The 144,179-nt window shown below is 34.4% G+C and overlaps 12 protein-coding genes, 1 long non-coding RNA gene and 1 other non-coding gene across 17 annotated transcripts; 11 read left to right on the top strand and 3 right to left on the bottom strand.

Annotated features, from left to right (window-relative positions):
- Positions 1-40,694: 40,694 nt before the first annotated feature.
- LOC112801846 (miraculin-like) lies at positions 40,695-41,831 on the top strand. The gene has a single exon (XM_025844791.2). The coding sequence runs from the start codon at positions 41,048-41,050 to the stop codon at positions 41,660-41,662; it is 615 nt and encodes a 204-aa protein (XP_025700576.1). The 5' UTR covers positions 40,695-41,047; the 3' UTR covers positions 41,663-41,831.
- Positions 41,832-43,551: 1,720 nt separating this feature from the next.
- LOC112803718 (uncharacterized) lies at positions 43,552-45,630 on the bottom strand. Its single transcript, XM_025847196.1, has one exon. The coding sequence runs from the start codon at positions 45,628-45,630 to the stop codon at positions 43,552-43,554; it is 2,079 nt and encodes a 692-aa protein (XP_025702981.1).
- Positions 45,631-53,197: 7,567 nt separating this feature from the next.
- LOC112801845 (miraculin-like) lies at positions 53,198-54,024 on the top strand. The gene has a single exon (XM_025844790.2). It carries the CDS (start codon positions 53,256-53,258, stop codon positions 53,880-53,882), a length of 627 nt encoding a protein of 208 aa, XP_025700575.1. The 5' UTR covers positions 53,198-53,255; the 3' UTR covers positions 53,883-54,024.
- Positions 54,025-58,484: 4,460 nt separating this feature from the next.
- Positions 58,485-59,295, top strand: LOC112801844 (miraculin). The gene has a single exon (XM_025844788.3). It carries the CDS (start codon positions 58,543-58,545, stop codon positions 59,161-59,163), a length of 621 nt encoding a protein of 206 aa, XP_025700573.1. The 5' UTR covers positions 58,485-58,542; the 3' UTR covers positions 59,164-59,295.
- A 7,724-nt stretch (positions 59,296-67,019) lies between these two features.
- Positions 67,020-67,865, top strand: LOC112799750 (miraculin-like). The gene has a single exon (XM_025841779.3). The coding sequence runs from the start codon at positions 67,075-67,077 to the stop codon at positions 67,672-67,674; it is 600 nt and encodes a 199-aa protein (XP_025697564.1). The 5' UTR covers positions 67,020-67,074; the 3' UTR covers positions 67,675-67,865.
- A 5,270-nt stretch (positions 67,866-73,135) lies between these two features.
- LOC112799748 (uncharacterized) lies at positions 73,136-73,864 on the top strand. The gene is made up of 2 exons (XR_011881683.1): positions 73,136-73,542; positions 73,646-73,864. It is a non-coding gene; the product is annotated as an uncharacterized lncRNA (long non-coding RNA).
- Positions 73,865-78,543: 4,679 nt separating this feature from the next.
- Positions 78,544-79,355, top strand: LOC112799747 (miraculin-like). Its single transcript, XM_025841777.2, has one exon. The coding sequence runs from the start codon at positions 78,601-78,603 to the stop codon at positions 79,201-79,203; it is 603 nt and encodes a 200-aa protein (XP_025697562.1). The 5' UTR covers positions 78,544-78,600; the 3' UTR covers positions 79,204-79,355.
- Positions 79,356-79,725: 370 nt separating this feature from the next.
- LOC112801843 (miraculin) lies at positions 79,726-80,630 on the top strand. The gene has a single exon (XM_025844787.1). It carries the CDS (start codon positions 79,876-79,878, stop codon positions 80,488-80,490), a length of 615 nt encoding a protein of 204 aa, XP_025700572.1. The 5' UTR covers positions 79,726-79,875; the 3' UTR covers positions 80,491-80,630.
- A 3,454-nt stretch (positions 80,631-84,084) lies between these two features.
- On the top strand, positions 84,085-86,805 carry LOC114927776 (uncharacterized). The gene has a single exon (XM_072196017.1). The coding sequence runs from the start codon at positions 84,085-84,087 to the stop codon at positions 86,803-86,805; it is 2,721 nt and encodes a 906-aa protein (XP_072052118.1).
- A 6,031-nt stretch (positions 86,806-92,836) lies between these two features.
- Positions 92,837-93,766, top strand: LOC112799746 (miraculin). The gene has a single exon (XM_025841776.3). The coding sequence runs from the start codon at positions 92,879-92,881 to the stop codon at positions 93,497-93,499; it is 621 nt and encodes a 206-aa protein (XP_025697561.1). The 5' UTR covers positions 92,837-92,878; the 3' UTR covers positions 93,500-93,766.
- Positions 93,767-101,214: 7,448 nt separating this feature from the next.
- On the top strand, positions 101,215-115,964 carry LOC112801842 (beta-glucosidase 12). 3 transcript variants are annotated; one of them, XM_072237431.1, is made up of 13 exons: positions 101,215-101,429; positions 101,544-101,613; positions 102,172-102,230; positions 103,626-103,704; positions 104,496-104,573; positions 105,460-105,547; positions 105,674-105,929; positions 113,663-113,778; positions 114,247-114,464; positions 114,727-114,758; positions 114,871-114,973; positions 115,402-115,510; positions 115,654-115,964. In XM_072237431.1, the coding sequence occupies exons 1-13, from the start codon at positions 101,262-101,264 to the stop codon at positions 115,838-115,840; spliced, it is 1,563 nt and encodes a 520-aa protein (XP_072093532.1). In that variant the 5' UTR covers positions 101,215-101,261; the 3' UTR covers positions 115,841-115,964. The 3 variants fall into 3 exon arrangements, with proteins under 3 accessions (XP_072093532.1, XP_025700570.1, XP_025700571.1); XM_025844785.3 differs by having other exon boundaries at positions 101,216-101,429; positions 103,629-103,704; XM_025844786.2 differs by lacking the exon at positions 102,172-102,230 and having other exon boundaries at positions 101,231-101,429; positions 103,629-103,704.
- A 1,250-nt stretch (positions 115,965-117,214) lies between these two features.
- On the bottom strand, positions 117,215-119,258 carry LOC112801841 (2-methylpropanoate--CoA ligase CCL4). The gene has a single exon (XM_025844784.3). It carries the CDS (start codon positions 119,124-119,126, stop codon positions 117,288-117,290), a length of 1,839 nt encoding a protein of 612 aa, XP_025700569.1. The 5' UTR covers positions 119,127-119,258; the 3' UTR covers positions 117,215-117,287.
- A 3,413-nt stretch (positions 119,259-122,671) lies between these two features.
- Positions 122,672-126,662, top strand: LOC112801839 (beta-glucosidase 12). Of its 2 annotated transcripts, none has more exons than XM_025844783.3 (13): positions 122,672-122,924; positions 123,010-123,079; positions 123,360-123,418; positions 123,533-123,608; positions 123,866-123,943; positions 124,065-124,152; positions 124,246-124,501; positions 124,595-124,710; positions 125,265-125,491; positions 125,576-125,607; positions 125,696-125,780; positions 125,879-125,987; positions 126,292-126,662. In XM_025844783.3, the coding sequence occupies exons 1-13, from the start codon at positions 122,760-122,762 to the stop codon at positions 126,485-126,487; spliced, it is 1,557 nt and encodes a 518-aa protein (XP_025700568.1). In that variant the 5' UTR covers positions 122,672-122,759; the 3' UTR covers positions 126,488-126,662. The 2 variants fall into 2 exon arrangements, with proteins under 2 accessions (XP_025700568.1, XP_072093531.1); XM_072237430.1 differs by having other exon boundaries at positions 122,697-122,924; positions 123,360-123,452.
- Positions 126,663-128,154: 1,492 nt separating this feature from the next.
- Positions 128,155-128,228, bottom strand: TRNAI-AAU (transfer RNA isoleucine (anticodon AAU)). The gene has a single exon. It is a non-coding gene; the product is annotated as a tRNA-Ile (tRNA).
- Between the last annotated feature and the right edge of the window lie 15,951 nt (positions 128,229-144,179).

Below are 144,179 nucleotides of genomic sequence, written 5' to 3'. Positions count from 1 at the left end.
TATTTATTTATTTTAATTGCCATTTAAATTATTTTCCATATTCGTTCCTCATTCTCAAACCCCAATTTACTATCTCCATAATCAATAATAAGAACATACCTCCCTGAAATTCCTTGAGAAGACGACCCGAGGTTTAAATACTCGGTTATCAATTTTAAAGGAGTTTGTTACTTGTGACAACCAAAACGTTTGCACGAAGGGATTTCTGTTGGTTTAGAATCTATATCTACAATGCGACTATTTTTATAAAATTCTTTACTAGCAAAAATCCTAACGTCAAGGGCCCTTCTCGAGTATAATCTCTTTTCATTAAGAGTTGGACTCGAGTATTTTAACTCGAGCTTGTAGCCGACATGGTGAGAAACCGACGTGATTTTTCGAAACCGATGTGATTCAAAATTTCTCAACAGTCGTGTCTAATCAAACGTTGAGTCCGTTAGGGGTTTTCGTATTTACACATGGGGAGCAGTCACATTGGTAACGGTGCATTTCTTTAATGACCATTTTGATTTTACCATTATGCCCCTGAAGTGTTTATTAATACTTTTCACTCTCTTTCTTGTTTTCTTTCTGAAATACTTTTTGCATTCACTTTCTTGTTCGAAAGAAACTTCTTCTGCTCGAAAGAAACTTCTTCCTTCTCTGAGTCACTGTCGCCTCAGCCCTTCTTCGCAAGTAAAGGTGAGTTCTTTCTCTTCTCTTCTTTTATTTAAATACTTTCTCTTTGCGTATTTAGAGGAGTTTTTTGTGCATCCGTAGTGAGTCTGTTGGTAGGTCTAGTGACTTTACTTTGGACCTTTTAGAGACCCTTTTTTTATCTTTTTCTCTTTTTCTCTGTAGGTCTCGTCACACTTTTTCCTATTTCTTTTACTGGAAAAGATGACTTCTTCCATTTTCGAGTGGGTAGATGTTACTGTTCTTGGGGAGGAACCCCCTAGTAGACACAGATTATATTACCGACCTTCGCACCCACCATAGAATATGTAGCTCTGATGCTGATGAGCCTAAGTATGAGTTGGTTGTCCCGGGTCTGTTTTGAGAGGGCTTCTGATGCGGACCCTCATTTCTTTTTTATGTATGAAAGCCTTTTTACCCGCCTGGGAGTTTTTCTTCCCTTTTCTGATTTTGAGATCTCTGTTTTGCCTCACTGCCGAGTCACCCCTACTTAGCTTCACCCCAACTCTTAGGGTTTCTTGAAGATTTACCAACTTGTCAGCCAAGCATTGGATTTTCGAACCTCTTTAAAAATCTTCTTTTATCTTTTTTATATGACCAAACCCTTTTGTGGGCAAAACAATAAGCAATAGTAGGTGTCTTTCCGAGCTATTCAAGGTCGGAGAGTTTTCAACCTTTTTGATGAGTCCTTCCATGATTTTAAAAACTTCTTTTTTAAATTTCAAGCCGTAGAGGGTCACCACCCCTTTTTCTTGGATGAAAATTCTTCTCCGCGTTTCCCCTTTACTGGTCGGAGGCCTCTCCTATAGAGAAATATGGCCTGGATGACTTGGACGAGGTGGAAGAGGCTGTCGTGAGATTCTTTTGAGAAGTTTGGGGAAGAGCCCCTTATCTTGATACAAAAAAATTTCTTTAGGGGTCTCCGACTTTTGTAGACACTCAATTAGGTAGCTTTATTGCTGCTGTTCTATTATTTTCCGATTTGATTTTGCTACTTCCAACTTGTAGGCTGATTCTTTTATCATTTCTTTTTGCAAAAATGGTGAAGAAGAATTTCAGTTCCTCCTACCAGAAGGTCCAAGATGCTAGGAAGAGGTCTTGGGTGCGGGTGGATACTGCAAGGGCTGCTGGCACTCTTCCTCCTCCTCCTCCTCCTCCTCCTCCTCCTCCTCCTCCTCCTCCTCCTCCTCCTCCTCACAACTTGGGGACCTCCTCTCATCCTATCATGGTAGCTTTCTCTTCTGCCTCTTCTCTTCCTTCTCTTCCCCCTCTACCCCGATCTTCCCCTGAGCTCTAGAAGAAGAAGCATAAAATTTATGGCTCTTCTTCTGGGGCTACATTCGATGGTCTGCAATTTGTCTGGAACCATATCTTTTCTCATACATCAATCAGTATGGAGGATGCTATGGTTTGGAACCATCTAAATGTTATAGTCCAGGGGAGTGTCCGGGCGGCGGGGGTGTACCAAACTCCTTGATATTTTGGAGAAGACTCCCTTCAGCTCTTTGGGTTCTGCCCACAAGGTAGAGGAGATTGAGGAGAGCATTTTTCTTTATCAAGAAGAGGAAAAGAGGCTAAAGGAGGAGATTACCAAGTTGAAGGAGGAGAAGGATCGACTTCGGGAGAGGGAAAAGAAGTTGATGGGCCAGTGTGCCATGACGGAGGGTCTTAAGAAGAAGGCGGAGCAGAATTACGTTAGGCTCTTTGGGGAGAACTTTGATTTGAAAAAGGAGCTAGCTGGATGTCGGGAGGCTTTTATGGATCTAAAGGACTCTGTGGCAGAGGGTTCGGAGATAGCCTGGAGGATCTTTAAGGAACAGGTCGGAGTTATTGCTCCCGACCTGGACCTTTCTCCTCTTGATCCCAATAAGATTGTGGTGGATGGAGCCATTGTTTCTCCTCCCCGTCCCGAAACTGATTCCGACCTCAAAACCCATGGCCAGAGGATAATAGAATCTCCTCCTCGTCAAGACGGAGATCTCCCGAGTTCCTCTGGAGTTCTTTCCCAAGGTCAAGAACAGCCTGCTCCATCCTCTCCTGTTGGGGATCCTGCCTCTATTCCTGCCGCTGCTCCGACCTCTCTTGGTGGTGACCCAATTTCTGGTGACTCTTAAATTCTCTTTTTGTTTGAATCAAGCTATGTGTGGGCCTGGCTTGTGGATTCCTTTGTTGGATACTTTTATTTATTTCTGTGGTAGTTTACTCTCGACATTATCTGGCCTTTTATGGCCGTTAACAAAATATTGTAATTGAAAATACCCTTTTTGGATAAGGGTTTAGGATATCTTTGGTGTGTGTGTGCATGCTTTCTATTAAAAACTTTTTGATCCCCTTGCTTTGGAAAATCTTTTATCTTGGCTGGCAATCCTTTGTCCAAGTTGTTTTTTTTTTCAAGGACCTAGGATAGCCTCTGCCTTCGATTTTTTATGGATTTTCTTATTTCTTTTTGTATTTCCTATACTCAATTTTTCTTTTATTGAATTTTCATAACTTATGTTATTTTCGCGATGCATTTCTTTTCTTCTCCGTTTTTTCGACTTGTAAGTCGATAAAGTTCCGAGTTTATTATGATATGCTTTTATAACCTCTTTACACCGACTTGTACCTCGTCATTTTATCCTGACGACCTTTTAGGTCGGTTCATGGGATTTTCACGCTTTGTTGAGCTTAAGTCGGCGCGTTTCGTAGGAAGAGTAATAATAATGCAAAAGGAATTTATAAAGAGATATAGAAAAAAGGATCTTTATTTATTCACGAAGGTACTTTTCGCTACTAAGGGTTTTGACGATTCGTCGCCCCTTAGTCCCAACTTTGATACCTCGTTAAAAACCCCCTTCAGGAAAACCCTTTCTTTGGAAAAAAACCATGAAGTTGGGAAAAAAGTACATCAGGAAATGGAGTTCGCTTTTAACTATAGTATCTTTTCATATTACAAGCATGCGACGACTTAGGTAGCTCGGTGCCGTTTAAGTCGGTCACCTTATAGTAGCCCTTCCCTAAGACCTCATTAATTTTGTATGGTCCTTTCTAATTAGCAGCAAGCTTTCCGTCCCCAGATTTGTTAACTCCAATGTCATTCCTAATTAAAACCAAGTCTTCTGGGGTGAAACTTCTCCGAATGATCTTTTTATTGTATCTATTTTTCATCCTTTGTTTCAATGCTGCTTCTCTTATCTGGGCTTGTTCTTGGACTTCAGGGAGTAGCTCAAGTTCTTCTTTGGGCCTCTGTATGTTTCCGACCTCATCGTAGAAGCTCACCCTTGGACTTTGCTCGTTGATTTCAACTGGTATCATGGCTTCGCCATAAGCAAGTCGGAAGGGTGTTTCCCCTGTGGTAGACTGAGGTGTAGTCCAGTAAGCCCATAGTACTTGAGGGAGTCATTCAGCCTAGGCTCCCTTTGCCTTTTGCAACCTTTTCTTCAATCATGCTAATATGATTTTGTTGGCTGCCTCGACTTGTCCATTCGCTTGTGGATTGGTGCACGAAATTGCAATCACACTTTTTGCAACTCCGCACAACTAACCAGCAAGTGTACTGGGTCGTCCAAGTAATACCTTGCGTGAGCAAGGGTCGATCCCACAGAGATTGTCGGCTTGAAGCAAGCTATGGTTGTCTTGTAAATCTTAGTCAGGATATCAGAAATTATCAGGATTGATTGTGAAAAGCAAAAGAACATGAAATGACTACTTGTTTTGCAGTAATGGAGAATAGGTTGAGGTTTGGAGATGCTCCATCTTCTGAATCTCTGCTTTCCTACTGTCTTCTTCTTCAAACACGCAAGTCTCCTTCCATGGCAAGCTGTATGTAGGGTTTCACCGTTGTCAATGGCTACCTCCCATCCTCTCAGTGAAAGCGATTGCATATGCTCTGTCACAGCATAGCGGAATTCATCTGTCGGTTCTCAATCAGGCCGGAATAGAATCCAGTGATTCTTTTGCGTCTGTCACTAACGCCCCGCCTTCAGGAGTTTGAAGCACGTCACAGTCATTCAATCATTGAATCCTACTCAGAATACCACAGACAAGGTTTAGACCTTCCGGATTCTCTTGAATGCCGCCATCAATTCTAGCTTATACCACGAAGATTCCGGTTAAAGAATCCAAGAGATAACTACTTAATCTAAGGTAGAACGGAGGTGGTTGTCAGGCACACGTTCATAGTTGAGAATGATGATGATTGTCACGGATCATCACATTCATCCGGATTAAGAACAAGTATTATCTTAGAATGGAAGCAAGCATGATTGAATGAGAAACAGTAGTAATTGCATTAATCCATCAAGACACAGCAGAGCTCCTCACCCCCAACCATGGGGTTTAGAGACTCATGCTGTAGAAAGTACACAAAGAAGGGTGTAAAGTGTCATGAGGTCATAAGGTACAGATGCAATGTCAAAAAAATCCTATTAATAGTAAACTAGTAACCTAGGGTGTACAGAAATGAGTAAATGACGTAAAAATCCACTTCTGGGTCCACTTGGTGTGTGCTTGGGCTGAGCAATGAAGCATTTTCGTGTAGAGACCTTTTCTGGAGTTAAACGCCAGCTTTCATGCCAGTTTGGGCGTTTAACTCCAAGTTTTATGCCAGTTCCGGCGTTTAACGCTGGAATTTCTGAGGCTGTTTTGCCACGCCGGTTTGGGCCATCAAATCTTGGGCAAAGTATGGACTATCATATATTGCTGGAAAGCCCAGGATGTCTACTTTCCAACGCCGTTGAGAGCGCGCCAATTGGGCTTCTGTAGCTCCAGAAAATCCACTTCGAGTGCAGGGAGGTCAGAATCCAACAGCATCTGCAGTCCTTTTTGGTCTCGGAATCAGATTTTTGCTCAGGACCCTGAATTTCAGCCAGAAAATACCTGAAATCACAGAAAAACGCACAAACTCATAGTAAAGTCCAGAAAAGTGAATTTTAGCTAAAAACTAATAAAAATATACTAAAAACTAACTAGATCATACTAAAAACATACTAAAAACAATGCCAAAAAGCATACAAATTATCCGCTCATCACAACACCAAACTTAAATTGTTGCTTGTCCCCAAGCAACTGAAAATCAAAATAGGATAAAAAGAAGAGAATATACTATAGACTCCAAAATATCAAGGAAACATAGCTCCAATTAGATGAGCGGGACTAGTAGCTTTTTGCCTCCGAACAGTTTTGGCATCTCACTCTATCCCTTGAAGTTCAGAATGATTGGCATCTATAAGAACTCAATACTCAGATAGTGTTATTGATTCTCTTAGTTGAGCATAATGATTCTTGAACATAGCTAGTGTATGAGTCTTGGCTGTGGCCCAAAGCACTCTGTCTTCCAGTATTACCACCGGATACATACATGCCACAGACACATAATTGGGTGAACCTTTTCAGATTGTGACTCAGCTTTGCTAAAGTCCCCAATTAGAGGTGTCCAAGGTTCTTAAGCACACTCTTGTTGCCTTGGATCACAACTTTATTTCTTTCTTTTTCTTTTTCTTTTCTCTCTTTTTTTTTTCGAAAATATATATATATATTTTTTTTGTATCCACTGCTTTTTCTTGCTTCAAGAATCAATCCAATGATTTTTAGATCCTCAATAACAGTTCTCTTTTTCCTCATTCTTTCAAGAGCCAACAATTTTTAACATTCTCAAAACAACAAATTCAAGAGACCTATGCACTGTTCAAGCATTCATTCAGGAAGCAAAAAGTATTGTCACCACATCAAACTAATTCAACTAGTTTCAATGATAAATTTCGAAATCCTGTACTTCTTGTTCTTTTGTGATTAAAGCATTTTTCATTTAAGAGAGGTGATGGATTCATAGGACATTCATATCTTTAAGGCATAAAATTTCAATTTTATTAATTATGAATTAAAACAAGATTCAAAAATAGATATAAAATGAGACTAGAAAAACGAAAAATAAAAACAAAACAAAGAAAGAAAAAAAAACGCAAACATAGGCTCCTAATGATAGAGGTTTTCACAGAGTTAGGACTCAACAACCTTGATTTTGAGAAGTGGATGCTCCCTCAACTTGAGAGGAGAGCTTTTGGCGTTTCAACTCTTGGAGATCACGCCCCTGCTTCTCTTGTTCCTTCAACAATTTGCAGAGCATGCAGTTCTGATTCTGCTGTTCTTCCTTCAGTTGCTCCATAGTCTCTTGCAACTTGGTGATAGATGCTTCTAGGCTGGCCTAGTAGTCAATTCTTGGGAATTCAGGGAGGAATTCCTGCGCCCTCCTCTTGATAGAGTTGTCTTGCATTTGTCCTTCCATTGACTTCTTGGTGATTGGGTGTTCAATGGGTATGAACTCATCTACTCCCATCTTCACCCCAGCCTCTTTACAGAGCAAGGAGATCAAGCTTGGGTAAGCCAATTTGGCCTCAGTGGAATTCTTATTTGCAATTGTGTAGATTTCACAAGCAATCACATGATGGACCTCCACTTCTTTTCCAAGCATAATGCAATGAATCATCACTGCTCTCTTGATGGTGACCTCAGAACGGTTGCTAGTGGGTAATATGGAACGCCCTATAAAGTCTAGCCAACCTCTTGCAATTGGTTTGAGGTCTCCCCTCTTGAGTTGGTTTGGGACACCCTTTGAATTGGTTATCCACTTAGTCCCAGGGAGGCATATGTCCTCTAGAACTTGATCCAACCCTTTATCTACTCTCACCATCCTCCTATTGAAGGAATCAGGATCATCTTGCAGTTGAGGTAGTTTGAAGATTTCTCTTATTTTGTCCAGATGGAAGTACATAACTTTCCCTCTGACCATGGTTCTGTAGGTATGGTAAGCAGTTCCAGTCATTCTTTGCTTATCTGTTAGCCACAGATTTGAGTAGAATTCCTGAACCATGTTCCTTCCAACCTTTATTTCAGGATTGGTTAGAACTTCCCATCCCCTGTTTCGAATTTGCTCTTGGATCCCCGGATATTCATCTTCTTTCAGATCAAATTTAACTTCCGGGATCACTGACCTCAGACCCATTATTTTATGATAATGGTCTTCATGTTCTTTGGTTAAGAACTTCTCTTGATTCCAAAGATTCTTTGGATTAGTCTCTTTCTTTCCTCTTAAATTGGTTTGTTTTCCCTTAGGAGCCATGATCTTGATGAATCTTGGCTTAGTGATCACGGAAAAGCACACCAAACTTAGAGGTTTGCTTGTCCTCAAGCAAAAGAAAAGAAAAACGAGAGAGAGAGGAAGAGGAAATTCGAATGGTGTGGTGGAAAGAGAGAGCCAAACGTGTATTTATAAAGTGGGGAGGGGAGTTTTTCGAAAAATTGAAAAGAGATTTGAGAGGATATGGAAAGAAATTGAGAAAAGGGTGAATTTTTTGAACAAAATTTTGAGAATGATTTGAGAGATTTGAAGAGTGATTTTGGATATTTGAAAATTTGAAAGTGAATGATGAGAGATTGGAATGTATTTTTGTAGAAAAATATGGGAAAGAAAAGGAAAGTTTGAAAAAATCTGAGTTGAAAACAAAATTGTGGTCCCCCCCACCTTTCTGGCGTTAAACGCCCAGAATGGCACTCATTCTGGCGTTTAACGCCCAATTGCTACCCCTTTTGGGCGTTTAACGCCCAGCCAGGTGCCCTGGCTGGCGTTAAACGCCAGAAAGCCTTTATCACTGGGCATTTTTCAAAACGCCCAGGATGCTGCACACCTGGCGTTAAACGCCCAGAATGGTGCCCATTCTGGCGTTTAACGCCCAAAATGCCCCTTACTGGCGTTTTTTTCGCCAGTAAGCTCATTTTCTCTGCTTTTTGAGCTGAATCCTTCTGTAACTCTGTGAACTCCTTCATTTTTGATATTTGCCTCTGTAAGAACTAATCATATAACCTCCTAATGACTGGGTTGCCTCCCAGCAAGCGCTTCTTTACTGTCTTTAGCTGGACTTTCACTGAGAATCACTCAAGCCTCAGTTTTGAGCATTCCTGCTCAAAGTTTTCTTCAAGATAATGCTTGATTCTCTGTCCATTAACAATGAACTTCTTGTCAGAATCAATATCCTGAAGCTCAACATATCCATATGGTGACACTCCTGTAATCACATACGGACCCCTCCAACGGGATTTGAGTTTTCCTGGAAACAGTCTGAGCCTAGAGTTGAAGAGCAGAACTTTTTGTCCTGGCTCAAAGACTCTGGTTGACAACTTCTTGTCATGCCATTTCTTTGCCTTTTCCTTATAAATTTTTGCATTTTCAAAGGCATTGAGTCTGAACTCCTCTAGCTCATTTAGCTGGAGCAGTCTTTTTTCACCAGCTAACTGTGCATCCATGTTTAGGAATCTGGTTGCCCAGTAGGCTTTATGTTCCAGTTCCACAGGCAAATGACAGGCCTTCCCATATACCAGTTGGTATGGAGAGGTCCCTATAGGAGTCTTGAATGCTGTTCTGTATGCCCACAGAGCATCATCCAAGCTCTTTGCCCAATCCTTTCTTCGGGCCATCACAGTCCGTTCCAGGATTCTTTTTAGTTCTCTGTTAGAGACCTCAGCTTGCCCATTTGTCTGTGGATGATACGGGGTTGCCACTTTGTGGCTAATTCCATATCTAACCATAGCAAGGTGTAGCTGTTTATTGCAGAAATGAGTGCCCCCGTCACTGATTAGCACTCTGGGAACGCCAAACCTGCTGAAAATGTTTTTCTGGAGGAATTTCAGTACGGTCTTGGTATCATTAGTGGGTGTAGCAATTGCTTCTACCCACTTAGATACATAGTCCACTGCCACCAGAATGTAAGTGTTTGAGTATGATGGTGGGAATGGCCCCATGAAGTCAATTCCCCATACATCAAACAATTCTATCTCTAATATCCCTTGTTGAGGCATGGCATATCCATGAGGCAGGTTACCAGCTCTTTGGCAACTGTCACAGTTACGCACAAACTCTCGGGAATCTTTATAGAGAGTAGGCCAGTAGAAGCCACATTGGAGGACTTTAGTGGCTGTTCGCTCACTTCCAAAATGTCCTCCATACTGTGATCCATGGCAGTGCCATAGGATCCTTTGTGCTTCTTCTCTTGGTATACATCTGCGGATCACTCCGTCAGCACATCTCTTAAAGAGATATGGTTCATCCCAGAGGTAGTATTTGGCATCTGAAATTAATTTCTTTCTCTGCACGTAGCTGTACTCTTTTGGGATGAACCTCACAGCTTTAAAATTTGTAATATCTGCAAACCATGGAGCTTCCTGAATGGCAAAGAGTTGCTCATCTGGGAAAGTCTCAGAGATCTCAGTAGAAGGGAGGGACGCCCCAGCTACTGGCTCTATTCGGGACAGATGATCAGCTACTTGGTTCTCTGTCCCTTTTCTATCTCTTATTTCTATATCAAACTCTTGCAGAAGCAACACCCATCTGATGAGCCTGGGTTTTGAATCCTGCTTTGTGAGTAGATATTTAAGAGCAGCATGGTCAGTGTACACAACCACTTTGGATCCCACTAGATAGGATCTAAACTTGTCAATGGCATAGACCACTGCAAGTAACTCTTTTTCTGTGGTTGTGTAGTTCTTCTGTGCGTCATTTAGAACACGGCTGGCATAGTAAATGACGTGCAGAAGCTTGTTATGCCTCTGTCCCAACACTGCACCAATGGCATGGTCACTGGCATCACACATTAATTCAAATGGCAATGTCCAATCTGGTGCAGAGATAACTGGTGCTGTGACCAACTTAGCTTTCAGGGTCTCAAATGCCTGCAGACATTGTGTGTCAAACACAAATGGTGTGTCAGCAGCTAACAGGTTACTCAGAGGTTTTGCAATTTTTGAAAAATCTTTTATAAACCTTCTGTAAAATCCTGCATGCCCCAGAAAGCTTCTGATTGCCTTAACATTGGCAGGTGGTAGTAATTTTTCAATTACCTCTACCTTTGCCTTATCCACCTCTATTCCCTTGCTTGAAATTTTGTGCCCAAGGACAATTCCTTCAGTCACCATAAAGTGACATTTCTCCCAGTTTAAAACCAGGTTAGTCTCTTGGCACCTTTTCAGGACAAGTGCTAGGTGATTAAGACAGGAGCTAAATGAGTCTCCATATACTGAAAAGTCATCCATGAAGACTTCCAGAAATTTCTCTACCATATCTGAGAAGATAGAGAGCATGCACCTCTGAAAGGTTGCAGGTGCATTGCACAGACCAAAAGGCATTCTCCTGTAGGCAAACACGCCAGAAGGGCAAGTGAATGCTGTTTTCTCTTGGTCCTGAGGGTCTACTGCAATTTGGTTGTAGCCTGAATAGCCATCCAAAAAGCAGTAGTAATCATGGCCAGCTAGTCTTTCTAGCATTTGGTCTATGAATGGTAAAGGAAAATGATCCTTTCTGGTGGCTGTATTGAGCCTTCTGTAGTCAATACACATGCGCCACCCTGTGACTGTCCTTGTAGGAACCAGTTCATTTTTTTCATTATGAACCACTGTCATGCCTCCCTTTTTGGGAACTACTTGTACAGGGCTCACCCAGGGGCTATCAGAAATAGGATAAATAATCCCAGCCTCTAGTAATTTAGTGACCTCTTTCTGCACTACCTCCTTCATGGCAGGATTTAGCCTCCTCTGTGGTTGGACCACTGGTTTGGCATTATCCTCCAATAGGATCTTGTGCATGCATCTAGCTGGGCTAATACCCTTAAGATCACTTATGGACCACCCAAGAGCTGTCTTGTGTGTCCTTAGCACTTGAATCAGTGCTTCCTCTTCCTGTGAATTTAAAGCAGAGCTTATAATCACTGGAAAAGTGTCACCCCCTCCCAGAAATGCATATTTCAGGGATGGTGGTAGTGGTTTGAGTTCAGGCTTGGGAGGTTTATCCTCCTTCTGAGGAATTTTCGAAAATTCCTTTGCCTCCTCTAGTTCTTCTTGATCAGATTGAGCATCCTTGAAGATGTCCTCAAGCTCTGATTCTAGGCTCTCAGCCATATTGATCTCTTCTACCAGAGAGTCAATAATGTCAGCGCCCATGCAGTCATTTGGTGTGTCTGGATGCTGCATGGCTTTTACAGCATTCAACTTGAACTCATCCTCATTGACTCTCAAGGTTACTTCCCCTTTTTGTACATCAATGAGAGTTCGTCCAGTTGCTAGGAAAGGTCTTCCTAGAATGAGAGTTGCACTCTTGTGCTCCTCTATTTCCAGCACCACAAAGTCAGTTGGAAAGGCAAATGGCCCAACTTTGACAATCATGTCCTCAATTATGCCTGATGGGTATTTAATGGAGCCATCAGCAAGCTGGAGGCATATCCGGGTTGGTTTGACTTCTCCAGTCAACCCAAGCTTTCTGATAGTGGATGCAGGTATTAGATTGATGCTTGCTCCAAGATCACATAGGGCTGTCTTGGTGCAGGCACCTTCTAATGTGCATGGTATCATAAAGCTTCCTGGATCTTGAAGCTTTTCTGGTAAGCTTTTTAGTATGACTGCACTGCATTCTTCAGTGAGAAACACTTTTTCAGTTTCTCTCCAATCCTTCTTATGACTTAAGATCTCTTTCATGAACTTAGCATAAGAAGGTATTTGCTCAAGTGCCTCTGCAAACGGAATCTTTATTTCAAGAGTCCTTAGATAATCTGCAAAGCGGGCAAATTGCTTATCCTGCTCCGCTTGGCGGAGTTTTTGCGGATAAGGCATCTTGGCTTTATATTCTTCAACCTTAGATGCTGCAGGTTTATTCCTTACAGAAGTGGTTGAAGAAGCCTTGTTAGGGGGGTTACTGTCAGCACTCTCAGGTGTCTGATTCTCCCTAGGCGTTTGAACGCCAGGATTGGGAGGAAGTTGGGCGTTTAACGCCAACTTTTCCCCCTTTTCTGGCGTTTGAACGCCAGAACTGGGCAAGGAATGGGCGTTTAACACCAGCTTTCCTTCCCTTTCTGGCATCTGAACGCCAATGACATTCCTCTCTGGGCTCTTACTGTCCTCAGAGGGATTTTGAACAGTGGTTTGGTTGTCCTCTGTCAATTGTTCCTTGTTTGGCTTTTTACTCCTTTGAGCAGTGTTATTCAGGGTCTTCCCACTCCTCAATTGAACTGCTTGACATTCCTCTGTTATCTGTTTAGATATTTGCTGTTTTGCTTGATTCAACTGCAGTTCTATGCTCTTGTTAGCAACTTTAGTTTCATAGAGCATCTCTTTAAAGTCTGCTAACTGTTCTGTCATCAGGAGCAATTGTTGATTAAGCTCAATTATCTGTTCTTGAGGACTAGGGTCAGTGACTACTGCCATGACTTCCTCTTTTGGAGAGAACTCATTGCTAGAATACAAATATTGGTTTCTAGCAACAGTGTCTATAAGCTCTTGAGCTTCTTCAATTGTCTTCCTCATGTGTATAGATCCACCAGCTGAGTGGTCTAAAGACATCTGAGCTTTTTCTGTAAGCCCATAGTAGAAAATGTCTAACTGTACCCATTCTGAAAACATTTCGGAGGGACATTTCCTTAGCATACCTCTATACCTCTCCCAGGCATTATAAAGGGATTCATTATCCTCTTGTTTAAAGCCTTGGATGTCCAGCCTTAGCTGTGTCATCCTCTTAGGAGGGTAAAAATGATTCAGGAATTTGTCTGACAACTGTTTCCATGTCTTTATGCTTGCTGTAGGTTGGTTATTCAACCACCTTTTAGCTTGATCTTTTACAGCAAATGGAAACAGTAATAGTCTGTAGACATCCTGATCTACCTCTTTATCATGTACTGTGTCAGCAATTTGTAAAAACTGTGCCAGAAACTCAGTAGGTTCTTCCTGTGGAAGACCGGAATACTGGCAGTTTTGCTGCACTATGATAATGAGTTGAGGATTTAGCTCAAAGCTGCTTGCTTTGATGGGAGGTGTACAGATGCTACTCCCATATGCAGCTGTAATGGGGTTAGCATATGACCCCAGAGTCCTTTTGGACTGATTGATCCCACTTAAGTCCATAATGGACAAAAGGGAAATGATAATGATTGCAAAGAGATAAATTTTGTTTTTTTTTTGAATTAACGAAAAATATTAAAATAAAACAAAATAAAATTAAAATAAAAATTCGAAAATTAAAAAGAAAGTAGAATCAAAGCAAATTGAAAACTGAATCAATTAGTTAATTAAAAAGATTTTGAAAACAGCAATTAAAAAGATATGATTGAAGAATTTTTATGAAAAAGATTTGATTTTTAAAAAGAGGAAAGAGAAAAACAACAAAAAGACACCAAACTTAAAACTTTAGAAAATCAAACACAAAATTTTCAAAAATTTTTAAGGGAAAAACACAAAGAGGACACCAAACTTAGAATTTTTGTAAGTCAAAAAGGGACTAAAAACATGCAAAAATCGAAAATCAAAAGAAAAACAAAAGCATGCAATTGACACCAAACTTAGAATATGAAACTAGACTCAACTAAAAGACTCTAAACCAACAAAAATAAAAAAGTCCTAATCTAAGCAACAAGACAAGCCGTCAGTTGTCCAAACTCAACAATCCCCGGCAACGGCGCCAAAAACTTGGTGCACAAAATTGCAATCACACTTTTTGCAACTCCGCACAACTAACCAGCAAGTGTACTGGGTCGTCCAAGTAATACCTTGCGTGAGCAAGGGTCGATCCCACAGAGATTGTCGGCTTGAAGCAAGCTATGGTTGTCTTGTAAATCTTAGTCAGGATATCAGACATTATCAAGATTGATTGTGAAAAGCAAAAGAACATGAAATGACTACTTCGGCGATGTCGGGAGTTGGAAGAAAAACTACAGCAATTAGAAGCCGATCTCAAATCAAAAGCCCCGCGGGCTAATCTCAAGGAAAATTCATGCAAAGAGCAAGACTCGTTCACCAGGAAAATCATGAAAACCAAAATTCCAAAAGACTTCAAACTCCCGGATATGACCCTGTATGATGGCACCACGGATCCCAACCATCACCTCAGCAACTTCAGAAGTAGAATGTACCTCACCGACGCCCCAGATGCTATTCGCTGTAAGGCTTTTCCAACAACTCTCACAAAGACAGCGATCCAATGGTTCGACAACCTACCCCCGAAGTCCATCTCAAGCTTTGATGAGTTAGCTAAAAAATTTCTAGCCAGATTCTCCATTCAGAAAGATAAAGCCAAGCATGCCCCTAGTTTACTAGGGATCAAACAAGGAGATCGGGAAAGCCTCCACAACTACATGGAGAGATTCAAAAAAACATGCATGGACATACAAAGCTTACCAACGGAAGCCGCCATCATGGGACTCATCAATGGTTTACGAGAAGGACCTTTCAGCCAATCTATATCAAAAAAGTACCCGACCTCCTTAGACGAAGTACAAGAGCGGGCGAAAAATTATATCAACATGGAGGAGAACGCTCGGTTAGGAGAAACCTCAAAATCGGGGGCCTCCTACCGAGACAAAGACAAGGAACCCAAAAGAAAAGAAGATCGACAAGGGGAGAAAATCAAAAAATACCATAGCTACACCCCTCTCAGAGCATCCCTGGTCGAGATATACAAAGAAGTCTGCCATACGGAAAAAATCCCCCCAGCACGGCCGCTCAAAGGCAAAAAGGGAGGAGGAAACCAAAAGGAATATTGTGAATACCATCAAGTCCGAGGACACTCCACAAACGAATGCTTCGACTTAAAAAATATCATAGAAAAATTAGTAAGTGAAGGAAAATTAGATCGATTCCTAGCCACCCGAGATGATCAAAGAAAGAGACGATGGGATGAAGATACCGAGCGAACAGAACAATCACCTCGGACACCAGAAAGACATGTTCACATGATACACAGCGGATTCACAGCAGGAGGGATCTCCAAATCCTCTCGCAAAAGATATCTCAAAGAAGTATATCCTGTCGAAGAAGAGGAGAAAGCACTCAACATTCCGGCAATAACATTCACTCAAGAGGACGCATCCGGCATCATCACAGAACACGATGATCCCATGGTTATCACCGTTATATTGGCAAACGCCAACCTACACCGCACATTAATAGACCAAGGGAGTTCTGCCGACATCTTATTCAAAACAGCCTTTGATAAACTCGGCTTGGAAGAAAAAGAACTTAAAGCATATCCAAATAGCCTGTTTGGGCTAGGAGATACCCCGGTTCGACCACTCGGATACCTACCACTACATACAACCTTCGGAAAAGGGGACCAATCCAGGACCCTCAAAATAGACTACATCGTAGTCGATGTAAGTTCAGCTTACAACGCTCTCATAGGACGAACAACACTGAATCAACTTGGCGCAATAGTCTCGACCCCACACCTATGTATGAAGTTCCCAACCCCAAAAGGGAAAGCCACGATAAAAATAGACCAAAAGACGGCACGTCGCTGTTATAACGAAAGCCTAAACCTCAGAGGCAAAGGAGAAGAGTTCCATAAAATCGAGCTGGGTGGAGTTCACCGACGAGAAGAACTTCGTCCTCAGTCAGAAGGCGAGATAGAAAAGATTTAGATCGGGGATACCTCGGAAAAAATGACCAATATCGGCACAATCCTAACAGGAGATTTAAAAGAATTACTAATACAATTCTTGCGAGATAACGCCGATCTCTTTGCATGGAAAGCCGCAGACATGCCAGGCATAGACCCTAAGCTAATGTGTCATAAGCTGGCAGTTTATCCAGGATCTCGACCGGTGCAACAGAGACGAAGAAAACTTGGGCCAGAGTGATCCCAAGCTCTGGACGAGCAAGTACAGGCACTACTGGAAGCCGGATTCATAAGAGAAGTCAAATACCCGCTATGGCTAGCCAACGTTGTCTTGGTGAAAAAATCAAATGGGAAGTGGCGAATGTGCACCGATTACACCGATCTCAACAAGGCCTGTCCAAAAGATCCATTCTCACTCCCAAGTATTGACGCTTTAGTAGATGCTTCCTCTGGATACAAATATCTCTCGTTTATGGACGCATACTCGGGATACAATCAAATCCCCATGTATCCACCAGATCAAGAAAAGACCTCGTTCCTAACACCGAAAGCAAACTACTGCTATATCGTAATGCCTTTCGGTCTCAAGAACACAGGAGCTACTTATCAAAGGCTAATGAATAAAGTCTTCTAAGATCACATCGGAAAAATCATGGAAGTTTATGTGGATGACATGTTGTTAAAGACAAAAAGCTAAGATACATTATTATCCGACCTGACTCAAGTGTTCTACACTATAAGGAAGCACAACATGCGGCTCAATCCCGCAAAATGCACCTTCGCAGTAGAAGCAGGCAAATTCTTAGGCTTCATGCTCACACAAAGGGGAATTGAAGCAAACCCAGACAAATGCCAAGCCATACTCAACATGAAGAGCCCAACTTGTGTCAAAGAAGTACAACATCTCAATGGCAGGTTGGCCGCCCTATCCCGATTCTTAGCAGGAGCCGCAATAAGATCTCTCCCCTTCTATGCTACTTTAAGAAAGGGAAAACAGTTCGAATGGACGACAGAATGTGAGCAAGCCTTCCAAGACTTCAAAGAATTCTTAGGACGGCCACCTATCCTATCTCGACCACGAGAAGGAGAACCGCTCATATTATACCTCGCAGTAGGGAGCCAGGCAATAGCCTCAGCACTAGTCAGAGAAGACGAACATGAGCAACAACCCGTCTACTTCATTAGCAAAGCGCTACAGGGATCCAAACTGAACTACCAGAAAATAGAAAAATTTGCCTATACCCTCATTCTAACATCTCGACGACTCCGCCCGTACTTCCAGGCTCACACCATTAAGGTTCGAACTAACCAGCCCATAAAAGGAATATTACAGAAAACAGATCTGGCAGGCAGAATTCTACAATGGGTAGTCGAGTTGTCAGAATTTGACCTCCAATATGAAGCTCGGACGGCCATCAAATCACAGTATCTGGCTGACTTTATCGCAGAATTCACAGATGCCCTAGAAACCCCCACAAAATGGAATCTTTACATGGACGATTCTTCAAATAAAACTGGAAGCGGCGCAGGCGTGATAATAGAAAGCGACCAAGGAACCCAAGTTGAGCTCTCCCTCAAGTTTGGGTTCCTGGCCTCAAACAACCAGGCAGAATATGAAGCATTATTAGCTGGTTTGAAGCTGGCTAAAGAGGTCGGAGCTCAAAAACTCAACATTTACAGTGATTCACAAGTGGTCACATCACAAATAACAGGGAGCTACCAAGCCAAAGATCCTACCATGAAAAAATATTTGGATAAAACCAAGGAATAGCTCGGACAAATCAGGGAGTATAAAATCTGCCACATACCCCGTGAACAAAACGCCCGAGCTGATGCACTCTCAAAACTAGCCAGCACCAAACCAGGGGGCAACAATAGGAGCCTCATCCAGGAAATATTGCAAAACCCATCAATCTTGGAAGAAGAAAAAGCCCTGACTATAACAATCAGGACCAAGGATGGATGACCCCCATAATCAACTACCTCAAAACAGGAACGCTCCCTGCAGAAGAAAAGGAGGCAAGGAGGTTAAAAAGGGAGGCACAGTACTACACCATCATAAACAACATCCTGTACAAAAGAGGAATCTCAACACCTTTACTAAAATGCGTACCGACCTCCAACACAAGGGAAGTGCTAGAAGAAATACACAGCGGCATTTGTGGCAATTATCTCGGAGCACGAGCTCTCGCCAAAAAAGTACTCCGGGCGGGATTTTATTGGCCAACTCTACAGAAAGAAGCTACAGAATTTTTAAAGACATGTCCACCATGCGAGAAACATGCCAACTTTCACATCGCCCCGCCAGAAGAGCTCATTAGCATGACCTCGCCTTGGCCGTTTGCAAAATGGGGACTCGATCTTCTCGGCCCCTTCCCACAGGGATCAGGACAAGTTAAATTCCTCATAGTAGGGGTAGATTACTTTACAAAGTGGATCGAGGCAGAGCCCCTAGCCAATGCCACCGCTCAGAGAAGCCGGAAATTCTTATATAGAAATATTGTCACAAGGTTCGGGGTTCCATATTCAATAACCACAGACAATGGCACTCAATTCACAGATGCAGGCTTCAGAAAACTAGTTGCTGACTTGAATATAAAGCACCAGTACACCTCCGTTGAACATCCACAAGCCAATGGACAGGCTGAAGCAGCTAACAAAGTCATATTGGCCGGATTAAAACGGAGATTACAAGACGCAAGGGGAGCCTGGGCGGAGGAGCTTCCACAAGTCCTATGGGCATATCGAACAACGCCACATTCCACCACGAAGGAATCCCCCTTCCGATTAGCATATGGAATACAGGCAATGATTCTAGTAGAGATTGAGGAAGGGTCGCTTAGAGTAGTTCACTACAATGAGGAAGCAAACTCTCAACTTCAGAGAGAAGAGCTCGACTTGTTACCCGAAATCCAAGAAAGAGCTCGACTTGTTACCCGAATGGCTTCCAGATATAATCAAAGGGTAGTGCCGAGAAGTTGTACAGAAAATGATCTCATCCTAATCCGAAATGATATTGGAACAACTCAACCAGGAGAAGGAAAGCTGGCAGCAAACTGGAAAGGACCCTACCGAGTTGTAAAAGTACTTGGAAAGGGTTACTACAGACTGTCTGAACTCGAGGGACGAGAGCTTCCTAGGTCATGGCACGCCTGCAACCTAAGAAGTTACTACAGTTAGAAAAGACAAAGATCTCATCATTGGATGCACTCTTTTTCCTGAAAAGGTTTTTTAATGAGGCACCAAGTTGAGATTCAAGCAATCCCCTATGTATATATTTGCATTTTTTCTTTTTTATATTTTAGATGTTCTACAAAGATTTCAAGATGCATTAATCTGAAGCATTCATCGTCCGATTATAAAGCAACAGATCGGCAGAAAGTGAAAAACAAATTTCACTGCACGATCACGATAAAGACAACCGTCCGATAAAGGTGAAAACGCAATTCACCCAACGGACGATCTAGAGATGACAACCACTTTCTACAAATCGACAAAGATGAACACAGAATAATGTAAGAAGTTATCGAAAGTGATCTAAAAAAGAACCTGACGAGGTCTTACGGATCGCTAAAATAATAACTTAAGGACTGGTCGAACGTTAAGAAGTCGAACCAAGTCAACCCAAGTTATAAGTAAACCCTGGAAAGAGGTCTGGCCAATCTTATTAAAGAGGATTACTTTAACTTAGAAGGGCCTCACATAATCAAGTCAGCCCAAAACAAAAAGTTATGCAAAGTAGTCCCTGAAAGAGATCTGACAAAGATCCAAGAAAGAGGACTACAAAAAAATAACTTAAAGGAGACCGACATAACCAAGTCGGACTCCTATCACTAAAAAGTTATACAAGTAGTCCCTGAAAGAGATCTGACAAAGATCTAAGAAAGAGGACTACAAAAAATAACTTAAAGGAGACCGGCATAACTAAGTCGGACTCCTACCACTTAAAAGTTATGCAAAGTAGTCCCTAAAAGTGATCTGACAAAGATCCAAGAAAGAGGACTACAAAAAATAACTTAAAGGAGACCGGCATAACCAAGTCGGACTCCTACCGCCTCAAAGTTATCAAAGTAATCCCTGAAAAGAGACCTAAACAGAAGTCCAAAAAAAAGAGGATTACAAAAATAACTAAAAGAGGGACCAACGCAAAAGACCCATCAAGAAACAAGTTGGACTCCTGAGTCACAACCTCAAAGGATCAAAACTACAAACAAATAAAATAAAACAATCCGAGGAGGTCAAGCTGCAAGATTTCAAACATCAGCAAACAGAAGTAGATACCAAAGTCAAAAAACTACTTTTTTAAGAAAAGGCCGGAAAAGGCCACCAAAACTTACCACCGAAAGACAGCAAGCTATTGTTCAAAATATAAAAGTTGCTAGATAAAGCAACTAAGAAGAGTCAGCAATTAAATAAAAAAGTTTCAAAAGCCCACAAGCCGGGCCAGCTACAGATCAACAAGCTTCAGGAACTTTCTTGGCATCATCAGGACAAGGAGAAGGCGGACGAGTCTGAATAGGCACGGCATCTACAGTTCCATCTTCCCGGTTCAGAACCTGGCAATCCGAATCAGGCGCAACCGGAAGAACAGAAGAAGTCGACACTTTGGCAGAGGACACAGGAGGAGGATCAGCATCATCATCACCCTCGTCATCAGGGACAATTTTGCCATCTCTGACAACATTGTCTAAACTGAAAAGGGTGAGATCGGCCTCGGGAGCAATGACCCGAACTTGCTCCTTCAAGTTCTCGTAAGCAACAGTCACGCTGCCGACAAGATGACCTTGGAGTTCAGAATAATCCTCCCGAGCACTGTCCAACTCCCCCCTCAGACGTATCACCTCCCGATAAGTTGTAACATAACTATCCTTATGCATCAGGGCTGTGTCTTCGGCCAACCTCAAAGAAGCTGCCAGTGAAAGGGAACTCACCTTCTCATTCTCTAGATCCTTCTCTAACTTGGTCACCTTTGATTCAAGTTCCTCCTTCAGCCCCTTCATCCAGTCGAACTCCTGCTTCGCCTCCTCCATAAAGGCTTTGGTGGCATGAAAAGGAAGATTCTGAGCAGTCCGATGTATAGCAGCCGACATAAACGCCATTTGTACATGATTTCGGTCCATAAATTCCAAATGGTGGAGGATAGACACATCGTCCATCGAAAGGGAACCATAGGGAGCAATTTGCTGATCCACAAATTCAATGGCATTAAAATCAGGAGCATTGAGGTCAAAAGGCTCAGCGGTCTTTCATTTTTTATTGGGAGGAGCACCAGAAGGAACAACAAAGGAAGCGGCAGAAGTAGGATGAGGATCCACCAAGCGGACCCGAGGTGTTGGGATCACCTTCTTCACCCCGGGGGAACCCGGCACTGATGGCTTCTCGCGCACCTGGGAGGACCCCTCCCCAGTCGCCTTGGCAGCAATATTTCTGGCAGCAGTCGCCTTCTGTACCCTCTTAAAAGCTTTCATAGATTCGTTATTCTTCATTCTCTCTGCAAATAAAACAGAAAGTTAAGCTACAAGTCGGAAAGACAGCTACAAGCAACAACAGATAATAAAAGAAACACAAGATACCCAGTTCAGTTTGAAGAAGAGAAGGATTGGTTAGAAATTTCTTTGTATCAAGATGGGGAGGTTGACCCCAGCGTTCTTCCAAAACAGTAACAAAGGCTCGCTCAGCCTCATCCAACATTTTCCAAGAGTACCTGGAGATCCTCATGTCTTTTTGCCATTCCAAGGGAAAGGCAGGCTCATCATTTTCATCCAGAAAAAAGGGCCGAATTCCTTCAACAGCTCGGACCTTGAAAAAATAGTTTTTAAAATCACAGAATGACTCGTCAAACATGGAAAAGACCTTCTTCCCCTGGGTGGAACGAAAAGAGACCCAAGCTGCCTTCTTTTTCACCATTCCGGGCTTAGTCAAGACAAACAAGTAGAAAAAGAGAGATTGGGAAGCAGGAATACCAAAACCATTGCACAACAATTGGAAAATTTTTATGAAACCCCAGGAATTGGGGTGAAGTTGAGAAGGGGCAACATTACAAGACCATAACAGGTCAGTTTCAAATTGAGTAAAAGGAAGGGTAATACCCAGCTGACCAAAGAAAAAATCATAAGCATAAAAGAAAGGGCGACCATCAACAACCCGAGTTGAAAAGCAGACTCTCTCGTCAGAAGAGGAAGGGACAAGTTCATAATTCTTCTCATCACCAGACTTACTACAGACACTATGAAACTGCCTAAGCTGAGCACAAAACTCAGAATCAACCAGCGAGACACACATGAGAACCATGGAGTCCACCCAATCGGCCATACCCGCAGGAACCTGGGAAGGCATCTCTACAACGTTATTTCGGGGAGACATGAGGTCAACTAAATCCTACAAAAAGAAGAGAAGAATGGATTACTTAAAACCATCCTGGACGAGGAGCAAAACATCTTGACAAACAAAAAGGGAAAACCCCAAGACTCAAGAAAGTCTGGGGGCATCCCTTGGAGGCAGTAAACAGGCAATGTTTTCAAGTTATTTCTATAGCCTACATCCTGGTACCCATCAAAAAGAAAATAAAATCCTGAAAGAAACAAAAGAAGCAAGAAACGCAAAAACACCACCCTTCTACAGTTTATCAGGAAAAGCATTGCTCCTACAGTTTACTAGCATTACTGCTACAGTTTATCAGAACACCAAAAAGGCCAAACGGAAAAACAGCAAAGGCGCAAACTTTTCAAAATCAAGCAAAAATCATCAGCCAAGGCACAAACAGAAATGGCGGCAACATGCAAAAGAAAAAGATTCAAGCAACAAAGAAAAAGGTACACACCAAAAACGAAGAAAATTCCAGGGCATACAATAAAGTCAAGCACGATAAAAACAGAAAAATCCAAACTTTCTCCGAAAAGAAGATCAAAAAGGAAAACTTCATCACAAAAGCCAAAAACAAAATGCAAAATGAGACTAACCTGGAGACGAAAGAAGCTTCGAGGAAGAGTGGAAGCGCAGGCTGCCCAGAAGAACGCCAAGCGACGCCACAAACACAAGAAAGTAGAGGCGCAAGCAAAAGACAAAGAGCAGATGAGAGAAATAGAAAAACGAGAGAGTAAAGGGAGAAGTTACGCAAGAAGAAATGAAGAAGAGAAACCATTTTTTGATCGCAAAAATTCAAAATAAAAGCCAAGAGAAAATGAAAGGCAATTAATGCCAATTAAATGCGGATATCAAAACCGCTTGCGTTCCCAAAAAAGCGCTAATACAAAGGCACGCGCTTTTAGAGGAAAACGTTCTACATTCAAAAAAGGACTTCGCAAAGAAAGGAATCGACAAGTGCTTGAGTTCGACTTTAAGAAGGACCGAAGTCAAAAACTTGACCTCAACAAAAAAGACCGAGCTCAAGCAGGGGCACTGTTCATACCCAGGGTCGAGCTACCCGACCCGGGATGTTCTACAGACAAAGCGACCGACCTCTTCAGGTCAGATCAATCCGACCTCTTCTCAAAGAGCTCGGCCAAGTCACGAGAAAGCCCAAACAGAGGGCCCAAATAGAGGAACACGCCCCAGATCCTAAGGCAGCCCAAGCCTATAAGAGAAGGGCGGTTCCCTTGAAGATAAGATGACCTCACTCAAAAGATAAGATAAGATAAGATAACTAACTTATATTATCCAAAAGGTCACTCCACACCATTATAAATACACTGGAGCACCCAGGTATAACTCATACTCTGATTCTACTCAATACCTGCTTAATACCCTTGCTAACTTAAGCATCGGAGTCCCTTGCAGGTACCCCCCCACCCTCCGGGGACGAAGGATCAGCACCATCACCAAGTCCAACAAGTCGGACACGGCAGCTCCAGTCACCATCATCAAGTCGGACACAACAGCTCCGACCAGCACAGAAGATCTCGTCCGAGATCGACCTACAGTTTCAGGTAACCCTCGGAACAGGAGGTTAGCTTAAAAACCTTTTGAACTCATGGAATGCTTCTTCGCACTCAGGAGTCCATTCGAACTGGCAACCTTTTCTTAGTAGAGAGAAGAGTGGTAGGGACCTCAATGCTGATCTCGCCAAGAACATGGAGAGGGCGGCAAGTCGGCCGTTTAGCTGTTGGACCTTCTTTAAGCAAGTCGGGCTTTTCATTTCTAGGACTGCTTTACACTTGTTGGGATTAGCTTCGATTCCCTTTTGTGTAAGCATGAATCCTAGAAATTTTCCTGCCTCCACCGTAAAGGTACATTTTGCGGGATTTAGTCTCATCCCGTGCATCCTTATGGTGCTAAAAACTTGCGAAAGGTCAGCCAAGAGGTCGGTCTCATCCTTGGTTTTTACTAGTATATCGTCTATGTATATTTCCATTAAATTTCTAAGGTGAGGAGTAAACACCTTATTTATCAGCCTTTGATATGTGGCTCCAACATTTTTTAACCCAAAAGGCATGACCACATAGCAATAGTTTGCCCTAGGCGTGATGAATGATGTTTTTTCTTGATCTGGCTTGTACATCGGGATTTGATTATATCCCGAGTATGCATCCATAAATGACAAGTATTGGTACCCTGAGCTGGAGTCTACTAGGGTATTGATGAGCGGATAATTTATACATTTTTTGGCATTGTTTTTAGGTAGTTTTTAGTATGATCTAGTTATCTTAGGGATGTTTTCATTAGTTTTTATGCTAAATTCACATTTTTGGACTTTACTATGAGTTTGTGTATTTTTCTGTGATTTCAGGCATTTTCTGGCTGAAATTGAAGGACCTGAGCAAAACTCTGATAGGAGGCTGACAAAGGACTGCTGATGCTGTTGGAATCTGACCTCCCTGCACTAAAAATGAATTTTCAGGAGCTACAGAACTCCAAATGGTGCACTCTCAATGGTGTTGGAACATAGACATCCAGAGCTTTCCAACAATATATAATAGTCCATACTTTATTCGTAATTAGATGACGTAAACTGGCGCTCAACGCCAGTTCCATGCTGCATTCTGGAGTCAAATGCTAGAAACACGTCACGAACCAGAGTTGAACGCCCAAAACACGTTACAACTTGGCGTTCAACTCCAAGAGAAGCCTCAGCTCGTGGATAGATCAAGCTCAGCCCAAGCACATACCAAGTGGGCCCCCGAAGTGGATTTATGCATCAATTACTTACTTCTGTAAACCCTAGTAGCTAGTTTAGTATAAATAGAACATTTTACTATTGTATTAGACATCTTTGGTCTCAGTTTTATTTTATTATTCATCTTAGGAGACTATTGATCACGTTTTGGGGGATGGCAATTCGCCATGCTAGAACCTTCATCACTTATGTATTTTCAACAGTGGAGTTTCTGCATACCATAGATTAAGGGTGTGGAGCTTTGCTGTACCTCAAGTTTCAATGCAATTACTACTATTTTCTATTCAATTTGACTTATTCCTATTCTAAGATATTCGTTGCACTTCAACATGATGAATGTGATGATCCGTGACACTCATCATCATTCTCACCTATGAACGCGTGACTGACAACCACTTCCGTTCTACCTTAGACCGGGCGCATATCTCTTGGATTCCTTAATCAGAATCTTCGTGGTATAAGCTAGAATTGATGGCAGTGTTCATGGGAATCCAGAAAGTCTAACCTTATCTGTGGTATTCCGAGTAGGATTTCGGAATTGAATGACTGTGACGAGCTTCAAACTCGCGATTGCTGGGCGTGATGATAAACGTAAAAGAATCAAGGGATTCTATTCCAACATGATCAAGAACCGACAGATGATTAGTCGTGCTGTGACAGAGCATTTGGACCATTTTCACTGAGAGGATGGGATGTAGCCATTGATAACGGTGATGCCCTACATACAGCTTGCCATAGAAAGGAGTGACAAAAATGGGATAAAAGCAGTAAGAAAGCAGAGATTTAGAAGAAACACAGCACCTCCATACACCTATCTAAAATTCCCACCATTGAATTACATGAGTAACTCTATCTTTATTTTCTGTTTAAATTTATTATTATTATTCGAAAATCCAATAATCTCTTAATATAGTTGAATCCGCCTAATTGGGATTTATAAGATGACCATAGCTTGCTTCATACCAACAATCTCTGTGGGATCGACCCTTACTCACGTAAGGTATTACTTGGACGACCCAGTACACTTGCTGATTAGTTGTGCGGAGTTGTGACTAAGTGTGATTCACGTTTGAGAGCACCAAATCTTTGGAGCCATTGTTGATGATCACAATTTTGTCCACCAGGTATCAATACTGGGAAGTGGATATGGGTCTTTGGGATATGCCTTGTTCAGGTCAGTGTAATCGACGTACATCCTCCACTTGCCGTTTTGTTTTTTTACTAGCACCACATTTGCCAGCCACGCTGGATATTTAACCTCTTTGATGAAGCCGGCTTCTAGGAGGGCTTGTACTTGCTCCTCCACTGCTTGAGCTCGTTCAGGTCTAAGCTTCCTTCCTCTTTGCTGAACGGGTCACGAACTGGGGTACACTGATAGCTTGTGCATTAAGAGCTCAGAATCTATCCCTAGCATGTCGGAGGCTTTCCAGGCGAAAAGGTCGAAATTTTCTTGTAGGAGCTTTATAAGATTTTTCTTCAAATCCTCTTTCAGGTTGGCTCCTATGTTGGTATTTTTTCCTTCCTCTTCTCCGACATGTACTTCCTCAGTTTTTTCCCCTGGTTGTGGTCGTAGCTCTTCCTTGGCTCTGACCCTTCCGAGCTCAATTGTGTGCACCTCCTTACCTTTTCCTCTCAGGTTCAAGATTTCATTGTAGCATTTTCTTGTCAATTTCTGATATCCCCTGATGGTTGCTATTCCCTCTGGTGTTAGGAATTTTATGCAAAGATGAGGGGTGGATACTACTGTTCCGAGCCGATTTAGGATAGTCCTGCCAATTAGTGCATTGTAGGCTGACCCCACATCAACGACTATGAAGTTGATGCTCAGAGTTTTGGACTTTTCTCCTTTTTCTAAAAGTTGTGTGAAGGGGTATGAATCCTAATGGTTTTATTGGTGTATCCCCCAGTCTATACAGGATGTCAGGATAAGCTTTTAACTCCTTTTCGTCCAACCCTAGCTTATCAAAGGCTGGTCTAAAATGGATGTCGGCTGAGCTCCCCTAATCTACTAGAGTTCTGTCAAGATGGGCGTTGGCAAGGATCATGGTTATCACCACTAGATCATCATGTCCAGGAATGATTCATTGCCCATCTTCTTTGGTGAATGACATGGTTGAGAGGTCGAGAGCCTCGCTCCCGACTTGGTAGACTTCCTTCAAGTACCTCTTGCGAGATGACTTTGTGAGGCCACCTCCACCAAATCACCCTGATATCATATGTATATGTCTTTTCTGGCATCTGCGGTGGCGGATCTCTTCGGTCCTCGTCGTCTCGCTTCCTCTTCCCATGGTAATCCGACCTTTCAATGAGATATCTCTCTAACCGACCTTCTCTGGCCAGCTTTTCTATCACGTTTTTTAGGTCGTAACACTCATTCGTTGAGTGACCATATATGTTATGGTACTCACAGTAATCACCATGACTCCCCGCCCCCTTTTTATTTTTGATGGGTCTAGGGGGAGGCAGTCTTTCAGTATGGCAAATTTCCCTATAGACATCGACTAGGGAAACTTTAAGAGGAGTATAGGAGTGATATCTCCTAGGCCTTTCAGGGCCGACTTCCTCTTTTTTCTTGGGCTCTCTCTCTTTCTCTTTTGATGAGTGAGAGTGCCCAGGTCGCCAATATGGCTCTCGAAGCATGGCGTTTTTCTCCATGTTGATGTACTTCTCAACTCTTTCCTGTACATCACTTAAGGAGGTCGGGTGCCTTTTTGATATGGACTGGGAGAAGGGACCTTCTCGAAGTCCATTTACTAGGCCCATAATCACTGCTTCCGTGGGTAGGTCTTGAATCTCCAATGCAAGCACACTTTATTAAACCTCTCCATGTAGTCCCTTAAAGGTTCTCCGACCTCCTGCTTTATTCCCAGGAGGCTTGGTGCGTGCTTTACTTTATCCTTCTAGATGGAAAATCGCATCAGGAACTTTCGCGAGAGGTCGTCGAAGCTAGTGACCGACCTTTGGGGAAGACTGTCGAACCACTTCATCGTTGCTTTCGTCAATGTGGTCAGGAAAGCCTTGCAGCGAGTAGCATCAAAAGCGTCAGCCAGGTACATCTGACTTTTGAAGTTGCTTAAATGGTGCTTTGGATCAGTGGTTCCGTCATAGAGGTCCATATTGGGACTTTTAAAGTTCCTTGGAACCTTTACCCTCATTATGTCCTCATTGAACGAGTCTTCTCCTCCCAGGGAAAAATCTTCTCGGTCGCTGCGGGAACTTCGACTTTTGAGAGCGGACTCCAGCCTTAAGAGCTTTTCCTCTAGCTCTTTTCGTTGCTCTATCTTGTTCCTCAAGTTTCTCTCAGCCTCTTGCTGTCGTTCCAGCTCTTGCTCCAGCTGTTCCAAGCGCCCTTGGTAGCCGTGGAACAATCCATAAAATTGGCTGCATGGGATTGTCCTTCCTTTCCTAATCCACGCCCTTCAGAAGAGTTTGCCTTTGGGTCTTTCAACCCAGAGGTACCTTCCTCGTGCTGGTTGATTACCCCTTGATGGGCGGCTAGGTCTATGTCGTTGTTCACAAGGTCCTGATTCTCTTGCTCAGAATCGGACGCGGTGTGGCCATCTTTGGGTGAATTTTCCGCCATTACTGGTTGATCTCTTTGGTTTTCGGCAACGGTGCCAATGTTACGATGGGTAACCGGAGATTAAAGGACTGGATCAGACTCGTTTGGTTGGCCCAATTGTTTGAAGGAGAAGGCCCTTTGACTAGTTCCGGGTCTGAGGACCTTCGTCCGACTTGTATGTGCGAAAGAATGGGGGTGGTACCGGCAAAGACACTCCGATGCCTAAGTCAGCAAGGGTCTAAGCAAGTTTAGAAAGTATTGGAACTTAGAGATACCTGAGGGGTGTCAGTGTATTTATAGTGGTGAACCAATAACCACCGTTGGAGTAGTTCCACCTTTTAAGGAGGATAACCATCCCTTTATGATATGGCTCCTGGAAGTGGGTTGAGAGATTTTAGGGGTAATTACTTATTTAAATGGGTGTTATCTGTGATGAGCGGATAATTTATACGCTTTTTGGCATTATTTTTAGGTAGTTTTTAGTAGGATCTAGCTACTTCTAGGGATGTTTTCATTAGTTTTTATGTTAAATTCACATTTCTGGACTTTACTATGAGTTTGTGTGTTTTTCTATGATTTCAAGTATTTTCTGGCTGAAATTGAGGGACTTGAGCAAAACTCTGATGAAAGGCTGACAAAGGACTACTGATGCTATTGGAATCTGACCTCCCTGCACTCAAAATGGATTTTCTGGAGCTACAGAACTCCAAATGGCGCGCACTCAACGGCGTTGGAAAGTAGACATCCAGAGCTTTCCAGCAATATCTAATAGTTCATACTTTATTTGTGATTAGACGATGTAAACTGGCGCTCAACGTCAGTTCCATGCTGCATTCTGGAGTCAAACGCCAGAAACACGTCACGAACCAGAGTTGAACGCCAAAAACACGTTACAACTTGGTGTTCAACTCCAAAAGAAGCCTCTGCACGTGTAAAGCTCAAGCTCAGCCCAAGCACACACCAAGTAGGCCCGAAAAGTGGATTTCTGCATCAATTACTTACTTTTGTAAACCTTAGTAGCTAGTCTAGTATAAATAGGACATTTTACTATTGTATTAGACATCCTGGATTGTATTTTTGATCCTGTGATCACGTTTTGGGGGCTGGCCATTCGGCCATGCCTGGACCTTCATCACTTATGTATTTTGAACGGTGGAGTTTCTACACACCATAGATTAAGGGTGTGGAGCTCTGCTGTACCTCGAGTTTCAATGTAATTACTACTATTTTCTATTCAATTCGACTTATTCTTATTCTAAGATATTCGTTTCACTTCAACATGATGAATGTGATGATCTGTGACACTCATTATCATTCTCACCTATGAACGCGTCACTGACAACCACTTCCGTTCTACCTTAGACCGGGCGTATATCTCTTGGATTCCTTAATCAGAATCTTCGTGGTATAAGCTAGAATTGATAGCGGCATTCATGAGAATCCAGAAAGTCTAAACCTTGTCTGTGGTATTCCGAGTAGGATTCAAGGATTGAATGATTGTGACGAGCTTCAAACTCGCGATTGTTGGGCATGATGACAAACGCAAAAGAATCAAGGGATTCTATTCTGACATGATCGAGAACCGACAGATGATTAGCCGTGCTGTGACAGAGCATTTGGACCATTTTCACTGAGAGGATGGGATGTAGCCATTGACAATAGTGATGCCCTACATACAGCTTGCCATGGAAAGGAGTAAGAAGGATTGAATGAAAGCAGTAGGAAAGCAGAAATCCAACAGGGACAAAGCACCTCCATACACTTGTCTGAAATTCTCACCAATGATCTACATAAGTATTTCTATCTTTATTTTCTGTTTATTTATTATTATTATTCGAAAACTCCATAACCAATTATTATCCGCCTAACTGAGATCTACAAGATGACCATAGCTTGCTTCATACTAACAATCTCCGTGGGATCGACCGTCACGTAAGGTTTATTACTTGGATGACCCAGTGCACTTGCTGGTTAGTTGTGCGAAGTTGTGAAGAAAGTGCTGAGTTATAAATGTGCATACCAAGTTGAATACCATTATTAGAGATCACAATTTTGCCTACCAAGTTTTTGGCACCGTTGCCGGGGATTGTTCGAGTTTGGACAACTGACGGTTCATCTTGTTGCTCAGATTAGGTAATTTTCTTTTTGTTTTGTTTTCAAAAATTTTTCAAAAATATGTTCTTGATGTTCATCATGATCTTCAAAGTGTTCTTGGTGTTTATCTTGACATTCATAGTGTTCTTGCATGCATCATGTGTTTTGATCCAAAATTTTCATGTTTTGGGTCATAATTGTGTTTTTCTCGCTCATCATTAAAAATTAAAAAAAATATATTTTCCTTTTTTCTCTCAAAATTTCGAAAATTTGAGTTGACTTAGTCAAAAAAAATTTAAAATTAGTTATTTCTTGTAAGTCAAGTCAAATTTTCAATTTTTAAAAACCTTATCTTTTCAAAACTTTTTCAAAAAATCAAATCTTTTTCATTTTTCTTACTATTTTTCAAAAATTTTAATTTAATTTTTCAAAATATTTTTCTTATTTTATTTCAAATTTTCGAAACTTAACTAACAAGTAATGTGATTGATTAAAAAATTTGAAGTTTGTTACTTTATTGTTAAGAAAGGTTTAATCTTTAAATTCTAGAATCATATCTTTTAGTTTCTTGTTAGTCAAGTAATTAATTTTAATTTTAAAAATTAAATCTTTTCCAATCATATCTTTTTAATCATATCTTTTTATCATATCTTTTTCAAAATTTTATCTTTTTCAAAAATTTGATTTCAAAATATCTTCTTATCTTCTTATCTTTTCAAATTTGATTTTCAAATCTTTTTCAACTAACTAATTGACTTTTTGTTTGTTTCTTATCTTTTTCAAAACCACCTAACTACTTTTCCCTCTCTAATTTTTGAAAATTTCTCCTTCCTTTTCAAAATTCTTTTAATTAATTAATTGTTTTAAATTTTAATTTTAATTTTATTTCACCTTTAATTTTCGAAAATCATTAACTCCTTTTCAAAAATTATTTTTCGAAAATTTCTCTCTCTCATCTTATTCTATTTATTTATTCATTTACTAACACTTCTCTTCATCTCAAATCTCTGCTCCTATCCTCACCCTTGTGTTTGGATTATTCATTTTCTTCACTCTTATTCCCTTTCTTCTTCTACTAACATAAAGGAATCTCTATACTGTGACATAGAGGATTCCTCTTCCTTTTCTGTTCTCTTCTTTCTCATATGAGCAGGAATAAGGAAAAAGACATTTTTGTTGAAGCTGATCCTGAACCTGAAAGGACTCTGAAGAGGAAACTAAGAGAAGCTAAATTACAACAATCCAGAGACAACCTTACTGAAATTTTTGAACAATAAAAGGATATGGCAGACGAACCCAACAACAATAATGCAAGGAGGATGCTTGGTGATTATACTACACCTACTTCCAAGTTTGATGGAAGAAGCATCTCAATTCTTGCCATTGGAGCAAATAATTTTGAGCTGAAACCTTAACTAGTTGCTCTAATGCAACAAAACTGCAAGTTTTATGGACTTCCATCAGAAGATCCCTACCAATTTTTAACTGAGTTCTTGCAGATCTGTGAGACTGTTAAGACTAATGGAGTAGATCCTGAAGTCTACAGGCTCATGCTTTTCCCTTTTGCTGTAAGAGACAGAGCTAGAACATGGTTGGACTCACAACCTAAGGATAGCCTAGACTCTTGGGATAAGTTGGTCACGACCTTCTTGGTTAAATTCTTTCCTCCTCAAAAACTGAGCAAGCTTAGAATGGATGTTCAGACCTTCAAGCAAAAAGATGGTGAATCTCTCTATGAAGCTTGGAAAAGATAAAAGTAGATGACCAAAAAGTGTCCTTCTGACATGTTTTCAGAATGGACCATGATAGATATATTCTATTATGGTCTGTCTGAGTTCTCTAAGATGTCACTAGACCATTCTATAGGTGGATCCATTCACCTAAAGAAAACACCTGCAGAAGCTCAAGAACTTATTGAAATGGTTGCAAATAACCAATTCATGTACATTTCTGAGAGGAATTTCGTGAATAATGGGACGCCTCAAAGGAAGGGAGTTCTTGAAATTGATGCTCTGAATGCCATATTGGCTCAGAACAAAATGTTGACTCAGCAAGTCAACATGATTTCTCAAAGTCTGAATGGAAGGCAAAATGCATCCAACAGTACTAAAGAGGCATCTTTTGAAAAGAAGCTTATAATCCTGAGAACCCTGCAATGGCAGAGGTAAATTACATGGGTGAACCTTATGGAAACACCTATAATTCATCATGGATAAATCATCCACGTTTTTCATGGAAGGATCAACAAAAGCCTCAACAAGGCTTTAATAATGGTGGAAGAAACAGGTTTAGCAATAGCAAGCCTTTTCCATCATCTTCTCAGTAACAGACAGAGAATTTTGAGTAGAGCACCTCTAACTTAGCAAATATAGTCTCTGATCTATCTAAGGCCACTTTAAGCTTCATGAGTGAAACAAGGTCCTCCATTAGAAATTTGGAGGCACAAGTGGGCCAGCTGAGTAAGAAAGTCACTGAAACTCCTCCTAGTACTCTCCCAAGCAATACAGAAGAGAATCCAAAGAGAGAGTGCAAGGCCATTGATATAGTCAATATGGCCGAATGCAAGGAGGAAGGGGAGGACGTGAATCCCAATGAGGAAGACCTCATGGGACGTCTCCCAACCAAGAAGGAGTTCCCTATTAAGGACCCAAAGGAATCTTAGGCTCATATAAAGACCATAGAGATTCTATTAAACCTCCTTCTGTCATTCATGAGCTCTGAAGACTATTCTTCTTCTGAAGACTATTCTTCCTCTGAAGAGGATGAAGATGTAACTGGAGAGCAAGTTGCTCAATATCTAGGAGCTATCATGAAGCTGAATGCCAAGTTGTTTGGTAATGAGACTTGGGAAGGTGAACCTCCCTTGCTCATTGGTGAACTAGATACATGGGTTCAGCAAACTTTACCTCAAAAGAAACAAGATCCTGGTAAATTCTTAATACCCTGTACCATAGGCACCATGACCTTTGCAAAGGCTCTGTGTGATCTAGGGTCAAGCATAAATCTTATGCCACTCTCTGTAATGGAGAAGCTGGGGATCATTGAGGTACAGCCTGCCATATTCTCATTGCAAATGGCAGACAAGTCAGTAAGACAAGCTTATGGATTGATAGAGGACGTGTTGGTAAAGGTTGAAGGCCTTTATATCGCTGCTGATTTCATAATCTTAGACACTAGGAAGCAGGAGGATGAATGCATCATCCTTGGAAGACCCTTCCTAGCCACAGCAGGAGCTGTGATAGATGTTAACAGAGAAGAATTAGTCCTTCAATTGAATGGGGACTACCTTGTGTTTAAGACCCAAGGGTGTTCTTCTGTAAACAATGGAGAGGAAGCATGAAAAGCTTCTCTCAGTACAGAGTCAAACAAAGCCCCCACCATCAAACTCTAAGTTTAGTGTTGGGAGGCTACAGCCAAACACTAAGTTTGGTGTTGAATCCCCACATCCAAACTCTAAGTTTGGTGTTGGGAGTCTACAACATTGACCTGATCACCTGTGTGGCTCCATGAGAGCCCACTGCCAAGCTATTGACATTAAAGAAGCGCTTATTGGGAGGCAACCCAATTTTTATTTATCTAATTTTATTTTTATTTTATTTTTCCTTTATGTTTTATTAGGTTCATGATCACGTGGAGTCACAAAATAAATACAAAAATTAAAAACAAAATCAAAAACCGCAGAAGAAACAGCACACCCTGGAGGAAGGGGTTACTGGCATTTAAACGCCAGTAAGGAGCATCTGGCTGGCATTCAACGCCAGAACAGAGCATGGATCTGGCATTGAACGCCAGAAACATACAACAATCTGGCATTTAAATGCCAGGATTGCATACTGAGGAAAGCTGGCGTTCAACGCCAGAAACATGTTGCAGATGGGCATTAAATGCCTAGAATAAGCTTAGAACTGGCGTTTAACGGCAGAAACAAGCATCAATCTGGCGTTAAACGCCAGGATTGCATGCAGAGGGCATTTTACATGCCTCATTGGTGCAGGGATGTAAATCCTTGACACCTTAGGATCTGTGAACCCCACAGGATCATCTTAGGATCTGTGGACCCCACAGGATCCCCACCTACCTCAATCTCTCTTCCCCATCACCTCTTCACCACTCACATCCATCCATCTCTTTCCCATCCAATCCCATCCATATGGCCGAAACATACACATCTCTCCCTCTCTTCCATATCTTCTTCTCCTTCCATTCTTTCTTCTTTGCTCGAGGGCGAGCAACATTCTAAGTTTGGTGTGGTAAAAGCATAGCTTTTTTATTTTTCCATAACCATTGATGGCACCTAAGGCTAGAGAAACCTAAAAAAAAAGACAAAAGGAAAGACAAAAAAATTTTTCCACCTCCGAGTCATGGGAGATGGAGAGATTCATCTCAAGGGTCCATAGCTCAGTAGAAGAGCATTTGACTGCACATCAAGAGAGCATGAGGAATTCCCTCATCAAGAAATCCCTGAGATACCTCAGGGGATACATTTTCTTCCACACAATTATTGGGAGCAACTAAGGATAGGAGCACCAAAATTACTAGGGATCAAGCAACAGAGGCAAGGAAGAGACATAAATGAGCTCAAAAAGCACCATTGGTCCTTCAAAAAAGTGCCACCCTCACTAAGGTGGACTCATTCCTTAACTTCTTTGTTCTTATATCTATTTTTTCGATTTTTATGCTTTATGTTTGTCTATGTTTGTGTCTTTATTACATGATCAATATTATTTAGCAACTATGTCTTAAAGCTATGAATAATTCCATGAATCCTTCACCTCTCTTAAATGAAAAAATATTTTAATACAAAAAGAACAAGAAGTGCATGAGCTTCGAATTTATCCTTGAATTTAGTTTAATTATATTGATGTGGTGACAATACTTTTTATTTTTTGAATGAATGCTTAAACAGTGCATAATTTTGATCTTGTTGTTTATGAATGTTAAAATTGTTGGCTCTTGAAAGAATGATGAACAAAGAGAAATGTTACTGATAATCTGAAAAATCATAAATTTGATTCTTGAAGCAAGAAAAAACAGTGAATAGCAAAAGCTTGTGGAAAAAAAAGTGGCAAAAAAATAGAAAGAAAAAGAAAAAGCAAGCAGAAAGAACCAATAGCCCTTAAAACTAAAAGGCAAGGGTAAAAAGGATCCAAGGCTTTGAGCATCAATGGATAAGAGGGCCCAAGGAAATAAAATTCAGGCCTAAGCGGCTAAATCAAGCTGTCCCTAACCATGTGCTTGTGGCATGCAGGTCTAAGTGAAAAGCTTGAGACTGAGTAGTTAAAGTCATGATCTAAAGCAAAAAGAGTGTGTTTAAAAATCCTGGACACCTCTAACTGGGGAGTTTAGCAAAGCTGAGTCACAATCTGAAAAGGTTCACCCAGTCATGTGTCTGTGGCATTTATGTATCCGGTGGTAATACTGGAAAACAAAGTGCTTAGGGCCACGACCAAGACTCATAAAAGTAGTTGTGTTCAAGAATCAACAAACTTAACTAGGAGAATCAATAACACTATCTGAAATTCTAAGTTCCTAGAGATGCCAATCATTCTAAACTTCAAAGGATAAAGTGAGATGCCAAAACTGTTCAGAAGCAAAAAGCTACAAGTCCCGCTCATCTAATTAGAATTAATATTCATTGACATTCTGAGCTTTATAATATATTCTCTTCTTTTTATCCTATTTGATTTTCAGTTGCTTGGGGACAAGCAACAATTTAAGTTTGGTGTTGTGATGAGCGGATAATTTATACGCTTTTTGGCATTGTTTTTAGGTAGTTTTTAGTAGGATCTAGCTACTTCTAGGGATGTTTTCATTAGTTTTTATGTTAAATTCACATTTCTGGACTTTACTATGAGTTTGTGTGTTTTTCTGTGATTTCAGATATTTTCTAGCTGAAATTGAGGGACCTGAGCAAAACTCTGATAAAAGGCTGACAAAGGACTGTTGATACTGTTGAATTCTGACCTTCTTGCACTCAAAATGTAATTTCTGGAGCTACAGAACTCCAAATGGCACGCTCTCAACGGCGTTAGAAAGTAGACATCCAGAGCTTTCCACCAATATATAATAATCCATACTTTATTCGAGATTAGACGACGTAAACTGGCGCTCAACGCCAGTTCCATGCTGCATTCTGGAGTCAAACGCCAGAAACACGTCACGAACCAGAGTTGAACGCCAAAAACACGTTACAACTTGGCGTTCAACTCCAAAAGAAGCCTCTGCACGTGTAAAGCTCAAGCTCAGCCCAAGCACACACCAAGTAGGCCCGGGAAATGGATTTCTGCATCAATTACTTACTTCTGTAAACCCTAGTAGCTAGTCTAGTATAAATAGGACATTTTATTATTGTATTAGATATCCTGGATTGTATTTTTGATCCTGTGATTATGTTTTGGGGGCTGGCCATTCGGCCATGCCTGGACCTTCATCACTTATGTATTTTCAACGGTGGAGTTTCTACACACCATAGATTAAGGGTGTGGCGCTCTGCTGTACCTCGAGTTTCAATGCAATTACTACTATTTTCTATTCAATTCAACTTATTCTTATTCTAAGATATTCGTTGCACTTCAACATGATGAATGTGATGATCTGTGACACTCATTATCATTCTCACCTATGAACGCGTGATTGACAACCACTTCCGTTCTACCTTAGACCGGGCGTATATCTCTTGGATTTCTTAATCAGAATCTTCGTGGTATAAGCTAGAATTGATGGCGGCATTCATGAGAATTCAGAAAGTCTAAACCTTGTCTGTGGTATTCCGAGTAGGATTCAGGGATTGAATGACTGTGACAAGCTTCAAACTCGCGATTGTTGGGCGTGATGACAACCACAAAAGAATCAAGGGATTCTATTCTGACATGATCGAGAACCGACAGATGATTAGTCGTGCTGTGACAGAGCATTTGGACCATTTTCATTGAGAGGATGGGATGTAGCCATTGACAACGGTGATGCCCTACATACAGCTTGCCATGGAAAGGAGTAAGAAGGATTGAATGAAAGAAGTAGGAAAGCAGAGATCCAACAAGGACAAAGCACCTCCATACACTTGTCTGAAATTCTCACCAATGATCTACATAAGTATTTCTATCTTTATTTTCTGTTTATTTATTATTATTATTCGAAAACTCCATAACCAATTATTATCCGCCTAACTGAGATCTACAAGATGACCATAGCTTGCTTCATACCAACAATCTCCGTGGGATCGACCCTTACTCACGTAAGGTTTATTACTTGGACGACCCAGTGCACTTGCTGGTTAGTTGTGCGAAGTTGTGAAGAAAGTGCTGAGTTATAAACGCGCATACCAAGTTGAATGCCATTATTAGAGATCACAATTTCGCTTACCAATCTGCTAGCTAATTTTTACTCCCCAACTTCTTTAGAGCAGATCGAGGTTAGATCCGACTTCTTGAGAGAAGGTCGGTGTCGAATGAGGATCAATCCTTAGATTGGCCCTTTAGTTTGGACCTATACCTTAGTGTTGGGTCAGGGTATAAACAGTATCCTAACTCTCTTTCTCTCTAATGACTTTTACTTCTCTCTATTCTTTTATTGTCGTGGCACCTCTTAAAATTTTACCTAAAATCGTTCACTATATCAAGTAATTAACTTAAACACATTTAGGAGAGGTAAACTCATAAAATCTCATTCCTATCTAATTTTCTATTATCTCTTTTAATAATGATATATCATTTTTTATATTGATTTCATCTAGTAAAATTAGAATTTTAGCATGAATAGTTAGATTCATTTAAAAATTTAAAAGTTCACAGGATTTAAAATTTGGTAAAAATATCATAAAAAAATAAAATAAGACAAAATAAGATAAAACTATCCAACACATTCAACTATTATTACGATAGATAGTGAGCAATTACATTAAAGAGTGATAATGTGTTTTAAGTAACAAGAACTCAAAAGTATCTTTTTAAAAAGAATGATTTGAAAAAAAAAATAGTTATTAATATTTTAAGAAATTAATAATTACTTATTTTAAATAATAATTTAATTGCAAAATGATCATACTATTGTTAAGATATTAAATCTAATTAAACTGAAGTAATTCAAGTTATAAGTATAGTTAGTTATTATTAAGATAATATCCAATTAGAAGTTGAAATATTATAGAGAATAAATTATATATTATTTTAAAAAAAGATTGATAGAATTCACAATTTTACTATATATCTCTTTTGATTTATTTAAAATTTTTAGAATAAATAGTATTATAATATAATATTAAAATTTTATGATTAATATTTTATAGGTAACAAATAATTTTTTTACCGAATTAATTTTTGTTAATATTTGATATTTTTAATGGACGAGTTACGTTATCTCAAAATAATAATATAGAAGCCATAGTGTCTCTTTTATTTTTTGTTCAGGATCGTATTGTCTTTCATGTAAACAGATAAATACTGAATTAAATATTTATTTGTTCTTACAATTATATTATCTTATAATTTTTAGACAGAATAAAATTAAAATTAATCTGTCACAGATTTAAATTACATTTAAGAATTTGTTATTGGCTAGTGAATTATTCTTTATATAAAGTAAGATTCAAATTTTGCACACTAATTTAATAAGTGGACAAGTAAGTTAATCACTCAACCAATTCAAATTAATTATTTTCTTTCTTCTTGAAGTTTATAATTTTTGCAATACTTTTGTTCTAGAGTAGTTATTAACTCACTTGAAGGGAGAATTGAACACTCAGTTTTATTAAATTTCTAACCTCAATTAATAAAAATATTTTGTGTATATTAAGATCAATTATTATGTATTTACGTATAAATATATTTATTATTTAACTTCTTTTAATATATATTTTATATTCCAACTTATATTTTATATTAATGATAAACTTTTATGAATAATTTTAATGTGAATCTAATATAATTTGCATAATTAATTAGCATGAGTTGAGACTTGAGACTCAAATTACCCTAATTTACAAAAAGAAAAAATATAAGTAGATAATAAAAATATTAAACAATGTAAATAATAGATATATCGGATGTTTACTAGGTGTATAGATTGTTATTTTAATATTAAAATTTAAATGATTAATTTGAAGATATAATGTGTTTTTATTTAATTGGTAGTTATTTATATGAAAAAAGTATACGTGGAACCAACTAATAATCAATCAAGAATGGAACAACATAATTAATTATAATTAGTTTTATTAATTTATAATTTAATTTGTTTTTTAAATTATTGTTGATCACGTTCAAAACATGAGGGAAGATACGCTAGTGATAGGAGAGAATCACGGAACAGATGCCTTGATCATTCATTAGTTGGTTCCATATAATTAATTATGTTTTATTAATGCGTAACACATGAAACATGGAAATCATATCGAAAACCATCCAATTTACAAGAAAAAAAAACATCCGTGTGCCTATCAGTAACAACATCCGATTAAAGTCACTGGTTCCCTAACATTATTATATTTATATTGTTCAATATGATCATTATTTACCTAACACTCTTCTTACGAAAAAGACAAAAAGTAAGGAGAACATTGTACAGCCAACAAAAAATTGGGCAAAATGTTCGTTAACATCACATTACAAAGTATTTAAAATAAATAAATAAAGGAAAAATAACAAATTGTTCTTTCTCTTATTACTTCTATGGGCGCTGCTTCTTTAATTCTCATCTCTTGACGCACCAAACAAACGGAGCACACACATGACACCTAAGTCGCAACTCGCAAGTCGCAATAAACATGACATTGAATAAAACGCGCAAAACAAAAACAATTGAATCATAGATGCTGAAATAAGAAGAAAAAATGGTTTGAAATTTTTCACTATAAAAAATTCTATACATACAATTCCTCTTATGCACTTGCGTGTTATACAATCATTGAGATATATATTTGAAATTAAAAAATCTAAAATAATATTACTAAACAATCCCTAATTAATTTATTGTACATAAAAAATAAGAAGGAAAATATTATAAAAAAGGTCAAATAAAAAAATAGAGAGAAATTATTTACTCATGTACCCCTATATGACCTTAAATCCATGAATATCTTGGACATTAATCAGTAGTCCACAGATTATACACATCTTCACCCTATAAATACATTACTCTCTTCTATGCTCTTATCACAATTCACAAGTTACAAGAAACACAAACTTTATATTATACACAACAAAAAAAAATGAAGATCACATTGCTAGCGTTGGTCCTTGTCATTGCCTTCAGCACAAACTCACTTCTCGGAGCAGCTTCTCCTGCCCCGGAGCAAGTGGTTGACACCACCGGCAAAAAGGTCCGATCCGGTGTCAATTACTATATTGTCCCTGCTTCTAACCCTTACGCGGGTATCGCCGTCACCGTTTCGAAAATCAACCAAACTTGTCCATTAAATGTTGTAGCAGGGGACTATTCCAATGGTCCCTTACCCTTGCATTTTTTACCGGTTAACGAGAAAAAAGACGTTATTCGTGTGAACACTGATCTCAACATTCACTTCACAGAAATGGGTGATGAATGTCCGGAATCACCGGTGTGGATGCTTAAGGACTATGACCCTTCTTCGGATGCAGAAACGTTCGTGACCCTTGGAGGTGAATTGGGAAACCCTGGAAAAGAGACACTTATGGATTGGTTCAAGATTGAGAAGCACGAGGATGCATATAAATTGTTCTATTGTCCGAATGTGTACTATGAAAGTTATGGATGCAGTGATATAGGGATATCTGAGGATGCATTTGGAAATAAACGTCTAGCTCTCACTAATGTTCCATACAAAGTTCGCTTCCAACCTGCTTAATTGAAGAAGCTATCTTCATGTATTTATAATAAATGTTATTATTATGTGATGCATGTTTTTGAATAAGTGTGAATGTATGTGCGATGTAACGATGCATGAATAATCATGCATGCAATTTGGAATGGATTAAATAAATAAACAAATAAACAAGTTGTAATTTTCTTTCTTACCTGTTTGACTCTTCTCAAGTCAGTCATGCTCAAGTTGTAATTTTGAATAATTTTAAAAACCAATGATTGGATGTGTTATAGATCATCCGAATGTTAAATTTATTATGACCTCTCTGCTTCATGGGAGTGGAGTTGTATTTTTAAAAGAATTCAACACTTAAGTAAGTGATAGTTTAAAAAAAATACGAGAATTATAGTCAATTATGTATCTTGAGTATATATTAAGTCTTTTATTTATAATGTTTGAAAACGAATTTAAAAAAAAATATTAAGGTAGATCTATCCATACAAAATATACACATAATTTTATATGAATATGATCTAAATTATATTTTTTTTTTTAGGAATTAAAATAGGTTTTGGACTGGTTACAACTTTAGACCCGGTGACAGTGACAGAACCATGGGAGCCAGTGTGGACCATAATCCCCTCAAAATCTCAATATATATATATATGGCCACGACTATGGTGGTTTTTAATGTGGTGGCTATAAATGCTTATACATTGACCTACTAATTTAACAGTGGCACATAGCATGTTACTTTTGGTAATTAATAATTTTAAATTTTATTTAACTAACAATTTTAAATTTTAATAGGCTACGACTATGGTGGTTTTTAATATTATTTTTTTAATCGAATAAATATAATTAATTATATGAGTATAATAATACGAATATATATAATTTATAAATTATTAATTTAAATTATATCTATTTAAATTTTAAATTATAAACTAATATAAATTTTATAATTTAAAATTTAATTATTTAAATAAAATTAAATTAATTAAAAAATAAAAATATACTAATACAATTCAAATCGTATTAAAACATAAATAAGTTTGTTGAGTCGATAAACAAACTTTATGTAAATAAATAAGTTTAGTCAATGTAATAGATAAATTTTGTGCAAACTTTATGAAAATACAATAAAAAAAATAAATCCTAAAAAATAACATGATTTTTTTAGAGTATTTTTCTTAATTTTATAATAGAAAAAAGTTCTGATTCACATTAAGTTGGTCCAATATATTAGATAATTTTATTTTTTTCATGATTTTTAATTATAATTTTGGTTAAAAAAATTATATAGTAAATAATTAACTACAATTTCTCAATTTAAATTAGTCCATTTATTTTTAAAATAAAATACGATAAAAAATCTAACATCATAGTTATATCAATTGGTTTTTTAATTAAATCATTTATATAAAATAAATCGGTTTTTTTAAATCAAATAGTAACACGTGTTATTTATCCAAAAATAACTTCATGTGAAGTCGACTACAAGTGAGTTTCTGCCTAATTTTTTTGTAATGTGAGATATCATTTGTTGAAAATTAAAAAAAATTCTAATAAAAAAGAAAAAATAATTTAATGTTGTTAAAACTAAAGAGAGTACTGTAACAAGTAAACTCAGGGGCGGAGCTAGGCTAACTATTTAGGGGGCGGTGTTATATTTTATATTACTATTTCTATTGATAAAATTAAAAAATAAATATATATAATCTCAATCAAAGTAAGACAATAATATATAAAAATTACCACTTACAGTTTTGTATCATGAAAAAGCTATTCGACGTTTTTTCTATTTTCAAAATCATCTATAATTGAATTTGTGTCGAAAATAGCTGCTAATTCTTTTTCTATATAGATGACCAAGTTGTCTGCAAGAAATTCATCAGCCATTTTACTTCGGAGTCTTGTCTTAACAATTTTCATTGCTGAAAAAGCTCTTTCTGTTGTTGCTGTAGCACTGGTAGAGTCAAAACAAGACGTATTAATCTATCAACCATGTGATAAGTTCTTGATTTTCCCGTTTCTTGCAACTTGTTGCACAATTCAAAAAGTGTACCAATGCCTTTCAAATGATTTGGTATATCATGCTGATAATGTTGCAACTGAGCTTTCAAAATATTTAGCTCATTAGAAGGAAAGTCAAGGGGATAAAACTTCTCTGCTAACTTGCTGATTTCTTCAATATTAAATGATTTGAAATTGTCCTTAGGATCCAAAGCACAACTCAAAGTCAAAAGCTCTATTGTTTGCTCATTAAATCTACTATTCAACTCTTGTATTTGAGAGTCAATTGTTGCCAAGAATACATTTATTCGATAATGATGCTCAACTGTCACACTTGGTTGACGAGATCGACCTCTTCCAAAAATATATTGTGCACTCATATTAGAGACTTCAATTTCATGTATTTCACAAAAATCTTTAACATTTGCAAGAAAATTGCACCATCCACCATCTCTTAATTGTTGAAGAAGTAACTTTAATGTAGAAACAATATGCATTGCATTAAGAATATCTTGAGATTGTTGTTGCAGTGCTTGGCAAAGAATATTAGTGATTCCCATAATCTCTTTCATCAAGTGCAAAGTGAAAACAAATTCAAATGACAATAATATTTTACTAACACCATAAGCCTCACCTCTTTGTGCATAAGTTGTCTCGTCTTCAATGATATTATTGAGAACAATATTGGTAGCAGTAAATATTTTTACCAAACTACAAATAGAATTAAAGTGAGAGCTCCATCGAGTATCCCCAGCTCTTTGTAAAGTGTTTATTTGATTCGCACCTTTGCCTGTTTCTAATTCATTTTGAGCAAACAAGTTTGCATTTTCAATTGCTTGAGCTTCTTGTAATTGATCATGTCTTTTTGAAGAAGCACTAACAATAGTGACAATAGAGTTTAATTGAGTAAAAAATTTATGAATTTGAAGTACCTCTCTTGAAGCTGTCACCAATGCTAATTGTAACCTATGAGCAAAACAATGCACATAGTATGCTTGTGGAGAATCTTTAAGAAATAAAGCTTGCAAACCATTCCACTCACCCCGCATGTTGCTAGCACCATCATACCCTTGACCCCTAATATTTTCAACTTGGAGATTATAATGAGAAAGGACAGAAATCAATTCTTTCTTTAAAGTTGTTGCACAAGTATCAGTGACATGCACAAGATCAAAAAATCTCTCTTTAACAAAACCATCTAGAGTAACAAATCTCAAAACAATGGCCATTTGCTCCTTTTTAGATTCATCTCTAGCTTCATCAACAATAATACAAAATGTGGCATCTCCAATCTCTTCTCTGATTGAATTTCTCACCTTAGTAGCAAGAATATGTAGAATTTCTTTTTGGACATCATTTGAAGTATACTTATCATTTTTTGGAGCATTTTCCAAAACATTCTTTTTCACTCTTTCATTGTAAGATCCCAAAAATTTCAACATTTCCAAAACGTTACCTCTGTTGCTTGAACTTTGGCTTTCATCATGTCCTCTGTATGCACAACCTTGAAATGTCAACCATCTAATGCAATCTATAGATGCTCCTAGTCGAATTCGATTCTTTTCAATCTCTTCTGATGTTTGCTTATGAAGAAGTCTGTCAATATGTTGTGATTGTTTCATCAAATCATCACATGATTTTAGCGCCTTATGATGGAATGAGTTAGGACCTTTGCCAATGTGATTCAAAAGAGCACATTCTTTTCCACTATTTACTTTCTTCCAATTTCTGAAACCATTCTCAATAAAAGCATTTGAACCCGTATTGATTGAAGGTTCCTTAGCAAAAAGAAAGCACGGAAAACAATATATAGCATCATCTTCTATAGAATATTCTAACCAAGATGGAAACAATTTAAACCATGAAGCTTGAAAGCGACGATGACTTTTATCACCAGAAAATGGATAATTATCAAGAATTTGTTGATTTGGCCCAACTTTAATATAAGCCCGACGGATTTCATCTCTTTTATTTGGAGGAAACTTCCAAATCATTGGTCGCATTCCAGGATCTCTTTCCAAACGAAAAACATCCAGTTGATTTGGAAAAAGTCGTGGACGCTTTGAGCTATTCAATGAAGAACTTGAAGTAATGAAATTTGATGACCCCTCAAGTATTAGAGTAGTAATAGTAGAAGCATCTTTATTCTCTTGATCTTTTCTTTTAAAAAATGTATCAATGGTTTTGAACTTACTCATAATTCAAATGGCCAAATAAGTTCCTATAATTAAAAATATATTTAGCGAAAAGTGTAAATTACAGTTTAAATCTTTATAAAATATTAAAATTCAGAACAATAATACTAACATCCTAGTATAAATAATATAAAATTGTAATTAAATAGTTAACTAATAAAAAAATTAAATATACAAATTAACATATAATAACATAAATTAATTAACAAATAATAATAAATTAACTAATTAAGTAAATAACTAAATATATAAAAAAGAATAAAAATAGAACTTTTTTGAGAAAGAGGAGTGAAAAATCACTTGTTAAACTACTATTTTTTTTTAATCTGCAAAAAACAAAAAAAATAAATGTCAAAGAGGTAAAATTATAAAAGATAAGAAGATTAAAAAGATAAAAAAGAAGAAGAATAAAAAAAAGTTGTTACCTGAAATTTTGGAAAGCCAAGGCGGGAAGGAAAAGAGGGAGAGACTCGTATGCTGGGAAATAAAAAAAAGGGGATGGGGATTGGAAAATGATTGTACGTTGAGAATTAAAAAAAGGGATAGGAGTTGGGAAATAAAAAAAGGAGATAGGAAATGGACTATTGGGCTGGGTTTTTTTTAAGGAATTAAAGGGAGGGGAGTTTAGAAAAGATAAAACAAAAAGAGAGCGGGGCTGGGAAATAAAGAAAGGGGGGACTAGACTAATTTTTTTTATTTTTAAATAAAAACTAAAATTTTGGGGGGGGCCATTGCCCCCTTTTCTTCTATGTACTTGCGCTCGAGAGTAAACTATTTGAAAGTGATAAATAAGTCAAACAATGGTTTTTTCCTTTATCTCTGGTGATTTATTTATTCATAGCCACCATAGTCATTAAAATTTATGGACACCATAGACGGCACCTATATATATATATATATATATATATATATATATATATATATATATATATATAATAAAATTTAATAATTTTATTAATTTTGTGATTTTATTAAATTTTTAATTAAAATTTATAATTAAATTTTTACTAGTTATTTTTAGGATAAAATACAAAATATTAGAATATTTAATAATATATTTCATATTAGATACAAAAATAAATTTTTTAAAAATAAATAGTTTAAAGATATTTAATTTATAATTTTTTAATTAATATAAAAAATCAATTATAATCTTTTACAGTATAACAAATTAATTAAAAATTTGATAAAATTATGAAAACTAATAGAATAATTAAATCACACAAAAAAATCTATAAGTTAAAAATATTGTAAATTTTTTAAAAAAACTGAGAATAGTTATAAAAATTTGGCTTCACTAATATTAAAATTCTAGTTCAGCCACTATTTAGACCTAATCTAAAATTGGGGCTTAACATTATATTCTTTATATAATTATAAATCAACTTAATATATTTATCCAAAATTTGCATAAACATAAAGTGTTCTTCAATTATATATTACTGATATCCAATTTTAGAAAATTTTGATATAGATTATCTTCATTATATAATACTGAGTGATACAGGACCAACACAATTATTGTTTTAATTAATTGGTCAGTAAACAAATAATAATATTTAAAAATATTGGCTAAAAAATTTTATTGAGCTGTTTGTCACCACGGCTTTGGACACACTCCAACGCTACCATGCCGGCATTCGAACTTATTCAACTTCTTGAGTTAATACCAAGTCAGTCTAACCCTCAAATATTTAGCAAAAAAGCTAAAAACACAAGAGAACACAAGAGAAAGGAAGTTTTGGTGGAAAGAGCACTTTATTACTCAAGTGTTTGTTACAAGTGATTTACACACACAAACTCTAACTTTCACCCTTATTTATAGCCATCCACCTCCTCAATGGATTGTTAGGATTAAATCTAATCAACGGTCCAGATTAATCATCCAGAACCTTCTTTACAAATATCTATCCTACCACAACTTTCTAAATGTTTCTAGATTATTCCATACCACTCTTTATACTTCTATATACATCTACACTTTTCTAAAATACTCTATGAACTTCCAGAGTCTTCTAGAACCTTCTAGAGTATTTCGGGACCTTCTAGGATATTCTAGAACATTCCGAAACTATCTAGAGCATTCTCAAATATTCTAGAAAACTCTACAAACACTGTTAAATTTAACCTTCTAAAATTTACTGTGACATTCTCTCCCACCTAATGCGCAAACGTCCTCGTCGCGTTCTGTTCATGATAGCGCTGTAGGTGTTCTTGGAATTGCCACAGATCTTCACGAGCTTCCTAGTTAGCTTCGGTTATCGGGAGTCATTTTCACTTGATCAAGTATTGGATATTTGGTGGTACTCCTCTTCATTGCACGGTGCGATTAGCTAAGATCTCTTCGATTTCTTTATCAAAGGATCTAATTACCACGGGCAAAGCAGGACTCGAGTTACCTCTACTCGGTTCATCTTGGTCTTCATGATATGGTTTAAGCATACTCACATGGAAGATCGGGTGGATTTTCATAGAGGGAGGGAGTTGTACTTTGTAAGCAACCTCCCCAACACGTCTAATGATCTCAAATGGCCCTTCGTATTTGCGGATTAAGCCCTTATGAACCTTGCGAAAGGCTTTGAATTTTTTTAGAAGAAGTTTAATCATTACCTTGTCTCCCACTTGATAGCTTGCATGCCTCCTCTTCTTATCTGTCCATTTCTTCATCATCTTTGCAGCTTTTCCAAGGTAAGAACGAGTCACATCTGCTTGTTCTTACCAAGACTTAATCATATGATAAGCTCCAGGGCTCTTCCCTGAGTAAGAGGAAGAAAGAGAGTGAGGTGTAAGCGGTTGTTGTCCAAGCACAATCTCGAATGGACTCTTCTATGTAGACTCACTCCTTTGCAAATTGTATGAGAACTGAGCAATATTGAGGAGTTTTGTCCAATCCTTCTGATTAGCGCTTACAAAATGTCTCAAGTAACACTCAAGTAAGGCATTCACTCTCTCAGTCTTCCTATCTGTTTGAGGAAGGAAGCTTGTTGAAAAATAAAGCTTCGACCCAAGGAGTTTGAACAGCTCTGTCCATAGTCGTCCTGTGAAACGTGGATCTCGATCACTAATGATGCTCTTAGGCAATCTCCAGTACTTCACCACATTCTTGAAGAATAGTCGTGCTGCTTCCTCTGCAGTGCAGTTAGTAGGGGCAAGTATAAAGGTAGCATACTTCGAAAATCGATCCACTACCACGAGAATAGATCCAAACCCCTCGGATTTCGGTAAGGCAGAGATGAAATCTAGAGAGACACTTTTCCACGGTCGTCCTAATGGAGGCAGAGGTTCCAAGAACCAACTTGGTGTCTTGTTTTCAATCTTATCTTGTTGGCACACAAGACAAGTCTTCACATAGCTCTCTACTTCATCTCTCATTTGAGGCCAATAATAAGAAGATTCAATGAGTGTCAAGGTCTTTCGCTGACCTTGGTGACCAGCCCACTTGGTGTCGTGGCATTCTCTCACTAATTTTCTTCTTAGATCTTTCCATTTAGGAACGTATAGTCTTCTCCCTTTTATGTAGAGAAGGTCATTGTCTAACCAAAATCTTTTGGTCTTACCTTCTCTAGCCAACTCCATCAACTTCTTGGCTAATGGATCGTGATGCAACCCTTGCTTGATGGTATGCATAATATCTCCTTCAACCATAGAAATGGCCGCCATCCTGTATGGTTTTGAGATAGACGGTTTCGCTCCTAACTCCAATTCAATGTTGTTATCCATCTTTCTTCTAGGTGGTAACTGCTTTGGCAACTCGAGAGGTATCACATCCTTATTTTCTTCAAGGACTTTCTTGATTTTAGGGGAACATCTGCTCCTTTGCCTGTTGACTCCTCTTGTAGTAAAGCCAAAGATATCATCTCCTCCTTCTTGAAACCTTTCTTGAGTTGCATGGTCGAGAGTATCGAAATTCCTTCAGTCTTTGAGATTGTAAGGACCATGCATGGAGACCCTTTCTCCATGACGCATACTATATTGTAGTATGGCATAGGTATTATATTTGCCTTCCTTTGCAAATCGAGCCCGATAACTATTTTAAAATCGTCCATGAGTGCTACTGAGAAATCCACAAGGCCCTTCCAAGAACCAAGAGTCATCTCAACCCCTTTTGCTACTCCCTTAAGGGGTTCACCCTTGATATTCATGGGTTTGAACCAGCCATTCTTTTCGGTGATTTTCAACCCAAGCCTCTTTGCTTCATCAGGCGTGATGAAGTTGTGTGTAGCACCAGTGTCAATCATAGCCATGACAGGTTTTTCATTGATAAAGGCTTTGACATACATCAAGCCTTTCTTTTCTGCAGTGCTTGCTTCTCTGCCCTTCACAGCATTTATGTGTTGGATAGATTCAACACACTCAGTTACTTGAGTTTGAGCTTCTCGTTCCTCGGCGATAAATGCCAAAGTCCCTAGCTTGGGACAATTGTTCATTTGGTGTGGTCCCTTGCACACGAAGCATCCTCCTTTGGGCACGAAAGCCTTCTTCTTTTCTTCGTACTCTTTCTTTGAAGAGTATTTTCCTTCTTTCTTGGTTGAGAAACTCTTCCCCTTGTCTCCCCCGCCTTTAGCAGAACTAGGCTTGGAGGAGGACTTGGGTTTAGAGTCTCCCCTATGATACTCAGTGAGTGATTCAGCCACCACAATGGCCTCATCAACATCCTTAACATTCCTTCTTTGTAGTTCTTGCTTTGCCCAAGGTTGGAGTCCATCAATAAAGAAGAACAATGCATCCTCTGATGCTAAGTTGGGGATTTAAAGCGTGAGAGTAGTGAGCTCCTTTACGTAATCGCTAATCGTACTCTTGTGCTTCAACTCCCTCAACTTCTTTCTCGCTTCATAAACCACATTCTCGGGGAAGGACTGTCTTTTCAACTCTCTTTTAAAATCTTCCCATGTAGCTATGTTGCAAGTACCATTTTCCATATCTACGTACTTTCTCCTCCACCACAAAGTAGCATTATCAGAAAGGTAGAGAGCTACCTTTATTGCTTCTTCGACCACCCATTGGCATTCAAAGTACCTCTCCATTTGCCATAGGAAGTTCTCCACCTGTCGAGTGTCCCTCATGCCCTTGAACTCCTTTGACTTTGGGAGATCAATCTTTGTCGTCTCCCTTATAATGGTTGGTCGAGATTTTGCCTCCACGAACCAAACTTGAACTTCCTCAAATAACTTCAAGAAATTCTCAAGCTTCTCTTCCACTTGGAGCATGCTTTCTTTGAAAGCATCTAGTTCTCCCAACACGTGAGCCTCGAGGGTCTCCTTGTCATGTTCTATCCTTTGGAAGCGGTCATCCATAGAGGATAGAACATCTTCCAATATGAAAACTCTTTCTTCTAAGAAGTTAGAGTCCTTACCTCTAGGCTCACTTGAAGAACGAACCTTCTTACCTCCCCATTGAGAAGGAATAGCATTCCTTCCCCTTTGAGACTCAACATGCTCCATGGTTATACTAGAAGCCATACCCACAAACTACTTGTGCTCCCTCTTGAACCTTGCTCTGATGCCAAATTGTCACGGCTTTGGACACACTCCAACGCTACCGTGCCGGCACTCGGACTTACTCAACCTCTTGAGTTAAGACCAAGTTAGCCTAACCCTCAAATACTTAGCAAGAAAGCTAAGAATATAAGAGAACACAAGAGAAAGGAAGCTTTGGTGGAAAGAACACTTTATTACTCAAGTGTTTGTTACAAGTGATTCACACACAAAAACTCTAACTCTCACCCCTATTTATAGCCATCCACCTCCTCAATGGATTGTTAGGATTAAATCTAATCAACAGTCCAGATTAATCATCCAAAACCTTCTTTACAAATATCTATCCTACCACAACTTTCTAAATGTTTCTAGATTATTCCATACCACTCTTTATACTTCTATATACATTTACACTCTTCTAGAATACTCTATGACCTTCTAGAATCTTCTAGAACCTTCTAGAGTATTCCGGGACCTTCTAGGATATTTTAGAACATTCCAAAACTATCTAGAGCATTCTCAAATACTCTAGAAAATTCTACAAATACTATTAAATTTAACCTTCTAAAATTACCGTGACATGCTGAACTAATTAAAATTATTGATTAATATAAATTAAAATTACTGACTTAAATTTTTTTCTATATAATATTGTAAATGGTTGGATGAGAGAAAATAAATTTGAATGTTTGTTTATGTAATTATTTTGTTATTGGGTTCCATTAGTATTGGTATACAATTTTACTTTTTATTGTTTTGTAAGTTTACTTTTTAGAAGATCATTAAAATCTATTTTAAATTTCTTAATAATATGTGTACATCTAGTCATTGTAATAATTTGGAACAGAACGAAAAAATAAGTTTTAACCAGTTTACACTTATATATTCCTACAAATTTGTTCACAGAATATTAAGCATTTAAGTTTCTCAAATAAAATGAACTGATTTGGTTAATTTGTAAAATTTGACGGACAAAATTAGGGGATTTTCAGCTTGCTTCTGCCCTTATGGGCCGTATATCTTTATTTTTTTCTATTGTTGCAACTTGCAAAAACTATGGGCTACCTCTACGAAACAAACAGAGAACACTTACAAGTTGCATTAAAAAAACATGATACCGAATCAAATTAGGCGGCCTATTGCCTAAAAATGGAAAACAAACATTTCAATGATATTCATTAAAAAGAGTGTCAGCAGTAAATTTTATAATTTGTAATTATTAATTAATTATTAAAATTAGGTATAATTTTGGTCTTTAAAATATAGATTGGCTCCAATTTTTTTCATATAAAATAATTCTTAAAATTTAACTTAATTTTAAAATTATTCGTAAGGTTTAACTTAATTTTAAATTAACGACAAAAAGTGAGGTAAAAGTGAATGGACAACTTTTTTTTTTATTTCTTCTTATTTCTCCTTTACAGAAGCAGAAACATCTTTTTCTCTTTTTCTTTATTTTTTAATTTTTTTGTTATGGGTAATTTGATTCAAAATTTTAAAATTTAAGTTAAAATGATGATTTTAAAACTTGATTTTAAACCTTAAGAACAATTTTGTATACAAAAAAAATTAAAAACGAACAAAATTTTTAACCTATATCCTAGAGATCAAAATCGTACTTAATTTTAATTATTATTAGTGTTTTTAATAATGTGAAACTATATCTAATAATGTGTAATTATTTATTTTTTTATTAATTAAATACTAACCAAATTTTAATAAAAATATTGGTACTAGACTTATAACATCATATTATTTTTTTATTTATTTATTTGGTAGCTGTACATGTATGAGTTGAAATCCATGTCTATCGTTGGAACATTAATTGATATACATAGTCCATAGATTCCACCCATCTTCACACCCTATAAATATCTTACACTCTTCTATGCTATTATCATCACAAGTAAAAAAGCTTCATATTATACAACAAATCAAAGAACAATAATGAAGATGACATTATTGCTAGCATTATTGGTTGTCCTTGCCATTGCCTTGAGCACAAAGCCACTTCCCGGGGCAGCTGCGTCTGCCCCGGAGCCAGTGCTGGACACCTCCGGCAAAAAGGTCCGAACTAATGTCGCTTATAATGTTATTCCTGCTTCGTACCCTTATAACGGAGGTGTTTCCATTGGCAGTGTTAATCAAAGTTGTCCATTTTACGTTGTAGGCGGAGATTCTTCCAATGGTCCCCTGCCATTATATCTTTCACCCGTTAATGAGAAGAAAGGCGTTATTCGTGTTCACACTGATCTCAATATTTACTTCTTGGACCCGGGAACCGATGAAGTATGTTCCGATTCATCGGTGTGGATGCTTAAGGATTATGATTCTTCGGCCACACAAAAGTTCGTGACCCTTGGTGGCGCAATGGGAAATCCTGGAAAGGAGACACTGGCGGATTGGTTCAAGATTGAGAAGTACGAGGATGCATATAAATTTTACTATTGTCCCAATGTGTATTATGATGGAAGTTATCCATGCAGCGATATAGGGATATCTGAGGATGAATATGGTAATAAGCGTCTAACTCTCAGTGATGTTCCATACAAAGTTTGGTTCCAACATGCATGAAGATAGAAGAACCTACCTTCATATATACCAATTAAATGTTATTTGCTGTTGTATGTTTTTGAATAACTGTGATGTAATTAACAATTTGTTTTCTTCTTGTCATGGAATGTGATAAATAAATGAACAAGTTGTTTTCTCTTTACTGTTTGAGTCTGAAAGAGTTTGTAACTTTGTACCAAGAACTCAAGAAGCAATTATGCTACTAGTAATCTGATTCTTGGTTAAGGATCTTGAAGAATCACCTATTTATAGTTACATCCATATATATTAACTAACTGCCTAACTGAACTAACCACCTTTAAGCATGCAGAGCTGAAGATTATTAGTGAAGGATAGTTCTTGTTCTTGAAAGAAGTCTTGATTAGTTAGTGCAGTTGTGAATCTGTTAGGATTAGTTACGTTAGTCAAGATTCCTTGTGTCTAACAGTAATTGTAGTGTTTATATAAGTTTGCATCTGCTGGAAGGCAAAGCCAGCTATGAACACAATACTATTCTCATTCAATACAATTCCTTAAGTTACAAGTTTACTGTTTTTCTCTGCACACTTTCTCTCCTCTGTTCAATTCATAATCCTCCGAATTCATGTTCTTATCTCAAGATCACTTCAATTACGTTATTGTGGTCGGATTGAAAATAAAAAGGTGTGTATCTACAAAAGATATTATAATACTTAAGTCATTCCTATATATAATAATATACTATTAGAAAATAGAAAGATATTTGATGCTCATCATTTCTTTCCCCTCGCCTTAAGAATTTATGTGCCTTATTTGTTCTTATTATTAGGGGGTGGCAGCATGCATTTATTCACAAGTATTTAATTTTATTTAATTCGGTCGAATGTGGTTGCCAACTTAATTTATTGTGGTAGGGTTAAATTTGGAGTGAGTTTGAGTGTGAGTCAAATAAGATGAGTTGAGTCTCTATCTTATCCAACCAGCTTATAAAAAAAGTTTTTATTATTGAGCTAAGATCATCAAATTAATAATTTAACATTTATATTTATATAAGAGCAATCCTAGGGGCAGTAACATTTGTGATTGGTAGCCATCAACTAGCCATTAATAATGATTTGATGGTGTGAGATTTATGTGATATTTTATCCAATGACTCACCTTTCTCTGTTGGTTACATGCTGACCAAAATGCAATAAAGTTGCTGATTTCCTAGACTTTTTCTTTATATAAAACTCAATTCTATTGTAGTGATGTATAAACACAATATTATATCATAATATTTTATTTGTGTTTATATTATTAATTTAAATAAAGATTTTTATATAGAATTAAATATTTAATAATTATATTATTTATAGAACAATTGTATTATTTGTGGAATAATTATATTGTTTATATTGAATTTTTATTTTTTATGTTCATTAATTATATAATAATATTACATATTTATAAAAATTTGCGAGTAAAATTAGATATCTATCGATTGACTGTAGATTAGATTAAAATTAGGTTTAAATTCAATCCTACTCTTAAATAGAATAAGATTAAGTTTTAGTAATAAATTAAACTCGTAAATAGAGTTAAAATTGAGTTTAAACCTACTTTGCTCATTGCCACAATTCCACCCCTAATTATTATCGTATATATAGTCATGCGCAGTTTGAAATCAATTGTGATAAGAAATCAAAATATTAATTTTAATTTTTTTTTAATGTGTATCGATAGCTAAAATAACAAATAATTCGAGGCATCGATTATTCCTAAAAATTTTATATTATTTTTATAATTATATTACACATATATAAAAAAGTAATTATTAAATTAATTATTTATAAAAATACATATTAAAATATAAAATATAAATTTATTTATTTTGTATTCTAAAAATACATATTAAATTTATAAATTAAAATTTTTTTATTAAAAATATAAAAAATTAAAACTTTCAATACATTTATTTTACATCATTATATAAAAGTATTTTAAATTTTTTATTAATAGTAAATTTATCATATATCTTAAAAACACATATTAATTAAATCTATAAAATATATATATTAAAAATAAGTTAAATAATATATATTTATATATGAATATATAATAATTAATTTTTAATGTATACATAATATTTTTATATTTTTAATATAAAAAATATTTAATAACCAAAAAAATTAAAGCAGTAGTTTTCAAGGAAAATCATCTAGATGTTTTGGAATACAAACATGGTCTACATACAACCGCCATATTGGCCCCCCAATGACATGAAATGAAAGTCATCCTGGTGGTAGTATAATAGATTTTCCCGGACCTAAATTTCCTTTATTTTAAAGACAAAATTAAGATTAAAAAAAAAAAACAATTCGCAGCCAAAATAAAAAATGATAAAATAAAAAGGAAAAGTTCGTTAACATATCGCAACTAGCTAGAAATATTTGAAAACTGAAAAGAACAAACTGTTCTATCTATGGGCTTCTCTTCTTTTTCACTTCATCACACACAATATATCAAGTTATTAGGCGCGCGATGTGAGTGACTAAAGAATAAGATGGGCAAAACAATTAAAGGTTACGTTCAATCGAAATGAAACTTTACAAATGTACATAACGTGTTATTCATAAAAATTGAGTGTGTTTAATTAATAATTATTAACTAATTAATGGCCAATTGTTTGAGTAGAAATCCATGACTATACTATCATTACACACGCACGCACACACATTATTAGTCCATAGAACTAGACCCATCTTAACCCTATAAATTCACGTTCTCTTCTCCTATCTAATTCCCAACACTCATTCACATCCCAACATGCTTGAAGAAGCTATCTTCATGTATTTATAATAAATGTTATTATTAGGTAAGTAGTGTGAATGTCGATGTAACGATGCATGAATCATGCATGCAATTCGGAATATAAATAAACAAATAAACAAGTTGTAATTTTCTTTACCTGTTTGACTCTTCTCAAGTCATGCTCAAGTTGTAATTTTGTGTAATTTTAAAAACCAATGATTAGATGTGTTATAGATCATCCAAAGGTTAATTTATTATGACCTCCTTGCTCCAGGCTGGCATTTCCGCAGGAGTGGAGACGTACTTTTAAGAAATTCTAATGCATAGTAGTGATAATTTAAAAGGTATGAGAATTATAGTAGATTATATTAGGTATCTTAAGTATGTATTAAGTCCTTTATTTATAGTATTTGGCGGACGAATTTGAAAAAAAATAAGAATAGATTCGTACAAAATATACGCATAATTCTATATAAATATAATCCAAATTACATTATTTTTGAAATTAAGATGAGTGTTTTTTAATCTTAATCTAAAGTTGGAGCTTAACACTATATTTTTTATATATTTATAAATCAACCTAATATATTTGTTCAAAATTTGCACAGAACAAAGTGTTCTTCAATTATATATTACTGATAAATTTGATATAAATTATCTTCATTATATAATACAGTGATATAGGACTAAACACGATTATTGTTTTAATTGATCAGTAATTAAATAATAATATTTAAAAGTGTTGGCTAAAAATTTTTGTTGGGCTACAAAACTAAATAGTTTAGACTGGTAATTAATCGAAAATACTATGAGAGAAATTAAATTTGAATGTTTGTCTAATAATGCAATTATTTTGTTGGGTTTCATTAATGATTGGTTGAGCAATTATTGATTAGTGTTGATAACCTAGTAGCATTGTAAATTATATATATATAATTTTACTTTTTATGGTTCTATATGTTTAATTTTTAGAAGATCACTAAAATCTATTTTAAATTTCTTAAAATATGTGGACATTTAGTCAATGTAATAATTTGGAACAGAACGAAAAAATAAGTTTTATATAGTTTACATGTATATATTTCTACAAAATTAGATGATTTTCAACGTGCTTCTGCCCTTGTAGGTAGGGTTGGCAAAATTTTTCGAAATGCAAAAATTTTTGCAAAAGTGGTCTCAAATGAAAATCCGGAAACGAAATTTTTTGCCATTTCTATTTAGTGCTCATCGTGTCGTCACTCCCTTATCGTTTTATTGTCTCTAATCACAGTATTCTTTTTTTTTTCTACCGCTACATAATTGTGTTTTTGTATATTATAATAATATTTTATGATTTTTTTTTTAATTTTTTATTAGAATTTTTATATAAATAATCAATATAAAAAGATAAAAAATAAAGTCCCACAACAAATGAGATTGAAAAATAAAGATGGAGAACAATATTCTCTTACAACAGAGCAAAAACTAAAAGGAAATTTAAGGACGGAGAAGGGGAATGAAAAAATATCCCCCCCTCTTCCTACCCCATTGCCCTACTTGTGGGCCGTATTCTTTTTGTAATTGTTGCAAACACAATGGGCTGCCTCTACTAAACAAACAGAGCACACATACACAGTTACGCACTTACAAGTTGCATTAATGAATCAAATTAGGCGGAGAATTGCCTAAAAAGGGAAAACAAACATGTCAATGATATTCAAATACTAACATCATATTATTTTCTTATTTATTTATTTGGCAGCTGTGTATGTAAGACTTGAAATCCATGTCTATCGTTGGACACATTAATTGATATATATAGTCCACAGATTCCACCCATCTTCACACCCTATAAATATCTTACACTCTTCTATGCTATTATCATCACAAGTAAAAAACTTCATATTATACAACAAATCAAAGAACAATAATGAAGATCACATTATTTCTAGCATTGTTCGTTGTCCTAGCCATTGCCTTGAGCACAAAGCCACTTCTCGGAGCAGCGGCTTCTGCCCTGGAGACAGTGCTTGACACCTCCGGCAAAAAAGTCCGAACTAGTGTCAATTATTATATTGTCCCTGGTTCGTACCCTTATGCCGGAGGTATTACAGTTGCCAGTGTTAATCAAACTTGTCCATTTAACGTTATAGCCGGAGATTCTTCTAATGGTCCCCTGCCATTATATCTCTTACCCGTTAATGAGAAGAAAGGCGTTATTCGTATTCACACTGATCTCAACATTTTCTTCTCGGACGGCGGCGTAGGATGTCCCGATTCGACGGTGTGGATGCTTAAGGACTATGATTCTTCGGCCGCACAAAAGTTTGTGACCCTTGGTGGCGCATTGGGCAACCCTGGAAAGGAGACACTGGCGGATTGGTTCAAGATTGAGAAGTACGAGGATGCATATAAATTGTACTATTGTCCAAATGTGTACTATGATGGAAGTTATCCATGCAGCGATATAGGGATATCTGAGGATGAATATGGTAATAAGCGTCTAGCTCTCAGTGATGTTCCATACAAAGTTCGGTTCCAACTTGCATGAAGATAGAAGAACCTACCTTCATAAATCTTATTTGGTGTTGTATGTTTTTGAACAAGTGTGATGTAATTAACAATTCATGCATTATGCATTTGGTTACCTTTTATTATGATTAAAGGTTCTCAAGTTGAGTTCCTTCTTGTCATGGAATGAAAGAGCCTAGCAGCGGAAACGACACAAATGTCCAACACAAAAACAATATGGAAGCACTCACAACACAATATGGCAGCAACTATAACAAGCAAATATAGCAAGTAAAGCAATAATAAGAACACACCGAGATTTTAACGTGGAAAACCCCCTCAAGGTAAGAGGTAAAAACCACGAGTCGTCCAGACCAATGAAATAGCTCCACTATAATCAAATGAGGTACAAGAGAGTCTCAAACAAAGCACAAAAATGTGCATATAACCAGCCAAAACATCAAAGCACCAAAGCTCACAAATGAAAAGCAAGAAGATGAAATATACCCAAAAAACAGAGCTGCTGTCGAAGCCAATTTCTCCCTCTGTAGACCTCCAATTAAAATCTCCACCGTCCAGAATGAAGAACAAGATGTGAAGAATCTACAGTTCAAATTTCACGTCGATCCAACGGTGAAAGAATGAGAAACTGCCGTTCCAAAATTGCTGCTCTGTGTAAAAACGGGAAACCTAATTTCTCTCTTGCGAAGCCAATTTCTCTCACTGCAAATCTCCAATCAACATCTCCACCGACCAGAATGAAGAACAAGATGATAAGAACATGCAGTTTAAATTTCAAGCCGATCCAACGGTGAACAACTGAGAAACTGATATTTGAAATTTACTGCTTTGGGCAAAAACGGGAATTTTGTTTTTCCCCTTCTCTCTCACTTGGTGGCTACTCTCACTCACTCTCAATGACCCCAAAAATCTGAACTAGGGTTGTGGCACAATGGGTGCAAGAGACACCCTCAAAATGTTGGGCTTGGGCCTCACAAAGGAGAGAAAAACCCAACAAATCTCCCCCTTCTCGACTAGGTGGAGGCTCTCGCCATTCCGGCGATCAAACAACATGTTTCAAACTTTTCTCTTGACAATGCTTTTGTCATCATATCAGCACCATTGTCATCAGTGTGAACTTTCTCAAGTTCCAACAACTTAGAATCTAACACATCCCGTATCCAGTGATACCTAACATCGATATGTTTAGATCTTGGATGAAAAGTAGAATTCTTGGCAAGATGAATAGCACTTTGGCTATCACACAACAAGACATAACGGTCTTGCTTAAAACCAAGTGCTGCAAGAAACTTCTTCATCCACAACAACTCTTTACATGCTTCAGTTGCTGCAATAAACTCTGCCTCTGTGGTAGAAAGTGCAACACACTTTTGTAGCCTTGACTGCCATGAAATAGCTCCCCCTGCAAACTTGACCAAATAACCTGAAGTAGACTTTCGAGAATCAATATCTCCTGCCATGTCTGCATCAGTAAAGCCAACTAGCAAAGGTTTCTCACCACCAAAACTCAAACTCAAGTTAGTTGTACCTTTGAGATATCTCATAATCCATTTAACAGCATTCCAATGTTCTTTACCTGGATTAGAGAGAAAACGACTCACTGTACCAACCGCATGAGCAATGTCTGGTCTAGTACACACCATAGCATACATCAAGCTTCCAACAGCTGAGGCATAAGGAATTTCATCCATTGCTTGTTTTTCCTCATCAGTGGTTGGACACTGCTTGGTACTCAACTTAAAATGAGGAGCAAAAGAACTAGCAACACATTTGGCATCATTCATGCCAAACCTTTGAAGCACCTTCTTTATGTACTTCTCCTGTGACAAATAAAGCTTCTTGGAATCTCTATAACGAGTAATAGTCATGCCCAAAATCTGTTTGGCAGGACCCAAGTCCTTCATAGCAAAGAACCTGCTCAACTGTTTCTTCAACTCATTAATCCTCAAAGCATTCTTGCCCACAATCAAAATATCATCCACATAAAGCAAAAGAATGATAAAATCATCATCAGAAAATTTTTGCACAAATACACAATGATCTGAAGTTGTCTTACGGTAACCATGCTTTCCCATAACAGATTCAAACTTCTTGTACCACTGTCTTGGAGCTTGCTTCAACCCATAAAGACTCTTCTTAAGCTTGCACACAAAATCTTCCTTTCCTTTAACAAGAAAGCCCTCCGGTTGCTCCATGTAGATCTCCTTATCTAAATCACCATGAAGAAAAGCTGTCTTCACATCCATTTGCTCAATCTCCAAATCAAGAGATGCTGCTAATCCAAGCACAGCACGAATGGATGACATCCTCACAACAGGAGAAAAGATCTCCTCATAATCAACACCTTTTCTCTGGCTAAAACCTCTAACAACCAATCTAGCCTTATACCGAGGCTTAGAATTGTGTTCTTCATTCTTGATTCTGAATACCCATTTGTTCTTCAAAACTCGCATACCCTTCGATAGCTTCACCAACTCATAGGTATCATTCTCAAGCAAGGACTTCATTTCTTCTTGCATAGCTTCAAGCCATTGAGCTTTGCTTTCATCTTCAACAGCCTCTCCAAAGCATTCAGGTTCTCCCCCATCAGTCAACAAAACAAACTCATGTGGAGAATACCTTGACGAAGGCTTTCTCTCTCTTGTAGACCTTCTAAGTGCATTTGCAGGAATTTCTAAAGCTGGTTCTTCATCTTGATCATCATCACCAACTTCATCAAGTATTGGATCAACTGTTCCATCTTCACCTGCACTTGTATCATGCTCATTATTTTGAGCTTCAACTCTACCATCTTCTACCATAGGCATAGAGGGAGTAATATCCAAGTCAGAAAAATCATCACTAGGCTGAACCATTGGCTTTTCCGCATTATCAACATCCTTCAATGTTTGGTCTTCAACAAAGACAACATCTCTACTCCGAATCACCTTCTTGTTAACAGGATCATAAAACCTGTAACCAAACTCATCCATGCCATAGCCAATAAAAATACATTGCCTAGTCTTTACATCAAGCTTAGATCTCTCATCTTTAGGAATATGAACAAAAGCTTTACATCCAAAGACTCTTAAATGATCATAAGAAACATCATTACCTGACCATACCTTCTCTGGCACTTCAAATTGCAAGGGAACACATGGTGTCCGGTTCAAGACATGAACAACAGTGCTCAAAGCTTCACCCCAAAAGGATTTTGCCAATCCAGATTGTGACAACAAGCACCTAACTCTTTCAACCAGTGTTCTATTCATCCTTTCAGCCAAGCCATTCAACTGAGGAGTCTTTGGAGGAGTCTTCTGATGTCTTATACCATGCTCTTTACAATAAGCATCAAATGGACCTGAGTACTCACCACCATTGTCAGTACGAATGCATTTCAACTTCTTCCCAGTTTCTCTTTCAACAGAAGCTTGAAATTGCTTGAACACATTCAAAACTTGATCTTTGGTCTTCAAAGTGTAAACCCATAATTTCCTAGAATGATCATCAATAAAGGTTACAAAATAGATAGACCCTCCAAGTGTTCTTGTCTTCATCGGCCCACATACATCAGAATGCACCAAGTCAAGTATCTCTGACTTCCTTGAAGGTGGGTGGCTCTTGAAAGAAACCCTGTTCTGTTTCCCAGCAAAGCAATGGTTGCACTTTTGCAAAGCAACCTTACAACCAGATAAAAGATTCCTCTTGGATAACATATTCATGCCCTTCTCACTCATATGACATAATCTCTTATGCCATAAATCAGTTTCATCAACAAACTCAGCAGCATTAACAACATCTTTCACAATCTTTGCTTGAGTTAAATAAAGAGTAGAGTGTCGAGTACCTCTAGCAACAACCATGGAACCCTTGGTGAGCTTCCAACTATCACGAGAGAATGAGCTATCCAAGTCTTCATCACACAACTTACCAACAGAAAGTAAGTTCAACCGAATATCTGGAACATGCTTCACACGCTTCAAAGTCAACTTGGTACCGTTGGAGGTTTCCAAGCAAACCTGTCCAACACCGACACATTTTGCAACACCTTGATGAGCCATTTTTACATCACCAAAATCACCAGGAGTATAGGACGTAAACAAATCCCTCCTAGATGTAACATGAATAGAAGCACCGCTATCAATCACCCAACTAGTGCTATTATCAACAAGGTTAACAGATTCAAACTCTTCAACAACAAGAAAATCATCATGAGTTACATTAACCTTGTCTTCCTTGCTACCATCATCTTTATTTGTGCTCTTATCTTTACTTGCCTTGGCTTTCTCCTTCTTTAGCTGCCAACAAAATTTCTTCACATGTCCCTTTTGACCACAATGATGACACTCAATATTCTTATACTTTCCTCGAGACTTGCTTCTACTTTGATCTCTACCTTTAGGACCTCGACTTTTGCTTCTCCCCCTAGACTCAGAAACAAGAACATCTGAATGTGTAGTCGATGTACCTTGTGACTTTCTTCTCATCTCTTCATTCAAAACACTGCTCTTGGCAAGATCCATAGAGATTACACCATCAGGAGCAGAATTGGACAATGACATTCTGAGAATTTCCCACGAGTCTGGTAAGGAGCCAAGAAGTAACAATCCTTGAACCTCTTCATCAAACTTGATACCCATGGAAGATAACTGATTCATAATTCCTTGGAAATTATTCAAGTGATCTGTCATTGATGTCCCATCTGTATACTTCAAAGCCAACAACTGCTTAATCAAAAACATCTTGTTATTCCCAGTTTTTCGAGCATACAACTGTTCAAGCTTAATCCAAAGAGTCCGAGCATGTGTCTCTCCAATAATATGGTTCAACACATTATCGTCAACCCACTGCCTAATATATCCACAGACTTGTCTATGCAACAAAGTCCAATCATCATCAGATTTATCATTAGGCTTCTCTGTACCAAAAACTGGTTGATAAAAATTCTTGACATAAAGCAAATCTTCCATTTTTGACTTCCACAAATCATAATTAGGACCATTAAGAGTGATCATCCTACTAGTATTAGTATTAGCTTCCATTGTTCACAAACTCACAAGCCCAGAAAAATACCAACAAGCTCTGATGCCAGTATGAAAGAGCCTAGCAGCGGAAACGACACAAATGTCCAACACAAAAACAATATGGAAGCACTCACAACACAATATGGCAGCAACTATAACAAGCAAATATAGCAAGTAAAGCAATAATAAGAACACACCGAGATTTTAACGTGGAAAACCCCCTCAAGGTAAGAGGTAAAAACCACGAGTCGTCCAGACCAATGAAATAGCTCCACTATAATCAAATGAGGTACAAGAGAGTCTCAAACAAAGCACAAAAATGTGCATATAACCAGCCAAAACATCAAAGCACCAAAGCTCACAAATGAAAAGCAAGAAGATGAAATATACCCAAAAAACAGAGCTGCTGTCGAAGCCAATTTCTCCCTCTGTAGACCTCCAATTAAAATCTCCACCGTCCAGAATGAAGAACAAGATGTGAAGAATCTACAGTTCAAATTTCACGTCGATCCAACGGTGAAAGAATGAGAAACTGCCGTTCCAAAATTGCTGCTCTGTGTAAAAACGGGAAACCTAATTTCTCTCTTGCGAAGCCAATTTCTCTCACTGCAAATCTCCAATCAACATCTCCACCGACCAGAATGAAGAACAAGATGATAAGAACATGCAGTTTAAATTTCAAGCCGATCCAACGGTGAACAACTGAGAAACTGATATTTGAAATTTACTGCTTTGGGCAAAAACGGGAATTTTGTTTTTCCCCTTCTCTCTCACTTGGTGGCTACTCTCACTCACTCTCAATGACCCCAAAAATCTGAACTAGGGTTGTGGCACAATGGGTGCAAGAGACACCCTCAAAATGTTGGGCTTGGGCCTCACAAAGGAGAGAAAAACCCAACAGGAATGTCATAAATAAATAAACAAGTTGTTTTCTTTACTTGTTTGAGTCTGAAAGAGTTTGTAACTTTGTACTTGTACCAATAAGAACTCAGGAAGAAATTATGCTGCTAGAAATCTGATTCTTGGTTAAGGATGTTGAAGAAAATAAACAAGCTTAATAATGATTAAATCACTTCTTCACCTATTTATAGTTACATCCATATATATTAAATAACTGCCTAACTGAACTAACCACCTTTAAGCATGCAGAGCTGAAGATTAGTGAAGGATAGTTCTTGTTCTTGAAAGAATTCTTGATTAGTTAGTGCAGTTGTGAATCTGTTAGGATTAGTTAGTTAAGATTCCTTATATAAGTGTGCATCTGCTAGAAGGTAAAGCTAGCTATGAACACAATACAATTCCTTGAGTTACAAGTTTCCTGTTTTTCTCTGCACACTTTCTCTTCTCTGCTCAATCCATAATCCTCCCATTTTTGTTCTTATCTCAAGATCACTTCAATTACGTGATTGTGGTCGGATTGAAAATGAAAAGGTATCTGCGAAAGATGTTTGATACTCGTCATTTCTTCCCCCCTGCCTTAGGTACTTATGTGCCTTATATAGACATTGCTCTTCTCTGGCAATTATTATCAAATAGTAATATAAGGTTTCAAATCAATTGTCATATGACATCAAAATATTAATTTTTTTTCAATATGTGTATCTATACCTAAAATAATAATTTAAAACAAAAGGGGTAAATTTTAAGCAATTTGAGGCATTATGATTATTCTTAAAAATTTTATATTATTTTTAATAATCATATTATATATCTAAAAGATCAACTATTATCTCAGCTATTCATTAAAATATAAAATATATATTAAAAATAAATTAAATAACACATATATTTATATATAAATATACAATAATTAATTTTTAACATACACATAATATTTTTATATTTCTAATATTAAGAGTTTAAAGTAGTAGTTATCAAAAAAATAATCTAAAAGTTTTGGAATATGTTCTGCCAGTCCAATAAGGATCGGACATCCATTTGGTAGACTATCAATTAAACGAGTTTTCGATCCGTATGAGCCAAAGTGACTCACGTACCACATTATTTACTGGAAAAGATTTTGACAGTTAGCGGAAACTTTCAAACTAATGGACCCAAGTAAAAAAGTCTACCCGAGTACAAGGTATAAAAGGGGATGGACCTCCTCTCCTCCCAACGTACGTCATTTTTTACCCTAATTAGCCATCTCATCGTATAGACATTTACTTTAGTATAGGAGTATCTTTGCAGATGGTCCTGTCCGCCGACCTATCGACAATCGTGATTACACTTTTTTCGCTCAACTCGCACTCAAGTCCAAATGCCTTACATCCTCCGGTTGCTCTTGATTAGCCATCCGACCGACATCTCATCCCGACGAGTAACCGAACAGAATACAAACACATGGTTTACATACAACCGCCATATTGGCCCCCCAATGCAATGACATGAAAGTCATCCTTCTGGTAGTATAATAGATTTTCTCCGACCTAAATTTACTTAATTTTAAAGACAAATAAGAATTAAAAAAAAAAAAACAATGTGCAACCTAAAGAAAAAATGATAAAAAAAAGTTCGTTAACATCGCATCTAGCTAAAAATATTTGAAAACTGAAAAGAACAAACTGTTCGTTCTATGGGCTTCTCTTCTTTTTCACATACATCACACACAATATATCAAGTTAGGCGCGCGATGTGACTAAAGATAGAGCAAAAGAATTAAAGGTTACGTTCAATCGAAATGAAGCTTTACAAATGTACATAACGTGTTATTGATAAAAATTGAGTGTGTTTAATTAGTAATTATTAATTAATTAATGGCCAATTGTTTGAGTAGAAATCCATGACTATACTATCATTACACACACACACATTATTAGTCCATAGAACTAGACCCATCTTAACCCTATAAATTCACGTTCTCTTCTCCTATCTAATTCACAACACTCATACAAAAAATCAAACTTCATACTTCACATAACAAAACAATGAAGATAGCGTTGCTTGCATTGTTCTTTCTCCTTGCCTTGAGCAACAAGCCACTGCTTGGTGCGGCTGGACCCGCACCCGAGCAAGTAGTTGACACATCTGGCAAGATCGTTCGAGCCGGTTATAATTACTATATTGTCCCTGCTTCCCCTAACGAGGGTGGCCTCTCCCTTGCCAGCACAAGTGAGAATGATTGCCCTCTTGACGTTATAGCCGTCGACGGATATCAAGGCTTGCCCTTGGTATTCCAACCAGTTAACGTCAAGAAAGGCGTTGTTCGTGTTGACACAGATCTCAACATCTATTTCTCATATTATACAGATTGCGGCTCCACCGTGTGGAAACTCAAGGACTATAACTATGCACTTGGACAACAATTTGTTACCATTAATGGTGTTTTAGGAAACCCTGGAGCTAACACCATTGGCAATTGGTTCAAGATTGAGAAGTACGAGGATGCTTATAAGCTAGTGTATTGTCCAAGTGTGTGCAATGGTTGTTACTACCAGTGTAGTGACTTAGGGATTTATGAAGATGAGTGGGGCAAGCGTCTAGCTTTCAGCAATGTGCCACTCAAGGTTCAGTTTCAGCGTGCATGAAGTTAGTTCCACCAATCTGTTATACTGTATTTCTAAATCTTAAGGAAAAATAAATATAAATGTGTAATAAATAATAATAAAAATGCACTACTTGTGCTTTCTGTCCTTATAATAATGCATGGCTTCTCTTTCTCAAGTTGAGTTTCCTTGTAATCATATAAATTAAAGTGTTATTTTCCAAGTTTCCTATATACCTTTTGAAACTTTTAGTTACTTTATATGTTCATCATCAGCATGGTCGTTATTGTTTCCAAACTAGTTTATATATACTTAGCTTCTTCCCTCCACAAATAATTGCCTTTTAAAAATTTACCACACATTAAAAAATTTAAATATTATACAATAATTATATAGATAAAAAAGAAATATTTTATTTGGATAATACATTAATATTTCTTAGTAAAATGTCAAGTAATTGTTGCACGTTAAAAGAGATTCTTAAAGTAGGGTTAAAGTTGAAATTAAGAACTACTTTCCGCTGCAAAATAATTGTTTAATTTATAATTAAAAATTAATTTGGTTCAAAATAGGAATAGCAGGGTCAATATATAGTTGTCCATTTGAAAAAAATAAATAAACAATATCACTTTAACTTATTTTCTCCCACCAGTAGTAACGGTATGAAATGATGCAAGAGGGAGACAAGGAGAGTAAGTAAGAGATCTAGAGCAAGTATAAAATACAGTACACTAATTAATAAATTAAATTTTGTATACTCAATTAAATAGATCTATCTAAAGTTGAGACGTTTAATTATTTCCTAAAATCTATATGCATGACAAAGACTGAAGAATTATTTTAATTTAGAGCGGATAGAGTAGTTAATAATATATTAAAACTCTAAAATAACAAATCACTATAAGAAATAGTGTAATTGTCGATGTCAAAAATCAACGGCGATCAAGTTTTTTATTAATATTTTTCAACGGTTTATCGTCGATAAAATAAAAAAAAATGATTAGAAATAAAATATTAAAATCGACGACGATGTCGTCTATTATTTTGGCAATTTTTTAACATTTTGATACTATCATCACATTACCGACGAAAGAGTGGTTGAAAAAATTTTTTTCTTAAAAATCAATGGACTAGCTGTCTATTTTAATAATTAAAAATATCGACGGCTTTTGCCGTCAATAAATTTAGACGATAGATATCTCTTTTCTAAATTGAATAAACGGTATAAATTTATTATATAAACTAGACGGCTGCAGTGTTGATTTTTATTTTAACTAAAATTTACGAAAGAGCTGTCGATTTTTATCAACAAAAAATTACTCCTGTATTTGGCTTTCCGCATCTCTCGTTTCACTCGTTTTCCCAAAATTTAACCCCAAACCTTCATAGAGTTCAGAGTTTAGAGTGAGGCTTCTTCTTCTCCTCCAATGCCTGAGAGTAAAGATCAGAGACGAAATCACGATCACATAGAGAGGCAGAGAGCAGAGCTTCTTCTTTTTCGATGCCTGAGAAAATCCGCCGTCCTCCGCCTACGCCGAGTCCGCCTCCGCGCTATCCCAGGAAAAATCCACTGCTTAGCCCTTCTTCTTCAACGTAACACCTCTCAATTCCCTTCATTTTTTTTTATTTTTATTCAATCACTTGCTCTACTTGTTTCTATCTCATGCAACTTTCTCCAATTAGTATCAATTTATATATTTCAAGTTGAGTACTTTCTGTTTTTATTCAAATTTCTAATTTCTGAGACTTGAGAGATTTGAATATTCTCAAAGTTTAGAGTTTAGACATTGAATGATTATTAATTCCTATTGTCTCGTAGTTATTTTTCTGATGTCACTACTGGATTGCCCAATTTCATATTTTTAAGATGCAATTTTTTTTATCATAATTGAAATTGAAAGCCAAGTGGTGTTTATATATAGAAATAGATAATAAATGAAGCAAAGTAAAAAAAGTCAAGTTGTTGCACTAGAGAAGGAAGCCAAATAAGTAAAATAATTATGTCACAAACACAACAATGTGGACTAATATTTTTTAAATTGTAATTTGTATATGCATAATAATTATATAATCAGGTAATAGTTTCTTTCTTATTTAAATGCCAAACAAAGAAATGTTTGATTTTGTCTTAAAAATTAGAAATGTGTATAGCAGATATTTACTTGAGGTACTTGATAAAGTTGTCAGATAAAACTATAAAAAAAAATCTTTTTCATAGTTTTCAGAGGAATTTTCTAATAGATTTGCCTCACAATTGTCTTAAGCTTCAAGTTCTAAAAGTTTTCATGTGTGATTGTTTATATTCTATAAATTGCTTTTAGCCTTTGCCAATGCCTAATGAATTTTCTTGAATATGATGCATGTTTCTATAATCTATCCTATTGAATTTATGTGTTGACTTCTGCATTTAGTAATACTATTCTTCCGTTTTCCAATAAATGCCGGGGTTTTTTTTAATGGTGTTTCAATTTTGTGTTCGTTAATTGAAACCTCCTATATTCATTTTTTTTTCTGTGGGCAACAATTTATTAGCTAAATTATTCTGTTTTGAAGTTACAATTACAACATATACGATTATGATGATGATAATTCTATAATAAAATTGATTGATTATTATTGTTTTGTGTGTGAATCATGGAAGAAGTTGTTGGATATATTTATACAGACAAGCATTTCTATTGTTCTGGAAAATTATAGAGAATTGAAAATCGACCTGCTTTTTATCAGGTTTTGCATCAATTGAGTAGTTGGAATGGTATTTGGTATAAATAATTTTTTTATTATGTTATTTTTTGCAAAACTGTGTGCTAGAGTGAAAACCACTCACTGTGGGGTGTTTCTATATATGACATTATCATGGTTCTTTTATTACATTGTGTGATGCTGTTTGTTTTATTTTTTTTAATTCATAATTATTATACCATTATTATAATTATATATTTTCCTTAGACTAAATTATAATTTTACTTCTCATAAAATTTAATTTATTTACAAAATCATTTTTAGAAAAAAGGGAATATTTTAAATTTTTAAATATCATCTTAATTTTATAGAGTTTCAGAAATTTTATTTTGTACATGAAAATAATTCATATATTTAATTTTTTTTTTTGGTTGTGGGTTAATTAGAAATTTTAGTCTAGAGTACGTATATACAATTATTATCTACATATATTTTATCTTTTTTTTATGGTATAAAAGTTATCCATCCGTTAGATATAAAAAAAGAGAAAAATCACTTTAAAAGATTGTTAGGAAGATTTAATTATTAAAAAGGATTTTTAATATTAAAATTATTAACAATAATTAATTTTTATTTTAACATGTATCATATTTAAGAAGACAAAATTTTTTTATAAAAAAATAAATATATTCTTCATTATCTTTTTAGTTATTTTTCCTAATCCGTATGTTAATCTTTTTTATATTGATAAAATATTCATTGATTACTTAATTATTTATTTTTTGTCTTCTGTGGTTTTTCATCATTCTTTTATCTGATTATCAATAGAAAATAAAAAAAATTATGAAAGTTACTTAAACTTCGAGAGAAATAAAATTTATTCGTATAAAAAAACTCTGAAATAAATAAAAACTGATATTATGATATATTTTTTTTCAATATTTAGTTCTTTTTAACTATCATAAATGTTAACAAAAAATTAGTCCTTATTAATTGTGTGATTGTTTGTCTTCCTGAATAATTAATTTGTTATAACCATTATTTAGTGTGATTTATTTAAAAAAAATTATCCAGATAATTCTAATCATTATCTTCTATCTTCTACTATCTTATATTAGTATTTTCCTTTTTTTAAAGTCACCAACAAAACCTAAAAAAACCAAAGGCTCCTCCCTTCTCTCTCTCCCACACGCAGTAAAAAAAAAAAAGGAGAACCTCAGAAGAAGTTACTGAGTGACCATCTGTCATCTCTCTCTGTTGTCTCACGTCACTCAACCCAAAAATCTCACCACCCAACATTACCAGGGTTAAACTCCATATCCTCATACAAATTCCAGAACTCTCCTCATCTGCAGTGTCTCCCGGCGCTTTCGATTCCTACGAACCATATATCTCCGGCAGTTTCTCGGCGGATAGTGTTCTTGCTTGGGCTCTTGAGAGATCCAGAATACATAGTTTGTCCAACCGCCAGAGACATAATGATAAAGTAAATCTTCTGACACCAAAAGAAGATTTTAAATTTTTGCCCTAACCGTTGCATTCTCAACATATTCTTCTGTTCATTCTTTTTTCGTTTGCTTTTTTTCTTATTTTTTGGTGGTTTGTGTCTTGGTAATTTTATCAACTACAGTTTTGGATTCTGAAAATATCGAATGAATACTTTTATGTGAATGTGTTGAGTTCAAGTATTATTTATGATTATTTTCTTCCTAAAAGTAAGATTTGTATTTGTCTGAAATGTTGCTGTATATTAATATGAACCAATATAAGATATTGTCATATATTTTGACATGCATGTATTATTGAAGTTAACGTTGGTTCTGAATTTAAAAGAAAAAGAAAGAAATATTTGATTTTCACAACAAGGCATGTTTCATACTTGGTTGAGTGCAACATCTCACTCTTATTAACTTCTTTTTTTTTATGCTTTTTGTTACCAGGTTTTGAAGTGTGGATAAGGGCTAATTTTGCTGATTAATCTGATTATTACGCCAGATTTAAAGTAACATGCCAAAAATAACATAATAACATGGTAGAAGTTCAAATGATAATAAGAGAAAACTATTTTTTTTCGGTTAATTAATTCTATTTAATTCACGTCATATTGGCCGTGTCAAATTCACTAATTTCGTATTACTATGTTGTATCCAATAAAAAAAATATTGAACACAAAATTCAAATAATGCATTTTCAATGCTATAATAAAAATTATCCTAAAGATAGTAGTAAGTTACTAATTTGCAACTATTAGGCATGTTATTAGTCAAGAACTTTTTAACTAAAAATTGTGCAATATCTTAATATTTGTCCCTGGTTACTTCTTTTGTTCCTGTGCATCTTTTATTTTTTTTTTCTGTTCTCCTTGTTTTTCCGAATCTGCAGGATTATATATTTTCATGCAATACTCTTTTTTTTTCTTTTTTTTTTGTCTGTCTTTTTTTCAGATAGCTGACATAGGTTTTTTGGGCATTATTTTCTTACGATGAGTCTTGTTGCACGTAGAAGTGATCGCACAAGGTTGAGATTATATTGTTTTCCTTTTCAATTAAGGATTTCTTGTTAAGTATGGTGTAAAGATACTGATTTTGATTAATTTAGGCATTTTTTTGGCACAAGAGAGCGTTGGCGAAATGATAAGGAAGAAACAGTTATCTTTCATGCATACAGAGAACGGGTACATGTTTGGATTAATATATCATTTATGTTTTTTTTTTAATCTTAGGCCATGTGATCAATACATAAATCATATATAACTGAATTAATAAAATTAATGGTAAAAATTTAAATGTATGTGATAAGTCTCTTTTTGTTTTTAGGATGATGTTTTGCTTCAAGAGATAGTAGTTGCTAGATATGGGGTCGAGCTGAAAAATGAAATTGTCCTGATTGATCTTTGTGACAACTGTATCAAGTTTAGATTAAAAAAACGGGGAAACAAAATCTGGATACCTTCCGGTGAGGTAGACAAGTTATTTGCTTTCTATAAGTTCAAGAGTGTGGTGAAATCGGTCTAATGCATGTCACAAGTGTCATATTTTTTGTGGTTCCTGTGGATAGGCGAAGTAAACCAATTTATATGGATTTTTATGCTTTTCACTATGTTAAAGATATTGTTGATATATCTTTACTAAAACTAATTCAAGATGAGTTGGGATTGAACTATTTTGATGGACTGGATGATATTTCATATGGTATAGAAGATAATGAGATGCATCGAAATATGAAAAGGTTAGAGTTCATAGTTTTCCCTTTTTTTTTAATTCTTAATTATTCTTAGTTTTATGCGTCTTATATTCTAACTACTGTATTTATTTTTTTATTACACTTGAAGTTCTGGTGTGCAAAGGATTCAAACGAACACTTCCAATGGAACTACTGTCAAGAAGAGGTCAATAACAAAAAAAAGAGGGTGTGTTAATTTTTTTCTGGTTTAATATTAGATTGTTGTTACATGTGTTGTTGATTTTCTCACTCTTGATATCATTTAATTAATTGATGAGTTTGTTACATTTTAAGCGTATTGATTTCAATAATCAAATTCTGTCTCACACTATTCTGTATAAGGTTATCTTACATCTTTCACTGTTACAATTTTTAGTTTGCTCATATTTTTTCTATCAATTAAAATTGAAATATATAAATGTGTTGCTGAACATTATAGCAAGAGGTTAACGGAGTATGATATGAAGGCTGATCGATTTGTAAGTTTTTGTAACTATTGTTTCATACTTGTTGATGAATTTTTTTTAAGACCTGTTTCTAACCCTTTTTTTTTAACAGTATATTCGCTGTGAGTTTGCTAGATTATTGCTTAAGAGTGGTGGATCGGAACAATGAAAATTTACTGTTAAGGGCTCAAAGATTACTAAAACCTTTGCAATGCATGTCTTGAAAAGTAAGGGCAAGAATCGAGAGTACAAAATTGGACCCAAATGGAAAGATTTTGTCAAGATGCATAAACTTAGGCCTGGATATTTATGTGTATTTAGAAGTGTTTCGAACAAAAATCATTTGGTTCAGGTTTCTGTGGTTAGAAACTAATTATTCAGATGCTTTGATACTTTCTTTTGTTAATTTTGGGATATGTATTCTATTTTGGACTCTGGGTTTTTCATTATCTAAAATTCAAAATATGTATGGGATGTGAACTTCTTGGTTAAATTACTTAGTTTTTGATATCAGATATGAACAGTCAAATTAATATGCTATTTGGTTATATCATTCCCCCACTTAACTTTATACTTACTGCAATTAGATGCTTTTCTTTTTATATCATTATCATGATGTGTTAGATCCTAATTAGCATTAATATAACGATATTATATCTAACAGATTACTATGTTTAGATACAATTTATGTTTAACAATATTACAACTTGATGTTTCTTTCAAGTTTTCTTCTAATAAAAACTTTTTAATTGGTTGACATTTGTATTGTTTTAAATTTTTCTAACCATTTAATTCTGATATGATCATAACTTTTTTAAACTAATTTTATTCAGTTTGATCATCTACTTTATTTCTCTTTAGAACATTGTCATCTTTGAATATGGCTATGTTTGATTGATTGGATATCTAATTAAACAGAAGAAGTTATTTAATTAATACTTTTTTGTTTGAATATGACTGTGTTTGTCTAATAATAGATTTTTTTTTATTACGAGGCTTTTAATACTGTTTTAAGTTGAATATGATTTTGATTTGGGGAGATCATTATTGAATAGTTCAATTTTTAGGTATGTTCATAAAATGGTAATTCCGTACAGTTTGCACGGGTCTTCTTGCTAGTTTAGCTAAAGACACAGAAATGGAGCGCATTATTGAAACCTTAGAACAATTTATAAAGACAAGAGGTTATTCTAAATTATTTGTAAAAGCATATCTTGTAAGTAATTTGCATCTTATAAGACTTTTTTTATTTTTATAAACATTATTTTAATAGTAGCATAATTAGTACATACTTATTAATTTGTTATAATATGAAATTAATGAATGTAGATTTTAATTTGTGGTTCTATATAGTCCTTCTCTATCTTTTGAACGAGTTATGAACTTTTCTTCTTTTTTTAATTTTCTCCTTCTTTTGCAATCACCATCATCTTCAAGTAGCTAGTAAGGAAAAAATCTATCTCAGTTTACTCCTTCTTTCTCAGCAGCTATTAGGTACACTTATTTATATATTAAGATGATTGGATTATTTGGTTACTAGTAAAACAAGGAATGGATCTAAATATTAATTGTAGAAGCAAATATATTAAAGATCTTGTAAAAGAAAAAATAAAATATGAAAAAAACTAATAATATATGGCTATTAAAATTGACGGCAATGTTATCGCTTTTTAAATTTAATGTAGATAAAAATCGATGATAATGTTATCAATTTTTAATATAAAATAGACAAACAAAAATAGAAATTATGTTGGTAATTTTATAATTAAATCGACAACTAATTTGTCAATTTTAATAAATCAAATATCGACACAAGGATCGTTGATTTTATATAAGATTATCGACACGGTAGCCATCGATTTTATTGAAAGTTTATCGACAACTCAAAAAGCTGTCGATTTTATTAGTTTTTTAAAAATCGACATGTTTTAAAGCGACGGTTAATATCGATTTTTAATATTATCGACAGTTTTATTGTCGATTTAGCCGTGAATTTTAACGATATTTTTTGTAGTGAATAATATTATTGGACAAATTTCAATAGTTCTAAGGTGAGGGTTCGAATTTTGCACAAATAGCCATAAGAGCTTAGATTTAGAGAGTAGATGATATCATTTCCGAAGAAGAGAGGAGGCTGAGGCTGCAAGCACTATTCAGAAATTTTACCTAATGTAATGTTTGTATTGGGAGAATTTGAAAGGAAAGAAAATAAAAAGAGAGAAAATGGATGGAAAAATAAATTTTTTGTTGTTTAAATAAAAAAAAATAAAGTAAAAAGAAAAAAATAGTGTAGGATCTACTAAAATATTTTTATTTAAAAAATGAGATAAAAATGAAAAAAAATATAACAAATTAAATATTAATAAATTACACATCGTACATTTATCCCTTATCATTAATAAATTATAATTTATGTATAATATAGATAAGAGTATTAATATGATTTTATACCATTATATTTTTTTTTTACTTTTCTTTTCATTCAAACAAAAAAAAAATTTTTATTTTCTTTTTATCTAAACAACATACAAATAACTTCACATTTTTTTCTATTTTTTTCTCTCTTTTTTCTTTTATTTTTTTATTTTTTTTATATTCAAACAAAGTCTTAGAATTCAACCCCTTTTTTTCCATAATGTAAACCAATTTTTATTCTCTTCCAAATATTTAAGATCTGCATTATTATAAATTAAATAAGTTTTTCATTTCGAAATAGCTAGCACAATCACTACAAATTAAATATCTATTTTCATAGTTATTCAATATATCATTTTATTATTTCACTCAAACAAATTTCAAAAAACAATTATTTATAGACGTTGTATGTTTTTATATAACGTACACAGTTTTTATTGGTATGGTAGTATCTCACATAGAGTAAAAATTTAACTACACTCAATTTTATATGAAGTTGATTAAGAATAATTAAATAATTTAACTAATTTAACTAAATTTTTTTATCTAACAGTTCTTAATTATCAACCTATACATAATATATACAATAAAATTCTAATCCACACAAAATATTTAATCAAGTTTAACCAAGTTTTTACAACAACTTTTTAAATTACGCATCTTCTTCTCCTTTTCTTTCTTCTCTTCTTCTCCTCATCCTCCTCCTTCTTCTTCTTTTAAATTCGCGCACACAGGTTCTCCTTCTCCTCCCAAGATTTCGTCTTCTTCTTTTTCTTTTCTTTTTCGTTATCGTCATCACCAACAATACCAATATTTTGCTAACATCTTTATTATTTCTGATTTTCTCTGATGCCAACATTAAATAATTTTAGTTCATTTATGTGTTAATTGAGGTTTACTTAATGATGCTGATAAATATTGACCAAAATTTTTATTCTTTAAGTAATTTCGGTTCATTTCTTAGTTTAATTGAGGTTCATTTGAATTCAAAAATGAATTCGATATACTTTTTGTTAATAATTGAGTCTTTTTAACTATTTGTTCAAATTTGAACTAATTTCTATTTATTTGTGTGTTAATTGAAGTTCACTTGATATTACTGAGAAGTATTCATAATTTTTTTTAGCAAAGAAGAATGAAATTATTCATTATCACTTTATTCAATTGCATTAGATTCTACTCCATTCTATTTAATTAGTTCAGTTTTGAACAAGTAGTCAAAAAGATTCAATTATCAACACGTCGAATTCATTTTTGGATGCAAATGAACCTCAAATAAACTAAGAAATAAATCGAAATTACTTAAGGAACAAAAAAACTTGGTCAATACTTAACAGCAGCATCAAGTGAACCTCAATTAATTCACAAATAAATCGAAATTAGTTCAATTTTGAACAAGCAGTAAAAAAAACTCAATCATCAACAAAAACACATCGAATTCATTTTTGGATCCAAATGAACCTCAATTAAACTAAGAAATTAACCGAAATTACTTAAGGAATAAAAAATTTGGTCAATATTTATCAGCAGCATCAGGTGAATCTCAATTAAGACACAAATAAACCAAAATTAATTTAGTTTTGAATAACCAGTTAAAAAGATTCAATCATCAACAAAAATACATCGAATTCATTTTTAGATCCAAATGAACCTCAATTAAAAGGAGAAAAAGAAAAAAATGCATTAATAACAGCGATAAAAAAACGACGATTGAGAGAAAACACGCGAAGAAGAAGAAGGAGAAATGCGAATAAGAAGAAGGAAAAACATGAAGAAAAAGGAAGAGGAGGAATACGAAAGCGAAAAAGGAGAAATGCGAAGAAGGATAAAGAATAACGTGAAAAAAAAAAGAAGAAACGCGAAGAATTTACGTTAGTGAAGTGCATGTTTATATACTGGTGCAATAAAATAGTTTTTGTTAAGTTTGAGCCATGATTAGATTTGGTTGCCAAAAAAACTTGGATGTGTAGTTGGACTTTTATATATATATATATATATATATATATATAAAAGCTATCCGCCGTTTAGGTTTGAGGGAGTGTTTAATTAATGGCTAATTGCATGAGTTGAAAAATTGAAATCAATGACCATCATTACCCACCAGTCCACAGAGAAGTGACAGAACTGGAGCCATTATTATCACCCTATATATATATTAGTTAATTAATTGTTACTAGAATTAATATTAACACAAAACAAAACAATGAATATGCCATTGCTTGCATTCTTATTTCTCCTTGCCTTGAGTAGGAAGCAACTGCTTGGTGCGGCTGCTCCTGCACCCGAGCAAGTGGTTGATACATCCGGTAACATCGTTCGACCCGGTTTAAATTACTATATTGTCCCTACATACCCTAATGCCGGCGGGCTCACCCTTGCCAGCACAAACGCCGACGATTGCCCTCTTGACATCCTGGTTGTGGATGGATACCAAGGCCTTCCACTAATGTTCCAACCTGTTAATATCAAGAAAGGTGTTGTTCGTGTTAACACAGATCTCAATATCTATTCTCGGTATAATACGGATTGTGGGTCCGCAGTGTGGAGGCTCAAGGACTATAACTATGAAATTCGACAGCAGTTTGTGACCATTAATGGTGTTTTAGGTAATCCTGGAGCCGACACCATTGCAGATTGGTTCAAGATTGAGAAGTACGAGGATGCTTATAAATTGGTTTATTGTCCAAGTGTTTGCAATGCTTGTTATTACCGATGCAGCGATTTAGGAATTTATGAAGACGAGTGGGGTAAGCGTCTAGCTTTCAGCAATGTGCCACTCAAAGTTCAGTTTCATTATCGTGCCTGAAGTGATGATGAGTTCCACCTATGTCTAATTATAAGTTTATAACTATACCTAAAAATCTTAAGGAATATATAAATGTGTAATAAATAATAACAATGCACTACTTGTGCTTTAATCTGTGTCCTTATAATAATGCAAATTTGGTCAAGTTGACTTTAGAAAATTTTGACCCGGGAATTGAACCTGCAAAATGCTTAAATCATGTTCAATTGGAATTAAATCAGATATAACAAAATATATGTTTTAAAATATGATTTATTTTAAAAAAGATTGATTCAACTGCCACTGCCCTCTGGTACATTGTAAGTACCGATTTTTAGTCAATTTTCGTACTGGTTTTTCTTTTTGGCCGATTGAGTCCAATTTTTCATATATAACCAATACAAGAGAGTTATTTTCCGTAAATTTTCTTCTTTACACTTTGTTATTTAATATATTGTATTATGCCAGTCAAACAAACTTCAAAAACCAGATATTCATAAGCGTGTGGTTATTTACATAGGTACGTGGTTTTATTAGTATGAGTTGAAATCATTGACTATACATCTCGTTGCACACTAATCCACAGAACTATATATCCATCCTTACCCAATTAATTCACATACACTATCTTCTCTAATCCTATCACTATAAGTCACAAGAAGCACAAGATTAAAAACTTCACATAACAAAACAATGAAGAACACATTACTTGTCCTATTCCTTTTCTTTGCCTTGAGCACCAAACCATTGCTCGGTGCAGCCAGTACTGCGCCGGAGCAAGTGGTTGACACATCCGGCAAGGTCGTCCGAGCCGGTTTAAATTACTATATTGTCCCTACTTCTCCTAATGTAGGTGGCCTTTCCCTCACCAGCACAGGTGAATCCACATGCCCTCTTGATGTTGTGCTTACAACATCGGATCCAAACGGTTACCGGGGCCAACCCGTGGTGTTTCAACCGGTTAACGTTAAAAAAGGCGTTGTTCGTGTTAACACTGATCTCAACATCTATTTCGCATATGAATCAATTTGTGAGTCCACGGTATGGATGCTCAAGGACTATGATTATTCAACCGGGCATTGGTTTGTGACAACTAACAATGGTGTGTTGGGAAGCCCTAGTAGCAACACCGTTGCTAATTGGTTCAAGATTGAAAAGTACGAGGATGGTTATAAGTTGGTTTATTGTCCAAGTGTTTGCAAGAAGTGTTACCACAAATGCAGTGATATTGGGATATATGAGGACCAATATGGCAAGCGTTTGGCCCTTAGTGATGTGCCATTCAAAGTTCGATTTCAACTTGCGTGAAGCTCAACCTATGTATAAATATGCCTAGATCTTGATGAATAATTTTTATCATGTACAACTTGTCCTTCACATTGCTCAAGTTGAACTTCTTGTCGTTGACTAAATAAATTAAATAATAAATAAGCAATGTATTTTCTTTATTTTGTTTATTCTCGATATAAAATTGTTCATTCTAAAAGATGATAAAAAAAATAATATAAATAATTATATTTCTAACACGATCTTTTAAATAATAACTTTTTTTGAGTTTGTTTAATAATTTTTTTTACATATGTATTTTTTTTATTGTTTTAATTGTTTTATGCTATATTTTTTCTTTTAGAATTGATTAAGAATCGAACTCTAAATTTTTTTAATGTAAAACTATGATATTATGTCATGAAATTACTTTCTAAATATTTAAAGCTAATAAAAAAATAACATGAATTGTTATACCTACATCAACTCTTTTTGTAACTATTACGTCTTTCATTTCAATTTTTTTAAAACAAATAAAAAAAACAAATGAAGGGATATAGATGTTCATGGGTCGGATGAAACCGAATTTATCTTGACCTAAATCCGATTCTAAATATATGTCGAGTCCATTTTTTAGACTCTAACCCGACTATAAACCCAATGAAACCTAAACATTTCAGGCCACAACTATATTGGGTCTAAATCGAGTAAAAAGCGGATCTTTAAAGCTTTAATAATAATTTATATAAAAATTTATTTATAAATAAACTTATTTATGATACACTTATTTATAATAAAGAAATTTGTTATTAAAAAGTTGATATTTATATTTGAACTTGAATTTGTCCATAAATTATAATTTTGATGCTTCTTTGATCTATTTTCTAATTCAACAAGTGTATTAAAAATAAAAAAATAAACTTATAATTAATATAACATAATATTAAAATTATTTTAAAACATATATACCTTTTTTATTTTTTTAGGGTGCATATGGAGCGGGCGAAGCTGCGTTTGCCTTGACCCGGACTCGACCCGAAATAATAACTAGATCTATTTTTAAGATCCTTAGTACTCTAAACCTAATAAAATCATACTAAATTAGTCCCAAAATATTCAAGATCGAACCGAATTTTTTAGTCCTACCGAATCATGTGCACTCCTACCCTACCCTACGAAGGAATATGATAGAACAAAAATTGTAACCTTTGTTACATAGAGTAGGTGTACCTTTAGACGTTGTAATCAAGATTGCGAACATCAGACCGATTATTGAACCAATCAAGTGACTGATTCAATGGTTCAATAGTTCAACCAGGTCAAATCGTGGTTGAACCGGTTTAATTAAATATACACTAAAATGATATAAAAATTTAATACATAATTTTAAATATACCAAATTTTCCTTGCTCCACCTAGTCCTGTTCCTCCAAAGGCTTTCTTTTTTCTAAATTAGTTGGCTAAGCTACATGCAAAACTAAAGTTTCCTATTTTATTTTGATTAAAGTTTCAAAACCAAATTAACAGATACCATGGAAAAAATAAAACTGCATATCTAACTGAAACAAAGTTTTCAGGTTTCTATAGCCTTTTCAATATTCTTGATCATGACACCCTTAACTTCAGAGACCTTTTTTTGAACTGTGACAAGCTTGCTTATCTCCTCAAGGTCATCAATGCAGTACTTCATATGCTCTTTTAATTTCAACCTGCACCATCCAAATAAAACAAAACAGCACAATTTATACAAATTCAAACAAATCAACCTTAATAATCAATTCTCAATTCTCACACTAGTACAAAACACAATTAAAGTCTCAATTCTCACAACAATACAAAACACAAAATTACCCAAACTCAAAAAATAACAAACATATATTAACAAAATTTATCACTAAACAAAATCAAAATGCATAAAAATAACAATGTTTTACAATAAAAAACAACATTAACATATATTTTTATTGTATGAAACGAATTTAACTTGAAAAATTATTTTGTGATTGCATCTTCCAAATTAGAAAATTAGAAACTAACAAAATTAACCATCAACAAAATTAACTCAAACAAGCAGTAACAATTCAGAATATTAATCCCACTAACTCATAATCACAAAAACAGAAAATCAGTATTATACTAACTCAGTAATTCAAAATAGTAAACCCAACAACTCAGAATCACAGCATCAGTATTATTAAAAATAATTGAAAACAAGCCAAAATAAATTGACGTAGCGAGGGAGAAAGGAAGTGACAGCAATGAGATCTTGGATTTTTTATTGAGTGTAAGATCGGCCATCTTCAACATAAACAATGTAGTGTAAAAGGGAGGAAATCGGAATAAATAAAATTAATAAAAAAAATAAAAAATCAATAACTCGTTCCATCCACAACAGAGGAAACAAATAAAAAACTAAAGTGAAAAAGGAAGGAAATCAGTGAAAATAAAGAAGAGTACGAAGAAGATATTGAGGGACGGAAAAGATTGAACAACTCACGGCGGCAGCACGGGTACGTTCGCACTACGCATTGGGAGTGGTGCTCAACAGAGAGAGAGAGAGAGAGAGAGAGAGAGAGAGAGAGAGAGAGGTGTTTCGATGGCAGGAAAGAGGCGGCCGACAACAGCATGGACAGAGGCGGGCTTCACGGCGAGCACAGAGTAGTGGCGGCTGTTTGCTCTATTAGGATTAGGAATTTCGCCATTTTGGCGAATACTGAGAGTGAGATAGAAGGGAGAGGGAATTGGGGTCTTGGTCATCTACGCGTTTTTCCTTTTTTTTTTTTCTAAAAACCAAAACGATGCCATTTTATGCTGAATAGGAGAACCGGACCTTCCAAAAACCCGACCAGTTCAGCTGGTTCACTGGTTAACCATCGATTCGACCGATTTTTTTACCGATTTTTTACAGGCCAATTTTAGATGTGAACCAAACCGACATACTGATCGATTTTTGGTTAATCCGGTCGAACTGATCGGTCCAATTCGATTTCAGAACATTGGTTGTAATATCTGCTTCATTTATTATTTTAATATCAATCTTTTTCAATTATTGGAAAAAAATTGCACCTCAGAGTAACTTCAACGAGATTTTTTTATTTGATTTTTATTGTAACTGAATTGACTTGGAATTAAAATTTGTGTTAGATATAATATTTGAAATTGATATGACCAGGAAGAACGGTTACGAGTTATAGCTCGGTAACGCACCCATGATCATAACCAAGCATTTGTAATAATCGGCATTTATTTAATGTCGGCCAGACGTTTATTCTCATAACGCCAGACAGACAATTAATGCTTTCCCTGACGTTATGACTCGGGAAAAATGATCGGCTCTATCCGAACAAGTATAAAAAAAGAGGAGCAGGAACAAAAGGGGTAAGCCATCTTTCTGAGAAAAACCTCCATACATATATTCTGCTACTGACTTGAGCGTCGGAGTGCCTTTGCAGGTACCCACCTCCCCGGTTCTTTCCTCGGCAGTGTGATTCATATCAAACCTCGGAAGTCGGCCTACCTTCTAAGAGAGATGACCTATACCTCGGCTCATCTCGGTAAGAACATTGGCACCCACCGTGGGGCCGAGGCTCAAAGATATCATCTGCTGAAGGTCCTAAAGTACCCTAGCATTTACACATGGCTGATGCTCCTCCCCCCACCCCCCTCGAGCTTATGAGGATGGTAACCGAGCTTCAACAGGCAAACCAACGGATGGCGGAGGAGAATCAAAGGATGCAAAATCAAATCGCGCAGCTGGTTAACGCCCGAATAGAGCACAACAATGACCATCAAGCGCGGCAAGAAAACGACGAGCGACGGTCGAATCCGACTCATGTCTCGGAAACACCTCAGAGTAATGAGGGAGGAGGCAACAACAATGAGGAAGGTCAACCTGATGACGAAGAAGAAGAACGAGACAACTCTGCCGGACCATTTACAACCGATATAATGAATTTTCAATTGCCAAGGCAATTCACCCTGTCGACGACCCTGACACCGTACGATGGACTAGGAGACCCGAAGCAACACGCCAAAAAATTCCGATCTATTATGATCGTCAACGGTGCATCCGACCCAATTTTATGTCGCTGTTTTTCGTCATTTTTAGATGGTCCTGCACTTGACTGGTTTTGCTCTTTGCCTGCAGATTCTATATCACGATTCCAGGAGCTAGCGAGGCAATTCGAGGATCATTTTGCCACATCAGCAATCTACTTGCACGATTCGGACTACTTGACAACCATTAAACAGGGGCCGCAAGAAAGCTTGAAGGATTACATCACGCGCTTCACCAAAGTCGCCATGAGAATCCCCGATCTCCACCCAGAGGTTCACCTCCATGCCATTAAGAGCGGCCTCTGCCCCAGCAAGTTTCAAGAGACTATCGCCGTAACAAAGCCCAAAACCTTGGCCGAATTTCGGGAGAAGGCTAAAGGTCAGATTGATGTTGAAGAGCTCAGGCAAGCACGGAAGACAGAAAGATCGCCTACAAGCAAAGACGACGATAAACCCCGAGATAACAAGAAAACATTCAAGCCAGTTCCTCGTTATGACTCATACACCCAGTTCAACACAAAGAGGGATGATATCATCAAGGAGATACTCAACTCTAAATTAATAAGGCCTCCTCGAAAAGCTGGAAATTATCCGGAATCAAAGGGAGTTGACAAATCAAAATATTGCACTTTCCACCAAAAGCACGGACACACAACCGATGAATGCGTTATTGCTAAAGATCTCCTCGAACGACTAGCAAGACAAGGACATCTTGACAAATTTATTGCAGGACACATGCAGAGAAACACCATCCCAACACCTGATACATCAGCAGCAGGCACATCCTCGAAAGGAAAGGAGAAAGCTCCGGCACAACCTAGAGGGGTAATAAATTGCATTTCAGGAGGTTACGCTGGAGGTGGGCACACAAGCTCGGCCCGAAAACGAACTTATAGGGCCATGCTAGCAGTAACAGACGCTCCCCGCAATCCTCAGCCGACGACAAATGCCCCAGAAGTGATCTTCAAATCAGCTGACTTAAATGGTGTTGACGACAACCTAGATGACCCTGTCGTCATATCCATCCAGCTAGGAGATCTGATAGTACGAAAAGTTTTACTCGACCCAGGAAGTAGTGCGGACGTCTTATTTTTCACCACTTTTGAAAAAATGAAGCTGAGCAACAATATTCTGCAACCGTATCTTGGAGACCTGGTCGGATTCTCAGGAGAACGAGTTCCTGTACTAGGATCGGTGTGGTTACAGACCACACTCGGTGAGCAACCGTTATATAAGACACAAGATATTCAATATCTCGTGGTCGATTGCTTTAACCCTTATAATGTTATTTTAGGTCATCCCTTTCTAAATAGATTTGCTGCAATTGTATCTACAGTTCACCTTTGTGTCAAGTTCTCCGTGCAGGATAACGTCGTAGCCACGGTCCATGGTGACCTCCAGGAAGCTTGGCGATGCTACAACACCAGCTTAAAGCCCATCAAAAAGACCGGACAACCACAAGTCAACTCCATCAAGTCAGAAAATATAGTATCGGCTGAACTCGACCCTCGGGCCGATTTTGAAAATCGGCCTATGCCAAATGAGGAATTAACAAAGATCTCCCTAACTGGTGATCCGATGCAATTCACTTTTGTGGGCACCTCAATGACTGACGAAGAAAGAAAAAGCCTTGAAAGCTTCCTGCGACAAAATGTCGACCTATTTGCATGGACCTCCGCTGATATGCCTGGAATAGATCCGTCTGTTATAACACACAAATTGAATATCACTCCAGCAGCTCGGCCGGTCTCCCAGAAAAAGAGAAACCTCGGCGCTGAGAAAAGACAAGCATCAATAGCCGAGGTAAAAAAGCTAATCGACGCCAAATTCATCAGAGAAATTAGGTTCACAACGTGGCTAGCCAACGTCGTTATGGTAAGAAAAAACAATGGTAAGTGGCGCATGTGCGTCGACTTTACTGACTTAAATAAAGCATGCCCTAAGGATGCTTATCCCTTACCTTGCATTGATACTCTGGTTGATGATTCTTGCGGTTACGGTACTTTAAGCTTCATGGATGCATATTCTGGTTATAACCAGATCCTAATGCATCCAACAGATCAAGAAAAAATGGCTTTCATAACCGAGACTGGTAATTACTGCTATAATGTTATGCCTTTTGGTCTAAAGAATGCAGGGGCAACATATCAGCGCCTGATGAACAAGATCTTTGAGCAGCAAATAGGCCGGAATATAGAAGTCTACGTTGATGATATGGTTGCCAAAACAAAGCTCAGCGACCCCATATCCAGGACCTGGCCGAGATCTTCGAACAAATCCGACGATACAGGATGCGGTTAAATCCAGAAAAGTGTGCCTTCGGGGTACAGGGAGGAAAATTCCTCGGGTTCATCCTCACCAGCAGAGGTATCGAGGCAAACCTGGAAAAATGTCAAGCAATACTTGACATGAAGAGTCCAACGACGATAAAGGAAGTTCAAAGACTAACGGGACGGTTAGCGGCTTTATCCAGATTTTTACCATGTTTAGCACCTAAATCCTTAAATTTCTTTCAGTGTTTAAAAAAGAATGCAAAGCATTTTGAATGGAACCAAAAGTGTGAAATGGCTTTCAAAAACCTAAAGGAAATCCTCTCAAAGCCTCCTATCCTACAAAAACCAAAGCTCGGTGAGCCATTGTATATCTATCTGTCTATTACTGACATGACAATTAGTTCTGCTCTTGTGATAGAAACAGATAAGAACCAACAGCCAGTCTATTTTGTGAGCAAGTCATTACATAATGCCGAGCTTCGCTACCCGATGTTGGAGAAAGTCGCCCTGGCCTTAGTTTTTTCCTCCAGACGTCTCCGACCATATTTCCAAAGTCACACAATCATTGTCAAGACTGGGAAACCTCTGCGGCAGATCCTTTCGAAGCCCGAGCTAGCAGGAAGGCTGATCAAATGGGCCATTGAACTTTCAGAATTTGACATTCAATATCAACCGAGAGGATCAATCAAGTCCCAACACTTAGTGGATTTTGTTGCTGAACTCACAGAGCCATGTTCAATTACATCCAATCCGGAGTGGTCCTTATTTGTAGATGGTGCTTCGAACCCTCACGGGGCCGGTGCTGGAATGTTACTCGAGAACTCGGAGGGCATAGCTCTCGAGCATTCTCTCAGATTTTCATTCAAGGCCAGCAACAACCAGGCCGAGTATGAAGCCCTCAGAGTCGGGCTCAGGTTAGCTGCCGATTTACATGTTGATAATTTAAGAGTTTATTGTGATTCATTGTTAGTAGTTCAGCAAGTGAACCACAGTTTTCAAACAAAGGACCCGATTTTATTAAAATATTTGGACATCGTACAACAATTATTACACAATTTTTCTAAAATCGAGATTATTCATATACCTAGAGAGCAAAATCACAGAGCAGATGTCCTGTCAAAATTAGCAACAACACAAGCCCACACTGCCACCCTTTTACAGTCAATCTTAGATAAACCCAGCACTGAGACATTCAACATCTTAAACATAGTCAATAAAGACAGTTGGCAACACCCTTACATTCAATATCTCCGTTTTGGGTTCATTCCCGAGGAAATTGAAGATAAGAGCAAATTCCGGCGACAAGCCACGTTTTTTACTTTGTTAAATAACACTTTGTATAGGCGAGGTTACTCTCGACCTCTATTAAAATGTTTGGACAGGCTGGAGGCCGACCTTGTTCTGTCCGAGGCCCACGAGGGCATTTGCGGAATACACTCTGGGGCTAGAAGCCTCGCGCAGAGGATACTTCGGGCCGGCTTTTATTGGCCAACAATATGGGAGGATAGCAAACATAAAGTCCGAAGCTGTGACAATTGTCAGAAGCACTCGCCGATCATCAATATGCCTGCAGAGCATCTTCACAACTCAGTGGTAAGCTGGCCATTTGATAGATGGGGAATCGATATCCTCGGGCCATTCCCTATCGCCCCGAGACAGGTAAAATATTTGGTAGTTGCAATCGATTATTTTTCAAAATGGATTGAGGCACAACCTTTGGCAAGGATCACATCCACACAGATGATAAGCTTTGTTTGGAAAAGCCTAATTTGCAGATTTGGTATCTCAGGTCACATCATAACCGACAATGGTCGGCAGTTCATTGACCAAAATTTCAAGAATTTTTTGCAGAACTTAAAGATAAAGCAACACTTCGCTTCGGTGGAACATCCACAGTCAAATGGGCTAGCAGAAGCCGCTAACAAAGTGATCCTACAGGCGCTGCGTAAAAAGCTTGACAATGCCAAGGGATTGTGGGCCGAGCTCGTTCCCGAAGTATTATGGGCCTATAATACCACGGCTCATTCGACAACCAAAGAAACCCCATTTCGTTTGGTCTATGGATCGGAAACGATGATTCCTATAGAGGTGTCCCAAGGCTCAATAAGGACATTGGCCGAGCAACATGATCAAGCTCGGCAGGCAGAGCTCGACCTGATCGAAGAAATTAGAGAAACAACAGCTGTTAGGCACCGAGCATTACAACAACAAGTTAGCCGATGATATGCACGGAAGGTAATCCCGAGGTCCTTCAACATTGGTGATCTAGTACTCAGAAAAACAGAGCAAGCTCGCCGACCTCCCTCCCATGGGAAACTCGCAGCAACTTGGGAAGGTCCATATAGAATACATGAAGTCTTGGGCAAAGGAGCTTATAGGCTGGAAGAGATAGATGGAACCAAACTTCCTAACACATGGAACATCAACTCTTTGAAGCAATACTACAGCTAATAAAGCAGCATGCCAGTACTCTTTTTCCTACCACAAGAATTTTTTTTTCCCAAAAGGGTTTTTGCTTGTGGAGGTTTTAATGAGGCTGGCTTACCTAAACAACATTGTACAGGTACTACTATTAATAAAAACCAACTTTTTCTCATTTATGCATATTTAACTACTTTCTCATGAAAGGGCTTGTTCTATGCAACTTAACGGACTAGTCAGTGATATAAAAAAAAACAAAGAAGTCGCATTATAATACGAATGCGCAAAATCAGATAATTATCACTGTCATATAAGCCAAATCAAAGGCTACGAAATACATGATTAGGAAACAGAAACCCCTAATCTCAATTGTTTTTTCCAAAAAGCACAAAATATCAGTTCAAACAACAGGGTATAAACCCTTCAAAACACAGTAACAAATGACTACTTATGCCAATACATTAGTCAACCAAATTATCGTCTTCTTCCTCGGCAGCTTCTTCATCATCAACAAGCTTGCCATTCCGAACTATTTTGCCAGGATCCATGGCAGCAAAATCTCTATCCGGAACAAGAAACCTCGCCTGAATTACCGCCCGCTAAAACCCCTCTGCGAAAGCATCCAGGATATCCGATTCTCGGCTATTCTCGAGCTCTTTCATTTTAGCCGAAACTTCGATAACCTGTTCATTTAAACTCGACAAATCACCTTCTTTCTTTTTTAGCAAATCAAAAATCCTTTTATGACATTCCTATTCCACCTTCAACTCGGCTTCAACGTCAGACATTTTCTTCTTCAAATCGGTCAAACTTGTCTCCTTCAGCGCTAACTGATCCTTTAACTCGGAAACTTGGGAAGCCTCACAGATGGCCTTTCTATGCTTTTTCTCCTGACTACGTCCAATACTAGCCAATCGGAAACCCAATACCTAACAAAATTAAGATTAGTAAATCTTTGATCAGGCATTTTCTTTTCAAAAAAAAAAAAAAGAGAGAAGAGGGGGGAAGACACACAACAAAAGCAATAAACCTGTAAGAACTGGTCGACCCCTATATCCCCAACCTCTTCCACCCGTTTGATATCTGTCATAGCCTGAACCACCTCGTCAGCAACAACGCTAAAAGGAAACCTCTTACTCCACACTGAAGAACCCTCCTCGTCTTCCTCAAAAGTATGTAATTTCTCTTGCTTTGTTAAAAAACTAGATAAATCTTCCAGTCGCACGTTTTCATCCTTACCTTGTGCCTCATCTGGCAAAGTTAGTTCCGACTTTCTTTTTTTGAAAACAATAGCCTTTTTCCTCGGTGGGGGCTGATTTACTTCGGCACCACCATCCGCCTTGTCCGGGTTAGATGAGGACCCCTCAAAATTCTTAGTCTTAAACCGGGACCTCAAACTAGATGCCGTTACCCCAGGGAAGCTACCAGCTGCAACACAAAAACAGAATTGACCAACACATCAAAAATATTAAGGATCAGAATATGAAAACAAACTTTCCTTACCAAAATATTTTATCACAGCAGACTTATCTTCTTCCCAGCAAAGCAAATCAGACACAGATATTAAACCACCCTTACCAACCATTTCAAGCAGAAATGAAATAATGCATTCATTTCGACTGTTAATAAACTCAACACCCAGTATGTGTTGCGGATGACAACACCAGTACATAGGGAATTTTTCCCCCAAATGCTCATCAAGATAGAACGGAAATTCATCATCAACAGATTTCACCTTCAGGAACATTTCTTTAAAATCTTTAAAAGACGATTTATAAAGTTTGAAAATGCAAAAACCTGGAGTACTATTCAGGTTGATCCACAAACCCTTCCATACCCCTTTGGCTTGGAACAAGGAAAAAAACAATTCCACTTCTGCCTCAATTTCAAGAAAATCCATTAAAGCTTGAAAGCATCTGATAAAAGCCCAGCCATTCGGGTGTACTTGGGAAGGGGCGCAGTTCATTTGCCTCAACACATTACATTCAAAGCTAGTAAAGGGAAGTTTTACACGCAGTTCCTCGATGACACAACTATACATGTAAAAATTTTGAAAATCATTTTTTCTGTGAAAAACGCGATCAGACCGGCTGCATGGCAGTAGTTCCAACCGAAAGCCGCTCCTCGCAACCCTACCCAAGTTTACCCTGCTCACACTCTCAGTATCCGAAAACAACGAAGCCCGTATATGAACATCTTTGTCAACCCAGTTGTAATCCTCATCGTTACCAACTTTAGGTAACAATTTTTTCTTAGCCTCACCCATCCTCAAGAAAAACCGAAAAACAAATACTAGCAAATAGAGGAAATGAAGAAGATTTACTGACCTCTTGTACTCATGTCTCTGTGAAAACTGCTACCCCCCACTTAAACAAGCTATGCAGAAGTTTAGTTTTGAACCTAAGCCACTAATTTAATAAACCTTTCAGTTCCATGATTTAATCTGAGCCATTCATTTAATGTCACTTAAAACGGTTAAAAGGTATCATTGGAAGTTGAGCCAAGTCACAATGATGACAACGCACAGCACCCAATTAAATGAAATTTTCCAAAACTTAATTATAAAGTGTAAAAGCGGAGTGATCCGAGTTGACCTGGGGGCTCCGTATACCGAGCTATAACTCGACAAAAGCTCAACCCGTCTCCTCAAGGCCAGGTCAAGCTTGGGGGCTGTGATATGACCAGGAAGAACGGTTACGAGTTATAGCTCGGTAACGCACCCATGATCATAACCGAGCATTTGTAATAATCGGCATTTATTTAATGTCGGCCAGACGTTTATTCTCATAACGCCAGACAGACAATTAATGCTTTCCCTGACGTTACGACTCGGGAAAAATGATCGGCTCTATCCGAACAAGTATAAAAAAAGAGGAGCAGGAATAAAAGGGGTAAGCCATCTTTCTGAGAAAAACCTCCATACATATATTCTGCTACTGACTTGAGCGTCAGAGTGCCTTTGCAGGTACCCACCTCCCCGGTTCTTTCCTCGGCAGTGTGATTCATATCAAACCTCGAAAGTCGGCCTACCTTCTAAGGGAGACGACCTATACCTCGGCTCATCTCGGTAAGAACAGAAATGATTCTCATTTTAATAAGAAGATATTGTATTATTTTAAAGAAAAATTAGTAAAATGTTATTATTTGTATATTCATTAAACTCATTAAATAAATATTATAACCTTATTGCATAACGTTGTTAAATTGATGAAATGAAATAAAATTTTATTATTAAATTTTAAATTAATTTTTATAATATATGATCCTACAAATACTTATATAATATTATGTAAAATCTAAAATAAAATAAAATTAAAATAATTGAAGATGCTCTTAACATCACATGCATCATGCATCTAGCCCGCTAGCAAACTAGCAACAAAGCTTTGAACAATTGAATGAAACAAACTGTACTATGGGCTTCTCTTCTATGGACTTTATAAATGTAAATTAAATAACGTGTTATTATTGATAAAATTGGGTAGGTTTCTTAAATATGGCAAATTGTATGAGTTGAAAAATAATTAAATCCATGTTCATCGTTGCACACATTTAAACTTGCCCGTCCACAGAACTAGACCTATCTTAACCCTATAAATTCAAGCTATATATCTTCTTCTATCACAACTTCACAAGTCACAAGAAACACACACAATTATTAAACTTCATATAACAAAACAATGTTGAAGACCACATTAGTTCTTGCATTGTTCCTTGTCTTTGCCTTGAGCACCAAGCCACTGCTCGGTGCAACTAACCATGAACCCGAGCAAGTGATTGACACATCTGGCAAGATTGTTCGAGCCGGCTCTCATTATTACAACATCATCTCTGCCACACCTAACTTATCTGGAATCTCTCTCGCCATCTTCACAGGTAACGAGACATGCCCCCTTGACGTTGCGACCATAGATGGTTTTCATGGTTTGCCTGTAGTGTTCCAACCCGTTAATGCTAAAAAAGGAGTTGTTCGTGTTAACACCGATCTCAATATCATGTTCTCATATGATTCACGGTGCGAGTCAATGGTGTGGAAGCTCAAAGACTATGACTATGCGACTAGACAGCGGTTTGTGACGACTAATGGTGTTTTAGGAAACCCTGGTGCCAACACTATTAGCAATTGGTTCAGGATTGAGAAGTACGAGGATGATTATAAGTTGTCTTATTGTCCCAAAGTGTGCCCTAGTTGTAGACATCCATGTATGGATATAGGGGTACATAAAGACCATAACAATTGGGGCAAGCATCGTCTAGCTCTTAGCAATGTGCCTTTCAAATTGCGGTTTCAGCGTGCATGAAAACCATCTCTCCCGGGCTCGATTCTCTCCAGAAGATGAAAATGGACTTTGTTTGGGACGATCGTATTTTTACAGTATTCAAAGAATTACCCATTAAGCTGCTGGCTTGGTGAATATTCTGATACAAACAAAAAAAAAAAAAACTATAAATTAATAATAATAATAATAATAATAATAAATTAATAATAGAGAGAAAAGAAATTAGGCAAGTTCCTCTTCTTCTTCTTTTTCTTTTTTTTTTTTATAATAATCAATGTCCCTCTGTATTCTATATATGATTTAATATGTATGTAAGTGTTTCCCTAATGATGATGATGATGATGATTTCCGTACATGTGCTTTATTTGTGCCCTTAATTATAATGCAGCATTGGTTAAGTAGAGTTTCCTTTCATCATTCTCATGTACTACATAAATAAGCAATAAGGAACAAATTATTTTCATAATAAATTCAATTTCAGAGCCAATTTTTTTTAATTAGTCAAATTTTTTAAAATGATCATTTTATCTTAAATTTTAAACTCTAAAAAATAAAAACTTTTTAAAAAATAACTTTATAATTTACAATAATAAAAAATTAACTAATATTAAATTAATTAATTTTGATTTTCTATACTTATTCTTCCCTAATTTCCTTTTTTCTTCTTGATTGTAATTTCTATGTTTTTAAGTCTTGTGAGACACTTAGCTTCAGTCCAAAACATACATTTAATTTTATGCTAAAGTGTATATAGGATTCCGTTGTATTCAACCAAGTTAGCTAAATTTCTGATGGTAAAACTTGAATGGCAATGATTTTATAGAGATCAAAATGTGTATTTACTATTTAGCCATGTCATTTTCATACCATTAAGTTTAACTAATATTGTAGCAAGAGATTGGCAACAATGGAGTCAAATCGCTGAAAAACAGAGAAAAGGAAACAGAGAGAACAGAGGATAAAGCGAAACTGTATTTCTATTAATTTGCTCAAACAAACTATAATCTAAATACAAGGAATTGGTTACAACTAATTTAATAAGCTCAAACTAAATGGGATCTAATACTTCAACTTAGCTTTCTGTTACCAATGTCAATGCCAAAAGCAGAGAGATTGGTATTGGTAATCCATGCCTGCCGTATGTAATAATTATTCTGAAATGCTTGTATAACATTATTTGATTGTTAATAAAAAAAAAAAGTTCGCCAAGTCTTTTAACAAAGAGAACGTTGATGGTCAAATCAATTTTTTATAATTTTATATTTAAGCAATATTCAATTTACCTCTAAATGAATTTTTCTTTCTTTTTTATATTAGGAGTTCGTGATCTAAATTTGTCTATTACCAAATTATGGTAGTAACATATGTAGATCATAATGTTTTAATTTGTGGTTTTAATTTTAATAGTCGACCTATAATGTATATGTCGAACTTTTTATAACCAATTTACAACAGTCATATCAAATAACATCAAAAATAATCTAAACTAAAATAGAATAAATAAATTCACACTTCTAAATATAAAAGAGTGTTCCAAATTTTAAAACAAAATAATTAAACTCGTATGATATTCACTAACGATCGAGTTACTAAACTACTCAACAAAATACCAAAAAATGGTCATTTATTAATAATTTTATTAAATATTTTAAATAATCTTATCTAATTAATCCTTTATTAGACATCAAATTAATTTTCACCTCTTACTAAAATTATTAACACTTACATTTTCATGTTCAAAATATTAATTTATTGAATATTAAATTAAATATATACCCAATAATTTGTAGTGTATTCAACGTCAACAGTAGCCTCTCATGCAATTTGATTATAGGTTAAAGGGTAAATCACATAAACAATACAAATGTCTTTTAATATTACACGAAAGTCCTAAAATCCAAAACGTTACATGCATGTCCTGTTTTTAAAACATTTTTATGTAAATCGAAGTTAATAAGTTTGATTTAGTCATATACAATGTAAATCGAGTTAAACAAGTTCGATTTAACACAAAAGCAAGTAAACTGAATAATATAAATTTGATTTACCAAGACCATCACTAAATCAAAATTACTAGATTCGATTTATAAAAAGGAGGGCTCGACACATAAAATTATACAAATTATTTTGATTTACTCTTTGAAATAACTAAAGTAAATCCAATTTACTTAATTTAAATTATTATTATACCCAGAAAGTTATATAAATCGAATTCAACTAATTCAATTTACCAAGGATTAATTGTTATATAAAAATGATTGGAACGTTCTGAATTCATTAGAATGGGACTCACAATGGCTAGTGATGATAGTTTTTTGGTTCTTGTATACTATAGATGGTCGATTAAGAAAAAAACACGAGAGGGAATAAAATATACTGATAAGGATCTGTTGAGTATTTTTATCAAATTTTTTATGAGTTTCATTGAGTTTCAAAATATTATAATCCAAAAATTGGGATTGCATGATATGAAACGGGTGGATAAATTATTCTATAGAATTCTGATTTCTGTTGTACGTGATGGTGTGAATTACGATTCCTTCGTGATAGACAGTTGCGAAGATTTGTAAGTTCTGTTACATGTCATCGTCAATTTTCTGAGGTGAGGACTCATTAGTTATTGGCCAAGTTATCGTCAATCTTTAGCAATGTTAGGAGCCTCTAGTTCAATGCCTATTGGTGCCTCATCATCGGTGCCTATCATTGCACTTGAGGCAGTTTTGGTTACATCTTCGTCATTCGCAATTGATTAAAACTGCGATTGTGATGGACAAATAAGTAATAATCGACCTTTCCGTGAACTTGCTATTGTGATGGCCAGTACTCCTATTATGATGCCAGTTTTTGGGGAGGGTGGAGCATTAGATGGTGTCAAAGATGTACTGCGGGATGATAATGATGATGATGATGATGTGGAACCCGCCACGATTGTTGATGGTAGCGATAATGATATAGCAAGGAGTATTTCAGTTGGAGGTGATAGAGTATCTAGTTCGAGAACTCAGCAATAACCCCCACACTTTTAGACTTCAGCAATATTGGCGGATAACCTGACCACCTGAAACCCAAACATTTTATCAACAACGGCCATATACCGAAAAAATATTAACAAACATAATAACCATAAACATCAAATACCTCGACGCTAACGGTCAATGAATCGCGTCAAACCCATCAAGCCTAAAACTAGGGGTGGCAATGAATAGGATAGGATTTTCATCCAATCCTAATCTATCCGTAGATTACCAAAAATATGCAACATTATTATATAACTTGATGATAATTTAAAATAAAATTGATTTTTATGTAAAAAAATATTAAATTATCAATTAATGATCTTATCTTAGTAGCTAAGGATCCTTTGCATTTAGTGACAGGTCCTTGATTCAACATCCACTTGAAACATATTTTTATATAAGTTTATAACACACATATATAGGGTACGGGTTGGTTGGATAGGGTTGAGACTTAACCGCACCCTACTCGATCCGTACAAAAATCTTGTCCGCTGCGGATCGGGTTGCCAACTCTATTCGATCGGATTGGGTACCCGCAGATAGGGTGCATGTTGCCACCCCTACCTAAAACTAGGAAACTGCTAGAAGACTCATGACTAAAGGAGTTGCAATGGACCGGCCAACTTTACCACATTTCTATTGGCCACACAACACATGCACCAATATAACCACGAGATAGCAATGAATCCCCAATTGTATCTGCCCATATCCTCTAGCCTAGCTACGTATGGTAGCCAATGAATGTGAAGACGTGTACCGGAGTTGTCACCGAAAAGTTGAGCCGATAACAGCATCATGATGTACGCCTTTACATATGTCTTAACCGTATCCTCATATGTGCCTTGAGGAAGTTCACTGAATGTGTCCTACATCCAAGTCTTATCGATATATGGTTTGCAGGAGATAAGACACCTAATAACTCCTTGAATCAAGGCTATACTGGTCGGTCACCCTCGCTCTATGTATCTCTCAAAATTTGTCAGACATCCACTATCATATTTACCATCAGTCGGGAGCTCTACTTGATACGCTACATCCTGTAGCATAATCATACACTCTCCGAATGCACTTACTAATGGCTCATCTAATCTAGCTAAATCAAGTCTCGCTCAGTCTTATAAGATGGTACAAATCGGTCATATACAAAAATGGTATAATCCTATCGTCTAGGAACATACCATGCTACCTTCTCATGTTGGTGATACATCCGTAAATTGTATAACAATAAAAAATTATTTTTAAGAATCATAACAAAATATTTTACTAAAAAAATATTAAATAATTCACGACTTAATCGAAAAAATGCCTTAAATCCAAACAAATAATCTACAAGTTCAAAATAAAAAATTCGAGCTAAATCTAAATAGAGACCTAACATAGAAAATTCTAATAAAAAATAAATTTAATGTAAAATATATCACAGTCCTGAATTACTATTATCATTGATACTTTCGAGTTAAATTAAATTTTAACTAGAATAATTTTCACTACTTAATCTAACATTTACAACTTATAAATTCTAACGGAACCTCTAGTTACTACTGTAACTAACAGTTATTTATAATCACTATTCTAAGTAGCATTTATAATTGAAAAAATCTAACAACTACTAAATCACTACTCTAACCACTATTTGTAGTTTAGAAATTCTAATTCCTATCTAACGTTTATAAACAAATACTCTAAATGGCGACTTAATATTACTAACATTTTTAATCTATCTTAAAAAAAAATTCATTCATTAACCTCTTTATTGGTGTCACTAGTAATATGGACAATTTCGTCTAACCAATAAATATGATTTGGGTTGTCCTCCATACAATCAGTTTTGAATTTTGTGATATTATTGTCTAATATTTCTTTCTAATTAAGGTGTGTTTTGGGTGGAGAAAATTGTGAATTGTAATTCAAAACAACTGAATTCGAATTATATATATAGATGTATATATAATAAATCGAATCTAATACATTCAATTTTACTATACTCTACAATACCTATAAATCAAAGCTATTCGTTTCAAATTATTTAGAGATATAAATCGAAATCACTTGTTTTTATTTACTATGATGAGTATAAATCAAAGTCTATTATTTTGATTTACCATGTGTTAGTCATTTTAACATTTTTTAACTCTACTAAATCAAAGGCAAAGCTATATATTTTGATTTAATAATTTTTTTACCAATTCGGTTTTTATTGATTTGATTTAGTTTAAAAAGTATAAGTAGTCAAATCTAATAAATTTAATTTACATATAAACACAAACAAGACAGCCACATAACGTTATTGTATTTAGAATATTTATGTGATATTAATTTCTATTTGTTTCGTTTATAGATTTTATCCTAAATTAAATGTGAGACGTAGGCAGATAAAATAAAATAAAAATCAATTCCCATCAAGTTATTACTTAGTGCTAAATTTTTATTAAATTTATCTTTATAATAAATTTTAAATATTTAAAATTTATTAATTTTTATAATTTTAAATTCAATTTTAATTATTTTTTTATAACTAACACTAAATTTTTAAGCACCATAATAAACATTATAGAATAAATTGTTGAACGTTACGTCGCATTATATATATATAAGATAAAACGAGAATTTTTAATTTTCACGTTTTTAATTCACATTCTACCAATTTTTTTTTTTCTTTTGTCCTCTCCACCGGTCATGGACAAATGTAAATATTTATTAGGAGGTTAGTTGAAAAAGTAAGCACATAAAATTTAATAACCATTGCAACAGATTTTTTGAAATCTAGCAAAATATTTTAAATATTGTCAAGGACAATGATGGTCTACTATAATAATGTTTAAATAAAAAAGATACCGGTGTAAGCAATATTGCACGAAATAATTGATTATAATAGCATAACGTAGATTTTTTTTTCCCAAACCGAAACGTATACCTCACTCTACTCCACTCGTCTAGCTATTAGAAATTATAAAAAACATATATTAAGAGATTATTAAAATTTATTATTTTTTATTATTATTTAATTATTAATTTAATTTTTTTTGTCTAATGAGATCTTTAAAAAAAAATATTACGCCTCCTATTAATTTATATATAGTTCATTATAAAAAATATTTATTTTTATTTTTTAGATATAAATCTAATACATTTTCTAATATCTGTAAGTGTTATTTGATTTTTTTTCCCTGTAAGTATAAATTGTACTAACTTGTGCTTTTCTATTCTCATTATGCTTGTTAGGGGTGTATATGGACCGGATAAAATTAGGTTTGATATGATCTAAATTTGACCCGAAATATATATCGAGTAGCCTATTTATTAGACCTGAATCCAACCCTTGACTTGATGAAACCTATACACTTTCGGGTTACGATTATACCGGATAAAAACGGGTGAAAATCAGGCCGTTAACATTACATTACCTTGATACATTACATTTCCAAATTTCTAAGACTCCAACCATTATTTGACATGATAAAATTCATTTAGAAAAATATAATAAGAACCAACCATTCTCTAAAATTAAAGCTTAATCATAATCAATACTAATATTGTCTAATAACACTAAATATTTAAATCAATACAAATAACATAATATTATGCATTAATTAGTCTAAAATCTTATGTATTTTAAACATAAAATATTAACTTATAGTTTTATAATAACTAATAACACAAAATATTAAGGTTTACAATACTTAAATTTTACATAAGAATAGCCATCATCCATCACTAATAATACAAAATATTAATTATGTATGATGACCGGGCTGATTTTGAGTGGCCCGAGCCATGGCCCGAACCCGACCCGAAATAATAACCGAGTCTATTTTTGAGACCTTTATCCGGCCCTAAACCTGGTAAAATCACACCAAATTAGCTCCTAAAATGTTCGAAATCAAACCAAATCTTCGAATCGGACCGGACCATGCACACCCGTAATGCTCGTAATAATGCTTTATATTTCCAAGATCCATTCTTAAGCATTGAATTGTTTTTAATAGAGAAGTTACTTAAGATCATTTTCAAAATAAAAATTTCACAAATTATAGTTGTTTATATAAATTTTCATCCATAATTATCTCATATAAAATTCTTTCTTATGATATGTTTGTTACTTACACTTTCAAAGTTGCATTGTGAACTACTATCAATACTTATAAAAGTATATTCCACAAGTGTATTCCTTTGTTAGAAATAAAACATCTTATATATACACACAAGTGTATTCCTTTGTGATAGTGATAATTAAATTAAAATATAAGATTATTTATTTTTCCACTTAATTTCTTGAATCTTACTATCCCTATTGCTTCGCATTATGGATATACTAATAATTAAATCATATCATATATTTTACAATCGAGAAGCAAAGAAATTGTATATAACTTTTGTCCCCACATACATATAAGTGGGCTTAATTAATAAACAAAATAGTCAAATTCAATAGTATATATAAAATATATTATCTTTCGGTTTCCTTCCAATAATTGGTGTCATGCCTTCGTTTATTTCGTGTTTAATAGTGCACATAAGTTCTATTAATATAATATTTCTATATCACGTAGATATACATCAAAATTAACTATTAAAATTAGTTATTAATATAAAAAGATATATTTTAAAATATATTAAAAATAAATTAAATTATATATATTTATGTATAAATATATTATAATTAAATTTTACGATTTTAGTGTGTAAATAATATTTTTAAATAATATATATAGGAGGCAACATTGTATTCTTGGATGAAGTGAGGAAAAGCATAATATTTGTGGATTATGGCATTCCATTATTTTCAATATGTCGTTACTATGATTCTGGTTCTTAGCTTAAAAAGCATTGAAGCCGAAACCATATTGAACACTGGTATTAGTAGTTCTGCATCTCTCAACCGAGCAAGTTTCCCACATGGTTTTATTTTTGGGACAGCATCATCTTCTTACCAGGTATATCCAAGGCCTAAAGTTTTGATTAATTTTTCTCTCTCTAGATATATATCAAACATGTGATAACTAGTATCAGTGTATCTATCTATATATGTTTATGAAAAATTTAATCAGTACGAAGGTGCAGCAGCTGTTGGTGGTAGAACTCCAAGTATATGGGATACATTCGCTCATAATTTTCCAGGTCCTTTTCTCATTAGTCTCTATTAATTATATTAATTAAATGTCTGATCTATACATAATATTTGTATCTGTAACAAAATCATTTTTTATTTGGTTAGTTAAACTGATTCTTTTTAAAGAAAAAGTTATTTATTAAGAGTTGAAATAAATAATTACCATTTGAATAAATTATCATCATATGAAATGAGTTTACGTACAATTTGCATAAATTTTTTATTTATGGTTTGATGTTTTTTTTTTTTTTGGAATCAATAGAAATTAAATCTAAATCTTTTGAGTAAAAAAGTTTTTTTTGATATCATATGATGATAGTATGATACTATTTTTTCAAAAATTTAGGCCAATAAAAAAATACGCATTTAAATTCCTAACATAAACTCTAAAGATTTTGAATTTGAAAGGGGACGGGCCGGGTAAGTTAAAAAAACTAACATTATTATTAGAACCCTAACTCTATTCAATTATTATATTGATGTAATCTATTTGTTATTCCAGTAAAAAAATACATATTTGTTATTATAAAATCTTATTTCGTGCTCTATATATACATAATATATAGGCAAGATAGATGACAGAAGCAACGGGGATGTGGCCATCGATGAATACCATCGTTATAAGGTGCAATAATATATACTACAAATTAAACCACTCCACAATATATTTAATTTGCTTGCATATAAGATAAACTAATAGGTGAAGTCTCTGGTACCTTGGTTAGTGGTGGCTAAGGATGGCTAGGTATTGACCTACCAATAATAAAATGACACTTGTCATATTTTAAAGATAGTTAGATTTGTAATTATAAAGTTAATCATCATCATTAATCCAAGATAGGTAATTAAAATATTTTTACCAGAAATAATTTTAAATATTTATTAATGACCAAAGGTTAAAAAGGTAATTGTAGTTGTCCCTTTATCACCTTTCATAGCCAATCCTCCCGTGGCCATTGCCACCAATTTGCATCGTCGCCTTCATCTTGGATAGCCTTTTTGTTTTCTTTTGGGCAAGTCCAACCCCAAGCCAAAGAAGCAATGCACCAAATTTAGCTGTTATAGAGTACTAAAAATTTAATCTAACTTAAGTTAACAAGGGGTCTTTTCATAAAATCTTCATCCTTCTCTAACAAACCAACAAACTCTATGTCTTCGAACTTCACTTTGAATGAGATTGAGACTTTGATCTCTGGACCTGAGAAACGAAAAGGACCTGATAGTTATAGTTTGAGAGTCTGCGCTGAACAGTGCCCTGAAGGGATGAAACGATATGGTTCTGTCTTCAGCTAAGACTTGAGGAGGAGGATGCGGGCACTTCGGCAATAATCCACTCCTTAGTTGGGAGGAAGAGATTGAAGAAGATAATAGGTTGGGTTTGTCTGGACTTTAATTTTTTGAGTTCAGTGTGGATTTTAAACCTTCTAACAGATTAGTTTATTCCAAAAATATATAATATTAAAACAACGGGTATGCCCCGAAACTAGCACTGGCCGGCCATGGAAGGATCACAACGGGTGAGAAACGTGTGCCAATTCATACGATCTTGCAGCAGCACAGCAACAGTCAGGGACAGGCGGCGTCGTGGAAGAGCTTCGTGCAAGGACAGGCGGCAGCGCAGAACTCCATGCAGGACCGCAATGTGATGGAACCTTGAGGAGAAAGATGAAGAACGTTGAAGATGAAGAGAGTTGCCAATCTGGACTTGGGTGGGGAACAAGTTATAGATCCAAGTCCGGCTCGGATTGGGCTGCCCAGTCCAAACATTGTCCAAGAAAAAAATCATTGGCTAGTAATTAACTCCTCCTAACTAATTCACCGTGCTTTATTAAAAAATTTACCGTGTCTTTAACCATGTCAAATCCTTAGTCAGCTGCAATTCTATCTTTTATCTGTCACATTTTGATTGGTCTCTGGCTTTTAGCCAACATAACCACTGAACATAAAGGGCCACCAGAGATGGCACCAAATTAATAATCACATAATTGACATTCTTTAAAAACATGCGCTATTGATTAAGCAGGAAGATGTTATGATTATGAAGGATATGAACATGGATGCTTATCGGTTCTCCATATCATGGTCCAGAATACTACCAAGTAAGTAACACATGGATACATAATTTCTCTCATATTACCATTAGTTAGGATTATTTCTTAATTTTATGAACAAATACTGCATGTCTTTCACCAAATTATTGATTTAGGGCTCATTTTTTGGACTCAAAGAATCATTCCTTATACACACAATTATAATTGATAAGACTCTTTTTTTCCTTTTTTTTAGCTTTTACTTTTGCTTCCTTCATTTTTAATGAATGTCAAAAAAATACAATTCTTAAAAAAAAAAAAATCAAATTCTCATTTTCTTAACTTGAAGGATAGATTTGGTATTACTTATTAGAATTGAAAAGTTTAATAATACTGACTTATTGTTATATTTATATTTTATATAGTCATTTTAGATTTTAAGAATAATTTTACATATATTTACCAAACACTTTTTTTTTTACTCATTTAAAAGCCAATGCAAGAGAGACATCAACAACTTTTGAAAAGCTTTAGAAATATTGCTTTACGCTCTTTTAAATTTAAATGGAAAAAAATAAGGTTAAATTATTTCTTTAAAAGTTAAAATAAATTTACCTTTATATTTTAAGAATTTAATTTTGATACATTGACCATTTAAAAGGATTTATTCAATTATATCTAATAAAATTTATGTGTTTAAATGATTTCTAACTTGATGAATTTAAAAGTTAACTACTTTTAATTATATAACAATACACAATTAAATATTTGTATAAAACTTTTTACATTTTTAACGTTGGAGCATGAAAATTAAATCGTATTCTAGTGTTAATTAGTTCCACTATATTGACTAATTTTAGAAGGAAGGCTCAGTGGAGGTGTGAACAAGGAAGGAATCAACTATTACAATAATCTCATCAACGAGCTACTAGCGAAAGGTCATCACTATATATATATATATATATGTCAATGAAGTATCTGATTTTTTTCCCCTTACATAATATTTTCAGTTTTATTTGCTCATTTAATTATGCCTTATATAACTACTGCATATAATATTTTTTAATGTTTTGAAAACCAGATTGAATCAATTAGTTGGATCGGTGAAATTGAAAACTGTTTAACTATGCGATTCAGTTGATAAACTAAAATTATCTGTTTAAGAATCAATTATAAGTCGCTAAATCAACCAAAAATCAACCGGTCAGACCAAATTAAAAATCGATTAATTTTAGAAAAAAAAAGTTTGTTTTTAATAATGGAATATTCAAATCTATGACAATTATATATATAAAATAAACTATTCTTATCTTTAATATTATAACACAATACATACATTTAATAATACAGACCAAAGAAACACATTTAATTTAAATTATATAGATTAAAATTAAAAATATAAAATAAACTTATTTTTTAAATAAAAAAATTGCGAATTAAGATATAATTAAACTATTAATTTTTTTGTTTGGTTATTTTTTATTATTGTATAACATAAAATGTATAATATCATGAATGTTGTTGAGATTTGATTTTTTTTGTTAACTCTTATGTTATATTTATATGAGATTATAAAATTTTAATTGGTTTGCACTTTTTTTTATGTATTTTTAAAATTGATAATAGCATATATTTATGTTTTTTTGTATATTTTTTTTATAATTTTATATATTATTTTATTATAATTTAATTATTTTACAATTAAATTGATTGAACTTCTAAATCAGCGAACTAATAATTAGGATGATTCAATAATCGGTTCAATTTTTTTAAAGTTGATATTTTTATTATTTTCTAATAACATATGGTATTATTTCAATGCAGATATTCAACCTTTTGCAACTCTTTTTCATTGGGACCTTCCTCAAATCTTAGAAGATGAATATGGAGGCTTTTTAAGCCCTAATATAGTGTAATTCATATTTCTTAATTAGTACCTAATTAATCGAAACTATATATAATGCATGATCATCAACATATATCCTAAATATTAAAACCTTTTTCTTTTTCTTTTTCTTTTTTTTTTGAATATCATTAGAAAGGATTTTAAGGAATATGCTGAGGTTTGCTTTAAGGAATTTGGAGACAGGGTGAAGAATTGGATTACGTTTAATGAACCATGGTCATTCAGTAAACATGGTTACGCAGATGGAGTTGGTGCACCATTGAGATGTTCATCTTGGCAAAACCTAAATTGCAGTGGTGGAGACTCAGCTACTGAACCCTATATAGTGTCACACCATCAATTATTGGCTCATGCAGCTGCTTTCAATATCTACAAAACTAAGTATCAGGTTTTGTAACCAAGCTTTAATTTTTGTTGCATATATGTTTATATTTAGGGTTTGGTTAATAATTGTAAATAGGATAATATTAGGTAACTAATGACCTATTTGAACAATATGAACAATAAACCTTAAAATTGACCCATTTTAACTAAAACACACTACACCCTAATATTATCTACCCTTTTTTGATCTAGCCGTCAAACCGTTTCTCCTACCCCCAAAACTGAACGTGCATTTACTTAAGAGAGCACTCATTGCCGACACTCCTGCCACAACATGAACAGTCGTCGGAATCAAACACCTTTTCGCCTCCAAGTTTCATCCGTCTGGTCTCTCCACTGCTGTTGTCATCCGGAGTGCCTCCCTCGTGTAGCCATCAAGCGTCCAGCTTTGTGTAGGAGACATTCCGTCGCCGCCCGCGTCCTGACTGAAGGCCCGTTCCTGCTAGCGTTTCGTGTCTCTGTTTCCAACCTTTTTAGGTCAGTGAAAGGCTATGGAATAGAACATTCAACCTCTACTATTTGTTTCTGATCAGACACACTATATCAAGACTATTACAAATAACCATCTATGTACCAATAGAAATAACCATCTACTAGCCTAAAGAATCAAACATCCAGCCTCTACTACTTGTAAGTTGTAAGGTAGCGTTTGTTTTCGGAGACAGGACACAGAGACATAGACAGCACATCTTTAAAAAGCGTTTGGAAGCAAAGACATGGACACTGAACATAGTGTCTCCGGGACAGTTTTTTATACTTTTGTATCCACTCTTTTACGAAGGACAACGATGGACACGGGATTTGAAAGAGGGACACGGACTATTTTTATGAATTTTTTTTTGTCCATGGTGCTATTTTTTATTATTCCACTGTTACCCCTTCTTATTTTTCCTATTTTGTGTTGTTCTCAGAAAGTACTTTTTTTTTCTCCATATTCTTTTTCTATTTCTACGTTTTCCTTCTTTCTCTTTTTTTTCTTTAGGTACTTTCTCTTTTTTATAAAAATTTTTATTGGACTGGCTAATTTCTTTTTTCTTATCATTCTTACTTCAATATCATCTTAACCTTATATTATATTATTTGATTTGTAATAAAAATAATAACAAAAATAATTAGTCTTGAGACTTTTAAAAGATAAATATTATAAAGATAAAATTGATATTTTAAAATGCTAAAAAATAATTTATAAATTGTAATTGATTTTATATAATTTAAAGAAAAATTAATTTTTTGAAAAGAAAAATAAAATTTTAGATAAAAAAATTAGTTTTCTAAATAAAAATAGATTTTTATGTGGAAAAATTAATTTTTTTTCCATGTAAAAATGGATTTTTTTATAAAAGTGATTTTGTATTTAAAATTAATTTGGCTTGTTAACCTAAACGAAATTTTTTATTAATCAAACTCAAATTTATTTTTTTTGTTAATATTAACCATATGTATTCCTACATATTAATAATAAATTTAAAAAGAAAATAATTATATTTATAAATTTTATTTTAATATAAATACTATTATATAATTTTTTATTAAAATTTTTGACTGCTTCAAATATTTTTTCAAGTTCCTACTGTCTGTACTCCTATGTACTCTCATTTTTTATTAAATTAGTTTATACTAGAAAATTTGGAATCACATGGCTATTTTAGTCATTTCATATAATATTTTAGTCTTGTCCATGTGTATCCAAACATAATACTGGACATTACATTAGTGTCCTATCCATCGTATCCAAACATGATACACAAAACATAATTTTTAATGTCTCTGTCCTATTGTCTTTGTCTTAGTGTCCTGTTCTGTCGTGTCTCTACAAACAAACGCTACCTAACTGATCACATACTTTGCACAAAGACTATTACAAATAACCATCTGTGTAAGAATATAAATAATCATCCGCTATCCTATTGAATCGAACATCCAGCTTAAAATACTTGTATCTGGGCTACTCGGAGATTGGCGTAGAAGGAGGCGACGTCGGCTGCGGAGGCGCGGCGATGGGCTGAGAGAAAGAGAAGACCAGAGACTAGTTAGAAAGTCTCAATGTGAAATCCTTATTTTTTAAAATTTGAAATTTGATTATTATTAGATATTAGTTACTCATGACAATAATTAAATTTAGGATTCATTTACTTTTTTAACCCCGTTATTTATATTGTTCAGCAATGTTGTTGGTTACCTATATTTTTTCTTACAAATAAATCTGTTAAAAAGTCTTTTACCCGATTTAAACTTTTGTCGTTAAAATTGAGCCCTAAAAACGAGACGTTAAATGAACTTGGCCTGATTAATGTAAAAAATTACGGGTTAAAGAGAATAGTTACAGAGTTAATGTTTTTTTAATTTTTTTATTCGACCTGAAAATTCAAGGCACTCATTAAAAAAGCTCCATTTATTTAAGTGTTTTAGTCCAAAAGTGATTTATTTGTCAAAAAAAAAAACTTTTTTCGGTCGAAAACTATAAATTTTTGTCTAATTTTCTTTTGAAAAAATAAAAAATAAATAGGTAAATCTACATAATCAACCAACTTTACCATAAACAAGATCGTAAACAAATGAAAAATAAATGAATCAACCTGTATCATCTAAAAATTTAAACAAAATGAATTTTGATGGAACAAACTAATCATTTTACAGTCCTATTTTAGATACGTATATTTGTGTATTATGTGACAGTGATGTGAAAGGTGAATGCAGTATTTGGAAATAGGAAGAAAAAGTAAAGAATTAAAGAATAAAGAGAAAATGTAATTAATTATTCTTATTTCTTTTAGTAGCCAAGAGTGTTATTTATAGATACATCAGAGGGTTATATTACAAGAACCAAGATCAAGAGAGGTGAGACTCTAACTACTCCTTAATTGTATCAGTTTCAAGCCCTATATTAGAAGTGGTACTCTTCACATCCCCCTTAAACTCAATGTAAAATTGGAAACCACCCTGAGTTTGGTTTGAAATTTATGAAAGAGAGTTGCTGAGAAGGACTTGGTCAGCTCATCAGCTACCTTAGAATCAGAAAGAATATGAACCACAAAAAGTTGGCATTTTGTAACTCTATCTTGCAGAAAATGCAAATCAATTTCAAAATGTTTGTTATGACTATGAAGAACTGGATTGGCAGCAAGCATAATAGCACTCAAGTTGTCACAGAAGATGGTTAGGGAGACAATTTGAGGTATGCTAAGTTCCTGTAACAACTTCTGCACCCAGAGAACTTCAACCTTTACATCTGTCAAGCACCTGAATTCTGCTTCAGTGGAAGATTGACTCACTACATTCTATTTTTTACTTCACCAAAAGATGGGATTACAACATAGGTAGACACAATAATTACTGGTACTTCTTCTATCATCTAAGTCACTAGCCCAATCAGCATCTACAAACACCAGAATATGAACATTAGTAGATTTAGAATATACTAAACCATGATGATACGTACCTGAGAGATATTTGAGTGTGCGCTTTAGAGCTTTTCAATAATGCTCCTTAGGATTCTGCATTAATTGGCTAATCATATTTACAGAAAAGACAATTTTAGAATGGGTTAAAGTAGCATACTGAACGCCTCCAACTAGTGAACGATATTTAGTTGGATCCTTAAACTCTGGTGAGCCTTGGAAAATGAGTTTCAGAGTAGATAACATAGGGGTCGATACAGTTTTTAGATTCATACATCTGAGCTCTGTGTAATAGATCCAGAATATATTTTGACTGAGATATGTGTAGATCACCATTATGTAATTTACTGAATTCTAAGCCAAGAAAGTAATGCAGGCCGCCTAAATCCTTGAGAGAGAATTTATTGTGAAGAGATTGAATGAGAATTTCTATTTCAGATGCATTGTCCCCTGTAAAGTAGAGTTAGAGGAAGTAAAATCTGGTGGTTGTCTCATATAAACATCCTCATCCAATGTGCCATTTAAAAAAGCATTATTGAAATCGAATTACCGCAGAGGCCAACCTTTTGTCACAATAATAGAAATCATAGTCCTAATGGTAGAGGGTCTTATAACAATACTAAAAATCTGGTTAAAATCTAAACCTTCAACTTGGTGATATCCCTTAGCTACTAGTCTTACCTTATATTTTTTAATTGTATTGTCCGGAGCTCTTTTCACAGCATACAACCACTTGCACCCAATGACTGTAGCATTGGAAGTTGGTGTAGTGAGATCCAAGTATTGTGTTTCATTAAGGCATTATATTTTTCTTGCATGGCCCCTAGCCAGTAAGAAGAATTCAAGGCCTGTTTCAAGGATGTCGGTGGATTTTGGAGAAGATCATGGAAAGAGACAGCAGCAGTTAATACTTTTGGTTTGTAAATGTCAAATTTTGACATAGTAACCATATTGTATTGTTTTGAGTGACTTGATAGGTGGGGGTTTGGCAAAAAATAGGAGTTCCTGAGGGTTCAGTTTCTATTGCTTGAATTGGTGTAGCACCAGAAATATTTAATGAGGAGTTAGAGGAAGATTGGTTTGAGGAAGTATGAAGATTTGAGAGATGAAAATTGGAAGAGGTTGATATGAGTGGAGAATTGGCAGGGTGCACAATCTCAATAGTTGAAATATGATGAGGTAAAATAGGAGGAGTTGAATCCTTGGAAGAAGAACCTGCATTGTGAATGCTAGAAACAACAAATAAAGATGAAAAGAGAAACAACTGTTGATCAAAGATAACATTTCTTGCAACATAGATTTTTCCTTGACTTGTAAGACATTTGAATCCTTTAGATAGACTGAGGAGCATAGCCCAAAAAAATATATTATTGTAACCTATAGTGCATTTTATGAGTGTTAAAGGGTTTGAAATGAGGACAACATACACAACTAAAAACTTTTAGCATGTTGTAATTTGGTTTCACATTATGTAACATCTCATAAGGCGAGTTATAGTTCAAAATTTTGGTAGGAAGTCTATTGATAAAAAATGTAGAGGTCAAGAATGCATCTTCCCAAAAAGAAAAGGAAAGTTTGACAGTAGCAAGAAGAGATAAACCCATCCAAGTGCATGTGCTTTCTTTCAACAACTCCTTGTTGTGGATGGATGTGTGGACAAGACAAGCGATCAACAACACCATTTTTTTGCACAAAAGAATTAAAAGAGAATGACAAAAATTGTTTATCATTGTCTGTTTGCATTTGTTTTAAAGAAAATCCAATTTGTTTCTCCATTAGGATTTTATACTGTTTAAAAATTTCAAACACTTGGAATTTATTTTGAAGCAAATACAGACATGTGTATCTACTAAAGGTATCAACAAAACTCACATAATACCTAAAATCATATTAAAATGCACTGGGAGCAAGACCCCATATATCAATAAAAACGAGTTGTAGAGGAGAAGTATATATATAGTGTCAGAATTAGAAAAAGAAAACACATGCATTTTAGCCATACAACAATGTTCACAAACAAAGGAGTTAGAGTCTTCATTATTATCAATTGGAATGTTACATTGTTTTAGGGCAGTTTTAGCAATAGAGGAAGAAGGATGTCCAAGCCTTCTATACCAAAGAGCAAGATTAAATTTGCAGGTTGCTAAGAAAGACTAAACCATATTTTAATGATTTAAAGCTTGTGGAACACACAGATTTTCAAAAGCATACAATCCATTCTTAAGAATTTTTTAGAGAAGAATTTTTTTGTTGAACTGTGATTTCACACAACAATGAAAAAGGCAAAAATTTAAAGTAGACATTATTATCCAAACAAAATTTAGAGATGCTTAATAGATTCTTAGCAATTTCAGGGACATGTAATAGATCTTTAAAAAGAAAAATTCTTTTTAAAGTTAGATGAGTTAAAACTGAATTTTCATATTGAGAAATAAAAATACCAGAACCATTGACAATGTATAATTGATCTGGGCCAGTGTATTCAGTAGATGAGATAAAATTTTGAAAATCAAAGGTCAAGTGATAACTGGTACTCGAATCTGAAAACCAGATACTATCAGCAATTGAAGATGTTAAACTAGAGGTTAAGTAAGACTATGGATGATGGAATGCATTAGATGGTGGTGGAGGTTGATTTCCACTATTAGAACTGAAGGATGATGATTGATTTCTATAGTAGATCTGATCAAAACGATACAAACATGTGAGTGCAGAATGATCAGGTCTACTGCACACTTGACATTGAAGAAGATTTTCTGATTGCCAAGAGTTTCTACCTCCTCTGCCAAATCTGCCTCCACGGCCACCTCGTCAACCATTGAAATCTCTCCTAAAAAATCTTGAATTAGAAAATTGAGAGTGAGCAAGCCGAGCCTATGCTGTCCCTAAAGTTAGTTGTTTAAATTTTTTAATGGTTTCTTCATGAGAGACTAGCAAGGTCTCAACTTCACCAATACTGAAAAACTTTGACTCTACTTGTACAAGAGAAATACATCTTGAATAATCTTTTGAGAGACCATCACAAATTATTTCGATATGTGTTTCTGTAGTGACATTATAACCAAAAGAAATAAGAGAATCTACCAGTTTCTTGATGTTCTTGAGGTACTGTGATATACTCTGAGTATTCAATTTGGTATTCTTTAGTTGTGTCTTTATTTGGTTGATTTTTTATTTTGCAAATTCTGCAAATAATTGATAAAGCCTGTTCTAGATCTAATGAGCAGATTTACAGCCCACCATGCTGTTCTTATAAGAGCTATCAATGGATACAAGGAGCCATAAACTTAAATTGTAATCATGTAGAAGCTATTTTGAATGCTTTAAAGGAATTGTACCAGTTACTTGAATTGCATCATATTCATATTTTGAAAGTTTTTTGCCCTCAATAATATGGACTTCAAGATTTTGACCTTGGTGGTGAAAAGAGCCAGTTATTTCTAGGTAACAAAATTAGTGTCCTCCAATTTGTCAACAATAAGTTGGAGGAGAAATTTGTTGTTGTTGGTTGATGCATTTGAAACAATCAAAGCCATAGATCAGAACCTTAAAAACAACGATGATGCTGAAGTATCTGAAATTGTGTCTTCAACCAAGAGTAAAGATGCGACCCAAAATCCGAAAAATAAGAAACGTGGTGTTGTTGTTGATGTTGCGGTTTTGGAATCGGACGCTATGGATCGCGATGTTCTAATTGGAAAGTCGAAGAAGACCCGGAATTCAAAGAAAAAGAAAAATGTGGAAGGCTCGTGATACCATGTGTGATTATGCAGCAGTGATGTGAAGAGTGAATGCAGTGTTTGGAAATAGAAAGAGAGAGTAGAGAATCAAAGAATAGAGAGAAAATGTAATTGATTATTCTTATTTCTTTTAGTAGCCAAAAGTATTATTTATAGATATCTCAGAAGATTATATTACAAGAACTAATATCAATAGAGGTGAGGGTCTAACTACTTATTGACTGTAAGCTCTATATTAAAAGTGGTACTCTTCACAATATTTATTTAAGAACAAAAAAAAATTATTTATTTACGCGAATAAGGTAAGAAGTTATATTAAAAATAAAAATATTTCAGAAACAATAGAAAATTAGTAAAAAGTAATACAAAATTATTATCTTATTTTACATTACTAAATTAAAAGTTATCTTATGTTATATTTTTTAATTACTTTTGAAATAATTGGATAATATATATTATATGTAATACGTGTGTAATATAATTATTGATGTTGTGAATGTTAACTTAAATAAAATAATTTTGGCAGTTTGAGTTATTACCTTTTTAATATTATTTTATTGAAAATATAAATTTTTTTATAAATTTTCTTTTGTGTATAGGCAGCTCAAAAGGGCTTGATAGGGATAACCCTAGTTTGTCACTGGATGGTGCCACTCTATGATACAGAATTGGACCATCATGCTGCTCAAAGAGCCATTGATTTCATGTTTGGATGGTATGTATTATTATTCTTTATTAACCATAAATCAACGATAGAAATAATAAACTTCAAATTATTCAAAAATTTTATTCCCAATAATTATATGAATTTAATTTTTATTACTGATGATATAAAAAAATTTTACATAAATATTCAATCATATATTATCACATTAATAAAAATAATTAATTTTTAAATTTACTATTTAAAAGATTATTTAAATACATGACTCTAATTTGATAATTCTGTAAAATTTTTTAAATTTTTTATTTTGTTAAGGTATCAGAATTAAATTCTAATATTATTATATATCTATAACATACTGATAGAAATTAAAAAAAATGACTATTGTAATGCCTATATTCTACGTAAGAGTAAAAGTAATTAATAATTTACTCTTGAGTCTTGGATACACTTAATTATTTATTCATTAACTTAGATAGTATAAATTTTTTTATTATAGAGGGGGAAAATGTTTAACAGGTTTATGGAGCCATTAACCACAGGAGAATACCCAAGTTCCATGCGGTCTCTGGTTGGAAGCCGATTGCCAAAATTCTCAATTCATCAATCAAATCTTGTAAGAGGGTCCTTTGATTTCATTGGATTAAACTACTACACTGCCAATTATGCTACCGATGCTCCACAATTAAGGGATGCCAACCCTAGCTTCATGACGGATTTTCTAGTTAATCTTACAAGTAAGAACACTATCTTACGTTTATCATTATTACTTATTAGATCAAAATTGTAATTGGCATTTGCCCATATGTAAATTTCGAGATCTATGTATTTTTTTTGGTAATATTAGAAAAATAAAAAAATAGACAGAATTTATTTTATTTAGTATTCATTAAATAAAATAAATTCTAACTATTTTTGATTAATTTTTTTTGTTACCAAACATTATATTTTTTATTTCTTTCTTGTAATGTTAAATCAAAGATAGTTTTATTATTACAGCGAAGAGAAATGGAAAACCTATCGGTCCAAAGGTATGTGAATTAAATATATGCATTTATTTTGCAATTAACCACATTTCAATGCTTCATTTCAGTTGCATTTTTGGTATGATGATTTATTTAATGTAAACTTGTGTTCCTGTAGGCTTTTTCAAATTGGTTGTTTGTTTATCCACAAGGAATTCTAGAACTTTTGCTCTATACTAAAGCAAAGTACAACAACCCTATGATCTACATCACTGAAAATGGTAATAAATATATACTATATAATTAACATTTTTTTACTAATGTATTGATATATAATTAAATATTGGTATGTATAAAGTTTTTTATACTAAAATTATATAAAAATTAGAATTTAATTTTAATGCACTAATAATATAAAAATATTTTATACAATCATATTTATGACGTTAGCAAAAATAAATTTTCAATCTTTACTTAAAAAAATTACCTAAACGCATATATAAATTTGACTAAATAATTATATAGCATTTTTGCATTGTGCATAAAAATTAAATTTTAAAAATTAAACTCATGTATTTTGTTTAAGCTAAAACTTAAATACTCATCTTAATAGAAATAACTTATCTTTTTGGTCGTCCAAATTTAAGTTTGAGTTACTTTCTTATGATTATTATGCAAATAAAACAATTTTAATTTATTCATTATACAGGTATAGATGAATTCAATGATCCAACACTCTCACTTGATGAAGCCCTTAACGACACAAATAGGATTGATTACTATTTTAGTCATCTCTACAATATTCAAACTGCAATAAAGTAAGCATATACTATCAGAATAATAATAGAAAAGTGTTTTTTTTTTCATGCTATTTTTTGTGTCTTTTTTTTTTCATTTATATTATACATGTTTGATGTATTCAAATTAAAACTCGGCTGGTTAACTCTAATTAATCTTTTAGGGATGGCGTGAATGTGAAAGGATATTTTGCATGGTCATTGATCGACAACTTCGAATGGATCAAAGGCTACACTTCGAGGTTTGGAATTTATTTTGCGGACTATAAAAATGGCCTGAAAAGATATCCAAAAAAGTCAGCAATTTGGTTTAAAGATTTCCTAAGGCACAAAACACATGGATATATATGATGATTTCCGCTAAGTTTGTATATAGACATATGATCAAGCTAAGACTCCAAGATATAAGTGGTGTTTGTAATTCTAAGTAGTACATATTGTTTGTCGATCAAGTTATGATTTCTATGTAGTTTCATATGGTGTGTGTAGTGTGTTTGGTTAAAACTTAGAGGATAAAAGTAAAAGCGATATTTATCTTCTGCTAATAAAAGTAATTATGTTTTTTGAATGCCAAAACAAGTTTATTAAACAGCCAAAGCTAAGCAAAATGTTTTAAAAAATATGTGAACTTAAATCTTTTTTCTTTTAGCCAAAAAATTTTTGAAAACTTTTTTCTTAAACGGACTAAAATTTGAATTTACAACATTTCTTTATAAAGAAAAAAATTCGTGAGGATGATTAAGTTTCAATAGATATTTATTTTTTGTTTTTTGATATTATAGAGGGGTAGAAGTCCAAAAAAAAAATACCTAATTACAATCTAAATAGGGTAAGGTAATCTCTCTATCATCTTCACTCAAGATTTTCACTATTTCAAGAGGAGGCATATCTCAAAAAATAAAATCTAATTCTATCTTTAAGTTCATTTTTGCAAGGTAATTCGCACATTTCAATAGATATTTATATTTGGCATGAAGCATGATCAAATTTTGTTATGAAAAATCCTAAAAAGGAATTGTTTTCAGTCATAAAAGATTGCATGTTTCATACAGCGTTTTTTTTTTGGAAAAAGTTTTAAAACCCAAAAAAAGGCCCGAAATTCGAACTTGGCATAATTGTTCGTCTATTAGGCCCAATACGAAGACCAAAGGGTCAACTTCGACGACATTTGGTCTATCAGAAATTATAAAAAGTGGCAAACCAAAAATAAAATTATAAAACCTGAATTAACTAAAAAAGAGAAGAATATATAAAACGTGGATAATACAAGATTATTGAAAATATTTCTAGAACATATTTAAGGTTATTTTAACAAATTTTAGAGTTATTTTTTGATAAATTGGTGCTGAGTTCTATTCTCTAGTAAAGTAACTAATATTCATCGGAACCATATTCAATTGAATTCTTTATTTAAGGTCCCCACCTATAATGCAAGACCGAACTAAGTTGACCAAATAAGCAACCCCAAAGTCACGGCTTTCATTAAGCATTATCTCCCCAGTATTTTAATTCTAGCTCAACAATCATTGAAGTTACCAACGTATCAGATTTCACTTGAAGTTGATATTGAGAATTGTTAGATGATTTAACTGATTTGATTAAATTTTCATTCAACAATTCTCAAATATCAACTTTAAATGAACTTCAATTGAATTTTCACCTTTAAAAATATATAAAAATTGTCACTATTAGATGTAGATTACTGATAGCTTAAATTTTTCACTGTTTCACGTAAAAATAACCCTCATTCATTTTTCAACTTTCCATATGTATTATTACAAAATACAAAGATTCCAGTCTAAGACAAAATGGAGTAATTATTATTCACATTTTGATATGGGATGGATCCCATTTCTTGCGCAATTTGTCTCAGCACAGTCTTTTTAATCTTCCCAGTGGAACTCTTTGGAAGCTCCTCCCTAAACGCCACCGTTTTGGGGACCATATAAGTTGCCATGTTCTTCCTGCAATGCTCAATTATCTCCTCCTCTGTCACCACCAACCCCTCTTTCAAACTCACGAAGGCGCACGGCGTCTGACCACAGTACTCGTCCGGCCTCGCCACCACCGCTGCCTCTTTCACAGCCGGGTGCATGTAAAGAACAGATTCCACCTCCACACTGCTCAGATTCTTGCCACCGGTGGTTATAACGTCGCTTAACCTATCCTTTATTTCCAAGTAACCGTCTTCATGGATCACACCAACATCGCCAGTGTAGAAATAACCGTTTTTCAAACGGTTTTTTGTTCTTTCGGGGTCCTTAAGGTATCCAAGCATCACGCAGCTTCCGCGGATAACTACCTCACCCAGCGTTACCCCGTCGTGCTTCACGCTCTCTCCCGCGCTTGTAACCACGTCCACTTCCGTCATTAGGCATGTTCTTACTCCCTGCCGCGCTTTCAACCTCGCCCTCTCCGCCGCCGGAAAACGGTTCCACTTTCTCTTCCACGCGCACGACACGACCACTCCTCCAGTCTCGGTCAGGCCGTACCCGTGGCTGACTATGAATCCTAAAGACTCCGTTCGCTGGATCACCGCCGGAGGAGGCGGCGCTCCGGCGGTGAGAATGTGGACGGGATTCTCCAACGGCTTGTTGTCGGGAGTGTTTGTTAGCATGGTAAGCAGCACCGGCGAGGCACACATGTGAGTCACGCGGTGGCTCGTGATGAGAGAAAACACGACCGGCGCGTCGAATTTGCGGACGCAGATGTTCGTCCCTCCAACGGCAGCGATCCCCCACGGGAAGCACCATCCGTTAACGTGGAACATCGCTAAGGTCCAGAGAAAGACCGCTTGTTTCGGAACCTCCCAATCCATCAAGGAGTCAACGGTGATAACAAAGGTTCCTCTGTGGGAGTGAACTACTCCTTGGGGTGAAGACGACGTCGTTCCGGAGGTGTAGTTTAGTCTCAACGGGTCCCACTCGCTGTTAGGGTATAACCACTTGAAATTCGGATCTCCCTTGGAGATTAAGCCTTCATACGTGTCTTCGAAATGAACGGTGGATGATGGAGTTAGGTGCTCGACTTCATCGTCCTCTATAAGGATGAGGATCGGACGGTGGGGATTATTTTCGGGGAACAAAGAGAGAGCTTCGAGGACGACATCACGTGAGGCTATGTCCACAAAGACGAGCTTGGACTCGGCGTGACGGAGGACAGCGGAGAGGGTTCTGGCGCGTAGGCGTGTGTTGATGATATTGAGGATTGCGCCGGCGAAGGGGACGGCGAAGTGGAGCTCGTAGGTTGCGGGTATGTTTGGTGCCACGACGGAGACGACGTCGCCGCGGTAGATTTTAAGGGAGGAGAGAGCAGAGGCGAGCTGGAGGCAGCGACGGCGAGTTTGGGACCAGGTGAAGGTAACGGCGTCATAGATAACGGAAGGTGTGTCGCCGTAAACAGTTGCTGCTCTGTCCAAGAAACCGAGTGGGGTGAGAGGTGAAGAGTTTGCAGCACTTGGCTTCAGTTCCTCCATTCTTTCTATCAGTTGTTTTTTCTTTTTTATTAAGGAGCTGGAGTGACCTGCATTGAAAAATATGCCATGAAAGTATAGCTTGTCCGAAAAAACAAAAGGTCGTGGAAGTATGGTATTCCATTGGAGATTAAAATATAAAAAAATACAGGTAACTAATAACATTTTCAAATAATATGTAAATAATATGAATTAATAGAGTTAAAAGGATAAATTTAATGAGTAGCATTAAATTAGGATTAAGTGTATTTATATTTGATTGGTAATTCTTCATATTATTTAAGATAATTATTATTTCTCTAGCACTTCTTTTAAAATATATCTTTACAAAAATATTACTTATACATTAAAATTAATATATAAATATATATTATTTAATTTATTTTAATATAAATTTTATAATTAATTTGATCATTAATTTTTTATATGATTCTTATAATTTTTTTTTAATTAAGCAGTGTAAAATGACGAGATTAGTGCTAGTACTTTTGCCAACTGGTATGATGTGGAAAACAATCTTTAAAAATTGTTTATGGAATTTAAATATTTTGTGGGGCTGTCATGTATTACTTTGTCTTTATGGAGTGGGGCAAGAGCAAGACACAACTGTGGAATTCTTATCTTATTCACCAATAGAAAAATATTTCTTGACTTAATTTAAACGAGGGTAATAATATAAACTAACGGAAGGTTATCAGGTGTACCAGGAACACCGATATTCCAATTATTTTAACCGTTGATCTAAATTGTTAAAACAATTGGAATACCGGTGTTCTTAAGTACACCTGATAACTTTCCTAAACTAATAACCTGTATCCTGCACAAAACTATCTTCTTCTTTACCATTGTCATCATCAGCATTCTTTTTTTGTTTTTACACAAAATTTTTTATATTCTTATTTACTTTCTTTCTTTGTATATTTTAAAATTTTATAAAAAATAAAAAATAGAACATAAAAAAAAACAATGATAATAAATAAAAAGAGACAAAAAAAACAACACCAAAATTTTTTACATGAAATATAAAAAAAATAGAAATAACACTAAAATTTGTTATATAAAATATAAAAATTTTACCACGATAAATACAAAATTTAAATTGATCTCTATATCTCATTGCAAGATAAATTATTATCTACAACTTAAAAGTATACAATTTAACTTTAAAACAAAATTATTTAGATAAAATCCTCTATTTTTGAAGTAAAATATAAGAAGATACAAAAAAAAATTTGTATCAATAACAAAATATGAAAAAAAAAACATGTTAGGAAAAAAAGGATAAAATATGAAGAAAAAAAAAGTAGTAGAAGAAGATATGTTGTAAAACTTTTTCGTGCTATTTTTAAGAAAATTTGGTGCTATTTTTATTTCTGATAACTTCTAATTAATTAAAAAACTTTTGTATGGCTGTTAAAAAATTTAATCTCAAAATTCAAAAATTTGTGTGTTGAACTTAAAGAATTTTGATGTTATTTTTCGAATAAATTTATATAATTCAAAACTCTCATCTTCATCTTCTCATCATTGTACATCGTCATCTTATAAAAAATACTACTATGTCATATAAAGGTGACAATGGATAGAGTTTAAATCAAACCCTAACTCTACTCATAAATTTTTAAAAATATCTAATATTATTATATAACCTAATGAGTATGCAAATTAAAAGTTTATTATAAATAATATAATCGTTCTATAAAAAATAACATAATTATCAAATATTTAATTTTATATAAAATTTTTTGCTTAAATTAATAACATAAATACAAATAAAATAATATGATATTATGTTGTATTTATATATCATTAAAATAAAATTAGTTTTTATATAAACAAAAATAATAAATTATCAATTGATTATTTTAGTTCAATGATAAAATTGTTTATACTAAGTGAAAAATATTTAATTTAATACCTAACTATAACATATTCTTATGACATTCAATCCACTCCGCATTCAATCTTATCTGTAGCGGATTAATTGAGACCCAACCGCACCTCTCGAGTTGGCACCTCTAATGCCATGATGGTTATAAAATTAAACCTTTAAAGTTGTTAGAAATTAATTTATGGCCAAGTAAAAATCTGAAATTAGCATAGCTAAAATAAACCAGTACACCATTTATTTTAAAGTAAGTATAAATTTTTGTGCTCTGCATGTGATAATTAAGTATTTTCACTTATATTTTAATTTAATTTATTCTGCAATATAAAGTTATCCTAACTAAAGTTAGTTTAAAAATATGTTATTGCTATATAATTAATGAATTACATAAAATAATAAGATATACTAGTATATTTATAGAGGCTAAATCCAAAATAAGGATACTATTTTTATTGTGAAATATACAAGGTTGCCTTTGATTGCTGATCGATGAGATTGGTTTTCTTGAAATGATATTATCATTTGTTTGGTTCTTTTATTAGGTCACATTAATTTTTGGCCCCCCTTTGATTAATGACCAAATCACCTAATTCTGAATTTTTGATCCTATGGGTGTGGAGCTTAGGCGAGAATGCTTCTTTCTGGAAAAAAATCTTAAACGCCGACAATTATTTCAAAAAATAACGAGGTTATTAAAAAAAATTTTGATTTTTATTTTTATGAGATTATTAATTTTTATGTCAAAAAAGACCAATATTTTTTGATATAGAAACTAATCAATCCTATAAAAATAAAAATTAAAAACAATATATATATATATATATTTTTTTTTATTAAAAACTTTGTTGTCAATTTAAAATAATTGTCAAGGTCAAACGGGATATTCATTCCATCCTATTATGGCAGATTTCATGAGCTTAAGAGGGGAACATAATTTGAACTAAAAAAATTATACACATCTAAGGTAGGTGTTTTGATCTATACACATCTAAGGAAGGGATCAAGACAGCACCATTGAAGCTGTAAATGCTTACTATTCTGCCACATTGATGGGTCTGATATTTTATTGTTAGGTGCATAATTGTATTATTTTATGCAAAATTACAAAATTTTAGTAACTAAAGTCAAAGAGCAGAATTACAGAATTCAACTATTCAAGTGCAGAATTTAAGTGTATATTTGCACAGCTAGATTTTTTTTTTCAATAGGTAAATGCGAATTAAAGAAAAAAATTTTTAGAAAAAAAATGAAAATAAAAAAATTAAAATACAGTTGTTTATCTGCAGTAAAACTTGGTTCTTTTTTTCAAATAGGCAAATATTACATAAACTAATAATTTTTAATAATTTTAATACAAAATATTTTTTATTTATCAATTTCTCCTAACATTCTTTTAGAGCAATTTCTTCTATTTCTAATGCACTTATTAGTAGTCATCATCAAAAAAAAAAAAATGCACTTATAAGTTATAAAATAAAAAAGTGTAATTATTAAAGTGTTTTGAAAATCATATTAAATATATTTTAAGAGGGTTTAATAATATTGCCTACTTGGAGAGAAGATTTTATTATCCATATGTCTTGTCATTAATTTAAAATTTATCCAGTTATTTAGTCTATCGTGTATAATTGTATATCCTAAATTCCTAACTACTATTATACTTCTACATATTTTGCAAAGAGTGCAATAATTGTAATTTAACACTTACTTATATTAAACAATATCTTAAATTTAAGTCTGATAGACAAATCGGACAAAAATTGGTGCTGACTTTTATTTCCTACTAGTAATAAAAGTAACTAATATTCATAGGAACCATATTTAATTGAATTCTTTATTTAAGAGGTATATTATAAGGTTCCCAATAATTTATAACTGAACAAGTTGACCAAATAAGCAACACTATAGTTATGGATTTCACTGTGCATTATCTCCTTAGTACTTCACTGATTCTTACCTCAACAATCATTGAAGCTGCAATCATATTCAACAATGGTGTTACCACTACTACATCTCTCAACAGAGCCAGTTTTCCAGAAGGTTTTGTTTTTGGGACTTCATCATCTGCTTATCAGGTATTGTGAAACTTTGATTTTTTTTTTTAATTTAATTTATATGCTGGTGCTGTATATCAATGTTTATGCATATTTTTATTTTCAGTATGAAGGTGCTGCAGATATAGATGGCAGAACACCATCTATATGGGATACTTTCACTCATAATTATCCAGGTCTTTTTATTCTGCTTTAAAATATTTGATAATATTTGACCCTTTTGTTTTTAATTTATGAAGAAGTTAAAAAGAAGAGTTTTATTGTTGGGTGCGCTTGATTCTTCATATGAGTGCATAGATAGAAATTTTTAGATTCATGGAAAGGAAGTTCTGAAAACAGAGTGAAATGAATGAAATAAAATATTTTATGATTATTTTGAGTTACAAGGTTGTATATAGAACTCTTAGTTCATAGATTCTTATTGCTTATATTATACTCTGCATATGCATATGGCAGAAAAGATAGCTGATAGAAGTAATGGCGACATAGCCATCGATGAATATCATCGCTACAAGGTGCAGTACTTCAAATCACCTGAATCATTTGCTTGTATGTAACAATTCAAGAACAGAGAAATTAGGCATAATAATTTTGGTTCTTCTGAAAAAAGAAAAACATTGCTAATGCAGGAAGATGTTGAGATCATGAAGGATTTAAACATGGATGCTTATAGATTCTCCATCTCTTGGTCCAGAATACTACCAAGTAAGAAACAGGACATTAGTTTACTTTTAAGTTTGCAAAATAATTGTAAGAGTTAATAGTCAAAATGGTTCGTGTCATTTTAGTACTCGAAAGATAAGACATTTTAAATTGGTCCTGTTGAGGTCTCTGATCTTTAGAAGACCAAATTAACTTACATGTGATATTTTTAGAGATCATTTATACTATTAACTCTTAATTATAATGTTCATTAATTATTATTAAGTTAATTAAACGTTAGATCCTTTGGTTAATTGCAGAGGGAAAGCTCAGTGGAGGTGTAAACAAGGAAGGAATCAAGTATTACAATAACCTCATCAATGAGCTACTAGCTAAAGGTTATCATATTGTATATGTGGCTAAAATATTTGATTGTTTAATTCAAGCTTTTCTTGTTCTGTTTCAATAATTTAGGCCTAAAATATGATACTAGTACCTTCCATTTGGAACTCAATGCAGATATTCAACCTTTTGGGACTATTTTACATTGGGACATCCCTCAAGTCTTAGAAGATGAATATGGTGGCCTTTTAAGTCCTAAGATAGTGTAATTCAAATTTCTTACTTATATTTGTCAAAAGATTTGCCAGCATGCCTTTAACATTAATCTTTTCCTCTTTTTTTTTTTTCCTTTTTATAGTGATGATTTTCGAGACTATGCTGAGGTTTGTTTTAAGGAATTCGGAGACAGAGTGAAGCATTGGATCACAGTCAACGAGCCATGGTCTATCGGAAAATTCGCCTACGCAAATGGAGCTTATGCACCTGGAAGATGTTCACCATGGCAAAACCTTAATTGCACTGGTGGTGATTCTGCCACTGAACCTTATATAGTGTCACATTATCAGTTACTAGCTCATGCAGCTGCTGTTAACATCTACAAGACTAAGTATCAGGTTTTGTTATGTTTATTTGTATTATGAAAATGGATCAACCTGAATTAAGACTAGTATTGAGACCAAAATCTTCATTTTCTTTTTTGTGTGTAGGAAACTCAAAAGGGTAAGATAGGGATAGCAATAAATTCTTTCTGGATATTGCCACTCTATGATACAAAATTGGATCATCTTGCTGCACAAAGAGCCCTTGATTTCATGCTTGGATGGTATGTAGATATGCTTTAGGAACCTAAAAAATCATTTTGTGTAAATCAACAAGAGTATATAGCAATTGAGAAACTCTTGTGTTACAAGAACAAGTCATTATTCATTGCATGTGATGAGTGTTTTCTTGTGGTGATTAAGAAAATAGGTGTCCTACAAAAATGATTGTTGAGAAAACAAAAGCTGAAATACTGAGTTTTAGGCCTGGTTTAGTAAATATCTTACGATAAAAATACAGATATAATGAAAAGATATTGAGAAGGAAATAAGTATAAAAATACATAAAGTATCTTTGTTTGAAGACAAAAAATTATTAATGATAGTAAAAATGTGAATAAAAACACAATTTTTCTTTCTTGTTTTTGTCTCACTATCTACATTTCTGTCCTGAGTTACTTACCAAACACGCCCTCTAGAAATAGAACCCGAATTCTCTCTGGAATCTTGGTATGCCTCTACCACTACATGTTTACATCAAAACTATTGTTGGTAGCTTTTTTGTGATTTTAATTCATTGCAAGAAGAAAGCTGAATCAAACTAAGAATGAGAGTGCAGGTTTATGGATCCATTGACAAGAGGAGATTATCCAGTTATCATGAAGTCTCTGGTGGGAAGTAGATTACCAAAATTCTCTTCACATGAATCAAGGCTTGTAAGAGGATCCTTTGATTTCATTGGTTTGAATTACTACACTGCCAAATATGCTACTGATGCTCCACAATTAAGTGATGCAAGGCCTAGTTTCCTCACTGATGCTCTTGTTATTCTTTCATCAGTTTCATGTAACACCAATTCTTCTGACAACTTTTAATATAACATTTATGTCATCATACCTTAATATAATGATATAATTGAAATTGTGACAGCTGAGCCTAATGGAGTGCAGTTGGGTGCAAGGGTAATGTATATTTTTATTTGCATTTTCAATCTTAATTTCAACTGGCTTTATGATCTGAGGATGAAAAGGTAATTGTGTATCATGGCAGGGTGCTTATCCAGAAGGACTTAGAGAACTTTTGCTCTATATTAAAGAAAATTACAATAACCCTTTAATCTACATCACTGAAAATGGTAATATATAGTTAGTTATATACACCACACCAACTATTGATCTTATAAAAAATCATTAACAAAATGTATTCTGATTTAGTTACATTTAATTTATATAGGAACAGAGGAATCCAATGATCCTTCACTATCACTTGAAGAAGCTCTTAATGATACAAGCAGAATTGATTACTTCTATAGTCATCTTTACTATATTCAAACTGCAATTAAGTAAGTGCAATAATGTAATTAGAATTAATGTGCCTTATGATAATTAACTTAGTTGGGTTTAATTTAGATAAACACTCATATACAATTATTTTTATGTAAAGAATAATTGAAATTAGATAACTGTTTTTAACTATTATTTTTATATGAAGATAACTGTACATAAGTTTTCATAATTTCATCTTAAATATATTGTTTTACATAACTTCCTAATAAAATCATCTATCTTATTTGTCTACATATTTTATGAGTGTCTAAAAGTTAACTAAAATATTATTTTCGGAAACTATTTTTTAATATTGATCAGTGAAGGCGCAAACATAAAAGGATATTTTGCATGGTCGTTAATGGACAACTTTGAATGGGATTTCGGCTACACTCAGAGGTATGGAATTGTGTTTGTAGATTACAAGAATGGCCAGAAAAGATATCCAAAGTTGTCTGCAACTTGGTTTAAGAATTTCCTACAATGCAGAGTACATGGATACGATGATTCCCGCTAAGAACATGAAATTCATGAACCATTATTTGTTGAATTTCATAAGTTTAAATGCTATTAGAAGCATTGCTCAATTGTGATTTTTTTTTTCTTCTTCATGTAGTGTGTTATTTTGATGTATTGTTCAAAGTCCAGGTTAGTAAGTTATAGTTCAAATGACATAGTCTTTCTATCTTCAACTAGAGGTCTCGAGTTGAAGTCTCATTTGATTTGCTTTAATTTACTTATTGAGTTTTAATTCGATTTACGTGTTATATATATATATATATATATATATATATATATATTAAATAGAGCAGTATTTATTTTTAGAAAGGATTATACCAGAAAAATACATTAAATTATATATTTTAAAAATCTTCTTGGTATAATAATAGATAATGCCATACCAATAAATTATAGTTCAAATAAGATATCTCTCCATTTTTATTTAGAGATCTCGAATTTCAGTCACACTCCTAATTTTGAAAAAAATAATGGATGATGTTGTATTGAATTTTAAGCGTGATGCACAACTAAAGGATCTTATTAATGAGGGGTAAAAATTTGAACATTCATAATAAATTCTCATATAATTCAAGTTCGTATTGTACTATTATATTACCTTATTACATGCATGATATATCAACGTCAGTTTATTTAATGCATTTAAGATCTTTTTCAGAATAATATGGATTCAGGTTAAAATTAAATGGTTCTTTAATTATTTAAATGGTTCATCAACCATTTACTAAATATTCAGCCACCACAAGAAAAATTGGTGTTTCTCACTTAGATCATCCCTACCCTAAATGTAATATTGTTTTCTTGTAAAGTTTTTTTTCTTCTTTGCAAATGTTTATCAATCTTTTTTCTTTGGTTATAACCAACGCCAAATACAGCTATTAATTTCTTTTACTATGTGTCATCAAATTACAAGCAAATGACAGGTTGTTAAATTCATTCTATATCATTTTTTCTATTATTAGATAAAATGTAATATTAACTAAAATAAATTTTATATTCTATTATGTAATAAACTAATAATAACAAAGTAGGTGCTAAAACTGCTAATAAACCTTTATGAGAATGCTAGACGAAAAGTAAAATAAGATTTTTAAACAAGAGAACTCAAGTTTGAGTTAGAAGAAAGGCTAAGCCAAAAGTTCAAGGTGATAAGTAGATTACTATTTGAAAAGTTTAATGAACAATAAGATTTATTAATCTAAACATAAAAATATAGGCCTATTAGCTCAGTTGGTTAGAGCGTCGTGCTAATAATGCGAAGGATTTAAAAAAAAATATTAATTACAAAAATAAATAAAGGATTTAAAAAAAAATATATTTTATACATGAAATGAGGCTTCATTTTTTACTGTTATTAAATGTAATGACATTGAAAACTTAACATTTTAATATGAAAAAAAATGAGCCACCTATGGTTTTATTAAATGTAATGACATTGAAAACTTAACATTTTAATATGAAAAAAGATGAGCCACTTATAGTCATTCACATTATTCAACATTTAACAATTTTCTAAGTTCTTATTCTTAATCTTTACTATGGTGCATAGTAATTTTCTTTTCTTTGTAATTCTTAAGTAAGAGTAATTTTAAATGAAAAAATACTAAAACATATTTTTTTTAAAAAATCCTTTATTTATTTTAATAATTAATATATTTCTTTTAATGGCCCATGCAGGTCTCGAACCTGCGACCTTCGCGTTATTAGCACGACGCTCTAACCAACTGAGCTAATAGGCCTATATTTTTTATGTTAAGAAATATATTAATTACAAAAATAAATAAAGGATTTTTAAAAAAATATATATTTTAGTATTTTTTCATTTAAAATTACTCGTACTTAAGAATTACAAAGAAAAGAAAATTACTATGCACCATAGTAAAGATTAAGAATAAGAACTTAGAAAATTGTTAAATGTTGAATAATGTGAATGACTATAGGTGGCTCATTTTTTTTCATATTAAAATGTTAAGTTTTCAATGTCATTACATTTAATAACAGTAAAAAATGAAGCCTCATTTCATGAAAATTGTTAAATGTTGCGATAAGAATAATGTGGATGACCATAGGTGGCTCATCTTTTTTCATATTAAAATGTTAAGTTTTCAATGTCATTACATTTAATAACAGTGAAAAATGAAGCCTCATTTTATGTATAAATAGAGGTTGAACCTCAGTGTATAACACATTAATCTTCTCTTTATTATCTATATACGAAACTTATATATATATCATCTCCTTTATAATAGTAATTGTAGTGAATATTACTACTAGAGTTATCTAATTATATTTCATATTTTATATTTGTTACCTCTTTCTTATTTATTTATTTAATTATTTTATAACACGTTATCAGCACGAGACTCTGATCAAATTTTAAGAAGACTCTAGGTAACAAATTTTTATTATGTCGAAACTCTTTCATCTTGAATATAATGCTCTTGATATATTTAGAAATAATTATTTATCATGGATATAGATGTTGAAATCCATCTTGATTCAATGGATCTTGAAGATACCATTGAGACTGAAAATAATACATCCCAAAAGGATAAAAGTCAAGGCCATGATTTTCTTTCATCGTCATCTTGACGAATGATTGAAAAATGAATATCCCACATTAAAAGATCTTGCAGATATGTGGAAAGACTTTGAAGAAAGCTACAATCATGTGATACTTCCTCAAACCCGATATGTTAAGGAAAAACTTTCTTGACTTTCCATGTCTCGAATGTGCTCCTGAAGCAGCAGTATCGATAAAAAGAATTTAAAAATATTCTGAGTTAATTTCTTGCTTTCTTGTTGCTGAACGCAACAATAAGTTACTTTTAAAGAATCATGAAGCACGCCCAGTTGGCGCCGCCCCATTTCCTGAAGTAAATACGGCAATTAACCCCAGAAGATTTTGATAACAAGAAAAATTATGGAAGGAAAAGAAATTATGTTCACAAGAAAGATCTTACCAGAAGTGGGATAAAGAAAGAAATAATGGGCAAAGTATATCAATTGAGGATAAATGCTTCCGTTGTGGTGGAAAGGGACATTGGTCACGTACCTGTCGTACTCCAAGGTACCTAGTTGATCTTTATCAAGCATCCTTAAAAAGGGATGACAAAGAAAAGAAAACAAATTTTGTTTCAAATGATGAAAATTCTACCGCTCATTATGATGTATCTAATTTCTTTAAGGATTCTGAAGGTAATATTGGCTATTTGATCAATGATGGAATAGTTTGATATGTGTATGTGTTTGTTAAGTATTCATGTGAATAATTTGACTGTGCATGTACTTCTACTCATTTTATAATTATCATTTGTTTTTGAAGAAAAATGACAAGGACATATTCTGAAGATATTTGCCTTGTGGATAGTGCAAGTTCGCACACTATTCTTAAAAGTGATATATATTTTACCCATCTTGTGCCAAAAGAAGAATATGTTAATACTATTATTGGCTCGGGCAATGTGATAGAAAGCTCCGGAAGAACTATAATTTTGTTTTCTAGAGGAACAAAATTCATAATAAATAATGCACTATTGTCTACCAAGTCTCGAAGAAACTTGTTGAGTTTTAAAGATATTCGCCGAAATGGATATCATATTGAGACTATGAATGAGGGAAATCATGAGTACTTATGTATCACAACTCATGATTCATATAAGAAAGTTATATTAGAAAAGTTGCCCTCACTTTCATCTGGGTTATATTATACCAAGATTAGTGCAATTGAATCACATGCCATTGTAAACCAGAAGTTTACTAGTCCAAATGAATTCATAACTTGGCATGATAGATTGGGTCATCCGAGAACAACCATGATGAGGAGAATTATTGAAAACTCTCATGGACGAACTAAAGAACCAGAAGATTCTTAAAACTAGTGAATTTTATTGTGCTGCATGTTCTCAGGGAAAGTTAATTTTAAGGCCATCACCAGTAAAGATTGGATTTGAGTCCCCTGAATTTCTAGAAAGAATTCAAGGTGATATATGTGGACTTATTCATCCACCATGTGGATCTTTAAGATATTTTATGGTCTTAATAGACGCATCTTTGAGATGGTCACATGTGTGCTTATTGTCTTCTCACAACCTGGCGTTTGCGAGATTACTGGCTCAAATTATTCGATTAAAAGTACAATTTCCAGAAAATTCAATCAAAGTAATTTGCCTTGATAATGCTGGTGAAATTACTTCCCAAGCTTTTGATGCTTATTGTATGGCTAATGGAATAAGTGTTGAACATTTAGTAGCTTATGTTCACACACAAAATGGGTTAGCAGAATCATTTATTAAATGCCTCCAATTGATTACTAGACTATTACTTATGAGAACAAATCTCCCAACCTCGATTTGGGGGCGTGCTATTTTACATGTCGCAGCACTTATTCGTTTGAGGCCAACGAGTTACCATCAGTTCTCTCCTATACAATTAGCTTTCGGCTAACAGCCAAATGTCTCCCATTTAATAATATTTGGGTGTGCGATATATGTTCCCATTGTACCACCTAATCGCACCAAAATGGGACCCCAAAGAAAATTGGGGATATATGTTGGATATGATTCTCCCTCTATAGTGAGGTATCTTCAGATACAAATGGGAAATGTATTTAAAGCCTGGTTTGCGGATTGTCATTTTGATGAATCAAAATTTCCAACATTAGGGGGAGAGAATAAGCTTCCTGAAAAGGAACTTAATTGAAATGCATCATCGTTGATGCATTTAGATCATCGATCAGGGCAATGTGAACTAGAAGTTCAAAAGATTATACATTTGCAAAGAATAGCAAATGAATTGCCTGATACATTTTCCGATACAAAGAGGATAACCAAATCTTATATACCAGCAGAAAATGTCCCAATTCGAATTGATGTCCCAGTAGGACAAGTAGCCACTGAAGCAAATTCACACCAGAAGCGTGGCAGGACGGAAAATGCCCCAATTCGAATTGATGTCCCAGTAGGACAAATAGCCACTGAAACAAATACACGAAGCGTGGCAGGCCTATCGGTTCCAAAGATAAAAATCCTCGAAAGAGAAAAGAGGTAAATACTATTCCTGTTGAAAAAGACATAGTAAAGACACCTACAGTTGTCCAAAATTCTGATATAATTTTAACGCCAGAAGACGTTCAGGTACCTGAAAATTATAAAAATGATATCTCGATAAATTATGTCTTTACAGGAGAGAAATGGGACCGAAATAAGACAATTGTCAATGAAATATTTGCATATAATGTGGCATTAAATATCATGCATGAAAGTAAGGATCTTGAGCCAAGATTAGTCGAAGAATGTCGACAAAGGAATTATTGGCCAAAATGGAAAGAAGCCATGAAGGCTGAATTAGACTCACTTGCAAAACGTGAAGCCTTTGGACCTGTAGTCCGTACACATGAAGATGTAAAACCTGTTGGATAGCGATGGGTATTTGTGAGAAAACAAAATGAGCAAAATGAAGTTGTGCGCTACAAAGCCCGACTTGTGGCACAAGGTTTTTCACAAAGGCCCGGTATAGATTATGAAGAAACGTATTCCCCAATAATGGATGCGATAACATTGCGTTATTTGGTCAGTTTATCTGCATATCATAAACTGCATATGCATTTAATGGATGTGGTAACAGCCTATTTATATGGCTCATTAGATCGGGATATCTATATAAAAGTCCATGAAGGACTAAAGATGTCTAAACCATCTAATGAATTTTCGCAGGGATTATACTCAGTTAAATTGCAAAGATCTTTATACGGTCTAAAGTAATATGGACGAATGTGGTATAATCGTCTAACTGAGTATTTGGCCAAAAACAGATTTAAGAATGATGATATTTGCCCATGTGTTTTCATAAAGAAAAGTGCATCTGGATTCATTATAATTTCTGTGTATGTTGATGATTTAAATATCATTGGGACTCCTGAAGAGATTCCAATAATTATAAAAACTCTAAAAGAAGAGTTTGAGATGAAAGATCTTGGAAGGACTAAATTTTGTCTCAGCCTGCAGATCGAGCATACAAAAAATAGAATCTTTATTCATCAAACAACATACACAGAAAAAATCTTGAAAAGATTTTATATGGATAAGTAACATCCTTTGAGTACCCCTATGATCGTAAGATCTTTGGATGTGAAAAAGGATCAATTCTGTCCTAAAGAAGAGAACGAAGATATCCTTGGTCCTGAAGTACTATATCTTGGTGCCATTGGAGCGTTGATGTATCTTGCCAATAATACGCGACCTAACATATCATTCGCGGTGAATTTACTAGCAAGATATAGTTCCTCTCCAACCAGAAAACATTAGAGTGGAATCAAACAGATCTTTTGATATCTTCATGGAACGGTTGATATGAGATTGTTTTATCCCTATGAATCCAAGTCACAATTAGTTGGCTATGCAGATGCTGGATATTTGTCTGATCCACATAAAGGGAGATTTCAAACAGGATACCTATTCACATATGGTGGTACAGCTATATCATGGAGGTCCACGAATCAGACAATAGCAGCAACCTCCTCTAATCATGCTGAAATACTAGCAATTCATGAAGCTAGTCGCGAGTGTTTTTGGCTGAGGAGCCTGATTCAATATATTCTGTCATCATGTGGATTGATTGATCATAAGATAGCTCCAACTGTCTTGTTTGAAGATAATACAGCATGCATTGCTCAACTTAAAGGCGGATACATCAAAGGTGATAGAACAAAGCATATTTCTCTCAAATTCTTCTTCACTCATGATCTTCAAAATCAAGGAACAATTGATATCCAACAGATCCGCTTAAGTGATAATATGGCAGATTATTTACAAAGTCACTCCTAAAATTCTCCTTTGAAAGATTGGTACATGAGATTGGGATACGCTGATTTCGAGACATTAAATGTTGTCGGCAAGAGGGGGAGACTGTACTGATTTGATGTCGGCAAGAGGGGGAGACTGTACTCTTTTTTCCTTGGTCAGGTTTTTTCCCAGTGGATTTTTCTTGACAAGGTTTTTAATGAGGCAGTCCCATCACTAAAGGATATTATACTCTTTTTCCTTCACTAAGGTTTTTTCCCACTGGATTTTTCTTTAGTAAGGTTTTAACGAGGTAATAATCCTAAATGGTCATCTAAGAAAGAGTGTTGCGATAAGAATAATATGGATGACCATAGGTGGTTCATCTTTTTCCATACTGAAATGCTAAATTTCCAATGTCATTATATTTAATGATAGTGGAAAATAAAGCCTCATTTCATGTATAAATAGAAGTTGAACTTCAGTATATAACACACATCAATAACAATAATCTTCTCTCTCTATTATCTATATACGAAACTTTTTTCTTTCTCTTTCTTTCATATGTTACTATTATATATATATATATATATATATATATATATATATATGAATCATCTCATTTATAATAGTAATTGTAGTGAATATTATTATTAGAGTTATCTAATTATATTTCATATTTTATATTTGTTACTCCTTTTTTATTTATTTATTTAGTTATTTTATAACATTAAAATATTTATAACGTAACTAAAATTATTGAACAAAGTTATGTATAATATTAAAGATCAGAAGATAACATATTTGTGGATGAAAAAAAAGCAGGGAAAAGGACATATGGGTGGATGTGTAGGGTAATGTCAATTGTGTGAACTACCATATGAACATCCCAAAATGTCAACAAAAGTTTATTTTTATTTTCCCCTTCGTGATTCGGATACACACCACACGTTTATCACACTTTTAACGAGTAATGCTTCATCACTAATAAAATATAGAGTAATTTTATGTATATACTAAAATCAGTTATTAACATCAGTTATTAGTATAAAATATATATTGAAATTAAATATATATTAAAAATAAATTAAACCATACATATATTTATATACAAATACATTAATGACTAATTTTAGAATACAAATAATATTTTTATAAAATATATATATATATATATATATATATATATATATTTTACAGATAATTAACTAATATATACTTTAAATTTTAAATTCTAAACTTTTAACTCTAAATTTTAAATTTTTATTATAAAAAATATTAACTAAGTATTGATTAATATTAATAAAAATTTTAACTTTTAACATTTCTTATTTTAATTACTTTCTTTTATTCTTTTCTCTGCTTTGAAGAAACGCATAAAACATTTTGGATTTAGCTAATATGAATTAGAGCATATGTTAATGTCTATTATTTTATTAGTACATTTTTTTAATAAACATAAAATAGATATATTAAACATTTAAACTTTATAATTTTTTAATTTATAATTTTAACATATCATCTAAAAAATACATGTTAATCAAATTTTATTTTTTATAACTTTAAAATTTTGCATTTTATACTTTTTTTAAATTTTGGTTTTTATAATTTTTTTTTTCTTATTTTGGTCTTTATAAAATTTAGAGAAAGCATCTAAATTAATTTTCAAAACATTTTATATTAGATATTTTATATTCTAATAATTTTTTATTCTCTAAAAATAATTGGAACTTACTCTGGTAAGATAGATTAGTATCTTTGTTATTTTAAAAATGACTAATTTATTCTATAATGGTATTAATTTTTAATTATCTTAGAATAAAATTTGTTAAAAACATATTGTTAAAGACAAAAATAAAAAAATTTAATTGAAAGCAACAGAATGACAAATTTGTCTGATAAGAATAAATTTGGAGGATTTTTGAATAATAAAAAATTGTTGAAACCAAAATATTTGATTTAAAATTCATTGAGAATTAATTTAGGTATTTATTTTAAAACTTAAAAAATTTTATTGCAATCTTTGTCATTAATTTGTTTCGTTAAGTATTGACGTTACAAGTTAATATTTTATTACATCAACATTTCAGCTAGTCATGTATGTCAGCATCTAATCTCCTACCTAAATAGTTAACAAAATAAATTAATAACAGAGACTAAATATAAATTTTTTAAATTTTATAAAAATCAAAATATTAAAAAATAAATTTCTAACAACCAACTAAAAACAATAAGTGTCTTAAAAAGAACTCATTTAATTCAGAAATTAAAATGATAAATCTCAAGGGTATGGTACATACTTATTAATTATTACCCTTATGTCCTGTCCTTCCCCAACTGCCTTTTTGTCTCTTGTCCTTTTTTTTTTTCAGTAATTTTACATGTCTACTAATAAGGGGTTCAAGATTATTTGATCCGACCTTGGATCTTAGAAAGTGATATGGTGAATAAATAAATAAATAAATGAAAGCTAACTCGTAAAAAAAAAAAAATCAGTTTTGTTTTATTTGGTTACCCTAACCCAACGAGCTTATATAAATTTGTAATGTCTAAAATACGTTGTAGATAATTCTATATGATAATTTGTAACTTTTGTTAATATATACTATGTTTTTGTTTGCAAGAACTTGTACTATAATTTTGATAATAATTTATAGGTGAAAACTCAGGTGCAGTCGACTTCATATGAAGTTAATAATCGATAGTCATTAAATAATTAGACTGATTTGATTAAATTTTTATCTAACGATTTTTAGCTATCAACTTCATGTAAATTCGGCTGTACGTGAATTTTCACCTAATTTATAACATGATAACTCCAAGACACAACTACGTACACTCAATATTTTGTAACTTTTGTCCTCTTTGTTAATTTTTCTTCGTCTTTTTTTTTTTAATGTAGTAGAAACTATATATGTTGTATGTAGTTGATGTTTGGTTAAGAGGGTTGTCAAAATAACAAATCTCTTTATTAATGAAATAAGTTTAATTTCACCAATAATTTATAATTTATAATTACAGAAAGCTTGACAACCTGTGAAAATAAGTTGAGAGTTCAAACTAATTTATTTGCATACACTATGCATGACGATGACACATATGCTCCCAATACGGATCCTTGTTTGTTAGGTTGCCTCCCAATTAAAGTTATTTATAGGAAATGGACCCTCCAAGCACGATATTTGAAAAGGAAAAAGTTGTTTACATATTTTATTGCCGATTTACATTAATATATGACGACATGGAAGTACTTTTATAATAAATAATGCAATTGTAATTTTTTAAACATGTTGTATTAAAATTAAGTTTTATATAAATAATATCTACAAATGTCTCATTTTCCTTTTGGTTTAAAACATAAGACAATAGTATAAATGAATGGTTCCTTATTCTGATCTATTTATTGAAAAAATTATTTCCTACAATAATTTATTTTTATAATTAAGTGAATAGTTTTTATATAGTATATCGACACAATTCTAAGAATTTATCGTCAAATACACTTATTTAAAGAGTGTGAAAAACGCATAAACAATAATTAATCTAAGATCTAATATACAAATGTTAAATTTAGAGTTAAATTAATCATAATTAACGATGACAAATATTATTTAGATCATAACTTAATAATTTAAATTATTAATTCATTTTGATGTGTAAGTGTTGCAATTTCAATTATAGTGATTTAGCAGCGTTTTATCTTAGAGCAGCTCACAAATTACTATTATCCGATCCGTTTTGCGACAATAAAAAATTCTCATTATCCAATTTAAAACCTTCACATATGTCAAGAATTTTGTAGTGTCTATTCTTCAACCGATATATAAAAGGCATATTCTTCTATTAGCTGCTATGTGAATGAAAGCCAAAAAAAGGAAGAATAGTAAACTATTATTTCTATCTATAAAAGTTAAAATTTATTCATAAAAAAAAAATTATTATTTGTACTTATAAAATATGAGCTCTACACAATAAAATTATTTAAACACTAAAAAATTTTTTAAAAATTTTAAATTATTCTTATCTTTACCACTACTACTATCATTCTTCCCTCCCGCTCTCTTCACACTCCTTTTTTTTTTTATTTTGTTCATTTCCATTTTTTTCATTCTCACCCCTTTTAATTTTCATAATGAACTTCCACTGTGAATCTCTTCTAACGTTATTGTAGAGGCCAAGAGATCCACCATCATCACCACTATACCTTCTTCTCTACCTGTTCTTTCATTTTCATTCTGTTATCTTTTTTTCATTGTTGTTAATGTTGTTGTTGTTGGAGAATGTGAAAAGGAGCAGAGACGAAATGGTAAATTTACATTTTGCGAATTGAATTTGTGGTCTTAGATCTATTTTTTGCGATGACGTAGTTGTATCGGCTCAATTGATTCGATTTTTGGTTCTTTTCCATTTGATACATTCTGTCAATGTTGTTGATGTCTCTGTTGTGTAACAATACTTTGTTTTATATATATATATATATATATATATATATATATATATATATATATATATATATATATATATATATATATAAGCGAGAGAGAGAAATGTGATGATGCAGATAATAATTAAGGGTAATTTGAAATTTTTAGATAATTTTTTAGTGTTTGAATAATTTTATTGTGCGAAATTTATGTTTTAGGACTACAAATGATAATTTTTTTTCTACGAATAAATGTATTAACGTTTTCAGCTTTCGTAAATACAAACAATAGTTTACTCAAAAAAAATTATATCATTCCATCATAACTAATTTGAAGGAAAAGAAAAGATTTGTACCAAATTATGGTACGTACCAATTATAAGAAAGTTCAATGAGGAAATCAGAGCAGTACATACACTTGGTAAAAATCAAAGGAGCAAGGACAATAAATTCGATGATTCTACAATGAACAGAAATTTAGAAATGTTCATGCGAGATAATCCATGCATGCAGTAGTGGATTCAAAATTTGAGGACGTGTAAAATTTCAATTTTGAAAATTCGGCCTTTTTCTTTTTATATATATATATAATTGGCATTCTTCCAAAGTTAAAGTGTAAGAAAAGAAAGTATCTTCATTAAATATTTTTTTGACACTAGTTCTTTTCTTCCTCCTACTTACAAAGAAAATATCAATCATTCTCTTTAAAAAAAAATGGTCGTAGAATGTCTTATATTTTCATTGAATTATTTTGTTTTTAAAGTCTATCTCTTTTGTATTAAAAAAGGTTAAAACAATATTTATTTGAGGAATCAATGCAAGCCAAGAGTGAAAAAAAAAAATACAAGAGAGATAGATTGAAAAAGGTTATAAAATCTGTGTTTCAATTATCTTTTAGGGTAAAGTATTAAATTGTTCTTTTACTTTGAGCATAATTCTATTTTGAGTCTTAAAGTTTAAAGTGTTCTATTTGAATTTAAAAAAAGTTTCATTTAGTTTCAATGTAGTCCTATCGTAAGGTCAAAGTTAAATAATTAACAAAATGTCCTACATGTACAAGTACAAAGTCGATAATTTGAAAAACAAATACAAACTCCAAATGCACAATATCAACTGTGAATGCATCAATATATATTTTTTTATTTTTCTTACAATTTAAATGAAATATTTTCTATAGAACTAAGGAGAATGACAAATAAATGTATTGATGCATCCACGGTTAATTTTGTGCCTCTAGAGCTTGTACTTATTCTCCAGATTATCGATCTTATTCTTGTATTGCTGTCATGTAGGACATTCCATTAATTTTATAACTTTGACCTCACAATAGAGATATATTGAAGTTAAATGAAACTTTTTTGGATTCAAATAGAACACATTAAACCTTAAAGACCAAAACAGGATTACACCCAAACATAGGGGACCAATTTAATACTTTATCCGTAATAATATTTTTGCAGGTATAAACATGGATATAGTTCTGTTACCATGGTACAAAGAGTTTAGGAAAGAAATGAAGAATTATTCAGAGAAGTATTATTTTTGTTATTCATATTTTTCATCTGTGATTACAAGGTACTTACCAATATATAGACTAAGAGTACGCTAAGAGTACGCTCGTTATGGAATAATATCCTAATAAATTACATTGATTTTTTTTCTAATCATCTTTGATATTTTCCTAATTTTATTTCCTACTTATGATATTCTAATACTCCCCCTCAAGGTGAGTAGTGGGATCACCAATACTCAGCTTGGTTAGAACTTTAGCAAGGGCTTGTCTTGAAACTGCTTTAGTAAGAATATCAGCCAACTGATCTTCTGATCTCACAAATGGAAGCTCAATAATGTCATTCTCAATTTTTTCTTTGATAAAGTGTCGATCCACCTCAACATGTTTTGTTCTATCATGTTGTACGAGATTCTCTGGTGGAAACTCAATCTCAGTCATCAATTGTCTTATCCACAATACTTCAGTTATGCCTTTAATGATCCCTCGAAATTCTATTTCTGTGCATGAAAGAGCTACAACTTTCTGCTTCTTGCTTTTTCAAGTTACCAGGTTGCCTCCAACAAGTGTAAAGTAACTAGCTATTGATCTTCTATTATTTGGGTTGCCCGCCCAATCTGCGTCAGTGTATGCCTCAACCTTCAAATGACTATTCCTTTTGAAAATGATTCCACTTCCTGGAGCTCCTTTCAAATATCGAACTATCCTCATGGCAGCTTCCATATGATCTTCTTGTATGACTTATGCATAAACTGACTTACTATTCCCACAGCATAAGCTATGTCAGGCCGAGTATGTGATAAGTAAATTAGTTTTCCAACTAGTCGTTGGAACCTTTCCTTATCTGTTAAGGTGGCACATTTTACCATCTTCAACTTGTGATTAACTTACATGGGCGTATCTATTGGTTTGTAATCCACCATTCCTATTTCTGCCAGAAGGTCCAAAATGTACTTTCTTTGGGAGATAAAGATTCCTTTGCTGGATCGTAGAACCTCTATTCCTAAGAAATATTTTGGTCCTCCCAAATCCTTCATCCGAAGTCTGTAAATAGGTTTCTTCTCAATTTTGTAATTTCTTCAACATCACTTCCCGTTATGATCATATCATCCACATAGATTATTAGGCAAGTGATTAAATCTCCCCGTTTTTTCAAAAAAAGGGTATGATCAGAGTTGCTTTGCTTGTACCCATACCTTTTCATGGCAACTGTAAATCTTTCAAACCAGGCACATGGAGATTGTTTAAGCCCATAAAGAGCCTTCTTTAACCGGAAAACTTCATGTTTTCTAAATCCCGTTGAGAAACCTGGAGGAGCTTCCATGTACATTTCTTCTTTCAACTCTCCATGCAAGCAATCATTCTTGACGTCAAATTGATAGAGTGGCCAATATCCATTTGCTGCTATTGAAAACAACACCCTGATAGTAATAATCTTTGCAACTGGTGAAAAAATATTAGTGTAGTCGATACCATAGGTCTGTGTATAACCTTTGGCCACCAACCTTGCCTTGTACCGTTTAATAGTGCCATCTGCCTTGTGTTTAATGGTGAAAACCCATTTGCACCCGACTGGCTTTTTTTCTGTCAGTAGGATACACTTCTCTCAAGTTCTGTTCTTCTCTAGAGCTTCCATTTCTGTATTCATGGTTTTTCGCCATTCAGCTTTCTCATTGGCTTCTCGGACATTTCTTGGAATATCTTCTGTTAAGAGTCTGGTAGAAAAAGCCTTTGCAATATTTGCTATTCCTTTTCTATCCACTCTTATCGGATATCTTGAGTTATGGAGAACATGTTCTGGTGAGTATCGATCAAGAGGCATCCCTCTGTTTCTTTTTGGAGGAAGAATAAAGGTATTGGACTCTGGTTCTTCATGTTCCAATGCTATACTGTTATTGTTAGAATGTTAGTGGCCTCATTAAAAACAGGGAGTAAATTATCAGATTGACAATTACTTACCTCTTGTCTGACATTCTCAAAAGGACTCCACTGGTGGTATGTACCGAGTTATTTTCTACGTTGAGTGAAGTATGCTCGGTAGCTCCATCTACTTGCTCTGTTTGAACAGTTTCTGGGCAACAAAGGTTATTTAGCCAATTTGGTGGTTCATTATTGTTCTCCCTCTGAATGCCATGTTGGCAGTTGAAGTAAAATTTGGATTCTAAAAAATCACAATCCATGGTCACATGAATACGATGAGTGATTGGATTGTAGCACCTATACCCCTTTTGTTGTGTAGCATACCCAACGAAAATACATTTTTCTGCACAAGGATCAAGTTTGGTTCTATTGACTTTAGGGATATGGACAAAGATGGAACATCCAAATACTCGAGGTGGTAAGGTTAGAATAGGCAGGATTGTAGTTTGAATAGCCAAGACTTGTAAGGGTATTTTGTGGTGGAGAACTTGGGTAGGTAGGCGATTTAGTAAGTAGGCAGAGGTCGCTATAGCTTCAGGCCAAAAAGTGTTTAAAGCGTGTGAATAAAAAAGCATGGCTCGAGTCATCTCAAGTAACTTACAATTTCGCCGCTCAGCCACACCATTTTGTTGGGGGTGTATTTGGGCAGGAAGACTGATGGATAAGATCATTTTTCATAAAAAAATTGCGCATTGATTGGTTTATAAATTTCCCACCATTATCTGAGCGAAGTACTTGGATTTTCTTATTGAATTGAGTTTGAATCATTTGGTAGAAAGCAAAGAATTTATCAGGTACTTCAGATTTGTGTTTTAAAAAATATACCCAAGTCATGCGAGAGAAATCATCTATAAATAACACAAAATATTGAAAATTATTATGGGCAATAAGGACTGGGTCCCACACATCAGAGTGTATTAGAGAAAAACTGGAATTGACTCTAGTGTTAGTTGGAGAAAAAGAAACTCTGTGATTTTTTGCACAAATACAAGTTTCACATTTGAGGAGTTCAGTACTACTTGTAAAAAGACTAGGAAATAGAAAGTTGAGGTACCCAAATGAAGGATGTCCGAAACGCCTGTGGCATAACCAAAGTTGCCGAGTAACCGTTCCGTGAGCAAGCATGGCATGACCCTAGTGTGCTACTTCATCAACGTAGTAAAGGCCTTCTCGCTCAGTACCACGCCCAATGATCTCCTACGTAAGAATGTCCTGTAAAAGACAAAAGGTAGAGTACATGAGTACCACACAATTTAGTTCCTTTGTTACTTGGCTAACAGACATTAATTTTGATGATAGTGCAGGGACATAGAGGTAATTTTTTAATTTCAATTTTTCTGAAAAAGTAATGGAGCCTCCTCCTTTAACATCAATTAATTCTCCACTAGCTGTTTCAATATGGACTTTTGAAGGTATATTCAAGCTGTTAAAATCATGGAGGTCATGAGTCATAATATCGGTAGCCCCACAATCGAAAATCCATTCATTTATCTTTTTAATTGGATTTTGATTTTGGGTCTCCCCTTTATATTGAGTCGTGGTCTAGGCTGAGCAGCCAAGGAGTTCAGTCACGAAGTCTCCTACTTCAAAAGTTACATCTCTCCTCTTTTTATCAGCAGCTTGCTTCATGCGATTCTGGGCTCTATTCAACTGAAATTGTAACTCATCGAGCATCTGATTGTGATCTTCCATTAGTAGTCGAACTTCCTCTACTGTAGATTCCAGCCCCCTCTTAACAATGGAGGCGGCTCCCTCCCGTATAAAGCTCGAAAAGGGGTCATGCGAATGGACCCGTGATAAGTAGTATTATACTACAACTCGGCCCAAGGCAGCCAAGTGCACCACTGTTTTGCCTTAGAGCCTGTGAGGCAGTGGAGATAGGTCTCTAAGCACTTGTTAATAGCCTCTGTTTAGCCGTCGGTTGATGCGCTAATTTAACACAACAAACTAACCGACAAGTGCACCGGGTCGTACCAAGTAATACCTCAGGTGAGTGAGGGTCGATTCCACGAGGATTGACGGATCAAGCAGCAATGGTTAAATGATTTACTTAGTTAGGCAAGCAGAAAATGGTTTTGAGACATTCAAAAGGTTTAAGAAGTGACTTCAAAATATCAGAAGGCAGGCACGCAAGTAATTAAGTTGAAAATAAAATATGGGAGAAAACAGTTAAGGCTTTATAGTCATCTATTTTTCTGGATTAACTTTTCTTACTAACTATTTTAATCATGTAGGATTTAATTTATGGCAAATTATATGTGACTAGACCCTAATTCCTTAGACCTTTCTAGTCTCCTCTAAAATTCATCGACTGCCAATGCCTTGGTCAATTAATTCCAATTAGAGGGTGAAGTTCAAATTCCAGTTTATATGCCACAAAAATTCTAATTACCCAAAAATAAGAGGATTATATGTCACGTATCCTGTTAAATCCAAATAATTAAAATTTAGGAGAATATGTTTTCAACCTGTTGTTCAAGTAAAGAGCTTTTCCAAGTTTTACAAGAACTCAAATAGAAAGAGGGTCATACTTCCGTTCCACCCAAATTCATAAAATAAAGAGCGAAACAATTCTTAAATTATAAATCCATACATGAATTAAAATAGAAAAAGCAATAAAATCAATCCATACAAATAGACAGAGCTCCTAACCTTAACAATGGAGGATTAGTTGCTCATGGTTCAGAGAGAAAAACTAGGATTGTGATAAAATGTACAGAGTTCCAATCTGATGGCCTCCTCAGTTAACTAATGGAATCTCTTTTTATAACTAATCCTAATTAATTTAAAATCTAATTATCTAAATTTAACAATGATATCTTTTCCTAAAAATAAGATTTGAATTTAAATCAGAATAATCAGCAGGTCTTCAGTTGATGGATGGAGACCACATGTTTTGTCCATTCTGGAGCTTCTAATCTGTGTTTTCTGGGCTGAAAACTGGGTCAAAACAGCCCAAAAATTGCCCCCAGCGTTTTTCTACGTTTTCTGCATGTGGCGCATGTCACGCGTACGCGTCGATGGTATTTTTCGTAAGTCACGCGGACGCGTCGGTCAC

The sequence above is a fragment of the Arachis hypogaea genome, chromosome 5 (genome assembly GCF_003086295.3).
Source record: "Arachis hypogaea cultivar Tifrunner chromosome 5, arahy.Tifrunner.gnm2.J5K5, whole genome shotgun sequence".
NCBI lineage: Eukaryota > Viridiplantae > Streptophyta > Magnoliopsida > Fabales > Fabaceae > Arachis > Arachis hypogaea.
The sequence above is the reverse complement of the archived record's forward strand: the minus strand, read 5'-3'. Positions and strand labels throughout refer to the sequence as shown.

Coding starts and splice junctions, on each gene's coding strand:
- LOC112801846 (XM_025844791.2), top strand. CDS start 41,048: ATGAAGATCACATTGCTAGCGTTGGTCCTTGTCATTGCCTTCAGCACA.
- LOC112803718 (XM_025847196.1), bottom strand. CDS start 45,630: ATGATTTGGAAGTTTCCTCCAAATAAAAGAGATGAAATCCGTCGGGCT.
- LOC112801845 (XM_025844790.2), top strand. CDS start 53,256: ATGAAGATGACATTATTGCTAGCATTATTGGTTGTCCTTGCCATTGCC.
- LOC112801844 (XM_025844788.3), top strand. CDS start 58,543: ATGAAGATCACATTATTTCTAGCATTGTTCGTTGTCCTAGCCATTGCC.
- LOC112799750 (XM_025841779.3), top strand. CDS start 67,075: ATGAAGATAGCGTTGCTTGCATTGTTCTTTCTCCTTGCCTTGAGCAAC.
- LOC112799747 (XM_025841777.2), top strand. CDS start 78,601: ATGAATATGCCATTGCTTGCATTCTTATTTCTCCTTGCCTTGAGTAGG.
- LOC112801843 (XM_025844787.1), top strand. CDS start 79,876: ATGAAGAACACATTACTTGTCCTATTCCTTTTCTTTGCCTTGAGCACC.
- LOC114927776 (XM_072196017.1), top strand. CDS start 84,085: ATGGCTGATGCTCCTCCCCCCACCCCCCTCGAGCTTATGAGGATGGTA.
- LOC112799746 (XM_025841776.3), top strand. CDS start 92,879: ATGTTGAAGACCACATTAGTTCTTGCATTGTTCCTTGTCTTTGCCTTG.
- LOC112801842 (XM_072237431.1), top strand. CDS start 101,262: ATGGCATTCCATTATTTTCAATATGTCGTTACTATGATTCTGGTTCTT. Junction 101,430..101,543: donor CAGCATCATCTTCTTACCAG/GTATATCCAAGG, acceptor AAATTTAATCAG/TACGAAGGTGCAGCAGCTGT. Junction 114,974..115,401: donor GATCTACATCACTGAAAATG/GTAATAAATATA, acceptor TTCATTATACAG/GTATAGATGAATTCAATGAT.
- LOC112801841 (XM_025844784.3), bottom strand. CDS start 119,126: ATGTTATTAGTTACCTGTATTTTTTTATATTTTAATCTCCAATGGAAT.
- LOC112801839 (XM_025844783.3), top strand. CDS start 122,760: ATGGATTTCACTGTGCATTATCTCCTTAGTACTTCACTGATTCTTACC. Junction 123,419..123,532: donor ATGAATATCATCGCTACAAG/GTGCAGTACTTC, acceptor TTGCTAATGCAG/GAAGATGTTGAGATCATGAA. Junction 124,711..125,264: donor CTTGATTTCATGCTTGGATG/GTATGTAGATAT, acceptor ATGAGAGTGCAG/GTTTATGGATCCATTGACAA.